Source organism: Dama dama, chromosome 11 (genome assembly GCF_033118175.1).
Source record: "Dama dama isolate Ldn47 chromosome 11, ASM3311817v1, whole genome shotgun sequence".
NCBI classification, from domain to species: Eukaryota; Metazoa; Chordata; class Mammalia; order Artiodactyla; family Cervidae; genus Dama; species Dama dama.
This window is the reverse complement of record NC_083691.1, coordinates 25054788-25198966: the sequence shown is the minus strand read 5'-3', so window position 1 is coordinate 25198966 and position 144179 is coordinate 25054788. Positions and strand designations below refer to the sequence as shown.

At 39.4% G+C, this 144179-nt stretch overlaps 3 protein-coding genes across 11 annotated transcripts; 1 reads left to right on the top strand and 2 right to left on the bottom strand.

Annotated features, from left to right (window-relative positions):
• Positions 1 to 10073: 10073 nt before the first annotated feature.
• Positions 10074 to 10655, bottom strand: MSGN1 (mesogenin 1). Its single transcript, XM_061156209.1, has one exon. It carries the CDS (start codon positions 10653 to 10655, stop codon positions 10074 to 10076), a length of 582 nt encoding a protein of 193 aa, XP_061012192.1.
• A 34660-nt stretch (positions 10656 to 45315) lies between these two features.
• GEN1 (GEN1 Holliday junction 5' flap endonuclease) lies at positions 45316 to 71846 on the bottom strand. 9 transcript variants are annotated; one of them, XM_061154838.1, is made up of 15 exons: positions 71634 to 71846; positions 65192 to 66600; positions 64651 to 64826; positions 63571 to 63757; positions 60042 to 60218; positions 58406 to 58516; positions 56143 to 56216; positions 54482 to 54573; positions 52852 to 53002; positions 52502 to 52538; positions 52331 to 52411; positions 51267 to 51397; positions 49355 to 49416; positions 47719 to 47859; positions 45316 to 47167 (listed from the first exon to the last, which is right to left on the bottom strand). In XM_061154838.1, the coding sequence occupies exons 3-15, from the start codon at positions 64809 to 64811 to the stop codon at positions 45834 to 45836; spliced, it is 2739 nt and encodes a 912-aa protein (XP_061010821.1). In that variant the 5' UTR covers positions 64812 to 64826; positions 65192 to 66600; positions 71634 to 71846; the 3' UTR covers positions 45316 to 45833. The 9 variants fall into 9 exon arrangements, with proteins under 9 accessions (XP_061010821.1, XP_061010824.1, XP_061010822.1 ...); XM_061154841.1 differs by having other exon boundaries at positions 64651 to 64823; XM_061154839.1 differs by having other exon boundaries at positions 65192 to 65298.
• A 383-nt stretch (positions 71847 to 72229) lies between these two features.
• Positions 72230 to 141022, top strand: SMC6 (structural maintenance of chromosomes 6). Its single transcript, XM_061154837.1, has 27 exons — positions 72230 to 72413; positions 83556 to 83701; positions 86322 to 86439; positions 88503 to 88608; positions 95559 to 95695; positions 96321 to 96382; positions 99677 to 99757; positions 100468 to 100569; positions 104289 to 104408; positions 104510 to 104608; positions 107704 to 107850; positions 108271 to 108359; positions 109042 to 109206; positions 109606 to 109784; positions 111136 to 111340; positions 114221 to 114335; positions 115450 to 115610; positions 118660 to 118795; positions 119702 to 119782; positions 120871 to 121041; positions 127155 to 127292; positions 128301 to 128446; positions 128707 to 128832; positions 133028 to 133133; positions 134621 to 134773; positions 138351 to 138448; positions 139310 to 141022. The coding sequence occupies exons 2-27, from the start codon at positions 83561 to 83563 to the stop codon at positions 139422 to 139424; spliced, it is 3297 nt and encodes a 1098-aa protein (XP_061010820.1). The 5' UTR covers positions 72230 to 72413; positions 83556 to 83560; the 3' UTR covers positions 139425 to 141022.
• Positions 141023 to 144179: the final 3157 nt, after the last annotated feature.

Genomic DNA, 144179 nt, shown 5'->3' with positions numbered 1-144179 from the left:
TCTCTGAGCCTTGTTTTCTCATCTGTGAAATGGGGATAGCGGCCTCGACCTCTCGGCCTTGCTGGGAGTATTAGGATGTGGAGACCAGGGCTCAGCAGTGTTACTGACACTTACATGCTGAAGTGAACATTCAGGAGCAGCAGAATGCTCACGGACTGATCAGAGTTTGGAAATGTCTTTTCCACTGGCTTTTCCAGAGCTTTCCAAAGCTGGAGCCGTCTTTCCCTTCTCACCAGTTCTCCTGGCTCCTCATTCACCCTCCTCTCTAGTTCCACTGGGATGCTCTGCCTTCCACGTCCTTCCCACCCCTCCAGCCTCAGCTCTCTCATTTTGTAACCCCTCAGCCCCCTTCCTTCTGTGTTTCCAGTCCCCGGAGAGGGCCCCTCCAGCCCACAGTTCACAGCAGACTCGCTGTCTGAACCACATCCTCTTTAAACCATCATGGAATCTTATTCCTCCACCACTGGAGTGTAAATGTCCAGACGTCCCTCTTCCAGAAACCAGACACAGGCTAGGAAACATGCCACCAGCTCATCGATTCTTGTTCAGTGAATGAATTCATCATCTTCACAAATTCTTACAGAATGAGTCAAATAAAAAATATAAGTGTTTGCTAAGTCCTGCCCCGTAGCTTAGCATCTGAGCCTTTTATACTCTGTATCCAGACCCCCTGTTTCGCACTCTGACTCAGCCACGTGCCCTCATGCTGGGCCTCTCACTGATTTCTGCCTTTGGACCTTTGTCTTTCTCTGTTCTTTGTCTCTTGAATGACCCCTGTACTCGACCAAGGTCCCACTTACCGTCTAGGTTCAAATTCAGTGCCAGCTTACCTACAGAGTCAGCTGCCCCTTCAAATGGAATCCCTCTTTCCTTTCCTTATTCTCACTGATTTTAGACACACTTAAAAAATTTCTGACCATTTTTTTTTTGCCTGTATGTGCTTATTTATGTATGTCCCCCAACTCCATTTAAACTTCTTGAGGACAGAGACCATGTTTTGCCCTCACAAGGTTATAAAGAAGGTTAATGAGATAGCATAGGTTAGGAAACAGCGCAGTTACTTGTGTTAAATTTGTGGCATCTTGGGACTTCCCTGGTGGTCCAGTGGCTAAGACTCTATGCTCCCAGTGCAGGGGGCCCAGGTTCGATCCCTAGTCAGGGAACTAAAAGATCCTGCATGCCACAACTTAAGACCTGGTGGGGCCAAATAAATAAAATATACTTTTAAAAATTGTGGTATCTTGGTCACCCTCCACCCATTTGTTGCTCCAAGACCTAGTACTCAGCTAGATACACATATGCTTGATAATCTGTACTGCATAAATGATTAAAAAATAAATAAAAGGAGCCCTCTTGGAGGTCTGTGCTTGCAAGTAGGATACGAGGATCATTACCTGTATTTAGTGATGAAAGAAGGTTCTGGTTTCATCTGCTTCATTTTTCCCTTCCTCGCCCTATGAGAGCACCAGTGCTGGACTGGTGTGGTTAGAACAGAAGGAAGAGCAAGTACCAAAGTGTGGGACGGTGGGATAATTGGGGCAGGGGAAGAACAAGACTCATGTGGCTATAAGTGGGGAAGAAATTTTTTTCAAAAAATAAAATATGAATGAGATACAGAAAAAGCAGAAATGAAAAGACGATTTTTAGAAATATTGGTAAGGACTGGATTTCTTTGTGGATATATAAAGAAAAACGGACTTCCCAAGTGGCGCTTGTGGTAAAGAACCCACCTGCCAATGCAGCAGGAGACATAAGAGACTCAGGTTCAGTCCCTGGGTTGGGAAGATCCCCTGGAGGAGGGCACAGCAACCAACTCCAGTATTCTTGCCTGGAGAGTCCCATAGACAGAGGAGCCTGGCGGGCTACAACCCATAGGATTGCAGAGAGTCAGACATGACTGAAGCGACTTAGCATGCATGCACAGGCACATATAAAGAAAAACAACATAAGAAGGAAAACAAAAACTTGAGTATTTAGTAACTGAGCCAGTGGAGCACAATGGCAATCACTCACTGCAAGCGTGTGATGTTCTCTGCCAGATTGCTTTGATCAGGCCCCGGAGAAGTAATGACCTGAGGTAGCCTGTGAGCAGGAGAGGCTTCTCTCAGGTTGGGAGTCAGCTTCCCCACGGCTGGGAGGATGTTCAAGCACTCAGCCCTCCCAAGCCTGCTTTCCTGTGCATCTCACTTCCCTGCCCTTCAAACTCACTCTGTGCATTTCAACCAAAGTAGCCCATTTCTAATCCCCAACCAGCGCTTTCTCGGACCTCCATTCTTTAGCACATGCTGTTTGCTCTGATCAGGATGCCCTTAGCTCCCTAGAGGATGACTTCAAGAGCCTCCTCCTGTGTATCGCCTTCCCTGAGTCCCTCCAGGAGCATCGGGTCCTTTCATCTCTTTACTGGTCCTGCTTCACTCGCTAGGCTGCGTGAATCTCTCCTATGCATCTTCACTGAGGAGGGGCTGCTCCTGAAATCTGACGCCAGTCTCCTTCCCTGACCCTCATTTCTGGTCTCACAGTTCCCAGTATCCTTGCACGTCTCCCCTCTGTTTCATTGCCGGGGTCCTCAGCCCACCACCTAACTCTCAGCTGCCCCAGAATATCTCAGGCCTTTTGATGTGTGTTAGAATCCTGGAACTTAAATTACTTAAATGTCACCTGCTTTCTCTGCTAGGAAGTAATTGGATGTGCAGTAAAAACAGCAATGGGAGTCTCTTGGGAATGCAACTTCTTGAGGGATGAAGGGAAATAAAATTCTGTTCAAGGGTTTTGGCTTTCATTACTCTTCCCTATGCGCAGATGTGAACTATTTTGTGTGCACACTGATGAGATTCAAAGTCAGAATGCATCCATGCAAAAGCCGCCTTGAAGAAATGATGTATCGAAGAAATGTACACATTGTGTTGTTCTAGCTTTAGGAGGATGCCCTTGGGGGCAGAGGCTTTTGGGCACAACTCAGTTTTCCTTTGGAGACAGAGGAGTTTAGCCAGAAAGTGCCAGACCAGGAGTTTAAAACTTTGGACTCTCTGGCTTGCCCGGTGATCCACTTGCTAAGACTCCGAGCTCCCAATGCAGGGGGCCCGGGTTTGATGCCTGGTCGGAGAACTAGATCCCATATGCCACAACTAAAGATCCCACATGCCCCAATGACGACTGAAGATCCTGCATGTCACAACTAAGACTCGGAGCAGTCAATAAATAAGTAAATATTAAAGAAACTTGGATCCTGGTGCCAGCTCTGTCATTCATTCATAGTTATGATATTTTGTCATTATGAGCTTTAATATCCTCATCTCTAAACTGGACATAACAGTCCCTATTCAGTTTCATGTATAATCAAGTACAGGTAAGAGTGAAATAAGATAATGTATATGAAATGTAATCACCAGACCAATATAAGGACACAGCTGGTGTAAGTAGTAACGGCTTGGTGTGGAGCACAACTGCCAGGCTTTGATTCCTAGGGCTGCTGCTGCCAAGTTGCATGAACTTGGATAAGTGTTCCCCTCTCTGTGCCTCCGTTTTCTCATCTATAAAATGGGTAAATGTTTGTCCTTATGTCAAAAGTAGTAGCTTCTTCTTACTTCATAGGGATTAAAATACTTATTTCATGAAAAGTACTTAGAACAGTGCCTTACCCAGAGTAAGGACACAATAAATATTAGTTGTTGTGCCATTGTTAACATTATGATTGCCAATTTTCACCTGGTCATTTTGCACCCAAAAGAAATTGAAGGAAAACAATAAACTGTAGCCCCTGAAAACAGGTATTTCTAGAATCCAAACTGTGATACCCTTGGAGGCATACAAATGCCCCAAGGTGGTTACAAAACTCCCACACTTTTCTCAAATTCCAGTCTAGGAGAGAAAGAATGGTCATGCTCCATACCACGTGAGAGGAGAGTGGAAAATGGTGTTTTTCAGTCGCTCAGTCGTGTCCACCTCTTTCCGACCCCACGGACTACAGCATGCCGGGCTTCTCTGTCCTTCACTATCTCCCAGAGTTTGCTTAAGCTCATGTCTGTTGAGTCGGTGATGCCATCCAAAAGGCATCACAATTTAAAATATACCCTGATCTCTGTACATTCTAATAAGTTGCTTGCACAGTGCAAATGCAAATGTAAACCTTCTTCAAAGGAGAGTGTAGACTAGTGGGAGCCGCTCGAATGCAAAGACTTTGTTGTGACTTGTTTTGTTCTCGGCTGCGTTTCCAGCACTTGAAGCATAGTATTGTCAAAAGTATAAGTGGAGAAGCCCTGAGTGGAATCTTGGCGTGTTCAGTCGTGTCCGACTTTTTGCGACCCCATGGACTGTAGCCACCAGGCTCCTCTGTCCATGGGATTTTCCAGGCATGAATGCTGGATGAGTTGCCATTTCCTCCTCCAGGGGATTTTCCCAGCCCAGAGATCGAACCTGTGTCTCTTATGTATCCTACATTGGCAGGCAGGTTATCACTGGCGCCACCTGGGAATCCCATGGAATCCTGGGCCCTGTGCCAATTATGTGACCTTGGCTTCCCAGAGCCTGTTTCTTTGTTTGCAAAATGGGCTAATATTAGTGATCTTCTATAGCTGTTAAGAGTAAAAGAGAAAAGATATAGAGAGCCTTTGGCCCTGAGACTTGACACCTCACATGAAGAATCAACAGCTTGCCTTGGCTGGGCTGGGAACAGCCCATGCAGTGCCTGCGAACCTCTCCTGTCTCCTGCACAGACCTGAACTCCAGCCTTGCAGGGCTCCCCACTTAATGAAGAGAAACAGAAGTCAATAGCATTCCTATGAGAAAGAACTTAGTAGGAGACTCTGCTAAGGAAAGGAGAGTGAATAGTCCCAAACCCGAGAGACAAACAAATCATACGGTTTTCCCCAGCCTCCTCAGAAGTTTTTTGCTTTCTCCCTGTTCAGGGCTAGGGACTTTCTGGAACCAAAATATTAAGAGCAAGTCCTTCCAGATGCTCTAAGATGCACTGCTTAGTCTTCAGTATTTCATCATGAGGTAGAAGATATCTCAGGTTTCCAGCTGGTGGACCGGAGGCTTTGCCCAGCTCTGGTTGCTGTCAAGCCAGCATGGGCTGAGCCCACAGAGGTCAGGGCACAGGTCCAGGCTCCTTCCGGCAACTTGGAGTATACGGGGATCGGATGACGCCTCAGAGGAGTCACATAACATCCTAGGCTACTGTAATTGGAGCTCAAGGCAGTAGTGTGTGTATGCTAAGCCCTTTCAGTCACTTCTGACTCTGCACCCCGTGGACTGAAGCCCGCCAGGCTTCTCTGTCCATGGGGTTCTCCAGGCAGGAATACTAGAGTGGGTAGCCATTTCCTTCTCCAGGGGAGCATCCTGACCCAGTGATCGAACCCACATCTCTTGTGTCTCCTGCATTGGCAGATGGGTTCTTTACCACGGGTTCTTTACCACCCAGGAAGCCCCAAGGCAGAAGTACCAAAACTTATTTGCATATGCATCTTCTTTTGTTCTGTGTTTTTTTTTTTTCCCATTTATTCTTATTAGTTGGAGGCTAATTACTTTACAATATTGTAGTGGTTTTTGCCATACATTGACATGAATCAGCCATGGATTTACATGTGTTCCCCATCCCGATCCCCTCTCCCACCTCCCTCCCCATCCCATTCCTCTGGGTCTTCCCAGTGCACCAGCCCTGAGCACTTGTCTCATGCATCCAACCTGGGCTGGTGATCTGTGTCTCCCTTGATAGTATACTTGTTTCAATGCTATTCTCTCAGAACATCCCACCCTCGCCTTCTCCCACAGAGTCCAAAAGTCTGTTCTGTACATCTGTGTCTCTTTTTCTGTTTTGCATATAGGGTTATCGTTACCATCTTTGTAAATTCCATACATATGGGTTAGTATACTGTATTGGTCTTTAGCTTTCTGGCTTACTTCACTCTGTATAATGGGCTCCAGTTTTTTTTTTAAGACATCTGAAAGTAAAAGTAATATGTTGACCTGTCAGTCTGCAGAGGCTCTCCCCCACCCCAGCTCTGACCTCTCTCCCAATTAGCTAATGTGGCAGAAACTACAAGAACAAAGAAACCTCAGCCCGGTGTGAATTGTGGAACGTTTTATTGAACACAGATGAACAGCAGAAGTCAGGTTTCTCTGTGGATTAAGGACTCCAGGCGCCAGCAAGGAGGTGAAAGAATTTCAGAGGAAATGTTTGGGGCGGAGGGAGAAGTTCAAAGGGGAATAATTTAGAGGACAAGATGAATAGCCCCTTCAGAAATGTTTCAGACGGTAAAGCAAATGAGGGTCCTAGAGATGGGGAGGCAGAAACAAGGCTAAGAAGCCTAGGAGTGAGCATTCGCCGAGAAAGCTCTCTGCCTGTCCCGCCCAGGGCTCACAGAGCCAGCGGGGAAGGGTCTAAGCCTTGGAGTTAGAGCTGAATGAACTCGCTCACTAGCCAACCGTGTGCCACCAGCTGATCCGGTGGCTTTGCATCATGTAGCTGTCCTAAAGCTTAGTTTCCTCATCCTCAAAATGGGACTAACGATGCCCAACCCCAGAGCTGTTAGGCAGATTACATGAAATTCTGAGTGTGAAAACTTGGACCACAATATCCTAGATGCACACCTTATCCAAGGGCCAGAAATAACTTATTCCTAATCTTGAGCTATGCTCAAGCCAACTGCTTTTAAATGCTCTCTAGAGGAATCAGGGACACAGTCCAGCTATCCTCCGCACAAAGGAGGCGACTTCACTGGGGATTTTTGCTGGAATCAAATGCTGATGGTCAGCTGCCTGTCCTGATTAGGACCCACCTGGAGCTGCAGGTGATGTTAGGAAGACAAAACCCCTGGGTCTGAGACCCACTCCCAGGAAGTTATCATCTTCTCCAGGCTTTCCAGGGAAGACCTTAGGAGTCCTGAGAACAAGCCTACCTGGTAGTTGAATGGCTTTCTAGAATTTTTTGAAAGTCAGGACAGGACCTCCTAGCCCATCCATAGTGTTTGGTCCCTAGGGCAACCAAAATTACCCAAGCTATTTATAAAACATACTTAATGCTTGAGTTTGAAAAACCAAAAGCCAAGAGCATTTGGATTCTACTCTCTTTAAAATGGCAAGGAAAATACCAACTGATTCAAAGGCTGAACACTCCCTTTCCTAAAATATTATTTCTCTAATCCTCTTCCCCTGACACAGGAACCACCACACACATACATACGAACAAATACATGCACACACATACGTTCTCACATGAACACCTGTACATGGTAAAGTCCCTTGAAGAAAATCTTAATATTGTTCAGCATTTTCTAGTTTCTTCTTTAAAACATCATCAGGGAATATATGAGAAGTGGATGAAGGTTTGTTTACATAGGATGACCTTTTAGCATCTGTGTACTACCACCATCCACCACCTCCAAAGACAAGTTATACTTATTCTGCAGTTATAAAAAGCTGATCAGAAATTAAGTTAGATTCCTTCTTTGCACTATGGGCAAAAATAAATCACAGATATATTAAAGATCCATATATAAATATTAAAATATTTGAAAATCAAGGCTATTTGGATAGCCTTGGAACTGGGAGAAATTGAGCAGAGGGAAGAAACACATAAGCCAATTAAAAGAGAGAGAGAGAGATTTGATCATATAAAAATCAAAGCTTCAAAGAACATAAGATATTAGGATCAAAAGCACAAACAAAGATGATAACAAAGTGATAGATTGGAAAGAAACTTTTCAACACATAGAACACATGACGAGCTCTCCCAAATGATTAACAGGAAGATAAATAACCCAATGGAAAAATGGCAAAGACTATAAACTGGCAAGTTATAGAAGAGGGACCAAAATGAACAATAGTCACATAAAATTTTAAAAAACAAACCATTTCAAAGAGTACATAGGAAAATTAAAATTAACACAAGAACAACATGACTATTTTTTAATGCATTGAAAACTTCAGAAGACTGATAATATCCAGTGGCAACATGGACCAGCTGCTTCTGTCACCTCAAGCTGGTGGAGTGTAAATAACTACAAACCTTTGTACAAGTCACCTAATGGTATTTATTTAAAATTAAAATGTGCTTGCACACAACTCTGATTCAGGCCATTTCTGGAAATTTTTCACAAAAGCAGTGAATATTTGTCTGTGATGTTTGTTATAGCATTTTTGGTAATAAAAACTGAAAACAACCTAAACTTCGTATGAAAGGTGGTTCATTAGACAAATTATATTTAGCATCGCATACCTGGCTATGGAACACTGTTAGAACCTATTCTTTCCACTATATTTTTCACATTTGTGACTCAGTCTGCTTCAATTTCCTCATCTATAAAGTCAAGGTAAAAAGGGTACTTACAACATGGATTTATTTGTGTTAAACTGGAATGACTTTTACCATATGTTGCTAAGAAAAAAAAAGCAATTTGCAAAATTCAAGGTATTCATTAAAAATGTATATACACCTATATTTATTGGTATATGTTTGTATTAGCAAAGGAAAAAAAGTGGAGAAGTTATACATTCAATTGTGAACACATCTACTATCTTTGTAATTTGTTATTGAAAGCAAAAAAAAAAAAATCACCAATAGAAAAGAATGACAGGAGACATGAGCAGACAATTCAATTGCAGCTGGTTAATACTGATTGGAAGAGAAAAATTCAGCCCTAAAAAAGGCCACTAGTTTTCAAGAAACTCCTTAATTCAAAGCCCCCATTTCCATGCCATGTGCCAACAAATTAGCCAAGCTGAGAGTGCTACAGCCACCCACCCTAGGATGAGGCACTATGAAGAGAGGTGTGTGTTTGTGGTAGAAGGTGCACGTGAGGTGACTTGGGGATTGGTAGGAGGAGGAGATGTGGACAAAGAAATAAATCTCTTTGGAGGAGCTAGAATTGCACTCTAATCCTCACCCTTGCACTTATCTCTAAAGTCAAACAAATCCCCTTTTAGAGCTAATCTCTTCATTTGAGGGGCTTCCCAGGTGGCGCTCATGGCAAAGAATCTACCTTCTAATGCAAGAGACTCAAGAGATGCGGGTTCTATCCCTGGGTTGGGAAGATCCCCTAGAGTAGGAAGTGGCAACCCACTGCGGTATTTTTGCCCAGAAAATTCCATGGACAGAGGAGCTTAGTGGGCTACAGTCCATGGGGCCAAGAAGAGTCAGACATGACTGAGCGCTAGACTTTGTTTGACAAATGAGTAAGTGATGGGATTCATTGAGGTCATACTCACAGCAGGCCTGGCACCGAGAGAACCCACCCCTCATTCCATGCCCTCCCCAGCTCTGTTAAGACACCTGGCTATGAGGCTGAGTTTTCCTTCTCTTCCTCCCCGCCCAAGTCCTTCATTCTCTGGCCCCCAGCCTCCTTTTCCTTCCTTTGAGAGAAAAGGGAAGACTTTAAGCTTCACTTAAGAGAGGAGCAGCCTTTAAACCCTCCACTCTGTCTTAATATAACCTGTCTGCTTGTGAATTTCTATTTACCATGACACTTATTTCTTCTGCATTTAAGTGACTTTGGTCCCTGCAAAAGCAAAGACCTGATTTTAGTCACACACACACACACACACACAAGCACACAAACAAAATGAGACAGGAGCACTACAGCCCTTTACTTGATGCTCATCTTTCTAAATAAGAATCCAGGTGTCCCCCGGGATCCAGTACAAAATGCAGGTTTAGTTAGCAACAGGAAGCAAGCTCCCCACACCAAAATGCCAGGAGAGGGAGAGGATTAACGGTAACAATTTTACATGCTTGGAAAAAAAAAAAGCAATGCATTTGAAATCACTGACCCTTTAAAATACCTGGAACAGACAGAAAAGGGAAAAGCCATCTGTGTCTTTGCAAAGGGCAAGTCTCTTCAGAAATGGTGGCAAAACTGGAAGCCAAAAGTACCTGCTTGTCTGGCAGTTAAGTGTTCTGGATGTTTCTGACTAGTCCAATGGGAATTCCTTTAGACTTTTCCAGACAATAAGGTCACGCTTATTCTATGAAAATAATCAGATACTGTTGTTCCAAGAGCTAGTCCAGGTCTTTAAAGCTCCTCTGCCCCCCGCCTGGGGGAGCTGGGTGGTGAGTCTCCTGAGTTCCCGGGCTGAGCTCAAGCGCTTTGGGGCCGGGGCTCCCGGCCGCTGTTGAGAAGGTCTGTGAGCTCTCCGATATACTTGATGGTGTACTTCAGCGTCTGAATCTTGGTGAGCGGCTGGCCCCTCTGACTGTAGACCGGGGGCAGATAATTCCGGAGGGTGTGCAGGGCATCAGCCAAGGTCCTCATCCGAAGCTTCTCCCTCTCGCTGGCCTTCCGTCTCCGCTGGACGGACATCCTGACCTTGGTGCCCTTCTGGGCCTTGGTGCCGCTAGAGCCCTGCAGGTAGGCAGGTGGGAAAGCCAACATGTCGTAGTCCACCTCCACCAGGCCGCTGGTCCCAAGGCCGCTGCAGTCATCGCCGCCCCGACTGTTGGCACCTCCATGCCCACAGGCGAGCCCGGCCACAGCCGGACAGGGAGAGGAAGAATAGGACTCCAGGGACGGAGCCGGGGAGAGGCTCTGGGCGGGAGAGGCCTGGGTCAGCTCAAAGGACCCCGCCCTGTCTTTCCAGTCCCAGGAGGACAGCAGGCCAGGGCTGTCGGAGGAGCCCAAGCCGTCTTCCAGGCTGAGGAAGGTCTCTCGCAGGTTGTCCATGCCTGCGACACAGCTGCAGAGAGGATGAGGCCCTGGCAAGTGAGAAGGCAAGTTGTGCCGCCTGGCCAGGGCAGGGCTCTCTTTTATGATGGCCGGGGAGAAGTGATGAAGTGGGAAAGAGGGTCGGGTGGAAGGAGTTCAAAGGAGAAACCGAGGACCAAGATGGAGAATGAACTCTTCAGGTGTCACTTTCTCCTCATTGATAATTAGCATCTTCCAGCTAAAATGTCTTTAAACAGAAAGGCCTCTGAGAGAAGAAAAAAGGAATTATCTAGTTGTAACTAAACCAATTAAGGCTGCATAACTAGACTTAGCATTGTCCTGTGGAACTCATTAATGAGGGAGCCAAGAAAAACAAACCTGGGGCAATCTGCAGCAAGGAGGTGGTGGCCAGGGGCCTGCTGGAGAGGAACAGAGCCCCGCCCCCAGAGGGGCCGCGACCACCTAGCTATTTCAGAGCAGACGGGGTGCTCTGTGGGAGAATCAGGGTGGTTTGGGGACAAGGTAATCTGAGCTTGGACCCTATTGATTGTCAAATGCGGACAGTAGTTCTTACTTTGTGTGGCTGTTGTGGGAAAGGCACACAGGCACGCAGTGATTACCAGTTTTCTTCTCTCCATCCTTTTGCATGGTTCCTTGGGTTTTGCAGAGTACCGACAAGCCCCCAGAATGCTTACACTCAGGGTGACAAAAGCCAGCAGCTCCAGTAAGTCCAGAGCCTCAATGAGCAGGAAATATCCTTCAAGAAGCTTAAAGCCCTTGCTGTAACTGATCAGTTTGGGATTCTCCACAGCAAACAGATACCAGGAAATAGACTGCTCCTTTAAGACAGGACGTCTGCAGAATACCTGGCATGTAGCCTTCTGAGACTCTTTTTAAAATCCAGCTGCAGAGTCACACCTCGTTTTTTGAAATGTATAGAGGAAGTGTGAAATTAACTAGGGAGCCCGTTTTCCCCACCACAGCTCCAAATGCCGCCAAATGTGTTAAGTTGGATGGTCCTGCTAGGTTGCTTCACTTCCTAATGTTCTGAGAGATAGACCTGGTGTTTTGGAAAAGGAGTCTCAGATTCCCCATTTGTCCCAGGAACAAAATTTATTCTCCATGCAACTAATTCTACAAATTAGTATGAACGTCAGCATCACAGTGAGTTACATTTCATATGAATGTGTCCTTTAATATGGTTATTTAAGCCCCTTTGCAATTATTGAAAAGAAATGTCAATGGTATAATTAGTACATTGATGGTATTTTTTAATTAGCTTGGCTCAGGGGGAGAAAAAAAGCTCTAGCAGGTAATCTGTGGAAGAATGCTTTTAATTATGCCATTTGCTAAAGGACCCTAAGCCATATCTTGAAGAAGAAGAATATTAATGAAATTAATAAATGCAATAAATGGCTCTCTTTTCCCTTCTCCTCTTTCTCTTCCCTCAACTCTTATTGGAAAGTCTAGAATCTATTGATTCTACCCAAGAAACCTTACCTATTGGTATGAAAGAAACAAGTGAAAGTGTTAATCACTCACTTGTGTCAGACTCTTTGTGAACCCATGGACTGTAGCCTGCCAGGCTCCTCTGTCCATGGAATTCTCCAGGCAAGAATACTGGAATGGGTAGCCATTCCCTTCTCCAGGGGAACCTTCCTGGTTCAGGGACCAAACCTGGGTCTCCCACATTGCAGTTAGATTCTTTATTACTGGAGCCACCAGAAAAGTCCAAAAGTGAAAGTGTTAGTCCTAAAACCTGCCAGGCTCCTCTGTCCACAAATTCATTTGATTTCACCAGAGGGAGGTGACCTGAATGCCATTCAGAGAGAAGGGGATTCTCCATAGACCTGAGGTGGCTGTGCTGGTCCCTGCCACAGTTGGCTTTCAGGCCTCATGTTTTGGACTTTACAATTTTCCATGTAAAACTGTTTCTGCTTCCAGACTCCATAAATGTTTTTCCCTCTCTAAAGCTTCTGTCTGGGGTTTCCCTTGTGGCTCAGATGGTAAAGAATCTGCCTGCAATGTGGGAGATCCAGGTTTGATCCCTGAGTTGGGAAGATCCCCTGCAGAAGGGCATGGCAACCCATTCCAGTATTCTTGCCTGGAGAATTCCATGGCCAGAGGAGCCTGGTGGGCTATACAGTGCATGGGATCACAAAGATTCAGACACGACTGAGTGACCAACACACAAAGCTTCTTTCTAAAATTGATGATTTCTTAAACTTCTATTTTCAGAAATTTCATTTCCTAAATGAGACAATATCCGTCAAATCCTTGGTGTCCTATAGACCCTTAATAAATGTAGGATTTGTTCTTGCTGTTACTGTCTACTCATGGTCCAACTCATCAGTATCAGAACAGCCTACTGGATTCTGACTCCTCTCCCCTGACCCCGGTCACTCAGCATTGCTGGTCCTGGAAAACTTGCTCTTAGAACAAAGAAAATTACCTGGTTTCCATACTTGTTGATGTAGACTCTTTCACTCCTGTGAGAAACAAACCAGAACTAGACTTGTACCTATGCTTCTGGTCTCCAGGAAGCATTCTGGGCTCAGTCAGAGGAAACTGGAGATGCAGGACCACCTAACAGCCTTAGCATTTGAAGGCCTGGAGTTGGGTCCACACTAGTTGGTGTTTCATTTTTTTCAAATCTGCTTTGAAGACCAGGCCACAGAAACTGGACAAGACTAAACAGGACCCAATAAAGCCTAGCTGACAGGGTGACATAGCAAGAAGAAGAGCCAGAGTTTATCTCCTTTAGAGCAAATGACTCATCACCTCAGGACCGTAGTATTTTAATTTGTAAAAGAAGGATAATATCTGTTCTGCCTTCTTTGTGAAGAGCATCTGTAAAATGAAGCGTGTAGACCAGATCATTAAACCTCCTTCCAGCTCTAAAATGCAATGAAACACGTTACTGTGTGAACATGCCACTTGATCAAAAGACCAGCTGTCACACCCATGAAGGGACTTAGAGACTATTGAGCCCGCCCTTTTATCTGCATTCTGGAGACGACAATGACTTGCTCAGTGTCACACTAAAAGTCTGTGGCAGAGGTGGGAACCGAAAAGCCGAAGTTGCCTGACGCCCAGATCTGTCATTTTTCTTCCCTTGAAACTAACACAGATTAAGTGATAAGTAAGCTTTCATATCAGTCAGGATATATAGTTCCCACAATACTGTTATTGGGATAAATATTTTAATATGAATTGAAATGTCATTCACTCAAAATATTTATAAGATATTGTGACTATGAGTGTAACAAATTAAAAAAAGTCTCCACACAGAAGTAGAGAACAAATGTATGGATACCAAGGGGCACAGGGTGTATGGAGGGATATTGAGATTGGCATAGATACCTTACTATATATTAAATAAATACCTAATGAGGACTGACTGTATGGCGCAGGGAACTCTACCCAGTGCTCTGTGGTGACCTAGATGGGAAGGAAATTCAAACAAAGAGGGGATAGATGTAAATGTATGGCTGATTCACTTTGCTGTATAGCGGAAACAAACACAACATTATAAAGCAAATATAATCTGATATTTTTTTAAAAAAGTCTGCAACCCCAAGGCATACTACTAAGGTGACTTTTAAAATTTCCCGGTCCTGTTTTCCAAAGAATAGCATAAGGATACAGATTGTCTCAGCTTTCAAGTCCCAGGTCATTACAATAATCTTTTCACTGTAGAAAAGAACCCAGGATTTTGCTACACAGATTAATGAGTGGTCTGGTGTCTAGTTTTCAGAAAGACAAACAGTTGAGGGGATGACAGTCATGACCCCAATAACAGTCAGGACAGACGCATGGGCAACTGGGCACTTCGCACTAGCCAGAGGTGATTATAAACTCTGCACCTAAGGGCCAGGTAGAGCCACTTCCAGGAAATTGACAAACAGTGCCCAGAGAATCCACTGGAAATAAGAGGAGACAGGCTGCTTCAATGCTTGAGTGTGAATCCACCAGTGGTCCCACGTCACTGCTAGCCCATAAGGCACCTCTATGCAAGTTAGAAAACTGCCGAGCTTGGACCTATGTCAGCTGCACTCCTGACCTCTTCCAGTCACCTCTCTGCTGGGTATAGCCCCTGCAAATGGTGGTTCTTGTGACGTGTCTCTTTTGCTATATTAGCCTTTTCAGTACTAAATTGTTTGCTGTTCAGACACTGGTGGACACATGGAAAGTGGTAGTAGTATAATAATGCAGCCATTTAGAATTGGACAAATCTTACACTGGACCCTGAGTCATTATGACCTTGGACATGTTAATGCATCTGTCTTAGCTTCAGCTTTTGTCTGTACAATTGAAATACTAATACTGACCTCATAGAGGGAGGTCTACTTTTTCATCAGGTCTACACATGGTATGGTGTAAGTTTACTACAGACAAACCATGCTCAATCACTTCTTGATTGCCTGAGTCAAAAGAAGTTAGAGCCACAACACATGTAGTCCCAAATGCATCTCTTCCATTTTCTTTGACCTTAAGTCACCTCTGCTTAGAAATCAAAATTCCTTCCTTTCAAATGCAACCAGATAAATATTTTCAGTGAAACCAACTTAGACAGAGTTCTTTATCAAAGAGGGCTTCCCAGTGTGGCTCAGTGGGTAAAGAATCCTCCTGCAATGCAGGAGACACAGGTCCCATCCCTGGGTTGGGAAGATCACCTGGAGAAGGAAATAGCAACCCACTCCAGTACTCTTGCTGGGAGAATCCCATGGACAGAGGAGCCTGGCGAGCTACAGCCCGTGGGGTTGCAGAGACACAGCTTGACAACTGAGCATGCGCACGCTTTACCAAAGAACAGTGATTACCCAGGGTGAGTAGTTGGGAGTTATCTGCCTCCAGTGCAGACAATACAGGTATGCAGTACCTACAGATAATTAGAAACAGAGGTGAGATAATTTAGAAACAGTTGATCTGTGTTTTACTATTGCTATATAGTGTCGGTTGCAAACAATGACAATAATAAAATGACTACTCCTTGCTGGTGTGGCCCACGTCCACCACCACCCCATCCTTGGTGCCACCACTGCCAAAGAGAACTTTAAACAGCACAGCAGTTTGGAACCGTGACCCAGGACACCTGAGCCCTGGTTCCTCGTTCTGACTGTCCTTACTGTGGAACGTTGAGTGACTCATTCATTTATGGACCTTGCCTTTCCCATGTGAAAATTTAGACCATCCTATATTGTGGATCACAATAAACTGTGGAAAATTCTTCAAGAGATGGGAATACCAGACCACCTGACCTGCCTCTTGAGAAACCTATATGCAGGTCAGGAAACAACAGTTAGAACTGGACATGGAACAACAGACTGGTTCCAAATAGGAAAAGGAATACGTCAAGGCTGTATATTGTCACCCTGCTTATTTAACTTATATGCAGAGTACATCATGAGAAACGCTGGGCTGGAGGAAGCACAAGCTGGAATCAAGATTGCTGAGAGAAATATCAATACCTCAGATATGCAGATGACACCACCCTTATGGCAGAGAGTGAAGAGGAACTAAAAAGCCTCTTGATGCAAGTGAAAGAGGAGAGTGAAAAAGTTGGCTTAAAGCTCAACATTAAGAAAAGTAAGATCATGGTATCCAGTCCCATCACTTCATGGCAAATAGATGGATAAACAGTGGAACCAGTGGCAGACTTTATTTTCTTGGGCTCCAAAATCCCTGCAGATGGTGACTGCAGCCATGAAATTAAAAGACGCTTGCTCCTTGGAAGAAAAGTTATGACCAACCTAGATAGCATATTTAAAAGCAGAGACATTACTTTGCCAACAAAGGTCCACCTGGTCAAGGCTATGGTTTTTCCAGTAGTCATATATGAATGTGAGAGTTGGACTATAAAGAAAGCTGAGCACCGAAAAATTAATGCTTTTGAACTGTGGTGTTGGAGAAGACTCTTGAGAGTCCCTGGACCGCAAAGAGATCCAACCAGTCCATCCTAAAGGAGATCAATCGTGGGTGTTCATTGGAAGGACTGATGCTGAAGCTGAAACTCCAGTACTTTGGCCACCTCATTCGAAGAGTTGACTCATTGGAAAGACCCTGATGCTGGGAGGGATTGGGAGCAGGAGGAGAAGGGGACGACAGAGGATGAGATGGCTGGATGGCATCACCGACTCGAAGGACATGGGTTTGAGTAAACTCCAGGAGTTGGTGATGGACAGGGAAGCCTGGTGTGCTGCGATTCATGGGGTCACAAAGAGTCGGACATGACTGAGCGACTGAACTGAACTGATATACCTTTTTGAGGGCTTGCCAGGTGGCATTAGTTCCGCCAGCCAAAGCAGGAAAACATAAGATACGTGGGTTGGGAAGATCCTGGGTTGAGAAGATCCCCTGGAGGAGGGCACAACAACCCACTCCAGTATTATGGGCTGGAGAATCCTATAGACAGAGGAGACTGGCAGGTTATGGTCCATAGGGTAGCAAAGAGTCAGACACGGCTGAAGCAACTTAGCACAACACAGCACATATACCATGTTGCTAGAAAGTTAAGAAGACTGAAAACTGAAGCTTGCCTTTGGAAAGTATAAAAAGGCTATAGAGATATGATATTTCCAAAATTAACAAAAATAACCTCTTTAACAATAAAATCAATGTTGCCATGTTCCATTGTTGTTTAGTCTCTAAGTCATGTCTGACTCTTTTGGGACCCATGGACTGTAGCTCACCAGGCTCCTCTATCCACGGGATTTTCCAGACAAGAATACTGGAGTAGGGTGCCACTTCCTTCGCAGGGGATCTTTCTGACCCAGGAATCGATCTTACCTCTCATGCATGACAGGTGGATTCTTCACCGATGAACCACCAGAGAAGCTCATGTTCCCTAAGAGCATATAAGTGAGCATGGATGATGGTGATTTAAAGCCTGTCTCCTGAGAAACTGTGCTGTCACCAGACCTTTGAGGGGCATCTTGGATCTCTATACACATGGGGCAGTCTGTGTGGGCCATTTGCTCAAGGCAGGTTGGATGGATTGCAGTCCCTTCAGTATCAGTGTCTGTTCAGTTGCTCAGTCGTATCTGACTCTTTTCGACCCCATGGACTGTAGCATGCCAGGCTTCCCCCTCCTTCACCAACTCCTAGAGCCTGCTCAAACTCATGTCATCCAACCATCTCACCCTCTGTCATTCTTTTTTTCTCCTGCCTTCAATCTTTCCCAGCATCAGGGTCTTTTCCAATGAGTCAGTTCTTTGCATCAGGTGGCCAAAGTATTGGAGTTTCAGCTTCAGCATCAGTCCTTCCAGTGAATATTCAGGACTGATTACCTTTAAGATGGACTGGTTGGATCTCCTTGCAGTCCAATGGACTCTCAAAGTCTTCTCCAACACCACAGTTCAAGAGCATCAATTCTTCAGCACTCAGCTTTCTTTATGGTTCAACTCTCACATCCATATACGACTACTGGAAAAACCATAGCTTTGACTAGACAGACTTTTATTGGCAAAATAATGTCTCTGCTTTTTAATATGCTGTCTATGTTGGTCATAGCTTTTCTTCCAAGCTATGCAACCCCTTAGAATGCTGCAGAAAAGCCTTGACAGATAAGAATCTTATCAGTAACCAAAAAGTCTAAGCTGGAGTCTAATTAACATCAGAGTTACTCTTGAATTCCTGCTGTGTACAGAGAATCAGGCTCATCTATTTTATTTTTGTTTTAAGATTCACTGGTTCATCTTAATTTTCAGAGCAATTCTATAGGGTAGAGGTTATAAACCACACTCTAAAGATGAGGAAACCTGTGATCAGAAAGCGTGCTAAGTCTCTTTGCAACCCTATGGACTGTAGCCTGCCAGGATCCTCTGTCCATGGGATTTTCCAGGCAAAAATACTGAAGTAGGTAGCCATTTCCTCCTCCGGGGGATTTTCCTGACCCAGGGTTGGAACCTGCGTTTCTTATGTCTCGAGCAATGGCACTAGCGCCACCTGGGAAGCTAATGTTCAGAAACGGATTCAGCAAACATGAAAGATAGAAAAGGTAGGATGCAACCTGAGTACATGAATGTCAAGTCCCAGACTCCTTCCTCTACATACACTGCCTCCCAGAAGGAGTCGTCTGTGCAATGCAATCCCTGGGAACATCTACAAGATGCAAGCCTTGACTTGAGTCCCATTCCTGCCCAGAAGCTTCTCCCGTCTGTCTCAGTTCTTAGAATGTGTCCCTTCTCTGATGGACAGACAGTACAAAGCTTTGGCCCCAATTATTTGCTGCTAATACTTAACTGCCTGTTCTGGTTATCTAGTCACATGTCTGACTTACTACCCCAGTTATGTTTCGATTCCTTAGTAGGTCTTAGCATGGAATAGGAGCTAAGACGGGATCGCAGGGTTTTTGTTTGATACATACTACAGGCCAAGTACTGTGCTGGGTGCTGAGGATGTAAAGTGAAGTTTAAAAGCTTTTGTCTTTGTGTTGCTGAGAGTATTGAGGGTGGAGACAGAGAAGTAAAAATACTCATAAAGCCATGTGTAACACTGAGGAAACCAGAATTGAAAGAGACACGTGTACCCCAATGTTCATCACAGCACTGTTTACAATAGCCAGGACATGGAAGCAACCTAGATATCCGTTGGCAGACAAATAGATAAGAAAGCTGTGGTACATAAACACAATGCAATATCACTCAGCTATTAAAAAGAATGCATTTGAATCGGTTCTAATGAGGTGGATGAAACTGGAGCCTATTAAGCAAAGTGAAGTAAATCAGAAAGAAAAACACCAATACAGTATATTAATGCATATATATGGAATTTAGAAAGATGGTAATGATGACCGTATATGCAAGACAGCAAAAGAGACATAAAGAACAGACTTTTGGACTCTGTGGGAGAAGGTGAGGGTGGGATGATTTGAGAGAATAGCATTGAAACGTATATTCCCATATGTGAAATAAATGACCAGTCCGAGTTTGATGCATGAAACAGGGCATTCAAAGCTGATGCACTGGAACAACCCAGAGGGATGGAACAGGGAGGGAGGTGGGAGGGATTTCAGGACAGGGGGACACAAGTACACCTGTGGCCAATTCATGTCAATGTATGGCAAAAACCACCACAATATTGTAAAGTAATTAGCCTCCAATTATAGTAACTAAATTAATTTTTTAAAAAACACCATATGTAATCTCTATGATAAATTGAGCCATAGGGTACCACCTGCACAACTGTATGAAGCAGCCCTGGGACACTCTGTAATGTGTCCCCATTGCAGTATTAGCACATGTAGGATTTTAGATGGATGGTTAGAATGTGACATTACTGTCAATAGGAGAGCCATCAGAGCAGACGAAACCTGGGTCAAGTCTTAGAAACAGCTGCACACAGATGAGGGCTAAAATAAAGAATCTGGAGGGTTTTCTGTATGACATGATATTTTAAAGTAACATTACTGTGGGTTCTTAAAATGATGCTCCTTTAAAAGCAGAGCTTTTTTTCTTTATTTTTAACAAGGTGAAAGTTTGGAGGAGAGCGTTCTAGTCATTGCTTGGAGGTTAGATATAGCACAAATTGTGCAAGAAACTACCAGTCATTCCATGTTCCCAGGGCGTCAACCGGAGGTCGAAGCTGGAGAGGAGGACCTTGTCTGTAGTGATAAGGCACTTGGAGTTTATCTTGTAGATGATGGAAGCTTCTAGTCATCATGATGAGATTTAAGCAGAGGCTGGATTTGGCCAGCAGAACCCCAGAGCTATTATTCCAGCTGTTTGCAGAGGATGTGTTTGAGTGGAACATGCCTGGAGGCCAAGGTTGCACCAGGTTTTATTCTAGATTCTTAACAGAGGTTAACTCACTTTAATCCTTGAAACAGCCCTGTGAAGTATGTGCTATGATCATCACCAATCCTGTTTTACTAATATTAGAAAGGGAGACACAATTCGCAGCAACATGGATGGACCTAGAGATTATCATACTAAGCAAAGTAAGTCAGAAAGAAAAAAACAAATATCATATGGTATCACTTACCTGTGGAATCTAAAATATGGCACAAATGAACATACCTATGAAACAGAAATAGATTCACTGATGTAAAGAACAGATTCATGGTTGTCAAGGAGAAGACGGGCGGGGGAAGGAAGGATTGGGAGTTTGGGATCAGGACAAGCAAACTATTTATGTAGAATGGGTAATCAACAAGATCCTACTCTATACCAAGAAACTATATTCAATATCCTGTGATAAACCATGATGAAAAAGAATATGAAAAAGAGTATACATATATATATATATATGTTTAGGTATAACTGAATCACTTTGCTGTACAGAAGAAATTAAGGCATTGTAAATTTACATAAACATTGTAAATCAACTATATTTCAATTAAATATTTTTTAAAAAGAAACAGAAGTACAGAGGGGTTAAGCAATTTGCCCAAGACTCCACACCTAATGACTGGTAGCCCTAAGATTCGTACCTAGGCAGGCTACCTCAGGTCCAGACTTTTAATCACTGGCCAAATCAGGTGAGAAGGATTTAGGGGCATCAGTGTGATGGTCTTTATAGTGCTCTTGAAGCCAGAACTCAGTCTTGAACTTCAACTCAGTAAATACGAGAAAGCAGTTGACTGGTACCATTCAATCATATAAGCAGTACATACAAGGCTCCAGAGATTGGCCCAGGGTACTAGATGCTTTGGGCTTCCCTGGTGGCTCAGTGGTAAAGAATCCACCTGCCATTGCAGGACATCTTTCTATGTCCTTGAGCTGGTAAAGAGAAATAAAAGTAGCAATTTCCTAGTTGGTCACTGACACAGCCTCCTATGAAGCCCATGAGGGTTCCACTGAAGCCAGGAGTTGTTCTTCCCAGCATGGCTTCCACGTCACTCCCATCCCTCTCTCTACAAACTAGGGAAATAAGTAGTAAAAGGTTTTGTTTCTCCTGATTGAAGTTTGAGGCTTATTGAAAAGCTAAAGGGTAAAACTTTAAACTTTGGTTTTCATCTTCTTAAAAGTAAATGGCAAAGTACTGTGTCATCTACACATAAATGCTTTTCACCAGCTGAATATTTAAACTAGGACAAAATAGCAGGGAAAAAAAAAAAGAAGAAGAATGAAACCATTTGGTTTACTTCATAAAAGAGATGAGAGACAGAAGATAAATATGCTCAACTGTAGAAATGCTTTAGGACAGAAAGACAAAACCTTTGCAGACTTCTCAAGAAGTTCCTGAAGAGGATTTCCTGACCTGAATTTATGTTTACCTCCATCCCCTTGGCTAAGTGACATCATGGGAAAGAGTAGTATCCTCACTCCCAAATATCTCTAAGACTTCTCTTTCCTCAAGGACTTGGGCGACCTGAGTTCAAGGTCTTCATTCATTAACCCATTCCACAGCCAAGTGTTGGGTGAATTTTCTTTGCCGAATGAATGTAGATGGAGGCCAAGGCAGTGTGGCTTTCTCTAATTCTTGAGGCAAGAATACTGTAGTGGGTTGCCGTACACTCCTCCAGGGGATCTTTCCCACTCAGGGATCGAACCAGCATCTCTAATGTCTCCTGCATTGGTAGACAGGTTCTGTACCACTAGCACCACCTGGGAAGCCCTCTCTAAAAAGAATCCATTCCCAAACAGCCATGTCCCTGTGGGGTCCCTACAGTTTCTGACTATAAGCCACTTTCTCTTTTGAATATATGACTAAACGTGTTCATTTGGAGAAAAAAAAAATCCAACCACCACATCTGCACAAAATGAGCAGTTCGGTGGAAGACAGGAAGGTGGCAGAGAGGGGAATGTGATGTGTGGGGCGGAGGAACATCAGAGCAGGGGAAGAGGGTCATAAATAGAGGAAGTGAAGCTAATTCTCCCTTGAGAGCAACAGTGCAGAATGTGTCGATTTTTCTTACTGCAAGGGAATATGAGCAGTTCCTCTTGGTTCAAAATCTCATGTCACCCACAACTAACCTGAGGTTTTCCCCAGAAGGTAGGGGAAGCATCTTTGAGCACCCCTCCACTGATTCTTCAGCAACTGTCTAGCAAGATTCAAAAAAAAAAAAGAAAGAAAGAAAAAAAAAAAAAAATCTCATGTGTTACATTTACACCTACTCTCCCTTTTAAGTTGGATTCTTTATTACCACTGGTATTTGGGGTGGTATTTTAATACCCATGTCAAAAAAGTTGAAAGCAATTTGCACTGAGGCTATTCTCTAAGGCTGTCCTTCTGTTTTTATCAGCCTGAACAGCAGAAAAGTGCAAACTTTCTTCTTTAGTCATTGCCGGTACCCATAACTAAGATGCTGAAACTCCTAGGGTGAAATTAATACTCAGTGTGTTTTAGCAGGACATCTATCGAATGAGCTGCTCATTTCCAGAAACCCTGGCCCCGCCTTTGGACCATTTTTAATTCAGACTTCTATATTCGTGAGTTAATTGGTACCTAAAAGGCAGATATGAGGCAAAGAACAAATTTTGGAAAGTATTTCCCATAAATATGGGTCAAAGGGTATTGCTATGCAGATCACAAATAGATAAGAAAAACACAAGCTTGCCACTGGGGAGATGAACAAGGACATGAATAAACAGCTCTCAAAAGGAGAAGTACCAGCAGCTAACAAAAGTAGAAGAAAATGTTCACCTCGATAGTAATCAAAGGCATGCAAATGTAGTGACAAGCGAGGCCATTTTTCACCTCCCAAATGGGCAAAGTTGGCAAGAGGGTGAGGAAATGGTCTCTCCTACACATTGCTTGTGGGAGGGTAAGCTGGCGAGACTTTTAAAATATTTTAAAGTCTCTAGAATGCATTAAAGATTTAAAAGTCTCTTTGGCACATGAATCTTATTCTATAGAACTAAGCAAACCTGCAGTCAAATGCAGTCAAATGTTTATCAGCAAGAACATTCATCATAGTATTTTTTAAGATTTTTTTTTTAATGTGGACCATTTAAAAAAAAGTCTTTATTGAATTTGTTACAATATTATTTCTGTTTTACACTTTAATTTTTTGGTCATGACGCATGTGGGGACCTAGCTCCCCAACCAGGGATTGAACTCCTACCCCCTGCATTGAAAGGCAAAGTCTTAATCACTGGATTTCCAGGGAAGTCCTTCTTCGTAGTATTATGAGAATAAAAAATTAGAAACAACCTCAATGTCTAACAACAAAGCAGTGATTACATAAATTATGTCCTCTCCTTATGATGGCATACTGTATAGTGGATTAACACCATTTTTATGGAAAACAAATAATATAGGAAATATAATTTAGTATTAAATTATTATTTTAAGGCAAGATATATGAAATTAATACTTCAATACAATTAAATTTTTTTCATAGAAAAATGACTAAGTGTTTGAGTGGCTATTATAGGAATTGAAGGTAAATTTTCTTCATTCATCTTCCTTTTTTCTTGAGGGGTGGTCTAGTGTCACAGTTGGAAGTGTAGACTCTGTAGCCCGGCTTCCTAGGTCAAAACTTTGACTTGTCTGCTTTGGTAACTCTGTGATCCTAAGCAGGTAACAATCTCTCTGTGTCTCTGTTTCTCTATTTGTCATATGAAAATAATAACAGCAAATAACTTCAAAGGATCACTGTGAAGATTAATACATGTAGAGAAATTTCATTATGCCTGGCCTCAAATGCAGTCAGCATTCAATTATTAGTAGCTGCTATTATAAAGTAACTATCTTTTATAGTGGTCAGTATTTCCTAAATTTTAAAAAGCTATTAATTTAGTGCTTACTTCAGTCACACATATCTAAAAAGTTGTCAATTTAAAAATCGGGATTTTTCCCTTGCATTCCTATATACTAACAATGAAAAAACAGACAGAGAAATTAAGGAAACAATACCATTCACCATTGCAACAAAAAGAATAAAATACTTAGGAGTATATCTACCTAAAGAAACAAAGGACCTATACATAGAAAACTATAAAACACTGATGAAAGAAATCAAAGAGGACACAAACAGATGGAGAAACATACCGTGTTCATGGATTGGAAGAATTAATATTGTCAAAATGGCTATTCTACCCAAAGCAGTCTATAGATTCAATGCAATCCCTATCAAGCTACCAACGGTATTTTTCACAGAACTAGACCAAAGAATTTCACAATTTGTATGGAAATACAAAAAACCTCGAATAGCCAAAGTAATCTTGAGAAAGAAGAATGGAGCTGGAGGAATCAACCTGCCTGACTTCAGACTCTACTACAAAGCCACAGTCATCAAGACAGTATGGTACTGGCACAAAGACAGAAATATAGATCAATGGAACAGAATAGAAAGCCCAGAGATAAATCCACGAACCTATGGACACCTTATCTTTGACAAAGGAGGCAAGGATATACAATGGAAAAAAGACAACCTCTTTAACAAGTGGTGCTGGGAAAACTGGTCAACCACTTGTAAAAGAATGAAACTAGAACACTTTCTAACACCATACACAAAAATAAACTCAAAATGGATTAAAGATCTAAATGTAAGACCAGAAACTATAAAACTCCTAGAGGAGAACATAGGCAAAACACTCTCCGACATAAATCAAAGCAAGATCCTCTATGACCCACCTCCCAGAATATTGGAAATAAAAGCAAAACTAAACAAATGGGACCTAATGAAACTTAAAAGCTTTTGCACTACAAAGGAAACTATAAGTAAGGTGAAAAGACAGCCCTCAGATTGGGAGAAAATAATAGCAAATGAAGAAACAGACAAAGGATTAATCTCAAAAATATACAAGCAACTCCTGCAGCTCAATTCCAGAAAAATAAATGACCCAATCAAAAAATGGGCCAAAGAACTAAACAGACATTTCTCCAAAGAAGACATACAGATGGCTAACAAACACATGAAAAGATGCTCAACATCACTCATTATTAGAGAAATGCAAATCAAAACCACAATGAGGTACCATTACACGCCAGTCAGGATGGCTGCTATCCAAAAGTCTACAAGCAATAAATGCTGGAGAGGGTGTGGAGAAAAGGGAACCCTCTTACACTGTTGGTGGGAATGCAAACTAGTACAGCCGCTATGGAAAACAGTGTGGAGATTTCTTAAAAAACTGGAAATAGAACTGCCATATGACCCAGCAATCCCACTTCTGGGCATACACACTGAGGAAACCAGATCTGAAAGAGACACGTGCACCCCAATGTTCATCGCAGCACTGTTTATAATAGCCAGGACATGGAAGCAACCTAGATGCCCATCAGCAGATGAATGGATAAGGAGCTGTGGTACATATACACCATGGAATATTACTCAGCCAATAAAAAGAATTCATTTGAACCAGTCCTAATGAGATGGATGAAGCTGGAGCCCCTTATACAGAGTGAAGTAAGCCAGAAAGATAAAGAACATTACAGCATACTGACACATGTATATGGAATTTAGAAAGGTGATAACGATAACCCTATATGCAGAACAGAAAAAGAGACACAGAAATACAGAACAGACTTTTGAACTTTGTGGGAGAATGTGAGGGTGGGATATTTCAAAAGAACGGCATGTATACTATCTATGGTGAAACAGATCACCAGCCCAGGTGGGATGCATGAGACAAGTGCTCCGGCCTGGTGCACTGGGAAGACCCAGAGGAATCGGGTGGAGAGGGAGGTGGGAGGGGGGATCGGGATTGGGAATACCTGTAAATCCATGGCTGATTCATATCAATGTATGACAAAACCCACTGGAAAAAAAAATAATAATAATAATAAATAAATAAAAAATAAAAATCGGGATTTTCACAGCATTGGCTAGGCAAGCCTGGGCTGAGTAGGTCTTTATATAGAGGACGAAGACTTGGGGATCATAGTTGTCCTCAAGTTGAATCAAAGCATCTAGGTAGTTCACTTGTTTAAAAATAAAGGAGAAAAAATAAAAGATCAGAAAGTAGGAAGGAAAGAAGGAAGGGAGGGAGAGAGGAAGGGAGGGCAGGTTGCTGAGTCCTTGCTGGGCTTTGTGTTTAGCACTCAGGGCACATGATTCCCATCCACACCCCCCACAGTTCTATGATGACAAGAGTAACCTGGGGAGAGAAGAAGAATTATTTTTAAAAGGAAGATTCCCAGGCTCCTCTCCTGAAGCTTCTGATTTGATAAGTCTAGGTTGGAGCCAAGTGATCTCTTTTCATTTAATAAGCAGGGAAGCTGGGAATCACTGACGTTTCAAGAGAGAAGACCTCCAGGGCTCCAGGAGCTATTGAGCCTGGCGCCAAGGAAACCAAGAGCTTGTCCAGCTCAGGCCTTTTGTCTAGATTGTTAAACAGAGAGAAACCCTTGGAGGCAAGAAGGAGGCCTGGGTGACGTCCAGGACTTGATGTTTTCATGCTATGGAAATCTTTCCTGATAACTTTGCTGCCTGTCATTTAAGGCCATTCATGTTTCGGCCCATCTTGACCCTTCCAACTTTCCATCCCCCTGGTTCTCAGGCACATTCTCTGCCCCACTCCAGGAGGGCCCAACACAGTCCCTAGACCACGTTTTCTTTTCTCGGGCTCTGCCTGGGCTGTGTTCCTCACGTGACTCTCTTTCTCCTTTGACCTCTCAGATTCTCCCAGTTCCTCTAAGCTGGGGCCAAGTGTCTTCTCCAGAAAACTTCTGTGCTCCCTTTACTCCTCAGGGACACTTTATAGGGACAGCCCAATTCAGAAATGTTTTGTACTGACCTGTATTGTTTAATAATTTTTCCACTTGCTAAAATCAGAAACAAGGATTTTGGTAATGCCTAAATTTTGCCTTGTAACATGGAAAAGACGTCCATATCTATTATATCTTTGGAGTTTCACAAACAACCTCACGAGGTGAGTAATGTTATCACCAACAGAGAGCCAAGGAAGCTAAAGTTCAGAGAAGCTTTTTGTGCTTGCCTTTGGCAAGATGGCCAATACGTGGCAGAATTAAGAAACTGTAGCGCTAGTAAAAGGGAGAAGGGAGCGCCACCGCGCCTCCCCCTCTCCCCCTGCCATATGAAAACTTGAAATGTGGAGGGTTAACGAATGGCTCTCTTTGTTGTCTGGACCTGGGGGAGGGCTGAGACATCAGGCTTTAAAAAACAGCTGCACTCCTGGAGCTGAGCCTGTGTCATCTACAGGCTCAAACGCTGGGCTCATTACTGCAGCTGTTGCTGGCTTTAGGGAGCCAGACAGCTGTTACCAGGAGATGGAGTCAAAGAAAACAGAGGAAATGGAATCCTGCGAAATAATTGTGCCTGTATGTCTGCACTGTGTTCCCCCTTCTCGCAGCTCAAGGCATCCTAGCGATGTAATCTAATTACTCCCTGTAGGAAGACCGGGTTTGGCGAGTACTACTGAGAAAGCCAGGCAGAGAGAAGGTAAGTGTCTCAAAGTAGGCTTTCCCGGACATTCCTGAGATGGGAAAGCAGTCTTTGAAGTCACATGAACTTTTCGGTCATCAGCCTTTGTGACTGGCTCAGGTAGAGTTTGCCTGCAAAGCAGGAGACCCAAGTTCGATCCCTGGGTCGGGAAGATCTCCTGGAGAAGGAAATGGTAACTCACTCTAGTTTTCTGGCCTGGAAAATGTCATGGACAGAGGAGCCTGAAGGGCTATACTCCATGTATAGCCAATGGGTCACAAGCCACCACCTGCAGAAGAGTGTTGCTGGCAGACCTGGGGAGCCCTGGGCAGGCCTGGGCGGAGGGACAGACTGTGGGGTTGGAGATGAATTTCTCACCCTCCACCTCCCCTCCCCTCCCATCCCTTCCCCTCAGTGCAAGCTGTTGCCATCTTACGAATCCGAGCAACTTTCTCTGTTGCTTTGGGGACTGTGCCTGCTGAGGAGCTCTTGGTCTGTTTTCTCTTTTGATATTCTTACTACCCAGCTTACTTGTCACCAAGGCTTCCTATTGCCTCCTCACCACTTTCCTTCCTTCAGTCTGGATTTTCCTTCTTACTCTCCTTAGAAGACAGACCGCTCACCCCATTGACTGATGTACAATTTCCTGCCTGGGATGAGTGGTGTCATCTCTTTGCCTTTCTAGATCCTAATTGTTTTTTGTTTGTTTTTTCTTCCAGTCTACTCTGACTGGCCCTCAACCCCACGGTGCTGGTCACTTGTATTGTGTTTATAAGTGGGTGCTATACAGGCTAACACAAGGCTTTCCCCCTATGGTACAGTCCACTCAACTGGAATGTAAGTTGAGGACTAAGAGGACAGTCTTCCTGTCTTCTAATTTCCCTCAACTGCCCATCACTCATTGTGTGATGATATGTATTCAGTGCCCACTTGCTTGAAATATATATATTTCTCTTCTCTTTAAAGCTCATTTTTCTACTTTAAACTATCCTGTCTAATGTTGGCTTGAAACTTTTATGGAGCACTTTCCATGCATTTTGACTAGTACTTTATCTCCCGGTTTAATCAATACACTAAGTGGGTAAGGAGTGTTAGTACTCATAACACAGTGAAAAACCTGTGGTTGAAAGAGGTAAAATAACCTGCAGGAGGTCACATGCTAGTGACCCAAGGTCTTAACCATGTGTTACAGTGCTTTGCGTAAGACACCAAAAAGTCCATTCAAAGAAAGAATAGAAAGCGAAGTCACTCAGTCATGTCCAATTTGCAACCCCATGGACTGTAGCCTACCAGGTTCCTCCATCCATGGGATTCTCCAGGCAAGAATACTGGAGTGGGTTGCCATTTCCTTCTCCAGGGGATCTTCCCGACTCAGGGGTGAACTCCGGTCTCCCGCATTGTAGGCAGACGCTTTACAGTCTGAGCCACCAGGGGAGCAAAAGGGAAGTGTACAAACGAAGAGTTCTAATATAATAGATGTTCAGAATAAATGGGCAGGCTGGCATTTGGAAAATGGGGTGTTCCTCTACTAAGCCTGGGCTCTTGCTACTATAACCTGAGCCTCATCTAGGAACAATATGATTCAGCCAAGGGTCTGGTCCTCCTCAGATGCCTTCTTGTAACTTTACTACTCTGCTAATGAGAACCAACTGGCAGGGAGGTGTCCAGACTCCAGTCTCTGTACCTCTCTGTACATCAATTTTTTTACCTCAGAGGACCAAGGGAAAGAGACTTGAACTCTGACTTCCTCAGGAGATCTCTGTTGCCTGGAAAGCTGTGATCATATATCCATGGGCACTGCCTTGGAGGCAGTTCTTTTTTGACAAAAGTGGTAGCCCGTTCTCTTCACCGAACCAACTTTGGGTAAATTAAGAGGTAAGCCAGTGAACTTTCTTGGGAAGCCTGTGGCCAAGGTACAAACAAGTTCAACAAGTTTTCAGAAGTGATCTTTACTGAGAACACATTCTCGCTGCACCTCTTTGTTAAAGACAACTGATAACATTACACCTCGATCAAATCCTCTGGCATGCAGTATTCTTCAGGCTGTTTGAGATAACTTGCAGAAGAAGACCAACTACACAGTTCAGAGCCACCATCACCTGATGTCTGCTAGGTTGGATCCCACAGTGCAAGACAGAGAAGTTTCCCTGGTATCTACCTCCTGGACTCTGCTGCCTTTTCGGCTCCCTTTAATGAATGCTCCATGCCCCCGTATTTCTTCCAGTACTCACTCCTCTTTTATTGCATCTATCTATTTGGTTGCATTGGATCTTAATTGCTGCACACAAGATCTTCGTTTTGTCATGTTGCTCTCTTGTTGTTGGCTCTCTTGTGGTGCGTGGGCTCCAGAGCACAAGAGGTCAGTAGTTGGAGGTGTGCAAGCTAAGTTGCTCAGCGTGTGGGATCTTAGTTCCTCAACTAGCACCCCCCGCGCGTTGCAAGGTGGATTCTGAACCACTGGGCCACCGGGAAAGTTCCCCTCACTACCTAAATGAAACCTACTGTGGCTTGCTTTCCCCTTTCCTGAAACGGATGTACCCGTTATCCACTGTCAGCCACAGAGATGCTGTATCGTAAAACAAATACCAGGCCAAAGGATACTCTCCAGGAGGAATTTGCATTTATATTAACTCAAAACACCCTCCATGATCCTCTACTGGATTCAGGAAATGGCTCTACTTCTGAAGACCCAGAGGCAAGAGTCACAGCCTTGCCCTCAGAGACCCAGGACTGTGCTCCCCAGTAGGGCCTCCACGTGCCACATGTGGCCACACATAGCTCTTGAAATGTAACCAAAGCTGAGATGATCTCTAAGTATAAACCGCACAGCAAATTTCAAATGCTCAATGTGATTAAAATATTGTTGATGATTTTTATATTATCAATGTTGAAATAACATTGTGGACATACTGAGTTAAATCAAACTTGTAATTGAAATTATTTTATCTATTTATTTCCATTAAACAAAATATGACTACTAGAAAATTAAAGATCATACAAGTGACTGGTATTATTATTGCACAGTGCTGGAGGACAAATGTCATGTGAGGAAAGAAGTCACGCTATGAAGTGTTATAAAGACACCAGAGATGTGCCATCGAGGAGAGAGAAGAGGGAAATAAATATTAGCTGGACGACCCAGAGGGGCTTCCTGAAAAAAGTGACATCAGAACTGGGTCTTGAAATAAGATTACAGAGAAAAGGCCTGAAGGCATCCACACTTGGTTCTAGGATGGGAATAGTTGACCTTGGCTGGTCGGAGGACTGAAACAGATTTTGTGGTGCTAGAGTCCTCCTAGGGTTTCCAAATCCATTTGCCCATTTGATCACTCTGGACAGCATGTCATGTACTTTCAGAAGCTCTTATAGCTGCAGTAGATTAAAAGAAGGAGGTCAAATGAGATAAGGGCTTCCCAGCTGGCTCTAGTGCTAAAGAACCTGCCTGCCAATGCAGGAGACATAAGAGATGCAGGTTTGATCCCTGGGTCGGGAAGATCTCCTGGAGGAGGGCATGGCAATCCACTCTGGTATTCTTGCCCGGAAAATCCCATAGGGTTGCAAAGAGTTGGAGATGACTGAAGCGACTTAGCAGCAGCAGTAAGAGAGAGAGAGAGAGCTACAGAGAGATTCATTATTCTGACAGTGATATGGTGGCTGGATCTCTGCCCCCAAACAATATTATTGTCCTTCTTTTTCCTTCTTCATTTCTTATATCCCTCACTGATCTGTAGCTGTTTCTCTATGATTCAAAGGCCACCTAACTTGGAATCTATGGCAGTGGGGTCCAACAATATGTTTGCCTAACAGACTCTTCAGACAAGTCCTAAGAAAGCTGAATTTGAGAACAATTGGTCTAGAATTTTACACTCTCCAGAGCACTCACTGGTACCTCTGACAGTCCATACCGTCCCAAGGTGTTTTCCTGGTCAATGCTGCCAGCCTTGCTTGTCCTGCCCTCTCTCATCTCCACCTGAGTGCAACCCTTCAAGCTGTGCATAGCGTCACTCAAGGTCACTCCTCCCAGGCCAAAAGAGCAATGGCCTCCATCAAGGGGTATTACCGAGCCAGCATTGCTCTCACATACTCACTTCTAGATCAGTTAATTCATTCAACTTGCAACACACATTTGTATCCTTTATGTACCAGAAACTACACTATTCTCTGGAGACACACAAGGAACTGGACGAGGTCTCTGGACCAGGGTGCTCACTCTCTAGAACAGAGGTTAGCAGTGTGACAGAGGTCAGAAATGAGCTTCAAAAGGTGTCAAATACAACACACCATGATAATTGCTCTGTTCCCATGTAAACTTTTTTTGTTGCTTTAGTTGTTGTGCTGTGCTGTGCTTAGTCGCTCAGTCATGTCCAACTCTTTGGGACTCCATGGACTGTAGCCTGCCAGGCTCCTCTGTCCACGGGATTCCCCAGGCAAGAATACTGGGGTGGGTTGCCATTTTCTCCTCCAGGGGATCTTCCCAACCCAAGGACTGAACTCGCATCTCCTACATTGGCAGACTTTACCACTGAGCCAAAAGTTCACTAGTAGGTAAAATTTTCAAAAAGTTTTCAAGATTTTGCATAACTGAAAAAGGGCTAAGAGTTACTGGATGGACTGATAACAATGTTCATTGTTCTTTCTAAAACGAAAAAGTGTCATCATTGGCAAGCTAGCAAATGTCATCATTGCAAGCTAGCAAAAATGAAGCCAAGTCAGGATTATCAGTAACAATGCCATGAGGGGGTCAAGTCTTTGCTCCAGAATGGGTGACATCAAGATGCAGAAGAGTTTCCTTGTGTACTGAGGTCAAAGGTGTCCCTGGAAGCACCACTAAATGCCACTGATGACAGGCTATCCTCCTGATCATTATGTGTAGATATATTTCATTTCCGAAGAGAATGAAGGTTAGTCTGGATATGTGGCCAAGAAAAATGTTTGGGAGAAAGGGGTTGTGAGCTGTGCCTGAAGAGCAGTTGGGGTTGGGCCAGGGCTTGCTGGGTGAGATTTGAACCTGTTGGATCAGTGTCCTACCCAGGTTGTTCTGAACACTGGGGACCCATAACTGTACAGTTGGCAGGCGTCATTCAGGAAACAGCCTGCTTAGAAACAACCCAATCCATGGCATGTCTACCCTGGTGCTCAGGAGTGGGGATCTTTGCTTCTGTAGCCAAGTCTTCCTGGAGACGGACCTTCCCAAGAGCCTCTGCTGCAGAGCTGGTATCCGAGGATGCCGCACTCTGGCCCCTAACTCAGCACAACCCAGCGGCGCTTACAGGACTGCAGTGGGGGGAAGGGAAGGAGCCGCCTCTTTGGATCAGAGGTGGTTTGGGGAGGGAGGTGGAGAAGCTGCGGCTTGAGCTTTGAACCTGATCTCTCAACCTCAACGGGAAGACTCAGCACCAGCAACGACTTGCTTATGGCTCCCAATTTGGCACTTCTAAGGCTTCCTCTCTGAGAGTGGGGGGGATGGATTTTTCCAAGGAGGAAGGGAACTTGCAGAACCTTTTGCTCTGTAACAATCTCGGAAAGTCTGGGGAGAGGCTGCGGGTGGGTGAGTGGTCCTTGTTTCTGGGGGAGGCTTAACTTGTCAAAAGACCACCCAGGTGGTTGGTTGGTGAATGGCAGGTGATCTTCAATCAGACTTGACCTCTTAACGAAATCTATGAAATGACTGCATTCATCTCTTTGTCCTGTTGGCTCTTTGCTCTGAATTAAGCACAGCAGCACGTTTCACAGGCCGGTCACGGCAGCCAGAACACTGTACTCCTCAGCAAACCACACCTCCTGCCGTGGAAAGGAAAGCTCTGTGTCATTCTAAAATCGCATGGGTTCAGATCCCGAGTCCTCTAGTTACTTGCAGGGGAACCTTCAGTTAGTTGTTTCTCTGAACCAGGGCTCATCTAAAACACAAGGATAATCATTATTTGTACCTCACTGGATTGTAGTGGAGATTAAATATGACAAAGCACCCAGCATGTGGAGGTGTCCGTGTGATTTGTCTCTTTCATCTCTCACTTTTAACCTAGCAAACACTCAGCAGGCATTCTCATAAATCTGTTGCCAGATTTGCATGAGTCATTCTTGGAACCTCTGTTTCCTCGATGGCTTCTAGGATCCCTTCCAGCTGTGAAAGCATAAGGCTTCCTGAGATTCTGAGCTCGTTTCCAACAGGGTTTCTTTGGGGGCAGAGAGTGACTGTTCAGCAAACCCAATGGGGGCCACAGAGGGCAATTCCAGACCAAGTTGTGCAGCTGTCGGGCCTCCAGAGGCCTGTGTGAAAGAGGAGTAGAAGAAAAGGAAAAGCTCAGAGCCCGAGAAGATTTGCAAAGGAAGACAGCTGCAAGTTGGTCCCGAGTAAATCAAATTGTGACGTTTATTGGGCTATTTCCAGAATAACACCAGCAAGAAAACTGGAATGCGGGATCATCTTTTTCTAAGAAGGACCTCAGCTAAGTAGCCTGCAACAACCAGGCTTGGTGACTAGAGTCGGACTGACTTCGTAAAAAGGTCACAGGTTTGAAGATACACAGACCTAAGTTTTCACTGTGCCCCCATTATGTTTTATTTGTGATTTGGGGCAAGGTTACTTAACCTCCTGGAGCCTCATTTTCCTCCTCGCTTAACAATGACTAAAAAGTAAATAATGAAAATTGCAGTGAGCTTGTGGGAGTCAGAAATAAAGAAAGGTATTTGCTATAGAGTTGGTATTATAAATAGGAGCCGTATGACTGTGAGCATAGCACCCAAGGCACATATCCTAGAAACTTCTGGACCCAGAGCCATCATTTCTCAAGTCTGTACCTGGTACAACGTAGAAATATGGGAGCTGGGGAAGGAGGAGGCAGGCAAGACTGGGGGTGGGTGCGTAGAGTAGGGAAAGAAGATCAAAAGGCCTATAAATATCTGTCAAACTTTAAAATGCAAATTCCTTGCCTGTGGCCCTGTTGGGACCAAATCTTCCATTATCACCTTTCTGGGAAGAGCCTGAGAGGGAAAAAAAAAATGGTTAAGCTTAGTTTTCCCCTTCATGAAGTGTTTTGCTTTGGTTTGGTGTGATTTTTGTGGCCAAGCCAGGATTTCACTCAACTCTGAGCTTAAAGCATGAGTGGAGTTCAGACACTAACTCCATGTGGTTTTCTCTGTGGATCAACCACGAGTTTCTCAAGGAAACTGTCTAACCCTTACAATAGCTCCTGCAATTGGCATGGTGTAGAGTACCTGTTTGTTGAATGAATGAATGGAATGGATGGATGGCTGGATGAACAGATGTTAATTCCGAGCATTGTAAGCCATCTTCACCAGTTGATGACCTGGTTCTCTGGCATCTCCTTATCAACACTGGGTTGGGAGCCATGGTTGGAGGTGGAGAGAGTCCCCTCTGAGGGGCAGCTGTGTCCCCCTGAGAAACCCTTGGATGGCTGGTGTGTCTGCCAGTGGCCTGAGCTCTGTGCTGCCCCTTCCGGGACAGACATGATGCTACAGAGCAGCTCTGCCCTCTGTGTGCCCCAAAGAGGTGGCCTTCCCGCATGAGTCCCTGTTGGTGATTTATCTGTGGAGGAAGCATGGAATTCCAGGGGAATCTTATAGAGGAGACCTTCAGGGGTAAGAGAAGAAATCATATGTGACACCATATGCCAGGTCCAGGTTCCCCTTGCCCCTGCCCCCACCCCAACCACCACCCTAAGTCAGAAACAGGGTACCCCACTCCCTTTCCTCCTCTCTTCTTCCCTTGCTGGCCTTGTTTTTCTCGTGAGACTGTACTTATACATAATGGGTGACTGGGTTGTTTTTTTTACCCCAAAGACAAAGAATCTGATACATGTGTCCAATGTGGAAAGCCCTAAAACGCATGTCATTTATGAGACTCTTCGTGGACAAGCTCACCTGACTTCATCATATCCAAGAACCTGAGAACCTTCCTTCCCCATCCTTAAACTGCATCTGCCATTCGAGCCTTCTATCGAGTCCCTAAGCACTAGGGAGCCTCTGAGGGTCACCTGGGTCCTCACTGACCACTCTCTTTAGCCTTTTGATGCCCTCTGGTGCCATTCCCTTCACCTAGCATTTATTTATAGTATCTGTTATTTCAAGAGCAGATAAGTCTGGTATTATAGCTAAGTTATAAATATCTGGTATTACAGCTAAATTATAAAAGTGAAGAGAAGAAACAGGTATTATCCTGTGTGCTCTGCACCAGGCCTCACCTAGACTGAATCCATCTCAAGATGAATTCAACTTTTCAATGAAAAATTGCAGCATGTTGATCGTCAAAGCTTGAGCTTTGGCTTCAGGAAAATTTGGGTTCAAAGGTTACCTTCATCCACTCATTCATTCAGCCAGGATGTATTAAATGCACATTAGATGCTGCTGCAAGCTCTGGGAATATAACAAAAAACCAGACAAAGTTTTTTATCTTGTGTTGTTACTATAATGACACGAGACAAAATCCAATTATTTGTGAAGAAAATAGTGGGAGTTAGAGCCAGGAGACGAGGAGGCCACTCAGCTGGCGTGGTCACAGAAGTTCTAGATGAATGGTGTGAAGGAGCTTGCTATCTGGAGATCTGCCAGAAGTCCAGGCAGAGGGAACAGCAAGTTTAAGAGCTGGAATGTGGAATGAGTTCTGTGTGTTTAAGGAGGTGAAAGAAAGTCAGCCCCTCCGGAGCAAGGTGAGCAAGGGGGAAGAGGCAGGAGATACAGTTAGGCAGACAAGCAGGGCTCGGCCACAGAGAACCTCACTGGCTTTGTCCAGGACTTTGCAATTTAGACTGAGAGGGATGGGAAGTTTTTGCAGGGGGTGCTGTTAGAAAGTGATTTGCATTTGAATTATCTGGCTGATGTGTGCACAACGAAGGTCACAAGTGCTTTGAAACAAAGAGATCAGTTAGAAGTGCTTTGAAACAAAGAGATCAGTTAAAAGGTGCTCTTAGGAGTTCCTGCAAAAGATGCTTGTCCCTGCCCTTTGGAGGTAGCAATACAACTGGAAGATGTTTGTACTGATGGCGTGACCATGGGAGTGCTGCCTTGCTTCTTTGGGTTGCTTTCAAGATTAATGAACAATGTGCTTGACGAATTCAATTATTATGGGGCCTCTGGCTCATTGTGGGCACTCTGCAAAGATGATTCAAGTCAGATACGAAAGCTAAAAAGGAGACACAATACTCTACTGAGAAGTTGAGGACAAACTCGTTTTGAGGTCATCTGGCCCTTGTGGTTAGAACTTTGAAGAAAGGGGATGAACCTTTGGGATATTTTGTGTCCTGTCTGTCCATCACATCCTTTTCCTTACTCACAAACCAAAATCCCCAACCTCCCCAAGTGTTAACTGAATAATTTTTTAATTCTGAAAATTAAAGTAGCTTTGGTGATCATTTCTTGAATATTCACAATACAGCTTTTCTGGGACTCTACTCTGACTTAGTGGCCAGTTTCCTGTAAATAAAATTAGTTGAGGTCATTGTATCTCCCTGATGGGTAGTTTCTTTAAAAGTGCCACAAACCCAAGTAAATCTGGAGCATACAGAAGTCTTATATCTTGCCAAAGAAGCTCTGGAGTTATACTAGCTCTGAATTCAAATCCTGGTGTTGCTGTTTAATAGCTGTTGACCTTGGATAAATTCCTTAGCTCCTCTTAGCCTCATATATAAATGAAGGTAAAAATGCCTGCCTTTAAGTTTCCATGGAGTATATAGGAGGAATTGGAAGAATCAGTAAAGTGGGCAGACATAACAGTAAATGAACAGTATATGTCATTTCTCTTCTCCCAAGATTCACTAATACTTTGCATCACAGTGTGAACCTACTCTTTAATGCCCAATAAGCTTTGTCTCTCTTTCTTCGCATGAACACTAGAGCCAACTGCCTTCTCAAAAAAAAAAAAAAAGTTATGGTACAGATGAACCTATTTGCAGGGCAGGAATAGAGACACAGACATGGAGAACAAACAGGTGGACATGAGAACAGGCGGACAGGTGGGATGAACTGGGAGATTGGGATTGACGTATGTGTACTGCCAAGTATAAAACAGACTGAGGGAATGCTGAGGGAAGCTTCGGTGTAGTGTAGGGAGCTCAGCTCCGTGCTCTGTGGTGACCAAGAAGGGTGGGATGGAGAGTGGGGTGGGAGGGAGGGCCAAGAGGGAAGAGAGATATGTATACGTGTGGCTGATTCACTTCATTGTACAGCAGAAACTAACACAAAATTGTAAAGCAGCTAAACCCCAATTAAGAAAAAGGATGCCATGTGAAAATAAACTTTTAAAATGTATACAGGTTATGGGGGAACACATTTTAATGACATCCTTTGTGATTCATCAATATAGATTTAGCATTTCACAATTAGTAATGCTAAATCTATACATTAATATGTGTCTCTCAAAAGCCGTTTGTCCTGGGTGTGTCAGCGAGGGCCGAGCGAGGCCGCATCATTCCCACTTAGAAGAAGGAGAAGCGAGCTGAAGGTTGGAAAGGTTTGCCCCAGGCAGTCAGTCTCCTTCAGAGCCAGGACGACTACTCCAACCATGACGCAGGTTAAAGAAAGTGTCCTTCGGTCTGTGTCACAAGATGTCCACCTGGTTGTGCCAAGTCCTTTGACACCTCCCATTTAGAAGTATCCCAGCTGTGAAGTCGTGGCGCCTTCATGGGGCCCAGACGAGAGAGGTCTGTGTTTGGACACAACCCTAGAAAATAAGCCTTCTGACATCTGGCATCCACAGAGGCAGCATTCTCAGTTTAACAAAAATATAAATGATTTTAATCACAAGAATTCCTTTGGAGCAGTTACTGCAATCAGTATTGGTTTAAGACAAAACAAGACAAAAAGGCAAAGGATTTGTAGTCTACGTTCACATGGAATAAATCACTCATTCTCAAAGGACAGCCCTTTTCAGGCTCTACTCACAGCTGAAAGGCAGGTATCCGCTGAGTGGGAAATGAAGTTTTACGTTATGGTGATGCAAACATCAGGGAACTCATTCATTATGTCTTTGATCAGACAGTTCTAAATGTACCGGCATCTTTTGCCATTTGGGAGGTCAATGTCCCCCTTTTCAGGTCTTGGCAGAGAATAATGCTGAGGAAGTCCAGACACTTCATCCCTAGTAAAGAAATTCTGCTTTGATGCTTACGAAAAAAATTCTTCCAATATTAGCAAAATATTCAAAGTCATTCTGCCCACAGAAGGGTCAGCCTACTTTGCTGATGACCTTCCTCACCACTGCCAAACAGGCAATTTATTGAATTTATCTAGAACGGGGTTGGATAAGCTATTTATTCTGACAATCATCAGAAAAGTTTCCACATTTTTGGATTACTTCTGGGGCTGACTCTGCAGCATCTCAGTTGTGGCAATGTGGCAAGTCCTTGCAAGAGACTAATACGAGCTGTTAGCTGAGCCCGATAAAAGCTTCTCCTGGCTGAGAAGGTGATAAACGTTGCCACGTTGATCTGCAGATGAAAGGCGGTTGACTTCAGTAATATTATTTAAGCTGTTTTACCCTAAGTGCTACCAGCACAACAGGCACAGTCAGCAGGTGATTGAGCCCCTTCACCTTCAGAAAGCAAGACATCTCACCATGGCACCTTAAAATAACTAAAGCGGACTAGTGATCAAGGAACCATCCAAAGGGATTTGATCTTTCTCCAGAGAGTGGAAGAACTGAGATCCTGAATTCATTACCAGCAATCAGCACCCATTCACAGAATGCTTTCTGTGCCAGCCCCTCTGCTAGGTGCTACAGATTCAGAAATACAAGACGCTCACAGCTTGGTGCCTGAGACAAAAATGCAAGTCAATCGACACAAAACTACTTATAGCTAATATCGTAGATGTCTGTACGGACTAGCAGAGATCCATAAGAAGCTATATAGTTCCTTCTTAGAGAAACTATGTTTACACTGAGTCTTGATTGGTAAATAAGAATTAGTGAATCAAAGAATCAAACTCTGCAACATTCTGGGTTCACACAATATTGCAATACGGTCCTTACTGAGATGTTGAGAGGATAAAAACTCTTGTCAAGAATCTTCATTTGCATATGCATAGTAGGTACTCAAGAAATGTTAGTTTTCTCCCTAGCCCAGTGGTTTAAAATTCCTTCTCCTTGTTATGTGTGAATTGATGCACTCACACATAAACTTTCATATGTGGTTTGTATGTTCAGAATCCTTTAGCATCCAGGTCAGTTTCTTTGCTACATCTCTTTTTTCCCTTTGCCCTAAGATATCCTAGTTTGCTTTCTGCTCCAAATTCTTCACTACTTCTCTACAACTCCTGGTGATTCCTTTGCCTGCATACTGATTTATTCTATGGAGCCTGGAGTTTCAAAAAAGACTCCAGTGACTGTAGCCTGCCAGGCACCTCTGTTCATGGGAAGAATACTGGAATGTGTTGTCATTTCCTTCTCCAGGGATCAAACCTGTATCTCTTGCTTGGTGGGTGGATTCCGCCTCCCCCACCCCGCCCCATACCACCTGGGAAGTCCGTGTCAAGGTTTCCTTAAGTTATTCACTCATCCACTGAAATGTCCTCTGCTGGTAATACTGCTCCAGTTCTGTCAATCAAATTGCTGCCTACCCTTTATACAAGACACAAGGGTTAGTTGCTCAGTCGTTATCTGACTCTTTGCGACCCCATGGACTGTAGCCCACAAGGCTCCTCCATCCACAGGATTTTCCAGGCAAGAATACTAGAGTGGGTTGCCATTTCCTCCTCCAGGTGATCTTCCCAACTCATGGATTGAATCCAGGTCTTCTGTACTGCAGGCAGACTCTACCTTCTGAGCCACTAGGGAAACTACTCTTCAAAGCCCAGTCCAATCTTTCCGTTTGCTGAAGGAATCTTCCTTCCTCTGAGACTCCTATGATATTGATTGTCTATCTCATTCATTGAACAATTTTGTGCTTGCCAGTACAATTTATTCTTGGGTGTAATATGCCACATTGCGCTCCCTTGCTCTAGATTGTCAATTCCTTGAAAGTAAACAGTGGGTTTCACTCTACTTTGTCTCTCCTGGCAGTCCTTGGCATTTGATGTACTTATTTAATTGACCCTGAGTTAATGTCTCTGGATTGAATGATTATTCACTACCCAAATGACTTCACTTGGAACCAGGAATCAGTTACAGCAAGACTTGGAACTATATCCAGGGTTAGATATGTCAGGCACCTCGGAGCCTCAATCCGTACTCATCTCCAATGATGTCAGAAATTGGTTAAGTAAGCAGATCTATAGGTTAGGAGAGAAGCTTTGGCTAATGATCCATGTCTGAGTCATAAGCACATAAGCAGCTGAAGTCATGAGGGTAGAAAATATCTAGAGTGAATAAGAAAGAAAACTGAAGGAACACAAGTATTAATATTGAATAAGTATGAATATTTACGCCTATGAGGAGTTTAAAATGATAGCCAAGGAGGAGGAAGATAAACCAAGAAGCAGTGTTGACATGGAAAACAAAATAGAAGGTTTCAAGGAAAGTTCAGCTGTCCTTGATTCTGCAGAAAGGTAAATTTAAGACTATAAGTTGTTTATTAGCTTTAGTAATATGGTGGTCAATTGGTAACCTTGATAAGAAAATATAATGAACAAGGATAAATTGATTTCAAGATTTACTATAAATCTACAGTAATCAAGATGGCAGTGTTGGAGTGATGATAGGCAAACAGATCAATGGGAAGAATAGTTCAGCAAGACTCACACTTTTCATTGGCCATTGATTTTTCAACAAAGGAGTCAAGGTAATTCAATGAGGGAAAAGATCTTTCAACAAATTGTGATCGTGCAAGTGGATATCTGTATGCGAAAAAAATGTCCCTCAGTTCTTATCTCACATGATACACAAAAATTAACTTGAAATAAATCAGACTCAAATGTAAGAGGTAAACACCATTTAACTTGTAGGAGAAAACAGAAAAAACAGCTGGGACATTAGGTTAGACAAATATATCTTAAATAGGCCAGTGGAAACAAAAGTAATAGACATGAAAATTTTAATTATTTTGCTTTTTTAAAGACAGTTAAAATGAAAGACTCAGGGATATAATATTTGCAAAACACGTATCTGACAAAGAGCTTTTATCTAGAAAAAAATAACACTTACAATTGAATAATAAGACGACAAACTACCCGATTTAAAAATTGGCAAAAAGAATTGAAATTTCACAAGAGAAGACACACAAATCCCCAGTATGCACATGATACTTCTTCAATTATCAGGAAAAGACAAAGTCACAATGAGATCCACCATGCACCAGTTAGAATGACTAGAATGAAAATGACTGACATTAACTTTTTGTGACAATGTAGCATAATTAAAACCCCAATGTAGCTATTGGGAACATAATGGTTTTTTGGAAGACTGTGGTAGTATCTTAAAAAATTAAACATATGCTGATCATATGAACCAGCAATCTCATTCTTATTTATCTGAAGTGAAAATGTATGTCCACCTAAAGATCTCTTTCTGAATATTCATGGCCACACTATCCATAATAGCCAAAATGTGAAAAGAACTATTTTCCATCAACTGATGAAATAATAAAAAATTATTGTGTATTAATATTATGTCATTCAAAAAATGATATGGCATCTGGTCCCATCATTTCATGGCAAATAGATGGGGAAACAATGGAAACAGTGAGACACTATTTTCTTGGGCTTCGAAATCACTGCAGATGGTGACTGCAACCACAAAATTAAGACACTTGCTCCTTGGAAGAAAAGCTATGATAAGCCTAAACAGTGCATTAAAAAGACTGAGTGCTGAAGAATTGATGCTTCTGAACTGTGGTGCTGGAGAAGACTCTTCAGTCACTTGAACAGCAAGGAGATCCAACCAGTCAATCCTAAAGGAAATCAAGCCTGACTATTCATTGGAAGGACTGATGCTGAAGCTAGAACTCCAATACTTTGGCCATCTGATGTGAAGAGCCGACTTGATGTGAAGAGCCGACTCATCTGAAAAGACCCTGATGCTGGGAAAGACTGAAGGCAGGAGGAGAAGGGGACAACAGAGGACAAGATGGTTGGATGGTATCACTGACTTGACAGACATGAGTTTGGGCAAACTCTGAGTTGTTGATGGAAAGGGAAACCTGATGTGCTGCAGTCGATGGGGTCGCAAAGAGCTGGACACAACTAAACGACTGAACTGAATATTATATCACACTACTCTACAATTAAATTATGTCATACAATTATGTCATACTACTCTACACCACAAGATATTAATATATACGACATACATAAGTCTTAAAAAAGTACTAAGTAGAAAGTCAAAGACTATATATTGTATGGTCCTGTTTATAGAAATTCTAGAAAAAGCAAACCATAGTGAGAAAAGCATATCAGTTGTTGCCTGGGATCAAGGCTTGGGAGAGAGGATTAACTGCAAAGAAGCATAAAGAAACTTTAGGGTGATGGAAATCTTCCACATTTTGATTGCGGTGTAAGTTACACAAATGGACACAATTACCAAAATTCATCAAACTTACACTTAAAATGAGTGGATTTTATTGTACGTAAATTATACCACAATAAAAAAAAGTCGGTGAAAAAGGAGTCTTTAGGTATACGTCTGAGAACATAAATCTACTGGGCGTGGGGTCAGGTAAGCAGTTCAATACCAAATTAATTACTCCGAAGTAGAACTTCATCCTCATCCCCTTCAATGCACAGTACTGGGGTTTTGTGCAACTCTAACTTCAGAATGCAGTAATTAATGTTCAATTTATGCCAAAAGCATAAGTCCTTGAAAAATTTAAAAGTTATATTACACGTGCATTTAAAAAAACTGAGATTACTAAAAAATATGTGATACTAGTTCAAAACTGGCTAAACTCTAAAATGTGGTAAGTTTACCAAGGAAATAACACTCTTGGTAGTCACCATACTGTCAATTTTTCTAATGTCAGGTCTTCAAAGTAAACATTGTTTCCATATGGGATTCTCCAGGCAAGAATACTGGAGTGGGTTGTCATTTTTTCCTACAGAGATCTTCCTGACCCAGGGATGAAACCCATTTTCTCCTACGTCTCCTTGCTCGCAGATTCTTTACCATTGAGCCACCTGAGAAGCCCAAGGACATATTTTTGGACCCTCCCTTCTATCCCACTGATCTATACGTCTACCTTTATGGCACTCAACACGTTCATTACTGTAGTTTTGTAGTAAGTTTTGAAATAAGAATCAGAAGGGCAAGTATTACCTTGTCACTTTTCTGTAAAGATTATTTTGCCTATTCTGTGTCTTTTAAATTTCCATGTATATTTCAGAATTAGCTTATCAGTTTCTACAAAGAAATTAGCTGGAACTGGTGGGGATTGCACTGAATCTGCAAATTTGTTTGGGAAGTATTCTCATCTCAATATCAGGTCTCCTGATCCATGAACATGGATGTCTTTTCATTTATTTAGATTATCTTGAATTTCTTTCAGTGATATTTTATAGTTTTCAGAGTATATATTGTTTCTTTTGTTAAATTTAGTCCAAAGTATTTTTTTGTTGTTGTAATTTCATTTAGTATTATTTATTGCAGTTGTATAGATATACAACATGTTTGTATCTTGACCTTGTATCCTGCAACCTGTTGAACTCATTGATCAGTTCTAATAGTTTTCAGTGAATTCCTCAGAATTTCATAAACATGAGGTCTTACCATTGCAAGTAGCAATAGTTTTACTTTTTCCTGTCTAATCTGGTTCCCTTTAGAATTTTTGAGTGGTAGGTAAAGTAATGAATAACTTAATATTTGGAGGTATTGACGTATTATATATTGTTGTTTAGTTGCTAAGCCATGCCTGACTCTTGCCACCCCATGCTCCCAGAGTAGCCCGCCAGGCTCCTCTGTCCATGGGAATTTTCCAGGCGAGAATATTGGAGTGGGTTACCATTTCCTTGGGCTTCCCTGATAGCTCAGTTGGTAAAGAATCCTCCTGCAATGCAGGAGACCCTGGTTTGATTCCTGGGTTGGGAAGATCCACTGGAGAAGGGATAGGCTACCTAATCCGGTATTCTTGGGCTTCCCTTGTGGCTCAGCTGGTAAAGAATCCGCCTGCAACACGGGGGACCTGGGTTTGATCCCATTTCCTTCTCCAGGAGGATCTTCCTGACCCAGGAATCGAATCTGTGTTTCCTGCATTACAGGAGCATTCTTTACCCCTGAGCCATCCAGGAAGCCACAGATTCACTTTTTTTACAAAAAGGGAAAGAAAAAAGTGCTATAAAAAAGAAATCTGGTTCCCATACCACTATTAATTAGTTGCATGATCCTGAGCAAGTTTCTAATCCTCTTCTGGTTATACACTCTATTTTTCAAATCTTTGTCTACTTGGCATACCTGTGAACCTCTGGGGATATGTAAGAAGTAGCTTTCCAAATTTATTCAACTACTACAACCATGAGTTTCACTATATATAAAATTTTGTGAATTTTATTTCACAAAAAAGAATGAGATTACTGAAACTGGAAGAGCAGTTGAAAGTATCTTCACATTGAGAGTAAATATAACTCCCAGAAAGGCACAATAGAAGACATGAGAATGCAGGCAATGATAAAGAGTTATCCTCTGGGAAACAAGTTGTAATATCCAAAAATGCTTCAGAGGCTTGTGGAAGAAATGAGTAAAAATGAACAAATGGGTGCAGCACTTACTCTGTCTAGTGCTATGCTAACACTTTAAGGATATAACTAAAGCATAATCAATAAAGATATTTTTTTAAATGGAAAAAGTATGTTATAAAAATACACATTATCTGGAATTTTCACTACAGAGGATAGTGCTTTAAAACAGAAGTTTAAGGGAACATTTTAATTACAGTTTTGATTAAAATGGCAAGGGTCTCATAATATATAGAACCACATTAAATTTTTCTACTACACATTTAATCAGATACCTTCCTTCTGCTTCTGCTAATGCCAACAGTACCAGAATACTAAGTCATAGCTGAATATTTTAAATTTAAAGTGTTTTGGAACCTTAGTTTTAATCTCTGACTTAAAGGAAGAGGACTATCCAAACAGGTACCAGAGTCATCTTTATCCTTATGGTATCGTAGAAAACTCAGAGACTCATCTGGGAAACAGGCTTCTTCATTCCCAGCTGTTTCATAAGCCTGGACACACTGCTGAGTTTCTTTAATATATGCCTTAGGGTTACTCAACTTGGCATCATTTTTCTTGAACTGGGTTGGGCTATGCTTCTGAGAACTCTGCTTCATTTTTTGAGTTGTGGATTTAGCTTTCCCAAACTCTGGGACACTTTCTTCATCAGAGGAAGGTCTGTCAAGGCAAACGCTCTTTTTCATTACAGTTTTCTGAGCGATTTGAACGCCAGCTTTTCTACTATGATATAAAGCAGCATTTGGTGGCCCAGTTCTAACTTTGGAGGTCTTCGTTCCTGGGTTATTGACAGACAAAGGTACAGATGTATTTGATTTATTATTTTCTTGAAACAGCTGGCCTCCTTTTGGAATTTTACAGTTTCTAGATTCATTTTGCCAATGAATTCCTAGAAGATCCTTGGAAAGATGTGATGGACAATGAGAAGTATTATTAGCAACACACTGTTCTTTTACAGTAAGTAGGGACAAAGTTTTTAGGTCAACATCTGGTTCTACAGTATTCTGAGGATATGATTTTATAAGTATTCGTTCCTTTAAGGGTAAATCCTGAAGACGTAAATCACTAATGCCAGAAAGGAGGTCCTCCTCAGGATTAGTCTTCTGAAGATCCCAACAGGGGAGTTTATTAACACTGGTGGTATGCCGTTCTGATTCACAACACAACTGCTCTGGATTATTTTTAAAACTGTCAGGAATAGCTGTTTCAAGTTCCGATTTTAAACCATGAGTGAATGTGTTCCTGGGGATGGCCGGAGAATTACTAAAAGAAGTACCTTCCCAGTCAATGGTGCTCAAGTGCAGATCAGCAACTGCGGATATATTATGGGATGAGGTACTAGGTTGACTAGATTCTGCAGTTAGAGACTTAGTGATATCTTTAATTTGCTGCATAGCCAAAGGTCTTGGAGAAGATATTAACTGTTCTTGTGTAGTCAAACAGGCAGCATCTTCAGGTAAAAGCAAGACATTCAATGATGTGGAAATAAATTCCTCGGGTGATGTAGAATCAGGGGAAATTTCCAAGCTTAACTTGGATTTCTGCTTAGGAAAGATTTCCCATGTGGGTTTTAAAGTCATGAGTGATTGAACATTCATCATCTCATCTGATTCTGGCAAAATGTTTCCTTTAGACTTAATTTTCATGCCTGAAAAGAAACAAATATATAATACAATTAAAATCTATTTTAAATCTATTTTATTTTCTTTAACATGGGTAAATAAAAAGAGTTCAGATCAGAAATCTATATGATCAATTTTTGCCTCTTTTGGCTCAGTGCATTCCTGAAAACTGTTTTATACCTAATTATAACAAAATAATTATTAATAAAATATTATAAAATATTTTCTTTCAGAAATACTGTTATTACTGTCATGTTATAAAATAGTGTTAAAATTTCTTCATTGAGTTCTGGGAAATAAAGAAAATGTATTTATAATCCTAAATATGTTACACATGCTAGTTGCTCAATAAATGGTTAGTGTAATTACTATTATTAATACTCAGTTAAGTTAACAGACTCAGAGCAGAATGATTTTTTCCTGGTTTTTACATTTTAAGTATGTCAAGACAAAGGAGCAAGAGTATAATCCTTACTCTTGATTTTACAGAACTTTCAGCAAAATTTGGACAAGGTAGGTTCAAATAGGACAATTTATGTATGTTTCAGCATAAACAGTTATCAAATGTGATACATACTTTTTTGTTTCTTCTCTTTATTTTCTGACTTTTGTTTTTGGTAAATAGCAACAATCTCAGGATAAGCTGCTTCAAACAATGACTCCTCTTCTATTGTTTGTAGAGCCAATTCTCCATGTTTATTTTCTATGGCATAATGTTCTAAAGGATTAAAAATACAATAAAACAACCTTACTAACAGATCTGAAATACTCCATTTTCCCAGGTAACTCAGTTTACCAGGTCAACTAGGTCATTCACAAATGGGTAACTCATGCAAATCTTACTTTACAACATCTCTATTCTAATAATCTGTTGATATAGAAGTGAGCTTTTTCCACTTGGCAAGAGCTGGAAAGAAGTTCCACTTAAATTAGAACTTTAAATTTCTCTTATTTCAGAGATGGTAGGAACAGCTTGGAGAAAACTTTATTTATATAAGGTTAGTCAGTTTTGATTCAGTATAATAAGTGTAAAATTCCAGATAAAGAACGGAAACAGACAATTTCCTAAAACTTTAACATTGGCTTTCTTTAGTAGTAGCTTCTGAAAAGGACAGAATTGATAGGTCATCAAAAATATTACCATTTTCCAGATCGCGTTTCAAAGATTACCAGTCTCTTGAGGAAATACCCAGGCTTATTGGACTCACAAGAACTCAATAAACAAAAATGAGAATGCTAATGTGTACATTTACAATGAGATACATAAATAGTACACTGGATTCTTATGTTTATCCTATATGAGGGCAAAACTACATAAGAAGCCAAACTATCATGAAATGTAAGTTAATGTGTCTGAAGTAGAAACAATGGAAACAAGTGAACTTAAGAGTATTTCTTCAAGCAACCTGGGGCTCATTTTCTCCTTAAGGGATAACTCCAACAAGGATAAGTGAAAGTGGGCACCTAACCCTGAGTTCTAGACAGAAGAGATGCATGGCCAAACTGGGTTAATGCCATTGTCTTTCCTGAAAATACACTCTAGTAGGTGAAATTGTTTCTACATGGTTTTCAAAATTCATTAGCTACTTTCCTATTATTCCCTTGAACAGCTTATGTAATTCTTTATCCTTTATCAACTAGAACTTTTATTGACAAATCTACTCTCTCACTCAGTCACATGTAATTATACAATCTAATTTTACAGCCAAACAGAAATGAATTTGGGATTATTTTCCATTTTAAGTGCTCAGTACTTCCCCTGCCTTCAGTTTTGGAGCTAATTCAGAGTTCACTGTATTTCTGTCTACAGAAAATAAGAGTAATTTGACACTATAAATTCCCATGAAAACTAAATATAGTAAAGAAAGAAAAGGAAGGAAAGGAAAGGAAGAAAGGAACGGAAGCACCACAGGGGCTATCAGCAACCTTCATTTCTTGAGAACTGACTATACAGTGAAATCCAACGACCAGACTATTTGTAGTAGTATTTTCTTGAGAAATATATGTCAAAACCATTTCCATATTGCTTTTGTAAATATTATCTACAAAAGGAATATCAATTTAAGACATTTAAAATTTACTCTGAGTTACATATAGCACAGGTACACTGGTGTATGTGATCTATTTCTTTTTATATACACATGTTTTACACATGATATCTGCTAAACATACGTGACTAAATGTTATAAATTTTCCTTAAAGTATGTACATACCAGGCTTTTCCCATTCTATTTCAAAACAATGAACTCCATTTCTGATTCGGTTTTTAACGATTCTGAAAAAAAAAACACAAAAAAACACCACATCTAATGGGGTCTAATTGCATGAGTTATTTGGAAATCTTCAATTTGTTGACTGAATAACTCAATGCCCACTAGTTTTTATTGTTTTAATAATATTCTAAAGATTCTGTAAGGAACTTCTGTGTAGTTATTTCTGATTTGCTTATTTAAAAGATAGTGTTTACATGTAAATCCATGACTGATTCATGTCAATGTATGGCAAAAACCACTACAATATTGTAAAGTAATTAGCCTCCGACTAATAAAAACAAATGAAAAAAAAAAAAATAAAAGATAGTGTTTATAATTGTTAGATCTTATCAGATTTTCCTCTCATTATTATTCAGTGTTCCTCTTTTACATAATAACAACTTTTGTTTTAAAGTTTATTTTGCTTTTATTAACTTTGCTACATCACTTTGGTAAATTTTTGCCTTGGTAAATCTTTTAAGCTCTTTTATTTTCAAACTTAATATAGTTGTATTCTGCTTAATCCAGTTAAGTTTAATCTACTTACATTCATTAAGATTACTGACACAGTTGGATTCATTCATACATCTTATTTGTGGTTCTGGTTACCTCATCTCAAAGATCACCTTTGTTATTTTACCTTTCCACCTTCCTATATCTTTTGGTTGGAGTTTTACATTCCTATTTTATGTACTGGTTTTAAAGACAGAAGTTGTATTTCTCATGTTTTAATGGTTATCCTTAACTGTTTACATGCATACTTTGGGATGTCAGTTTATTATCATAAACACATATTAACTATCAAGCATTATAAAGATACGTATATACACATTTTTTCCATTCAGTTTATTAAATTAGCTAAATATATTTTATCAATTTCTATGGTTGACCGCTGTTTGTTATTATCCTCATCTTCCCCCAAGTTCATTTTCCTTCTTGCTGAAGTCAACTTTTAACAGTGCTTTTAATGAGGGTCTGTGAGTGGCAAACTTTTAATCTTCATACGTCTGCAAGTGTCTTGCCAACCAGTGAATAATTTTATTTTACTTTTTCCAACCAGTGAATAATTTTAATGATGTCTAGGTTGCCAATTATTTTTAGTCAAAGCTTTGAAATATTACTCCATCATTCTGACGACTACTATTGTCATCAAAGATGTATGCTAATGGATTGTGACTCCTTTGGAACTTATCTTTTTTCTTTAACACTTTCCCAAAACTTTTTATTTTGAAAATTTTCAAACTTTAAGAAAAGTTTCAAGAATAGTAAAATGAATAATCATATACCCTTCACTGAGAGTCACCAATTCTCAGTTTCAGCCCCTCCACTTACTTTACCACTTACTGTTCCCTTTCTGGTCCACTGAGGTAATTATCTAGTTAAGCCTAGCTACAACTTTTATAGGGGCCTCCCAGGTGGCACTAGTGGTAAAGGACCCGCCTGCCAATGCAAGTTAGACATAAGAGACGCATGTTCAATCCCTGGGTCGGGAAGATCCACAGCAGCCTACTTCAGTCTTCTTGCCTGGAGAATCCCTCGGACAGAAGAGCCTGGCGGGCTAAAGTCCTCAGTGCCGCACAGAGTCAGACGCAACTGGAGCAACTTAGCCCAGCACACTTTTTCTGTTTCTTTCTTGTAACAGCCTATCATTACTACATGTTTGAGGCTGAGAAGTGTCAGAGCATTAACTATGTTATCCTGACACTAACCCCTGAACTAACTGTTAATATTCCATCGGACCTTTCCTCCATTCTTCTAAAATAAAGAGATATATTGATATATCCTGCTATTAAAGATATTAAGAAGAATATTTTAGATCATAAGATGTTCCAAAGAAAACACAGGGATTTGTCCGTACAATTCTTTATATTACCGAATTGGCTGCAGCTGATCAGAGTTCCTTCGACCGAGCTTCCTTTCTGTCATGTCATAGTGGGTCAACAGTGTCAACAATTTCTCACATGCATAGTGATTGGGCCACTCCATTTTTTCAAGAGTAAATCTCTGTAAATGTAATAAAAAATATAATAAGACTTCATTATCTCTTGGTGAACAAATAGCACTCTCAGGTGATCTTATCTTTTCCGTAAGAGATAACTAATATTAAAGTTGTGTCAACAAGAAGATTCCCATAATGGGCAGTGAGCCTCCTAAGGAGGCAATATTGCATGATTTCAGCGTGAGGGTTCTGGGTCTGAATGCCAGCATATTTCCTAGATGTTGGGTAAATTACTTAACCTCTTTTAGCCTCAGGTTTTCTCACTGTAAAATACAATTCAGCACACTGATTATGAAGTTAGGGAAGATTACATGCAATGTGTTAAATATAATATCAAATTTTAAACATTCAATAAATGTTGGTTGCCATTATTATTACTGTGGTTGTAGAGCTAAGCAATAAGCAGTTACAATTTATTGAGTGACTGTTTCTCTACTTACTATACTAGGGGTTAACACAAATAGTCTCACTTAACCCTCAAAGTGACTTCACAAGATAGGTAATCTTATTTCTTTTTCTGAGGAAAACACATATCCAGGGTTACACGGTAAGTGACAGACTGTCCAAATTTAAATTTAGGTCATTGCACTTGTAAACTGTACTGTCTTCCATAACAATATACTTGATCTTCACATTCTCCAGTTATTAGCATCTCTCCCTCAACACAGTCCTCAACACAGCCCTGAAAACAACACATCTGCACATGGTCCTTAAGGAGTCTTGTAAAGAACAGCATAACTGTGATTTGTCTTACAGTCTGCAATATATAGCTATTATGTGATAAAGGAATGAAAAGTAGATATAAATATTTGTAAAACACACATGTACTCAATAGCTATCTACTTCAAACCTCCTTTCAGAGCAATCAAAGTGATTACCCCTTCTTGTCTTTTAGTATCCAACTTTACACTGTAAAGTAAGAGTTTATTTTCAGATACCTGAAACAATAATAAATCAGGTCTTTGGTACCTGACTGCCTTCACCAATTTATCCTTGTTCAGAAGGAATTCTTGAGTAACCTAGCAAGAGACAAGAAAGTAAGAATGGAGACTTCAAACTTTTATAAAAAGCTTCTGAGATAAATACATAGTTGAATTGTTACTCATTACCTCATGGAATGGGAATCCCTCACAACTGCAAGCTTTTCTGAAAATAAGTTATATACAGGTTATTAATATAATCAGGCAATTTTAGGTAGATTCTAAAATCATCACCTCTAATCTCATCTCCTTTATTGAAAAGTGTTCTTGCATAGTATACCAGTTATCAACCTTCTCACTGAAATATTATTAAATTACTATCTTCTAAGATGGCCAAATTTTTTAACAGAATCAAGAAAGGGATTTTGTGAAACATTATTAATCTACACATGAGGGGAAGTTATGTGGAAATAATTCAACCAAAGGTATATAAACAGGTCCCATGGCAGAAAACACTGAGTACAAAAATAAAACCTTACTTCTTAATATTGTATTCTACTACATTCAGTTGCCTCTCATGTTCTGTACGGTGCCATTCACAAGGACAACAGTATTCATAATCATGTGGTTCACAGTATCGATCAGTTTGACATAATTTGCATCCATTATGTTCATGATCCTTAGATGAACCTTTACGGAAACACAAAAAGTATAATTTTCACTGCCTTTTAGAATTATTTTCTATATACATTTTTTTCTTTGCCTTACCCAAATTTTTAAAAACAAATACTGCCTAGCATAACACCTAGCATATAGAAGGGTTTCAATACATTTAGGTTGAATAGAGTAATAAACACAACAGTAATTCTTAGGATAAACTAATTCCTTAGCTGTTAGCATCACTGGCATTATTTTAACTTTTTGTAAATTACTCTTCTATCTGAAAGTGTTAATTTGTAACATGACTGTACATTTAGAGTAATCAATGGAAGACTGTGGAGTAAGTGGTAGTTACACACAAGAAGGATATTGTTGGTAAAAAATTATAATAATCCTTAAAATTTTAAAAAATAAGAATATGAAAGGAATACAGCAGTTATTACCTCTGCTAGTGGCTAGCTCTCAGTTACCTATAGAGCTATTTTTAAACTAAGCTTGGAACATAAACAAATTCTGGTTGTGGCCTGGATGTTGGGCCCTAGTGACCATTAAAAGGAAAGCATGACTACCTTCAACACTGTCTTGAGAAGACATGAGAGCTTACATAAGTGATATGACCTAAAACCATAATTCATGAGGCATCAAAAAAAACCCCTGCAGAATGGCATCTTATCTATAAAAACATTTATTTCTTCCACGCTATCATCTATAATTCTTAAATGCCAATGAAAATATATTAAGAAAAATAGAGCAGAATTTCTTTTAAAAGATGAGCTAACATGATCTCCTAATCTCTCCTGAGAGCAAAAGGATTTTTTGACCCAGTACAAGTCAGAAACATCTTTTTTTTAAAAAAAGAAAAAATAAAAAGAATTCTTATATTACAAAGAGAGAGATGGGTTCTTTATCTATTTATTAGTTTCCTGATCAGGGATTGAACCCGTGCCTTTGGCACTGAAAGCATGGAGTACTAGCAACTGGACTGCCAGGGACTTTCCATGGACGTCATTTTTTAATCAAGACTATTTAATCAAGACTAATGAAGAGAATCCAAGCTATTTTCAGTAACAGTGAACATGTATTAGAAATTAATGTTAAGTCACTATCTTCACACACAATAAAAATATACCATATAAATATAAACAAATCACTGATATAAAAACAAGGGGCTTCACTTCCATTTTCCCCTAAGATTTATCAGCAGAATTTTTTCTTAAAATGGATTTCTACATTGAAAACATAATTTTAACACTGAAATAATTTGATAATGCAGTTTGAAACTACAGTTATCCTGTATCTATCATTGATACGACATTACTTCACTCAGTAAGTATTCACTGAGTGTCTACTGTGCGCATGCGACCCAACTCCTGACTGCGGTTCCCAATCTGCTAAAGAAGGGAGGTAAGTAAAAAGGACCACAGGAATAGATATGAAGCATAGGCACATACTAAACATAGGCAGCTAGACAGCAGTGTTACAGAGATACCACTCCTGATGTCTGCTCACCTGGATGGGAGCACACAGAGCAATGAGCCAGTTTGTTAACGAGTGCTGGTTGTGAATTAGAGTAACAAGACTTTTCACTCCACTGATTAAACCTTTAAAAGAAAATGGTTTAAAAAAAAAAAAAAACAATAAACAAATACTAAGGTCACCAAACTGCCATGTTCTCAAAGGTCAGGCTATTCTGCTCCTTTCCACTTGCCTACTTATTTTCCCTTTGGCAGTAAAGTTGCTATCCCAGCCTGGGAACATAAAAACATAAGATTTAAAACTCAGGGGAAGGTTAGTCTAAATTAATAAAAGTTAGAATGACAGATTATTATAAGAAAATATAACCTCATTATTTTCAACTGTGAAGACAAACATAAAATACTGCCAAAAGTTCACCTTTGCTGAAACTGTCTCAATAAGAAAGATTTATTGTTAGCCAAGAGCCATATTTGCTTGCTTTTCCTTTTTTATTTTACTCTTCACAATTCCCAAATCATTCCTTAACTCATCCCCATGCCAAAGTACACCATTGCTTTCCTGCTTTGGAAAACGGTAATTGCTGATATTAACAATGAGTTTATTAAAGTCTTAGATCTATCATTAGTCTTACAGTGGAAAGACAGGCATCTTAGGAAAGAGCACGAATATCTGAAATCTTTCTCATGGTCATCCCAATCTTCATTTCTACCACTTGATGCTTCTTTTCATTTATTCACTATCTCATACCTACTGGAGGCCAAGATTATTTTAACTGTCCCAGTGTCCTGGTTCCTTTCCTTCTATTCATTCTATACTTTATTATCACCAATATTCATTTTTTATAAAAATTGCCCTCATCAAGCAAATGATTGATAGATTCATTTTGAAAGCTCAAAACAAAACAGCACAGTTTGCAAACTTTAATATACTCTAATCTTAATTTTCCTGAATCCTCAAATGAAGTGAAAGTGTTAGTCGCTCAGTCACGTGTGACTCTTTGCAACCCCATTGACGGTAGCCTGCCAGGCTCCTCTGTCCATAGGATTCTCCAGGCAAGAATACTGCAGTGGGTTGCCATTTCCTTCTCCAGGAGAATCTTCCAGACCCAGGGATTGGATCTTGCTCTACCGCATCACAGGTAGATTCTTTACCTTCTGAGCTATCAGAGAAGTCTGAATCCTCAAATCATATAGTCTAAATTCATTGGAATTTGTGAATATAGAACAAAGGATAGTGAAGTAAAACTTTTGTTCAAGTGTTACTAATTAAATATTTGCAATATGTCAGGCATTTCATTTATAGAAAAATACAGTACTGAAGTATTTATATAAAAATAATTTGAAATATAAAATTAATTATGTTGGTTTATCTCTACTTGTTGATAAAATAGTCTAAGATAGCTTATAAATGTCCATGGTTATAAATGTCCATGGTTATAAATAAACCCATTTGACATCTTACTACTTGTGTTTGTATTGAGCTAATAATATTGATGATGCAAACCATGGCTTAGGACATGTTCTTTTCAACTTTCTTTGGAAAACATCAGAATAAATAAGTGATTGTCAATGAAAACATAGATCAGCTTAAGAAGACAAAACCCTTTTTTGGCAAGTCCAATACTTATTGTATACACTATTAAATTCAACAAGACTAGAAGACTAATGTCATAAGCAAAAATAATTTTTAGTTACCTCTGAAGTAAACTTTGCCCTTTCAAAATCTTTATCAGTTTTAATGCTTGCTCTTTTCCAACTCCAGGGACTCCCTTTCAGAAAGCAGGAAAAGAAATTCAAATGTTAATCATTAAGAACAGATAAAATGAAGGATGATGCATTCATTCAATGTAGGACTGTGCAGCTCAGAGAAGGAGGTAATTCTACGTGTGCAAGATGCATTGTTAGGTGTAAATGAAAACTGCAGAAGAGAATAAGGTGTGGCTTAGATTTGTAGGTTAAATAGCAATTACAGTGTTAACTTATGTAACCAAAAAAGCCAGAGTTACATACAAAAGCTCTTACAGTTTATTTTAGGAGAGGGAGGAACAGCATTTTAGATGAACAGCATTTCATTTTCTATGTTCATTATTTTGATAATATTTTAATTTAACCTAACTATGCAATATTTATAATCCAGAAAAGGCATGTTCTTTGACTATATGAAACATTTAATATTGAAAGATCCAGACATCCAATAGAGCAAAGGAGAATTCCAAGTAAATTCCTGAAATCAGTAACTTAAAATTAAAACAAGCATTTAATTTCCAACACATCTAGATATATCTAAATATATATAAATCTATATCTAGATATATATACATATATATCTAGATATATATAAATAAATCTAGATATATATAAATAAATAAATGTATATTCACATGACAATTTCTGGTTTAGAGTCTTCTACTTCCTGTAAAAGTTTATTAATATGCCTTTGTAAGCAATGCTGCTCTTTAGCCAATATGCATCAGGATAGACACACCAGTGTTAAAATACTTCCAAACTGGTTAGTAAACAGTCACTGCCCACATATCTTGAGCGCCTGCTGGCAAAGGGGTCTCCTCCCTAATCTGAGTTCCCTTCCCAACCCACCTACACTCAGGATTAGGGTAACACATGGCACAACAGAGGGTGCCAGAAACTTGTTCCATTTCTACAGCCTATGTCTTTAGTAAACCAGTTACTAGATATTTTGCATATGACCCTTCTTGTATCAGCATTTAGTTACATATTAAATTTTTTTCCAAAAATTTTTCCAGCAAATTATGTTATTATAGTAGTGTCTTAAAGATCATTAAGTACAGTGATATAAATAGCAGTTTTGGTTGCAAAGATACAAAAAAATCAAAACAGGCAAGGCTAGTCTATAACATAATAAATACCACTATAGCTGAAACTGGTTCTTGTGAGTTCAAGTTTGCAAATTTCTTCTTATGTTCAACACTGGGCTGTTTCCAGACTTTAATTATGATACAATTACATTTAGGAAATAGGAATCTTCTATTTCAGAATGAGAACTACAATAATTATTTTTTGTGTTATTTAACAGCTTTTTTTCCTCCTGTTTTCTTTTCTTGTTAAAAAAATTGTTGATTTCTCTATTTGGTCACTGGTGACATAGATTAGAAATCAGAATTAATAATTTCCTATCCTATTACTTATTCCCTCTCCTATACTCTAGTGAAAAAAAAATACATGTCATCCCTCTTTAGACTTCGCTTACAGATACAGTCTACAGTATAATGAAGGATTTAATAAGGATACAAAGATGATCAGCAGGGACATAATAACGGGACTATATAAAAACAGTAGGAGCTACAATATAAATCATTTTGTATTTTTAAATATCATATTTATGAATGGGGTTATCACTGTAATTCTTAATTCATCCCTCACCTATTATACCCATCTGTCACTGAGTATGTATTGTTATCTTAAGATATAAAATAAAAAGCCTTTCATGAGCAAAACTCAATGAAATGCTAACAGGCATAGAGGGATGAATGACTTAGCCCAATAATCATGTTACCTAGCAACAGTAACAATAACATGGAGCATGTGTACAGTTAGAAAGTTACTATAGAGATTCAAAACCAGAACACAGACAAACAGTGATAGAAACTAACACTGGCATGAGACGAGAAAAGAGTAGCTCCTATATTTCTCTAAAAGGAGAGTCAAATGTGAATGTGGATCTCTTAGAGTAATGGTATACTGAGATTCAAGCTGTAGTACCAGTTAGATTCTATTCTCATTTATAACATTCAGTGTCATAGTGCGCAAGCATTTTAATGCCACCTGAATGTTGATTATTTTAGTTACTGAATAGTTTATTACACCCATATCTAAATTAGGTCCTTAACTATATAATACCATATTATATTCATATTTATGTAGCATGTAAAGTATCAGAAAAAGCCACTATGAATAGTAAATAAATACAATTTCAGCATACCTTTGGAAGATAATCACAGCCAAGCAGTACTGCCAGCCCAACCAGAGCATCTCTATTCAAACCTAGTTTACTCGTGATGGATGACATTGCATAACAGTCAACATGTGGGTCCTAGAAGAAAGTACAGATTTAGTTTCATCTTCAGAAAACTAAACAAAATAAACATTGTAAAACATAATTTGCAAAGCTGCCTCTAAATATTTATTCTGAAAAGTTTAAAATTATCTTGATCACCAGAATCTTCATATAAGCTAACATTTTAACATCTGGAAATAAAATCAAGTTTCAAAAATAGCTTTAAAAAAATAACTATAGTAGTCATTTTTTTCTTCTTGTTTTTTGGTGTCTACAAAAGTAGATTTTCATCTTACATAATTAAACATAAAATGTATATTATAGAAAGTAAACATTCCCTGTAAATGAATCATCTGAAGTAACTATTATTGACAGCCATGCATAGTCCTCTAAGAAACTCTTTCTTTAACACATATATACAAATGCTTATTTAAAGTAAAAGTAGGATTATATAAAAATACTATTTTGCAATATTTCTTGCCCACTAATACATTTGGATATCTTAGTCGCTTCAGTCGTGTCTGACTCTTTGCAATCCTATGGACTGTAGCCCTCCAGGCTCCTCCCTCCATGGGATTCTCTTCAGGCAAGAATACTGGAGTGGGTTGCCGTGCCCTCCTCCAGGGTATCTTACTGACCCAGGGATTGAACCCTCATCTCTCATGTCTCCTGCACTGGCAGGTGAGTTCTTTACTACTAGAGCCACCTAGGCCTTAATGACTGCTTACTATTATATTAGATGGACTCCAAGATAGTTTTTCTTGATGGGGACACTGGAAGCATTTTCAGAAAGATAACAGAATTTTCTGGCAAATGGTTTAGTTTTTCTGGCTTCAATACATCAAATGTCCATAATCTCCCTTGCTCAACCTTGAACAGTTACAATGAATATGTCCCATGTAGTACCTGCCTCCATGAGAACCATGGCTGTATTTAGCCATTCCCTATCAGTGGGGATTTGGGTTGTTTGCCAAGTTTTTGCAAGTATTGACAATGCTGCAACTACTAATAACATCCTTGTATCTCTCTCTTTGCATACTTGGGGGTGTTTTCAGGCTTACTAACAGTGGAAATTCTGGTTCAAGGTAGTACATATCATATGACATTTTGTAATACATAATTGAAACTGATTTAGAGTTAAACCATGTGAAACAAATCCACATTTAAAAGAGAATGAACCATGCAGTAGTGATATTTTTAATATGAGTAAACATTTAATTTAGCAATTGCTATGTACCAAGAATTATGGTAAAGAATCCCCCTGCAATGCAGGGGATGCTGGTTCTATCCCTGGGCTGGGAAGATCCCCTGGAGAAGAAAATGGCAACCCACTCCAGTGTTCTTGCAAGGAGAATCCCATGGACAGAGGAGCCTAGCGGGCTATAGTCTGTAGGGTTGCAAAGAGTCAGATAAGACTTCACAACCACGTGCACACACACAAAAAACCACAAGCATTACGGTAAGCATTTTACAAGTTTTAGTTTATCTAATCCTCTAGTAATCCTCTTTAAAAAAAAAAAATAGTTTTTAAAACAAATGCTGAAAAAGAAAGAAAAAATACCTTGGTGTTCATAGTGAAATTCCTATAAACAGTCTGGGCCCCATAAAGGAAAGCGTCTCCATCATTGGTGAGGCAGCCATCCACATAACCACTGGCATTGAGGTAGGCACACATGGCTTCAGCTTCACCAGCAGCTTGGACCCAGGGAATTCCTAAGCATTCCAGCATATCAAGACACTGAGAAGAAAAAGCAGGTGCGACAAATCTAAGAACATTTGCATTACTGTTTTTTACGGTGTTTAACTTACGGCTATATTACAAATACTAATAGTACCTATTTAGGTGTGTTTTAAATTATGATATTTAAGAAATAATTGGAAATTTGAACACTGAATACTTTAGAGCATTAAGGAATGATTGCTGAACTTTTATGAACATTAATAAATACTGTATTGAGTCATATTTTTGTTTTTTAAGAGCTGTATCATTTAGAGAAAGGTACTGACCCATTAAGAGAAACAATACTATGTCTGGGATTTGCTTCTCTTGCTTGGAAAATCCCATGGATGAAGGAGCCTGGTAGGCTGCAGTCCATGGGGTCCCGAAGAGTCGGACACAACTGAGCGACTTCACTTTCACTTTTCACTTTCATGCATTGGAGAAGGAAATGGCAACCCACTCCAGTGTTCTTGCCTGGAGAATCCCAGGGACGGCGGAGCCTGGTGGGCTGCCGTCTATGGGGTCACACAGAGTCGGACACGACTGAAGCGACTTAGCAGCAGCAGCAGCAGCAGCAATGCAGAAGTAGGGAAGTGGGTGGGAATACAGGTGTAACAAAATTGCTCAAGTTGATAATTTTTAAAGATTGGTGATGGGTTACTTTTGTATTTATTTAAAATTTTCTGTAATGAAAAGCTAAAAATTTTGATGTCAATTAAAAAATAATCTGTATCCAGTTAAAAATCAATTTCAAATTTATATTTTTAAAGTAATGAATATTCAATTTTCACTGTTCAGTGTTATCTCAAGAGTTTGGCAATATCTTTAAATTATAATAATTAATCACACTAACATTTACATCCATAAAACTATAACAATCTTTTTCACATGATCACCATCCCAATATGAGCTCTTTCAAAGAAGTTCCAAGTACACAATTTTGGCTTGAGACCTTAAAGTTCAGTTTTTGTCACCTCCCCTGTATAATGAAACTCTCTTATTGTGGGAAACCACACAGGGGCTGGTTGTTGGAGTGCTCCAGGGAAGTCACAAGTCTGTGCAGGATGTTTATTATCAATCTGCTGATGTATAATCATCTGCTATAGCTTTCTTTGGGTTATGAATTTAACTCTGTTGGGTAGCTTATAGTTCAGCTTTACAGCTTAGTGCATTATTTTTTGTTATGTATCACACTCTCATTCTATCATTGGGGAATACTGGGTATGGTGAGGAAAAGTGGCTATTCACTTGTCTTTTCTCGAGGGACAGAATAAATCTCTCTTTTTTTTTTAACTGATTGTTTACATGCTATATTATGTAATAAAAAACCTCTGCCAGATGTTGCCCAAGGTGGACAAGGTTCAGAAAGACAAAGTACCATGTCAAAAAAAGGTACTCTTCAGGACTCCAGCTGGGCAACCTTATTAGAGAGATAGACTTGTTACAGGTGCTGCTCAACTGAAACATAGTTGTTTCTTCCTGCTAGTTAAAGTATCCTTTCAAAAAAAACAACAAGAGTTTAAATTATTCCAGATTCTTGTGTATGTCCTCCTAACTCTTTCCAAAAGCTGGCACAGAATTTGTGATGAGGTTGGCTGGAATTTTCCCTGCCCTAAGTCTCTATGATGTGGGGCAGAGGTTGTTTTGGAGGACTAATTTGTGCTTCTCACGCTTGCAACTAAAAATGGCAGTAGATTAGGAGAATGTAAGGCCTAGTAAAAGACTGGACGGAAATATGATAACGATTAATGGGCAGGCAACACTGAAACAACATAAAATGTCTAAGAACATCACAATTGGTGAAATAAAGAAATAAGAATAGAAGCATTTTCTCAAAAAGACAAACACCTGTTTGCTTTATACTGGGTGTTTAATGCCTTCAGTATGTGAACCATAGATATTTCTGGGAACTGATTATATAATAATTAGAATCCAGTAATTTTCTTCAATTATTGATAGTCATTAAGATGGAATAGTCACTAATTGAAAATTACTTTTTTTTAATCACATGAAAATAAAAAATAGAAAAAATAGACAAAACTTCTGGAGAAAAAAGCTTATTAATTTGTGCAATGTCTTTTAAAAGAAATTAAAATTTTAACCAACATTTAAGAAGAAAAACAGGGATATGAACTCAAAGCAAATATCATAAAAAGGTTTATATCCTTAGCCTATAAAGAAACTGAACAAAATAAAAAGTAAAACCTCAAAAAGGTTAAGTGGAAAAAGGATATGATGGTCATTACTTACAGAAGGACTAAAACTAACTTAATGTTTAACCTCATCATTAAAAGAATATGACATTTAAGTATGTATTATATGTATTCATATGTATTATATAAACCAAAAAATGTCTTTGACTTTGCATACTAAATAGTACAAAGATAAAACTCCTAATATCCAAAGATCTTGTGGATGCACTGAAATTGCTATCTCATACCTGTATTGGTAGGAAGTAGTTGGCAAGAGTTATAAAATCCTTCTTAAACTTAGGTCTATCAAGCCCACTTTGGGTAATTTTATTTTCAAATCACAAGAAAAAGCTATGTTCACAAAAAAATGTTTCTCACGATTTCATGTATAATAGAGAAGAACTGAAAGCAAACAATATACAATATACAATCATGGGGAATGATTTCAAGTACAACCATTACAAGTAATAATTCTGAATAGAATATGGTAACAAGAAAATACGAGTATGCTACATTAAGTGAAAAGTCCAAGATAAAAATTACCTGTGCATGATTATGGCAACTTTAAAAATTAAACACATTTAAAAAGATACAAAATAGTTATAGCTTCCTATTGTTTTACTTACATACTTTGTCTTGTTATAGACTTATCTTTGTTTTAAGATATATAATATTTTGTAACAGATAAATATACTAAAATAATAACTTTTTATAATTACAAAGCCCTGAGAGAAGCCAAATCAAATTATATCAACTACCATTAATCCTGAATGAGTAAAGTATGAATTAATGAGACTGCTATTCTGGGAATTTGTTAAGTGCTGAAGGTTTCATAAAACATTACATATTAAGTCCCAATTATGTACCAGTTGCTTTAGATATATGTATATTTTCTCTAATTTTCACTATAACCCTGTAAAGTATTACTACCCTCATTTTACAGAGTAGGAAATGAGGCAAAGATAGGTTAAAAATATTGCCCCTAGAGTTTCTAGATGCCAGAATAGGAACTTGAACACAGGTGAGTTTCACTCCAAAGCATAAACTCTGTTCTCTATTCACATTGGCCTTTTAGTGAAGACAGTTAAGTATTAAAGATACGGACCCACAAAGTTTATTACAGTAAAATCCACTCTCTAATTCAAATCAGAATTATTGAATCAGGCCCAAATGCTTACCTCCTTTAAGACTGTCTTAAAATGTGATCTCCCTGTTTTCTGAGACTGTGTTTTTCCAGAAGGTCCATACCGGATCTGATTCCTCTTACTAATGACATCAGCTTTCAGGTGCGGGGGTTCCCCTTCCATAACGAACACCAGCTTTACATCCATTAGCATTAAATATGAGATACGAAAAAACAGGTTTCTGAAATAGAAAAAGTTAACGATACTTTAATCATCATACATGAATAGCAGAAGTCAACATTGCAGAATGACATGGCAAAGACACTAGTATCAAAAATGTTACATGCAGTAATGTCTTACTTATTATGATTTTAAGTGGACTGAACTGAGAAACCACTGCTTGCTTTTTTAGCAAAGGAGATTTACGATTATTCTAATTGCTATGTGGAAAATGGTTTGGAGGAGGAGGAGGCCAAGAGAAGAAGGAGGGAAGCTAGTGAAAAACTTCATCTCAACAGGGCAGATAAGAGACGTTGCCATACACTGAGGTAGTGCTTCTGGAGAGAAGTTTGTGAATGTGACATATATTCTAGAAGGGGAACTGGCAAGACTTCAGATGGATTGGATATGGGGAGAGGTAAAGCAGGAGGAAAATGGCTCCCAAATTCCTGCCTTTTAGTCACTGAAACATCCTAGGGGATATGTTAAATAGGCAGGCAGGTATATGAGTCTGAAGCTTCAAGGGCATGAGATACAAATTTGTGAGTCACCTGTATGAGGTGACTCAGTGGTAAAGAATCTGTCTTTCAATGAAAGAGACAAGTGTTCAATCCCTAGGTCAGGAAGGTCTCCTGAAGGAGGAAATGGCAACCTACTGCAGTATTCTTGCCAGGAAAATCCCCTGGACAGAGAAGCCTGGTGGGCTACGGTCCACAGGGTTGCAAAGAATTGGACACAACTGACTGACTGAGCATGCATGCACACAACATGGAGACGGCAGATGTGGGCATGTTAATACATTTTAAAATCTCAAAATGCAAAACAGCAACAACAAAACAAATGAAGTGGAAACAAAACCAAGACAACCACGGCTTATGCGATCACATATCTATATTCTGAGAATGTTTACTCTACCTGAGGTGGGGCTTCATGACTGTCCCAATCATTTTTTTGACTGTCTGTGCTTCACACACCCAGAGACTCAGATCAACCGCAATGGTTTTCCCACTGAGACTGTGCAAGTGGACGTGTTGTTTAACAGGCTCCAGAATTTGCCACAAGCCATTTACTCCCATCCTGGTGGTTACCTGCTGTTATTTGAAACAAACTTTTCAAAAGATTGTTAAAAGACATAGAAGCTCAGAACAAAAATGTAGACAGTGTATCTTGAGCTAGTTAGGGGTGATTCATAAATAGTATTCTCATTTCTTTTACTGGTCAGCTCTTCAGGATGAATCAAGAATACCTGAAACATTAAAAATGGTGGTAATACACTCAGTGGCTACAAATTTAGCAGCTGATGTAGCAGCTGAAAAGTTATTAGCAGATTATAGCATGCTGAATTTGTCCTTAAAATCCACTCATGTCATCCAGTATGTTTCTCTGTATTACTGAAAAATAAAGTAACTTTAAAATTAAAAAAAAAAAAAAACAAAACTTTAAAATTTAAAGTCACCAAATGTCAATGGTTGTCCCTCTTCATTCTTTCTTCTTTTCCACGCTGCCTGTAGCAGTGGCTGAGAATAAAATTTTTCACATGGTCACATTAATACTGCATGAAATCTGGAAAATAAAGGAAAAGTTACCCTCATCCCAAAGGGTGGTAATTGTCTTTGCTCCAGTGAATAATAAGAGCTAACAAATGCAGAGAAAATCCAAGTATCTGGTAATGTGTATGTGTCTTCTTGAGAATTCACTCCTTGATTTACATACCTAAAGAGAGAATAGGACTAGTCCTCTATCATAATCAGGAAAAAACAAAAAGACAAAAACAAGGAAGAATGCAAACACATGAACAAAAGACAAAAACACAGGGTTAATGAAGGAAAACTGATGGAGAAGTGGCGGGGAGATAGAAAATGAAGAATTGAAGGAATACACAATTATTTTTTTAAAAAAGAGCATTGGCTTTTAAATTACAACATCACACATGTTCATTGTGGGAAAATAAAACATCTTTTAAAGAAAAATATTTTAAAATGACCTATTGTCCCATTTGGGCTTTCCTAGTGCCTTAGCAGTAAAGAATCCACCTGCAATGTAAGAGATGCAGGTTTGATTCCTGGGTCAGGACAATCCCCTGGAGGAGGGCATAACAACCACTCCAGTATTTTTGCCTGGGAAATCCCATGGACAGAAGAGCCTGTAGGGCGGGCTGCAGTCCACGGGGTTGCAAAGAATTGGACATGACTAAAGCGACTGAGTACAGTAGCACAGTTTCACTATTCAAAAAAAACTAATGTTAATCTGTTCTCTATGTACATGATATTTTAAAAACAAAATTGGCTTAAGCACTGCTATCGTAACCTGCTTTGGTATTTTCTATATGCAAGTTTTCCTTTATTAAACATCTATAGCTGTTTTTATTTTCCTTTATCATTATTTGATAAAAACTATTATGTAGCATTTGAAGATTCAGTCTGACTGTATAACAGATCAGTTCAGTCGCTCAGTCCTGTCCGACTCTTTGAGACCCCATGGACTGCAGCACACCAAAAGCTTCCCTGTCCATCACCAACTCCCAGAGCTCACTCAAATTCATGTCCACTGAGTTGGTGATGCCACCCAACCATCTCATCCTCTGTCATCCCCTTCTCCTCCTGCCTTCAATCTTTCCAAGCATCATCAGGGTCTTTTCCAACGAGTCAGTTCTTCACATCAGGTGGCCAAAATATGGGAGCTTCAACTTCAGCCTCAGTCCTTCCAATGAATATTCAGGACTGATTTCCTTTAGGATTGACTGGTTGGATCTCTTTGCAATCTAAGGGACTCTCAGGAGTCTTCTCCAACACCACAGTTCAAAAGCATCAATTCTTCGGCACTCAGCTTTCCTTATGGTCCAACTCTCACACCCATACATGACTACTGGAAAAACCATAGCTTGGATTAGACAGATATAGAACAGATATCCTCTGAGTAATGACCTTAATTCATTCTAAAAACACAAGAAAGGATACAAAAACGTATTAAGACAAAAACTCATCATAATGTAAAACCATTCTAAATAAAATGTAACTGTATTGTCTGCTCCTTTAACAGAGTCCATAGTAAAAGTAAATGTTCTCAAATTGTACATGACTGCAAAGAAAATAAATGCTGGAAGCATGGCTGTCCTTTTCTGAATCTTAATTTTAAATGTGGCCAGTGTTACAAGCAGTATTTTGTACACTCATTTTTATGAAGAGCTGCACAAACATTTGCTCATATGTCACTTTAGAAGGATTATAGATTTAAATAGAGAAGAAAGCATTAGCTAATGGTGGTTCCAGTGCTCATACTGTCTATTTCACAAGAAGGCCCACAGATTGAATGTGGGTGACATTGCAGCATATGCAGAATCAAGGTTGTCTTGCCTAAATATTAAGTAATGAAATATGGATGTAGTCATATTTCAATTAAATATGTGGTGAATAAAAAGCAATGTTCTATAACTTTATGAATGCATGAGTATCAAACATGACTTCAGTATGGCTTTTTTAGGGATGAGAGTCACACCTTCTGGTTTCTTGCAGAACACCTAAGAACAAGTCACGTGGTCTCAGGCAAGGCGCATCTTTTCCCCAGCCCTTCCAGATCTAAAGCTCACTCCTTGAAGTAAGCCAGAAAGAAAAACACCAATACAGTATACTAACGCATATATATGGAATTTAGAAAGATGGTAACGATAACCCCGTATGCGAGACAGCAAGAGAGACACAGATGTACTGAGCAGTCTTTTGGACTCTGGCAGAGGGTGAGGGCCGGATGATTTGGGAGAATGGCATTGAAACATGTAAATTATCATATGTGAAATGAATCACCAGTCCAGGTTTGATGCATGATACAGGATGCTCAGGGCTGGTGCACTAGGATGACCCAGAGGGATGGGATGGGGAGGGAGGTGGGAGGGGGGGTTCAAGATGGGGAACACACGTACACCCGTGGCAGATTCAAGTCAATGTATGGCAAAACCAATCCAATATTGTAAAGTAAAATAAATAAATTAATTAATTAAAAAAATAAAGCTAACTCCTTCCAACCACGGCTCTAACGTTTCACGACCTAGGTTGACTGCACATACATAAATGGATAGTAACGAATGAAGGATGTTGGGTGTCACACAGTGCAGTCTTGTCTGTCATGGTACATACACACACACATTTATGTGTAGGACTGATATGTAAACTGTACTCCTTCTCTGGTTAGGCTGCACAGGGATCTTAGTTCCCCAACACAAGCCCCTTGCAATGGAAGCCCACAGTCCTAACCACTGGACTGTCCAGGAATTCCTTTCTCCAAGTTATTGATAAAGGAAATCTAATCCCCTACTTTATCTTTACATGGATGCACACTATGGAGATGACTTTGAGCAGGCTCTGGGAGTTGGGGATGGACAGGGAAGCCTAACGTGCTGTAGTCCATGGGGTCACAGAATCGGAAACGACTAAGCAACTGAACTAAACTGACAATCAGCATCTAATTCTTGATTCCACCATCTCTCCTCAAAACTGTCTACCCTTGGTCATTCCCAAATACTCAGTTGCTTAGGCCAAAAACCTAGCTGTCATTCTTGATTGTTCTCTTTACTAAAAGCAACTTGATCAGCAAGTCCGTTGTTTCCAAAAACATACCCTAAATCCCCATTTCTAAAGAAAACTCCCTTAGTTCTTTCTGCAGTCTCCAATCTGGCCTCCCTGCTTCCACTTTTTTTACTTCCTACTCCTACACAATCATTAAAAGCTACACACAGAAGCCATTTCATTCTTTGTCCCTTTCTGGGCACCAGCTCTGCTTCTGAAGTGATATTAAGTAGCAATGGTAAGGCTGTAAAGCATTTAAAGTTCCAAAAAGGGACAGAATGTAACAATTTTTAAGATATCCAAGTACAACTACACTTAAAGATAGAACTGATGGTTCTTGCATGAGGTCATGATCAACCTGAAAAGGTTACTTGAAAATAGCTCAGCATTAGGTAAAATCTCAAAACACTGCACAGAGCACTCACCCTAAACTGTGTATAATTTTATGTTCCATTTTTACTTAAATAGCGTGAAATTAGAAATTTTTTGTGGTATAGGATTTGATGAGTCTCTACTCATATTTTATAATGTAATGACTTCATTGACATCAATCTGCTCATGCAATCAATGTATATTATTTATATAAAAAGAATCTCCTAAAATACTCATAATTCTTAAGAATTAATATGATGCAAGAACACTTATGTGAATAAGAGAAACTCATAGCAAATAATTTTATAGCCTTACTAGTGGCTTCAATTTATTTGCTTTAGTGAAAGAGCATTGGACTTGGGATAGAAAACCTAGAATTTTGATCTTGGATATACATTAACTATATGTGTAACCTTGGGAAAACATTTAACCCATCTACAAAATGAGAGGTGTTAAACCAGATGAATTACAAGATTCTGACATTATTTGAATCTCATAATCAATTTTGATAGCCTGGTATTTAAACTCTTATTTCAGATTATCACTTGGTAGAAAGAACACGGATTTCTAGTTTAAAGAAAGAGCTTAAGAATCCCCTTCAGATTAAAACAAAACCAAATCCTTTGATGTAACCATATGGTGCCCATAAATCAGTTTATGCTCCTAAAACTTCCTTAAAAGCTAATAAGCTTTTATTGGTTAATTATAAAACTGAATGAGGTGAGAAAAGCACAGAACCTTGCTAATTCCACTAATGAATCAAATTTAAAGAGCACAAAAAGAGGTCAATGGTTTTATTTATGCAAAAATATACATTTTATTAAACTAATTTTTCCAGTTTTATTTCAGGCATAAACATTAGAAATCTTTTTAATGATAAAGCAGGAAATACTTTTCCCAATTCTCATGTAGATAACTGTATTTTCATATAAAGTTTGGTAAACTGTGTAAAATTTATTTCAGTACAGGATTATACTGTATAGAATATACCACATAATTTCACTAATTAATGCTATGTTTATTATTTCTTGTTTTATTTTATCTGAATTTAGCCTAAACTTTGAAGCATAATATAACCCAGGTTTAACTTGCTAATAGTAAACACTTATTAAATGCTTATAATTTACCAGAACTCTTCTTGGTGCTGCAGATACAACAGTGAAAGATCAAGTCCTGTATTTAAGGACTGTGGTTAGGTGAGCTTAGAGATAAACAGGGAATTTCAACAATGAGACAAGTACAGGCACAGAGGTAAGGCTACAGAACTAAAGGAAAAGTAGTATATAGATCTGAAGAAGGCAGCTTATCTAGTGTAGGGCATCAAGGAAGGCTTCCTAAAGGAAGAGACAGCTAAGCAGAGTCCTTCCAACCATGTTTCCCATCTCTTACCAACAAGGACCACTTTGGCCGGAGGCTGTAGAGTTTTCATCTATTTTGACTATGTCACTATGCGTGTCACGGCAAGGGCTACAACAAGAGCATGTATTTGATTACCTTTAGAAATAAAGGGGAAGTGAAAAAGTTGGCTTAAAGCTCAACATTCAGAAAACTAAGATCATGGCATCTGGTCCCATCACTTCATGGCAAATAGATGGGGAAACTGGAAACAGTGGCAGACTTTATTATTTTGGGCTTCAAAATCACTGCAGATGGTGATTGCAGCCATGAAATCAAAAGACACTTTCTCCTTGGAAGGAAAGTTATGACCAACCTAGATAGCATATTAAAAAGCAGAGACATTACTTTGCCAACAAAGGTCCATCTAGTCAAGGTTATGGTTTTTCCAGTGGTCATGTATGGGTGTGAGAGTTGGGCTGTGAAGAAAGCTGAGCGCCGAAGAATTGATGCTTTTGAACTGTGGGGTTGGAGAAGACTCTTGAGAGTCCCTTGGACTGCAAGGAGATCCAACCAGTCCATCCTAAAGGAGATCAGTCCTGGGTGTTCATTGGAAGGACTGATGCTGAAGCTGAAACTCCAATACTTTGGTCACCTCATGCGAAGAGTTGACTCATTGGAAAAGACCCTGATGCTGGGAGGGATTGGGGGCAGGAGGAGACGGGGACGACAGAGGATAAGATGGCTGGATGGCATCACCAACTCGATGGACATGAGTATGAGTAAACTCCGGGAGTTTGTGATGGACAGGGAGGCCTGGCGTGCTGCTATTCATGGGGTCGTAAAGAGTCGGACACGACTGAGCAACTGAACTGAACTTAAGTATAGTTTGACATTAGTTTCTTTAGGGGTGTTCTGGGTTAGCGGTAAATATTTTTTCCATCTAGAAAGGAAGTGTTGGAGTATAGAAAGTGGATTACATAGCTAGATTAGCATGTCACGCGAAGAGTTGTGTAAAGACAGAAGTGGGAAGTAAAGCACCGAAACCTAAGCCAAGGATTTACACTTTCTTTAGTTCGGATGTTTATTGAGAGGGTAAACCAGGCACGAGCTGGTGGGGGTGGGGGCGGGAAAGAAAGTTTGTATATATAAACAACCACAAAGCCTTAAGGTAATTGCTACAAAGGAAGTTATTTTCAAACACAGAGTTAACACCGAAAAGGAGGAACACCTAAGTGTGCCCACAGGGTGATCGAGAAAGGCTCGCCCAAGATGGCCTTGCACCACCAGGCGTGGGACTTTGCCCCACCGGGCGCGGGCGAGACCATTCGGGACCCAGGGCCTCGGCTCTGCGCTTAGCGGCGGCGGACATCTCCCCCGCGGGGGCGAGCGCGCGCGGGGGGCGGGGAGACCCCGAGCTCGGAGAGCCGGGGCCCGGCCGGGAGTTCCGGGCCGCGGTCCTACTGGACCCAGAGAGAACCATGGGCGGTGTCCTGGGAGGAGGGGCGGGCGAAATAGGGACAAGAACATGGAGCTCGCCCCCAACCAGCTTGCAATCGCCCCCAGATTGCAAAGGGGCGGGTAGAGGGGTCTGGGCGGGGCCGTCTCTCTACAGATCCGCGCGGGACTTACCGGGACGAGCCTGCTTGCTTGGTTTTTGAAAGACGCCTTTCTGTCATTTATCAGTTTGGTATGAATTCTAACTACTGCTGCCTCCAAGTTTCTAAATGTTCCTCTACTCAAAAAAAAAGAAAACGAAAACTTGATTTTTCCCTCCCCAAACAAAGCCTAGACTTCTGAGGCTTAGCACTCAAGCCCAGAAGGCCCCCGGAAACCACTTGAATCCGGCGCCTCAGCCACCCGGCTCCGCCTCTTCCGGGAAGCGACTTCCGCCTTTCCGCGACCGCGGCCGCACACTCCGCGGCAGCGCCCAGCCAGTCGCTGTACGCATGCGCGGAACTGTAGCCGCCGTGGGGGTTCCAGGGTGTTTTTTTTTTTTTTTTTTTTTTATTCTCCCGGCTTTCAGTTAGGCAACTCACCCGCCCCGCCCCGCTCCACGCGTCCCACAGTCGCAGAGCCCCGGCGCCCCTCCCAGCATCCCCACTGTCCGCCCAAGGGGCACTTCCGGCCCCGCCTCCTAGAGTCCCGTGGCGCGAAAACTGCGCAGCGCGCACGCGCGGGCGGAGTCCCGGCGGGCGGAGGGGGGGGCGGGGCGCAGGCGCGGAGCGTCCCGAGGTGGGCGCCGGGGGCGGCGGGGCTCCTGCCTTCTCCCGCGGTGGGCGCGCGGTGTCTCGCGGACCAACGGCTGTCGGGTCGACTGCTAGAGTCCACCAACGTGGCTTTAGCGCCTTGTGCCGCGGCGGCAGCCCCGCCGATCGGGGGTTCCTTGGGGGAGACTTCGACTTGTTCGAGGTAGGCTGAGGGCGCGCTCCGTCGCTCTCTTGCTTCCCGTGGCCGGCGCCCTCCCTCAGTCCACCCGCTGGCGGCTCGGGTCGGTGGAGTCGCGGCGGTGCCCAGGGCGCGCGGGTCAACGGCCGCTGGTGATCTCCGCGCCCTCTCCTCGGGCGGCGCGGGTCCCTTCAGCCACAGGAAACTTGCTGGTGTCCGCGGGGCCCCTCCCTCGGACGGCTCTGGCGGCGGTGCTTGAAAAATCAGTCTCTCGCTAGCCCTAAGGGAACCCGGCGCCCGGCCCCGAACGGCCCCTTATTTAGGCTTTGATGAGTGGTTTGAGGGGGAGAAAGGTCAGGGGGATGAGTTTGGGCTCGGGAATTGGGTTATCACCCTCTCTGATGACCCCTTACAAGTAACAACTTAACTACGTTTAAGAGATATGTGTAAATATATCTGAAGGTGGCTTTGTTGCTAAATGCCAGTTTCAGGAGAACGCAAAACTGTTACCTAGAAAAATTTAAATTGTGAAGATCGGAGGCTTTATGATGACATGTCTTTCCCCCTCATTTTCTTGTGAAGATGAATTGGAGAAGAATCAGTACTGGGAATTCCAGAACACAGAGCTTAAGGGTGGAGGGGCATAAGAGGGTGCTGTGCTAATTCCTAGGGAAGCAGCTATTTGGTGTTTAAACCCTGAACACGGAACTTGTGTGAGTGCTTGCTACTCTGTATATGTCGTGAGATTGAAAGGGAGTGTTCTAAATACAAGCTATTCTGGAGTATACTCAAAAGAAGAAAAAGTCCAAATTTCCGGATTTTAGATGGCTGCTGGGTAGTCTTTTAAAATGCTCACTAGCTTATGCACTGGCTTGTAGATAGTTCCATGGGTGTATATGGGTGGTAAGGGAGCATGTTAGAAATACTTAGATTCACTTTATCTCCTTTTATTGTGAAAAATATGCAGAGTAATTATTTCCTGTAGAATTGTGTGTTTACAGTTTTCTGCTTTTTTCCCCCTTGAATGCCAGTAAGTACAAAGAAGTTTGGAGATTACCACAATATTGCTTTTTACATGTTTTTGTATAAGAACCAGTGTTGTGTGACCCTGAACAGGTTGGTACCACCTCTGTCAATTTCAGTTTCTATTTTGTAATTGGTCTTCCCCAGTGCGTCAGATAGTAAAGCATCAGCCTGCAATGCAGGCAACCTGGGTTCGGTCCCCCTGGGTCGGAAAGATCCCCTAGAGAAGGAAATGGCAACCCACTCCAGTATTCTTGCCTGGAGAATCCTGTGGACGGGGAGCCTGGTTTTTTTATTTTACTGAGTGTCTGGATGTAGAATTTTGTATAAAACCTGCCTAAATCTTGATGACCATTTTTAGACCTAAGTTAGGAAAATTAGTCAAAGCCATACTTGGTTTACTTTCAGGAATTGGTGGCTCAGCTGGTAAAGAACCCACCTGCCAATGCAGGAGACCTGAGACTTAGGTTCATTTCCTGCATCCTGAAGATCCCCTGGAGAAGGAAGTGGCAACCCACTCCAGTATTCTTGCCTGAAAAATTCCATAGACAAAGGAGCCTGGCGGGTCACAGGCCATGGGGTCGCAAAGAGTCACACAACTGAGTGCGCACACACGCAGATACTATGTTTAAGGCATAATTAAATGTTACAGTTATATATATATATATATATACATACGTCCAGATGACTGAGGGTCAAGTGTAGACACTTAATGTTAGTATTTTTTATTCACTAGTTAATGAGATACATCTTACTCACTAGTTTCCCTGGTGAACAAATTCAAAATAGTTTCTGTGACTTTCTTAGTGCCACTGCCAAATCTCTGTCTTTGTTATTGTCTCGACACTGAGTCTTGTCCTACTCCTTCGTGACTTCATGGACTAGCCCGCCAGGCATCTCTGTCCATGGGATTTTTCAGGCAAGAATACTGGAGTGGGTTGCCACTTCCTTCTCCGGGGGATCTTCCCAACCCAGGGATCAAACCTGAGTTGACTGCATTGGCAGGCGGATTCTTTACCACTGAGTCACCTGGGAAGTCTCTACTAGAATCTACCTGTATTATTTTGCTGCCTACTGGCCTATCCATCTCAATTTCCTAGAAACACTTCAAACTCAATGTTTTCAAGAAAAATGAATGAATCATTTATATTCCTTCCTTTCCAAACCTCAGTCTACTGATGATAGCATTTACTATTAAGAGTAAAGATTGTTTCTGAAAATTAAACACAAGATAAAATTTATACAGCAAGCCCAACATTAGAAGGACATATCACATTAGAATCCTTTTTGTAGTTTTATACATTACCAAAGGATGAACACGATGAACAGACAATTTCACTTCCTATAAACAGTCAAACTTGGTTAAACTCAGTTCATGCCAGAAGGAACCTGGACATTAAAGAAGTTTGATTTTGGGTTTTGAAAACCTGGGTTTGGATTTAGGCTCCGCTAAGATACAGCTACTTAAGTTTGGGTATCTTTTAAATGAGCCTCCCCTTTTGTAAAGTAAGGGATCACTTATAAGAATGTTGAGAATTAAAAGGTTTGTACCTCTTAATCCCCTTCACTTATTTCACTCCCCTGCTTCCCCCCCCTCCCCCTTTCTGGCAATTATCCATTTGTTCTCTGTATTGAAATCTGTTTTCATTTTGTTTGTTTCTTTTGATTTTTAGATTTGACATATAAGTGAGGTCATATGAGTACTTGTCTTCCTCTGTCTGAGTTATGTCATATAGCATAATACCCTTTGGGGCTTCCCAGGTGGCTCACTGGTAAAGAATCCAGCTGCCAATGCAGGAGGTTGGAGTTTGAACCCTGGGGTGGGGAGATCCTGTGGAGATGGAAATGGCTACCCACTCCGGTATTCTTGGCTGGGAAATCCTATGGTCAGAGGAGCCTGGTGGACTACAGTCCATGGGGTCAAAAAAGATTCAAACATGATTTAGTGACTAAACAACAACAGCAATACCTATGTTGTTGCAAATGGCAAGATTTCTTTTTAATAGTTGTATAATACTCCATTGTGTGTATGTGTTTTGTTGTTGTTCAGTCACTAAGTCCTGTCTGACTCTTTGCAGTCCTATGGTCTGCAGCACTCCAAGGGTGCAGGCTTCCCTGTCCTTCACCATCTCCTGGAGTCTGTTCAAACTCATGTCTGTTGAGTCAGTGATGCCATCCAACAATCTCATCCTCTGTTGCCCCCTTCTCCTGCTGCCCTCAGTCTTTGCCAGCATCAGGATCTTTTCCAGTGAGTCAGCTCTTTGCATCAGGTGACCAAAATATTGGAACTTCAGCTTTAGCATCACACCTTCCAGTGAATATTCAGGACTGATTTCCTTTAGGATTGACTGGTTTGATCTCCTTGCAGTCCAAGGGACTCTCAAGAGTCTTCTCTAGCACCACAGTTCCAAAGCATCAATTCTTCAGTGCTCAGCCTTCTTTACAGGACAGCTCTCACATCTGTACATGACTACTGGAAAAACCATAGCTCTGACTATATGGACCTTTGTCAGCAAATGCAGATGTCTCTGCATTTAACACGCTGTCTAGGTTTGTCATAGCTTTCCTTCCAACAAGCAATCATCTTTTAATTTCATGGCTGCAGTCACTATCCACAGTGATTTTGTAGCCCAGGATAATAAAATCTGCCACTGTTCTACTTTTTTCCCATGTATTTGCCATGAAGTGATGGGAGCAGATGCCATTTTTGAACTTTGAGTTTTAAGCCACCTTTTTCACTCTCCTCTTTCTTCCTTATTGAGAGGCTGTTTAATTCCTCTTTGCTTTCTGCTGTTAGAGTGGTATCATTTGCATATCTGAGGTTGTTGATATTTCTCCCAGCAGTCTTGATTCCAGCTTGTAATTCATCAAGTCTGGCATTTCATGTGGTGTACTCTGCCTATAAGTTAAATAAGCAGGGTGACAACATACAGCCTTGATATTCCTGTCTGTTGTTCCATGTTTGGTTCTAACTGTTGCTTCTTGACCTGCATACAGGTTTCTCAGGAGGCGGGTAAGGTGGTCCGGTATTCAATCTCTTTTAAGAATTTTCCACAGTTTGTTGTGGTCCACACAGTCAAAGGCTTTAGCGTAGTCAGTGAAGTAGAAGTGGATGTTTTTCTGGAATTCTCTTGCTTTTTGTATGATCGGTGGATGTTGGATGTATATATGTATGGTGTCTATCCATTTATCTGTTGATGGACATTTAGATTGCTCCCATATGTTGGCTGTTGCAATAATGCTGCAGTGAACATCGGCGTGCATGCCCCTGCATTGTTCAGCGCTGCTTGTTCTTTAGAGGCGGGTCTGTTTGCCTTTATGCTCACTCTCTTTCATTTGTGCTCTATATTGAGGCCACAGGGATTTTTTTAAAAACACAAAACTGAGTGTTCAGATTTTATTACCTGAGTTTTGCTCACCTATAATTGTTTGATGGGTAGACTAATGAATTTTTTCACTTACTTACATTATTTATTATCTGTTGCATCTCATATTTTTTCATGATATATTCCAAGCAGTGTGCTTATATTTCAGTACATTAAAAATGAGGTGGTTTAATGCAGAATGAATTTGTCTGTGGTGTGGTAGGAGCGGAATTGAGAATGAGGTCCATGGCAGATTCAGAAGCAGTAGCAATTTACCTTCTTTAAAAACCTCTGTTTTCTATTGATATTTCCAATTCTGTTATGACTGTTCTCACTACTGTTAGCCCCTACTTTGATATTAATGGGAAGTATGAATTACTAGGTACTCACATCAAAATAGAAAATTTAGAAATTTATAATCCTGTGTTAAAATGCTTTTGGTCTTTCAAATTTCCTGTGTATATGCTTGCTATAATTAACCCTTGGTGATTGATTTTTTTTTTCTCTTGAACTTATTTTTTCTTGATAATCATATTTGTTACTATTCCTGCTCTGATGGAGCTTGCTTTCTGCAAGGGAGAAGTAATATGCTCCTTAATTTTGATTTTTTTTTTTATTGTAAATAAATATTAAATACCATGAAGAGCTTTGTGAATGTATTGAAAATCCCAGAGGAGCTTCCTCCCCCCCATGTTTATGTTTTACAGGATATTAAAGGTATTTTTCTTTACACCTGTTTATATTATCTCTTTAGCATATTAGAAACAGTTCTACTGTTGTAACCTATATTTAAGTCTCAGGACATTCATGTGTGTTTTTAAAAGTCCATTATCATTAAATTATAGAATGATTCCTGTTTTTAAAGGTTGAATCCTTCAGTGTCTGTTAGATGCATGTTGCTGTGGCAACCTAACAGCAAACTGCAAATTCCAGGCTAAGTACAGCAAATAAAAAAACATTGTCGTCATGTAGCACACTGTATTCTGTCTTGTATAGGATCTCACATTGATTACGAGAAGCTAATCACACGTACCTTCGTTCCCTTTCCTCCCCCTGATTTTACTTGAAAAACGACCGTTTTCTAGTGGTAAAATACTAAGATCAATCAGCTGATGTCTGAGTGTCGGCTAACTGAAGATCATGTATTAAGCATTAATAAAAACTGTCTAAAAGGACATTTAATATTGGGAAAATGAAGAAGTAATGCTTCTTCTTTGCTCTTCTGCAATAAATAAATGACTGTAACTGAGTAAGAAACAGGTATGAGTGGGAGGAAAGGCAGTGTTGGGAAAATAATAGCCTGGTAGTGTTCTAGGGAATTTAAGTTAGCTGAAATTAATGTACATTAATTCTTGCTATTAAATAATTTGAAAATTATGTTTGATTTTCAAGTTCTGACTTGCATAAGAGATTCAAAATAAACACTAAGTTACTTGTCAGAAAGATGGTGAATATTATGTAATTGTGACTGTAATGCTAATACTCTCTCAAAAGGCGTTTGTTTAGGTTAGATGTCCTTTGGATGTTAACTAATATTCCCTTTAAATGGTATTTGATTTATCATGATACATTAGGTTCCTTGTTGCCTTCAGGACAGGATAAAGTCCTAAATATTTAATGTTGTTTACAACAATTCTTCTCAGACTTAATGTGCTTGTGAGTCACCCGAGACCTTGTTAAAATGAAGATTCAGATTCACTTGTTTTAAATTGAAGTCTGAGATTCTGGATATCTAGCATGTTCCTAGGAGATGTAGATGCTGCTTGCTGCTCCTTGAACCACACTTTGAATATCAAGTCTACCAGTCATTCTATGGCCGGCTTCTCTGCTGCCCTAACTTTATTACTGGTAGCTGTGTCTTGTCATTTATGGCACTGTGTCATGGGCACGCTTATAGTATTCCCTGCAGTAGCAGTTTGCCGAATGTAGTCCCAGGATCCATGAGACTGTTTCAGAGGGCCTAAAAGATCAAAATTGTTCTCATAACAATCATAAGATGTTATTTCCCTTTTTTACTTTCATTCACTTGTAACTACACTGAGGCGTTTTCTAGAGGTTATAGACATGTGATGATGTCATTGCTCTGATGACTGGTACAATGTGTACTTGTGGGTTGTTTTAAAATTTTTTCAGTTTTAATTTATAATATGGTAAATATTGATAGAAACAAAAGCCCTCTGAGGTCCTTGGTACTTTTAAGACACTACAACCTTTGAGAACTGCTGCCCTCTGGTTTTCTTAGGCCATGGACACAGAGACTCACATCTAGAACTTGACCAGCTCTTTCCATGGCTTGAGATGGCTGTTGGGCTGGGGTGGGCTCCTCGCTTCTCTAGGCAGTGGTAAAAGGCCTTCTCTGAAGCATTCAGTGGGGAGTGGGAGTAAGTATTATAGCATCCTGTTATACCCTCTTAGGGGTAGACCTCTAGGTTCTTCATCAGATGCCCCTATCATGCCTCCCTACTTGGTCTGCACAGCCTTGTCCGACACTGGCCCAAATGGGATGTTGAGATGCCTCCTTTTAGCATTACCAGAAGGAGGTCCACACTACCCACTTGACCTGTGCTGATGCAGGGGGTGGTGAGGAAGGGACAACAGTTCTTTTAATGGTATTTGACTAGAGTGATTATTGTCCGAAAGTCTTCTTGTTAAACTCCCTTTTCCTGGCCTTTTGTCTGGAGAGAACAGGCTTTCACTAAGCCTTTTGTTTCCCCCTCTTCCTCTTGGTGTTTCCCCTGTTGCTGGCTTCTCCAAGTCCACAGTAGTTGGGGGAAAACAAAAACTCAGTGAATCACTTTGATGTCTTCCCTTGGATTCTGAGGCTCCTACCCATCTACCTCGTTTTTCAGAGCTGTATCATGCTTGTTTTATAGTATATAATTTTCATGGATGTTTTACAAAGCAAGAGGAATAGGGAAAATACATCTGTTCCACCTTCCTAGAAGTGGAAGTCTCTGCTTTTTTCAACTTGCACTTTGGGTTAAAGAATTCTGAACTCCAGCCCCACTGCATATCTCTTATATTTGGTTATCTAAAAATATATGAGTAAGTATTAAAATATTTCTGTTAAAGAAAAACTAGATTTGGTAAACATAAATAGCTACTTTGGGGCAAAAAAAGATTAATTAAATAGAATTGACATGAAAGGAATCACGACCACAGTTGTGGATTGTACAAAACAAGGTAATTTTGTGTAATAAATTTGAAGCTTTAAATTATCAATGTTCTGATAATTATACTGAAAATAAAATTACAGGAGACTTGACCTAGGAATCTATAGTCAACCTGTAATAAATAACCAGTATACAAAAAAGAAATTGAAATGATTTCATAAAATTAAAATAGTCTCCACTATCTAATAGCTTTAAGCTTAGTTCTTTTTCACTTTCAAAAAACCTTTCAGTGCCATGCCATAGTGGTGATTGCAGAGCATTAAAAGATAAACTACCCAGTTCACTTAATGAAGCATGGATTGTCATAATAAAACTTGTCAGAGATAGTCCTCCAAAACAGTTCCAACAAAATATGTATAGATATTTGATATTTCTGCAAAATTGCTTCTGTCAGTATAAATTTGGAGGGCAGTGGATAAAAATTAAGCACTGTATGTATCTCTCCCCTGCCCTCCTCCTCTCTCTCATTTGTGCTTTAGAGTCCTTATTCTCCCATTTTCATTTAATTTCATGCTGTCTTTGAAACATACTCCACTGGCCCCCCAGCCTCCCAGCACACACCTACATGTCTGACTGGCTATCTTGCAATTCATACATCATCAAGTTGAAGCATCCTTTTTTCTACTGAGGACTGAGTTGAATCTTTCAGTCCGAGTTCATGAGAGAGAAAATCTCATTTAATCCCCTGCTGCCCAGATAGCTGGTACAAACCTGCTGTGATATAGTTCTGGGGGCACCTAAACGGAATAAAAGTAGAGCTATTTTTCATATTCTTGTATCTTAGAAATTTTTTGTTACCTATGCTGTGGATGTTTCTCGTTACTCAGCAAACAGTTATTAGGTACCTATCACTTTAGGGCTCTAAGAATTTTTAAGAGAAAAATGAAAGCAACAGTTCAAGTAATGATACCATTTCATTTCAATGAAAGACCATCAATTTGGACTTAAGATGCGGCATTTATGTTTAGAAAAGCTTGATGATGTTAATTTTCTAGGGACAAATTTTAAGGAATATTGGTAAAAACAAAAAAACTAGACAGTTAGCCTGGGTTATTGCTTAGAGAACAGTGACACTGTCCTCAGTGACACTACTCAGTGCAGTCGCTCAGTCGTGTCCGACTCTTTGCGACCCCATGGACTGCAGCACGGCACGCCTCCCTGTCCATCACCAACTCCTGGAGTTTACTCAAACTCCTGTCCATTGAGTCAGTGATGCCATCCAACCATCTCATCCTCTGTCATCCCCTTCTCCTCCTGCCTTCAGTCTTTCCCAGCATCAGGGTCTTTTCCAATGAGTCAGTTCTTCACATCAGGCACCCAAAGTATTGGAGTTTGAGCTTCAGCATCAGTCCTTCCAATGAATATTCAGAACAGATTTCCTTTAGGATGGACTTGATCTTTTTGCAGTCTGTGGGACTTTCAAGAGTCTTCTCCAACACCAGAGTTCAAAAGCATCAATTCTTCGGTGCTCAGCTTTCTTTACAGTCCAACTCTCACATCCATACATGACCATTGGAAAAACCAGAGCCTTGACTAGACGGATCTTTGTTGGCAAAGTAATATCTCTGCTTTTTAATATGCTGTCTAGGTTGGTCATAACTTTCCTTCCAAGGAGTAAGCGTCTTTTAATTTCATGGCAGCAGTCACCATCTGCAGTGATTTTGGAGCCCCCGAAAATAAAGTCTGTCACTGTTTCCATTGCTTCCCCATCTATTTGCCATGAAGTGATGGGACCAGATGCCATGATCTTAGTTTTCTGAATGTTGAGTTTTAAGCCAACTTTTTCACTCTCCTCTCTCACTTTCATCAAGAGGCTCTTTAGTTCTTCGCTTTCTGCCATAAGGTTGGTGTCATCTGCTTATCTGAGGTTACTGCTGTTTCTCCTGGCAATCTTGATTCCCGCTTGTGCTTCATCCAGCCCAGCGTTTCTCATGATGTACTCTGCATATAAGTTAAATAAGCATGGTGACAATATATAGCCTTGACATATTCCTTTCCTGATTTGGAACCAGTCTGTTCCATGTCCAGTTCTAACTGTTGCTTCTTGACTTGAATACAGATTCTCAGGAGGCAGGTCAGATGGTCTGGTATTCCCATCGCTTTAAAAATTTTCCACAGTTTGTTGAGATCCACACAGTCAAAGACTTTGGCATAGTCAAAAAGCAGAAGTAGATGTTTTTCTGGAACTCTTACTTTTTTGATGATCCAGCAGATGTTAGCAATTTGATCTCTGGTTCCTCTGCCTTTTCTAAAACCGGCTTGAACATCTGAAAGTTCACAGTTCACATATTGCCAAATCCTGGCTTGAAGAATTTTGAGCATTACTTTACTAGTGTGTGAGATGAGGACAATTGTGTGGTAGTTTGAGCATTCTTTGGCATTGCCTTTCTTTGAAATTGGAATGAAGACTGACCTTTTCCAGTCCTGTGGCCACTGCTGAGATTTCCAAATTTGCTGGCATATTGAGTGCAGCACTTTCACAGCATCATCTTTCAGGATTTGAAATAGCTCAGCTGGAATTCCGTCACCTCCACTAGCTTTGTTCGTAGTGATGCTTCCTAAGGCCCACTTGACTCCTATTCCAGGATGTCTGGCTCTAGGTGAGTGATCACACCATCGTGATTATCTGGGTCATGAAGATCTTTTTCATACAGTTCTTCTGTGTATTCTTGCCACCTCTTTTTAATATCTTCTGCTTCTGTTAGGTCCATACCATTTCTGTCCTTTATTGAGCCTATCTTTGCATGAAATGTTCTCTTAGTATCTCTAATTTTCTTGAAGAGATCTCTTGTCTTTCCCATTCTATTGTTTTCCTCTATTTTTTATATTGATCGCTGAGGAAGGCTTTCTTATCTCTCCTTGCTATTCTTTGGAACTCTGTATTCACAATGGGAATAGCTTTCCTTTTCTCCTTTGCCTTTCACTTTTCTTCTAGTGCTAGGCAAAAGTGAAAGTGAAAGTCACTGTTTCATGTCAGACTCTTTGAGACTCCATGGACTATACAGTCCACTACAAATATGCTTCTTTGGGGAAATAATGTTAGTTTTATACGATACTGTATTACTTTATAACTTATAAAAATTGGATGATTGCTCTGGAGTAAGTTGAGAAGGCATTATACCATCTCATCAATAGATCCACAGTTTCACAAATAAAACCGTTTACCTTTTGTGAGCTTAGGAGTTAAAATACTTAGATAGGTCCGTATCAATAAAAACCTCCATCATGAATCCCTCTGAAGTAAAATCAACTAGTGTAGCATATGCAGATTTTTTAAAACAGGAATTTATTATCTACTTCTGTAGTGAGAAGTCTGACATGTCTGCCTGGGCTAAAATCAAGAGAACAGGAGGGATATGTTCCTTTCCAGAGGTTCTTGAGTGTCTGTGTCCTTACCTTTCCACCTTCTTGTGACCACTCGCATTCTTTGGCTCATGGCCCCCTCCCTCCCCACAGATGGTAATTTTACTTAAAGTGAAAATGGATGGATATAGTACTAAAACTTAAGCTTTGTCTAATTTTGTTAAGTTTTATAATATATATATGGAACAGTTGTATGGATGCTTTACATGATTTTCTTCATTGTCACTGTAATATTTGTTTAGACCTGATGGCCAAAAGAAAGGAAGAAAATTTTTTCTCTCCTGAAAATGCCAAAAGACCAAGACAAGAAGAATTGGACGATTTTGATAAAGATGAATGTGACGAAGATGAATGTGCAGTTTCTTTCACTAATGGTACCTCTACTTTGGTGAGTGCAAAATTATAAAATTAATATCTTTTGATTGGCCTGTTTCTCCTGTCTGTTTTATATATCATATTCTTTATTCAGTATCCGAAGCTGGGTCTCTAGCTGCAGAGGAAAAGTCACATGAATTTTTAAAAGTGAGGTAAAAATCACCTAATTTTGAAGTTCATGTTAATTTTTAGAAAAAATTAGTAGAGAAAACAATAAAACAAAGAGGTATTTCTTTGGAAAGGTCAGTAAAACTTACAAACCTCTACTAAGATTGAGGAAAGGGAAAAATGAGAGAAAACACAAACTACCAATATCAGGAATGAAACAGTGGATTTGACCATAGACTCTGCAAACAACAAAAGGATAATATGGCGACTTCCCTCGTGGTCCAGTAGTTAAGAATCTGCCTTCCAGTGCTGAAGACGTGAGTTGGATCCCTGGTCTGGGAAGATCCCACATGTGGCGAGGCAGCTAAGCTTGTGTGCCACAGTTACTGAAACTTGCGCTCTCTGTAGAGCCCGTGCTCCACGACACGAGAAGCCATCTCAGTGAAAAGCCCTCACACCAGAGCTAGAGAGTAGCCCCCGGCTCACTGCAACTAAATAAAAGCCTGGTACAGCAGTGAAGACCCAGTGTGCCCAAAAGTGTATTTTAAAAGAAAGGACGATAAGGGAAGATCCCCTGGAGAAGGGATGGCTTACCCACTCCAGTATTCTTGGGCTTCCCCGGTGATTCAGACGCTAAAGAATCTGCCTGCAGTGTGAGAGACCTGGGTTTGATCCCTGGGTTGTGAAGATCCTCTGGAGGAGGGCATGGCAACCCACTCCGATATTCTTGCCTGGAGAATCCCCATGGACAGAAGAGCCTGGTGGGCTGCAGTGCATGGCGTCGCAAAGAGTCAGACGTGACAGAGTGACTAAGCATAGCACAGCACCACAGAGAAAAGATTTATTTTCTCCCAAAAATCTGTACATGAGTGTTCACAGCAGCTTTATTTATAATACTCAAAAACTGACAATCCAGATGTCATACAGTGAGTGAGTAGTTAAACCTGCTATAGTATGTCTCTACCCGGAGATACTATTTAGCAGTAGAAAACAGTGAACTGTGCACATAGACAACAAAAGACAGTTAAGCTGAGTGAAGGAAAAAAACGCTTCTTGAAAGGTTACATTCTGTCTGATTCCATGCATATAACATTCTTGAAATAACAGTGTCTCAGAAATGGAGAACAGACCAGTGGGCCAGGGTAAAGGAGGAGTGGGTAGGGAGGAATGAGGATGGGGCTCTAGAGGGACAATGTGATAGGTACTTGTGACGGGAATATTTTCTGCATCACTATCAAAATGAGCACCCTGGTGTGGTATTGTACCATAGTTTTCAAGATTTTACCTTTGGCAGAACCTGGGTAAAGGAGTCACAGGATTTCTCTGTATTATTTTTTATAACTACATCTAAGTCTTCAATTAAGACCAAAATAAACTGAAGACGTTTAAAAAGTCTTCAACCATGATTTCTACAGAATTCTGCTTGTTTTTGTTGCTACATCAAGTCTGACTCTTTGTGACCCCATGGCCTGTAGCTTGCTATGCTCCTCTGTCCATGGGATTTCCCAGGCAAGAACACTGGAGCGGGTTCCCATTTCCTTCTCCAGCAGATCTTCCCGACTCAGGGATCGAACTCATGTCTCCTGCATTGGGAGACAGGTTCTTTACCATTGAGCCACCTGGGAAGCCACTCATATAAGGATGTAAATTTTTCCTGCTTTTTAATAAGCTGCTGTTTAGTAATAGAGAGCCAGAGATTTTTATAATAAATAACTTAAAAGTTGGAGACATTAAATGTTCTTCAAAAACATTTGGAAGGTTTGGTAAAATATGGTTGATTTATTTTCATATTTTAACTACAAAGTGTGACCACTGTGTGTCAAACTCTTGGTTAAAACCTATGAACCGTCTCTAATTTAATTATGACATATTCACAGTATGGAAATTATAATTCTGTGCTCTCTCTGCAGTGGACACATTTAGCAATGTCTGAATATAATTTTTGGTTGTCACACCTGGGGTTGGAGGAGAGAGTGCTGGTGGGTAGTGGCTAGAGATGCTGTTAAATATCCCACAATGCTGAAGATAGCCTCTCTCCAACAGAAAGTGATCTGACTCAAGATGTTGGTTTTGTCCATATTAAAAAAGAACCCTGTGAAATACTTGTTAGAACCTATAAGGACTTAGAATGAACAGTTAATCATATGAATTAATGTCATTTGCTCATTGATTGAAGGCCTCCCTAGTGGCTCAGTGGTAAAGAACCTATCTGCCAATGCAGGAGATGCAGGTTCAATCCCTTGGTCAGGAAGATTCGGTGGAGAAGGAAATGGCAACCTACTCCAGTATTATTGCATGGACAGAAGAGCCTGGTGGGCTACAGTTCATGGGGTCTTAAAGAGTTGGACAGAACTTAGTGACTGAGCATGCACTTACTCATTGATTGAAATTAACATTTAAAATTATACTTTCTGTAACTTTTTTCATTCGTAGCACTGCTGATCTTTCTCCTGCTAACAAACAGTTGGATGATTGTAGTGATTGAATTAGATTGATTGTTTTCTCTCATTTTTTAAAATTCATAGACAGCAGCAGAAGTTGGAATAATTGAGAGTATTCAGCTCAAAAACTTCATGTGTCATTCGATGCTTGGACCCTTTAAGTTTGGTTCTAATGTCAACTTTGTTGTTGGCAATAATGGAAGTAAGTGTTTTTGCCTTCCTTCTTATTTGACTTTGAGCAGTACATTGAAGTCAGAATGCTTTAACTTTTTAAAATAGGTGCCTGTTAGTGCTGATACAGCTAAGTTTTAGATCACTGGTTTGTGGTCATGAATTTTTCAGTATTTGCTGCCAGTCTACACTTTAAGAAAATAATGAGTTAACTCTGGGTTCATTATGCAAGAGGTATAAACCTTTCCTTCATGTTGTTTTGCCACTTTATTTTTTTTTAATTGAAAGATAATTGCTGTGAAGAATTTTGTAGTTTTCAATCAAACATCAACAAGAATCAGCCATAGGTACACCCATGTCCCCTCCCCGCCCTCCCAAACCTCCCTTCCAACTCCCTCCCAATCCCACCCTTCTAGAATGCGTAGTGATTTGAATCTGTGTACCTTGGAATTCATACCATAGAAGAGTAGGCAAGCTATCCTCATTGCTGTTGAGGCAGTCCTGTGTCTTGTATCTATTAACTGTTGTTAACAGCATGAATGAAGTGCCATGGGAATCCAAACAAGAAAGAAATTAATTCTCACTCATGTGGCCAATGAAAGCTTTAAGAAGAGATCGGGTGGAGAGGGAGGTGGGAGGGGGGATCGGGATGGGGGAATACATGTAAATCCATGGCTGATTCATGTCAATGTATGACAAAAACCACTACAATATTGTAAAGTAATTAGCCTCCAAATAATAAAAATAAATGAAAAAAAAAAAGATGATATTTGTGGTGGTATTTGAATAAAAATGAAAGATCTTTTAGATGTTCGTGGGAAAGAAGTAGCTGAGACACAGAGGAAGACACTGGATTTGGAAAGACGAGTTAGGCAGCCTTTGTGGTGAACCTGCTGGGTATGACATGTTGGCTGCTTGACTGAGCCAGTGGAGAGGGAGAGGAACTTGCCAGGGTCCAGGGATGGTGGTTGTGCTAGAACATGAAACTAGTACAGATAGCTCTGTGGTCTGTTTAGTTGTTCTTTGTTTTCCCTCCTCTGTTAGTTCAAGAGAAAAGTGTTTTTAGAAGGAGAGAATAGACAAAGGACCAGAGCTATGGGAAGGTCAAACAGGACAAGTAGTAAAGACAGACTGGTAGGTTCTGCAGTTAGAGCTTAACATTCGAAATAGTGAAAGTATTAATCTAATGAAGGTGGTGGAAGCTGTGAATTTGGAAATGAAGAAAAAGGAGAAAGTTAGGATAGGAACTCGAAAGGCATCCCAGGAACTAAATTGGGTTAACTGTTGTATACTTGGTTTAATTTAGAGTATGTTGTGAAAGATGATGAGTTGATAAGAGTTGATCTCTTTGGTTGATTGTGGAGTTGAGAAACTGGTTATCATATTCTGGGTAACTGTTACAGATTTTGCTATGTTAGCTTGTGATATTTTTTGTCTGTTAAGAGTAAAAAAGTTTAAAGAGTGAGCAAATGAATAATACTCAAATTAGGAATAATAATTGTCAAAATATCACAAAATATAAAAACATCTGTCCATACGACTGGTAGTTTTTCATATTTAAACTCATTTATTCAGCAAATATGTGAGTGCCTATCATGGGCTGATATTGGAGATAGCCACTGAGTTAAGGTCCTGTCCCTGTGGAGCTTGCAATCAGGGTCAAAAATAGTTTCGGGCTTCTGAGAATTTATGGGAAAAGAAAAATCCTAATTTTAATTAAATTAGGATGTAAGAGACATTAGATGAGTTAAATATATTTGGGTTAATTAGAAAGATAAGTTCATTTAATAGCTGACAGGTCAAGATGATACTGTGAATTTTAGGTTGGAAAGTCATCAACCGCTTTTTTCCATTTATGGCAAAAATTTGATTCCTGAAATGTACTGATTTTTTTTTCTAATAGCAGCAGCTAAATATTTCATGATATATACAACTTTTTGTTTTTGGCACTGGAAGAAAACTATAATTGAAGTGTAACACTTCCTTTCAGGGTTAGACTATTTCACATCTCTGAGAAATATTTTTACATAAAATTGTAGGAATCAGACTTCTCCCTCTCTAATGCATGTGATTTCCTCAACACCTGTTCTTTAGGTGGCAAGAGTGCGGTGCTCACAGCTCTCATAGTTGGTCTTGGTGGAAAAGCTGTCACTACTAATCGAGGATCTTCTTTAAAAGGTTTTGTGAAGGATGGACAGAAGTAAGTGTTGGCTTTCTACATGTATCTTTCAGTTCTTTAATAAGAAGCAGCTTTAGATTCTCAATTCATGTAGACATTGTTGGAAATGAATTGGCTTCCCGGAAGTGGAGCCGAGGTGTCAGGTGTCATATCTTTTCATTGCTTTCTCTTCCCCATTGCTTTCTCTTGCTGGCATAGCCCACTGTTGCCTCTTTCTCTCTCCTGACAGAATGCTTGTGTCACTAAATGCCATGCACCTCCCCCCGACACTTGTTTCTTTTACCTTTCTGGAAGAATGAGCAATGATAAATTTGTATACTTCCATTTAAAGGTATATTTATGAACATGGGACTTTAAATTATTTTGGCCGCGTAGCATGCAGAACCTTACCGTGACCAGGGATCGAGCTGCTGCCCCCTGCAGGAAGTGCAGAGCCTTATCCGCTGGACCACCAGGACTTCTCTAGCTCTTGTCCCGAATCCAGCTTCAGCAAGTCCACGTTGATACCACATGAGCTAGAGCAGAGTTAGTAACCAGTCAAGGTGTCCCTAAACAGAATTCTGCCTCTCAGATCTTAAGAATTACAAAAAAGTATTCCATTCTGTCTCTCATTTTGTATGCTTTACTCAGGTGGTTCACCAGTGAATTTGGTGTGAGGACCACAATCACAAGCCCCTTTGTGGTTCATCCTGACCCTTGTGAATGGTTATATAACAACCATGTGTGACTTTATGTTTGTGTTTCTTTTTGTTACATTCACTGTCACCTAACTGTATATTAATTGCCTGGTTTGTGTCATCACAGACTTGTGGCCTTTTGTCCATTAGGAGCTCTTGTCAGGCTGATCTCCTTATTCTTTTTAGTTCAGTCTCAGAAAACCCTGAAGGGATCCTCATTTCTCCTATGATCTGGACGTCACAGACTCTGTCATCGCAGCTCCCACAGTGAGGCGGTTCCACTGCGTGTTTCTCCCTCACATACTCGGTGTCCAGGGACTTCTGGAACTTTGATACTTGACACTGATTGTCTTTTTTTCCCCCTTGTAACTGACTTTCCTTCTGCTCAGTGTTATATCCATTTAACTTCCCCCATTTTCCATTTGATTTCTAAAAAACAGAATGAGGACGTGATGTGGATCAGGATTGCAGGTTTCTTATGTATTTCTCAGAAACCTTAGGAATCTTACCCCTAAGCCAAGGTTCCAAGTGGACTTAGGAGGAGGGAGGAAAAGATGCACAGAGAATTGTTTCCCATGCTATATGGCCTTGGAAAGGAACTACTTGGTAACAATTCTCCAGATGTTTTCTGTCTTTCCTGACCTTATTTGGGCTCCAGTCTGGCAAGGTCTTCTCTCTCACAGTCTCCAAAGAAAGTTATGTCTGAAGTCAAAAGTTAGCTATTTGAACACTTCAAAGTTAATGGTCTCAACTCTGTTTCAGTTCAAGTTATCCAAGTATTTACCTAGTCTACCTAGCTGGATAACCCATTGATCTGTCAAATAGAAATCTTCAGGAAGAAATTTTTTATTCTATAACATTAAATGTTTTATGTCTCAAAGATTTAAAAATTTTTTTCCATGTGGGAAATACCTGGACCAAAGCAGAAGCTTCTTTCTGAGATTTGTCCTTGGAATGCCATTAAAAAAAGAAAGATGGATAAAGGCTAGCTTGCACAAATCACCACCATTGAAGGACACAGCTGCCTGTAGATAGGAACATTAAAATATTTTAAACAGAGGTAATAACAGCTAAAAGCTTTAACCTGAGCTCAGTCTGCTTTGTACTGACCTTGTCTGAAAAAGTAGCTACAAACAGCTTTTCCAAACCCATTCCTACTCCTCTTGTCTTCTTCCTCATTTAAAACACTTGGTGGCTATAAAATTTCTCTAATTTTATAATCTCTGATTCTGTCATCACTTTTTTTTTTTTTAAATAGAATTAGCTCACTGAGTATTTTCTTTTTGTTTTGTGTCTAAAATCTGTGTGGCTGTTTGATCTTTCCTGAGGGCGCCTGTCAGCCAGGCACAGGTTTAAGGTGGTCCTCAGGACTCCCCCTCCCCCCATCTGAAATGGCCCACTTGTGACACTTGAGCTCCAGGCTGCCTTTGTAGAGGGTTCCAACCCTCCTTAGAGACGCTTGCCCAAGATGGTTAGGAGAAGCCAGAGGACTGACTGTGCCTAGAGGCTCTTTACCTGGGGCTCCACCCTCTGATCATCCAGCAAGGCTTTGCTGTAGTATGGATGTGTCTCCTCCTCTCTGAGAGACCAAAGCCTCAGGCCCATAGCCCTTCACATTCTTCAGCAGGTTCAGGTCACTGTTCCCTCCCTCAGCCTCCCTAATCCTAGTCCTGGAATCTAGGCACCAGGCCAGTTTTTGACATCAGCTGTAGCATTGGGGGAGTGGGTTATGGAAGGATACTACACATGCCTGATTGATTTATTCAAGTTTACAGAACGTACTGCAGATTAGCTACCCACCCAAAGAAGGAACAGGTGCGTCCTTATTCTACATGGCTTTTTCCTTGTTCCTTGTGCCTCGTTTCCGTCAACAGGCAGTGCTGCAGTCACCTCTGTACAGATAAGGGTCTCCTGAAGCCGAGAAAGAAGCCACAGCCCCCTGGAGAAGGAAGTGGCAACCCACTCCTGTACTCTCCCCTGGGAAATCCCATGGACAGAGGAACCTGGCAGGCTATAGTCCATGGGGTCGCAAAAGACTTGGACACCACTTAGTGACTAAACAACCACCACCCTACATTCTCTGCACTTGAGTTGCGTTTTCCTTCGGGGACCTCCAATAGCACTTCCCTTTCCCACTGTAAGGGGCATTAGAGGGCCTGTGCTCTCTCTACGTCATCTCCCTTCACGGCCCACCTCCCTGGACATGGTAAGCCACACTTCCCAAGTCTGTAACCCTTATACATGCAGGTGTATAAGACAAGACATATATGTGGAGAAGCACACAAAAGTAAAAAAGAAAAAAAACTTCAGGTTTCCCTTCTTACCAGGACCAGAGATGTGTGCCATCTGTTGTTCTGGGTTTGAAAATGGTAGCCTCTTACATTTTTCCTCTTTCACAGTTATTCCTTTCTTTTTCTGTTTTAAGCCACTTGCACCTTTTCTTATCATTGGGGATTTTCTGTGACTTTTATTTATTAATTACTTTCACAGTCCCTCATTGCTACAGCATCAAGAGATAAATGTCTAATAAAGCTGTATTTCCCTTGTTCTCATATTTTACGGCCACATTGTGTCCCATTCTCTTCTACCCACTTTGATGTGGGCCTTCTCTCCTTCATCCCATGTATAGGACTTGCTCAGCTATTTTTTTAATTATTTTTATCCCGAGAAAGTTGCTCGATGCATAGCTATAGATTCAGTGTGTTGTAGAAGGTCAGTTTGGGATCCTGTCGCCATCTTGAACCGAAACCCCTAGAAATTCTAATTTTGACAGGAACGTCAATGACTTCTTTGTGGGAGTGACATCTTATATGAGAAAAAAGTTTTTGTCAAAAACAGCTTTATTGTAGCATTGTCATAAATTTCACTTGTCAAAAGTGTATAGTTTGAGTTTTAAATATGTAAAAATCTTCATGACGATAAATAAAGAGTATGTTTTGGATCCAAAAAAAAAGAAACCATAGCCTTAGGGCGGCACTGCGTATGCATGTGTGTGTGCATGTGCTGTCATTCTGGAGGAGCTCGGTGATCATTCCTCTTCTCACTGAAGGGTCTCTCTAGTGACAGACACTGGGCTCTATGTCTCTTGACCCAAATTCCACACCAGCCACGTTAGTAGGTGGGGAGACAGCAGTCAGTCCCAGAGCAGGTATCCTGTCTCCTTATATAGGTTTTCTCAGCAGTTGTTATGAGGGGTATTTTTTGTAAGCCTTAAATATTTTTAAATAATATGCCTTTCTTGTGAATTCATATGGTAGTAGGATATCAGTGTCTCCGAAGCTCTCACAATAGTAAAAATAGCTTTCAAATGCAAGGAGTGGCTCAGAAGGAAAATAAAGTTGGTGTCTGCAAATCAAAGGAGGTGTCACTTTATTTTTAAAAATGTTTTCATGAGGTACAAATATTTTTGGCTCCATGTTGTAAACCAGATCCCCTTCCCCTATCATAGACTTTAGCTGATAGTTTTCAACCTTGACTGTTCATTAGAATCACCGCAGAGAGCTTTAAAAGCTCATTAATTAGAACTTTTCAGGAGCATGTCCGTCTTAGTTAGATATTGCTATTTCTGATTAAAAACGTACACACCCCAAGCCACTCAGGGTATCTCGAGAAGAGATAGATCATAAAGATGCAGGGTATATATCTTGGAAGCTGCAGGGAGGAAGCATAATTGGATCAGGAGTGACTGGAACTGAGAGACTCAGAACCAAAGATCATCGCTCTCTGGGTCTTTCTGTTCTGTGTCTCTGGCTCTTTGTGTCTTTGTTTCTGGATCTGTGTCTTCCTTCCTTCGTCAGGCTTATGCTTACAGCTCTTCATTTCCACTACCTCCCTCCCTCTCCTCAGTGGCTGCACTTGTTTTTAAACGGTTTATTTTGTATTGATGTATAGCTGATTGACAATGCTATGGCAGTTTCAGGTGCACAGCAGAGTGACTCAGCCACACATATACATGTGTCCATTCTCCCCAGACTCCTCTGCCGTCCAGGTGGCCACGTCACATTGAGCAGAATTCCCCATGCTGTACCGCAGGTCCTTGCTGGTTATCCATTTAAATATAGCAGTGTGTACGTGTCCCTAACTATGCCTTTCCCCCACCCTCCCCCCGGCAACTATAAATTCGTTCTCTAAACCTTGGTATCTTTTCTTAACTGCTATGTGGAAAAAGTTCTAACTTATCCTTTCTGTGAGAGTGTAATCCTTTGTGGGGAGAGGAAGGGTCCAGACTTCAGACAGGTGTTGCATTTTAAATCCAAGCCTCTGCAAGCCAGACATTCACCTGTCACCGTACTTATGCATGTATCCATTCTCCCCAAACTCCCCTCCCATCCAGGCTGAGTGGCCTTCTCTTCTGTGCTGTGCTCTCCTGCCTTCCCTCTTCTGACAGGTGTGCAGTTGTGTGACTTTCTTTGCCGTTCTGTATCCTTGTTGAGGCATGTGTGTGGGGCTGCCCATGAAAGGACGTGCTCTTGAGTTCTCTATGTCTCTGATTCATGGCCAGTATCTATGATTCAGTGTCTCTCTCTGTCCGGGTGGTTTCCCAAGAGCTTAACTGTTGTATGTTCTGCTTTCCTCTGTAGTCTCTGCAGACTTTGTACTTGTCAGAACATAATGCCCCAAATTGATCTCTCTAGTCCCAGAGCCCTCAGAACTTTGTAGCTCCAAGGAATTACCGCCTTAACACTTGATTGAGTCTGAATTTGAGTTTGTTTTTAAAACTTGTGATTTTGAAATGATTTTAGATTTACACAAGTGTTGCAAAGCTAGTACAGTTTCCTTATAGCCTTTACCCAATTTTCTTTAATGTTGACATCTTAAATACCTGAGGTACTTTTATCAAAGTACTGTTTGGTTAACATTGGTATATTATTATTAACTAAACTACAGACTGTACTTGAGCTTTACTAATTTTTCTTAATTTGAATTTTAAACAAGAGTATCTGGCTCACTTATCATCCACTTTCTATATACTTCGCAAGTGGCGCAGTGGTAAAGAATCTTCCTGTCAATGCAAGAGACGTGAGTTCAATTCCTGGGTTGGGAATATCCCCTGAAAGAGGAAATGGCAACCCACTCCAGTATTCTTGCCTGGGAAATCCTATGAACAGAGGAGCCTGGCAGGCTACAGGCCATGGGGTCACAAAGAGTCAGACACGACTGAGCGACTGAATACACACACACATTAGCGGTGTCTTCTGTATTTAGCTCAGTCCCTGTGGGGAGGGTTGGGGGCTGCTGAGCCCTCTGTCTGTGAGAGCCCTTCCCTGCACACATGTACGGGGGAACAAGAACTGAGCTGCTTCAGGATGTCTACTAATTACCAGTTCACAGTGAAATTCATCTTGAGTATTTCTTACCTGTATTTCCTGCAAATGGAAGCAGTTTTGGAGTTTGACTATAAATTCATGAAAACAAGTTTGTTCTGTTTAATATAGCCTTTAATTACCAAAAGGAGATTTACATTAAAGGACTTGAGCATTTTGGGCAGATACTCATTTTAACCAGAGAAAATATTATCTGCTTTTATGTTTGAGGAAATTATATTTATTTATTAATGCCTTTCATTAACTTTTTAAAAAGTTTTCTCCCAAGCCTTATTTTAACAGAATTTAGAGTAGAAAAACAGAGATTGATTCTCTCCTCCCCCATAACATGTTAAAATATACATGGCTATAAATGCTTCATACTTCTTTTAAACTTTGAAAATAATTCTTTTGTAATACTAATAAAACCTTAGGAAATTTTGAGATTTAGTTTACATTTCTTGATATCAAATACTTTAGCCTTTTTTGTTGTTGTGTAAGTAATAGAAGAATCAAAATTGTTTCCTTTAATTCTCATCTTCTTAGAAAATATATTATTTCACCTTAATTCTTACTTCATCATTCTTAGACGCCTGCTGTCAGGATGATGCTTTATTATGTGATTTAGCATGATATTGATATGCAATATTATTATCCAGGCTGTATAATATTGATTATACATTGCAGATAGGAAAATGTGTAACTTATCTACATGACATGAAACAACCAAAACTTAAGTGGATTTTGTGAAAATGTATTTCTGTTATGGATAGCATAGTCAGTTACTTTGTTATAAAGTTTCTCTTCTCATCTTTGTTGTATGGTATCTTTAGTATTATATTCTGTAGTAGCCTCTCAGCCATCAACTACTGGTGTAAAGCTACTTTTCCAATGAATTAGCCAAATCACTGGAGGTTTTGAAAATTACTGTAAGTTGCTGTTACAGTTGCCCTGTACCTTCCTGTGACTTAGTTTAACCTTATTGCTTTAGCTCAGCAGATATCTCAATAACATTAAGAAACAGAGGGGATGATGCCTACAGAGGAAATGTGTACGGCGACTCTATAGTTGTGCAGCAGCACATCAGCATGGATGGAAGTCGATCTTACAAACTGAAGAGTGCAACAGGTTTGTTATGAATTTCTCTTTTATTTTGGAGAACTAGCAGTAAACATCCAATTAAAAAGAGGTCATTGATTGTGCTGGTATCACTGGAAGGCTACGTCTCATCTCTTGAAACTTCCTTCTTGTAAGAGGATTGGTTGGTTGCATATATGTGTATGTGCACATGGATGGATACATACGTATATACACGTATTACACATTGTTATATTACCACAAGGGATTCTACAGCAAAAGTGTGACTAGCAGAATTTGGGTCAGTTTGAAATAGTCTGTGATATGCCATTTTGACCTTCTTTCACCCCTATAGTTACTATCACATGTGGAAAGAGAAGATTAGTGAAAGGTGGAAAAGGGCATAAAGAAAGAGGAGGGGGGTATAAAGAGATAGATGAGAAGAAAAAAGCAAAGGTTCTGCTCTGAAAAGTAGAGAAACACTGTCACTACAACTTTGCTTCTGCCTCCTCTGTACTTGTGTCATGACATGTGTTGCCTCAGTTTGTTCAGATGTGTGTGTATTCAACGTACCTTTCTTAATGACATCAGGAAAAGTTTATAAATAATTGCTCATTTTTAAAAATGTATTGCTGCCCTGAAAACAGTCTGATCATTTTGTGTTTCTTATAACCAGGTGCCGTGGTTTCTACTAAGAAAGAAGAACTGATTGGAATTCTTGATCATTTTAACATTCAGGTAATTGCTAAATCTGTGTTTCAGATTAATAAATACAGCTAGCTACTTTTTTGTGTGATTTCATTTGTGGTATAGAAAGAATTTAAATGGCCTCATATGAGTAAATTGACCACAGGAAGAATATATTTAACTATTGTTAGTAAGCTTCCTTAAAACTTCCTAATTCATCAGAACCTTCAAGACATACATCTTTAATTTGACAGAACACATAAGAATATCTTGTCTATAGAAATATATGCTAAAATTTATGCTAATAAAATGTATATAAGAAAGTTTCTTGGCTTTCTGTTGTCCAAGTCAGAATAGCTTCATAGTTTCCTAAACTTGGTTGCTAAGTTTCTTTTGTAGAAATGAAATTTATTCTAGAAGATAAAGAAAACATTTCTTTATATATTTTGGAGATATTTCATCATAACCACAGGTGGTTAAGATTTGAGTCCACTCTGCTAAGATACTTTGAGCACTTGGAAACGGGGCTCAGATAGTCCAGTAACATTAGCCCTGGAATTGTCTTGGGGGGAGTATCTAATCCAGACCCTTTATTCTGTAGATGAGAAACTGGGAGCCAGCAAGGATAAATGTGCACTTACAGTTGTCTAGGCGTGGTTACTGGCAGAGCCTGTGATGAGCCCCAGATACTCTGTTCAGTTCTGATGCTCTACCCACTGTATCACCTCTCCTTACTCCAGGGTTAAGAACACCAAGATTAGACACCAAGGGGAAAAAGCAATTATGAGTCTGGGTCTCTTTCCCAGTTTGGTTTAGAACAAGTTGTCCAGAAAAACTTCCTGTAATGATAGAATGATAGATATTAGGTATTATTGATGTCTAGTGGGGTGGACACTAGCTGCGCGAGCGTCTGAAATGTGTGACTGAGAAATCAAGTTTTATTGTGTTTTACTTAAGCTGAGTGTAGCTAGCAGCTTGCATATTGGGCAGCACAGGTTCAGAAAAATAATTAATGAAATCTGAGGGGAAGCAGATACAGCGTAGAACACAGGCCAGTTTGTTAACCAAAGTCAGCAAAACCGAAAGTTAGAGTTTATGGAATCACAGGTGTTGGGAGAAGCTTGAAGGGCATCTAGTGTCATAACACACTGCATGCTCACATTGTGTGCAGTCTCCACCAGGTGTTCCTTCAGCAGGTGCCTGAGTGGGCAGTGATGGGAAAATGAGCTCTGCCTGAGGCTGCTGACCCCTGTAGTTGACTGTATTTATTAAAAAGTTGTTAATGGGAAAAGCTGAATCAAGTCTCTTTCTCTTAAGTGCCCACTTCCTTGGGGAATATAAAAACATGTTTCTTTTCTTCTGAAATATTTGAAAATATCATAACTGCTTTAGTCCTATTCTTACACAATTCAGTTAACTAAAGATTCAAGTTCATTGATCAAAAATGCGAAAGGTCTAGAGCTACACTGAATATCCAGTAACCACTAATCATGTGTGGATGGATATTGCGCACTCAGAATGTAGGTAGTCCAGATGGAGGGGTGCTGTAGTGTGAAATGATGCACGCTGGATGTTGAAGACTTAATGCAAAGGAGTAACTCAGTTTTCATACTGACTACATGTTGTGCTCAGTCTCGCTTAGTCGTGTCCGACTCTTCGTGGCCCCATAGACTGTAGCCTGCCAGGCTCCTCTGCCCATGGCATTTTCCAGGCAAGATTGAATGTTAAAATGACAGTATTTTAGATGCATTAGATTTAAAATATATTACAAACATTAGTTTCACCTCTTTCTATATTTTTAACTTAGCTACTAGAAAGCTTAATTGTATGTGTCGTTTACATTGTATTTCCATTAGACGCTGTGGCCTAGTATTGTCAGGAGGAAGGAGGCTGTTTAATGTCTTTAAGTATCCAGTTGCATTTGTCCATCATACCTCTTACTTTTTCTCTGAAGTTTACCTGTTTGTGCTTACCTTTTGCCTACTCCATGGTCTTGACATACAAGGCTGCCAGATTTTTAAATAATCTCTAGTATAAAAACTAGGAACCCCATTTCAGAGGATGTGGAAAAAAGAACATGAACTTTGGTGAAGCTGTTAATCCAAAGTTGGTGATAAAATGGCTGTCATTGAAGCTTAGTTTTAAGAAATTAGCTGCTGTGTGAAATTAAGATACCACATAGGCTATTGTCTTAGTTTTAAGAAATTAGATGCTGTGTGAAATTGAGATAACAACACAGGCCTTGTTTTTAAAAAAAAAAAAAAAAGGATGACAATCAGAGCCTGAGCTACCTATATAATGAGAAACATGTAATATGTAGGGATTTCTTTATAACCACATAAATCTTTTTTATCATCTTGAAAGGAAAGACCCAAAATCTTACTTGAAAGAAAGTATACTAAATAAAGTACAATCAGTATTTTACAGATGGTAAAATAAAGGAGTTACACATTTTTTCATTTCTGCTGGTCCTTCATATTCTGTGTATACAGACAAGATTATTTTCTTACATATACAAGATTTTGTTGGCAACCCACTCCAGTATTCTTGCCAGGGAAATCCCATGGACAAAGGAGCCAGGTGGCTACAGTCCATGGGGTTCACAAAAAAGTCAGACACGACTTAGTTACACAAATTAACACCAAAGATATAAATGGGAAATGACTGTGAATCTTTTTGAAACAAGTAGAAAAAAAAATTCTTAATTCCTCATGAAGAAATAACAGGAAATAAGAAATCTGAAGAACTGCTGTACAAAAAATAAACAATACTTGTCATTTTAGTTCTGATGAGAAGTAACGGAGTCGAACTTTTTGTATTTAGTTGGAGGGAACTAATTAACTTGCCTGAGATTACATAGAATGTTCAGACAGAGCCAAATAAGAGCCCACGTTAGCTACTTACCCGCTAGAGAACTTCCAACTTTGTAATCTGATGGTTAACCAGTAGCATAGGAGTGGTATCTATAAAACAGGTGGAAGGAATGAAACCTTTCTAATAAAAACACTTTTTTAGAAAGTTCTTATGCCTTTATATAATGGGAGAATATTTAATTTTGACTGTAGTATTTAATTGGAGGGTAATTGTTTTACAGTGTTGGTTTCTGCCATACATCAACATGAATCAGCCATAGGTGTAATATTTGTTTCACTACCATGAAATTTTGAAATATTTTCTTTTCATTAAAAGTTTCTAAGATTTTCTTTTTATGTATTTAATGCTCTAACCTCTGGCTAGTACCTAGCCTTCCTGATGGCAGTGTCTTGTAATGGATATCTTAGTTCAGTTCTCTTTAAGACATTAAAATGAAATATTTAAAGATAATCTTTTGTTTGTTTGTTTCAGGTAGATAATCCGGTTTCTGTTTTAACACAAGAGATGAGCAAGCAGTTCTTGCAATCTAAAAATGAGGGAGACAAGTACAAAGTAAGAAGCACCGAAATAAACATAAACCTACCCAAAAAAGAATACATTTATAAATTAAGCATATATACTGAACATTAATCTTGGTCATATAGTAAATATCAAGTTTTTTTTAAGCTACTATTTAAAGTAATATTGTATGACTAATGTAGAAAATTAAGTAAGGTGGAAGTATAATTTTACTGATAAATCCTTGCTGTAACGTTTTTGGCTTAATTCTGAAAGAGTGAATTCTAAAACTTATATTTGTAGAAATAGAAGGGAATGAGTGACCATACATACATAATAACTTTTGAACATTAGATTATTTTGCACTCTTTAAAAAGCCAACAAAATATATGACTACTACTATAGCTTGTAGTGTGACTTTTAAATGGTTTTGGTGTTTTCTATGCTAAAAAATTATGATGCATTGAGATCAAGGATACAGATGTTTTCTCTGTTTTCACATTTGCTTAAAGAATGGAAGAACAGTGAAAATGAGAAGTCAGAATGGTATTACCTTCACACCAGATGAGTTTTCTTTCACAAGGCTTTAAGAAATTTTGCAAGTAAACATGTATGTTTGAATATAGCACTTTAAGTAAATTTGGAGTTTAAAATAAAATGTATTCTTTTGTGTTTGTGTTTAGTTTTCAGAGACCAAATTCTTTTTTTTTCATAGTTACATGGAAGTTTACAAACTCCTAATTATGTTTTTCTTGTTTATTTAGTTCTTTATGAAAGCAACCCAACTTGAACAAATGAAGGAAGACTATTCATACATTATGGAAACAAAGGAAAGAACCAAAGAGCAGATAAATCAAGGAGAAGAGGTTTGTAACCACTTAATGCAGTTGTTTTTTGAAATCAGTCAAATTCTTATACCAGGTAAATGGTATTGTAAAATTATACACTCATGTATCTATATATGTGTACCTATATAAAAATAGTAACATTTTTGTGTGTTTTTTACCTTCAGGGTATTTATTAGCCTTTGCTTTTTTTGTTTTATAATAATGGGTATGTCCATGTCTTAATCATAGACTGGAGGGCAGTGCAGTATCTAACCTACTTATCCCTTGCTTTGTGTCTAGTTGCTTCCATAATAACGTGTCACTAATTCCCACTGGGCAGTAGTTTAAAAACTGTATTTCTTTTGATGGGAAAATAAGCAGGAGCCTCAAGCTGGTATTTAACATAATATGCATTTATAATTATAGATGACTCTTCATTACATTGGTTAAATGTGAGCATTCTTTAAGCGCCTTATGTTTCAGCTGTTTATCCAGTACTTTAAGTCCCAGCAGTTTTTCTGTGATTCTGTATCTTGTTCTTTTGTCATTTAATCAGTTTTATGCAGTCAGTTGCTTTCAGCAACTTCATAGTAAGTTCTTTTGAGACAGAATTTTATTAATGATTGACCCAAGTTAAATTTATTAGATGTTACGCTGACCTTTTTACTTCAAATTTTTGAGGAATACATATTTAAAATTGGGTTTATAGTTATATGGTTCACCAAGTGAAAACTGAAAAAAGTCAAGTGGAGTATATTTATTTTTATTCCTACATTACTGCTTCGAACCTGAGGTATGTGATACTGTGTGCAAGGAGGTGCTGTAAGCCTTAGAATTGATTTAGCACATGTTCTTTGAATATCAGTGTTATTACTGGGGAAAGGAAATGGATAGTCAGACAAATATGCATAGTATATATTAACATCTATTATTTTAAAAGCAATAGATCAGGACTTTGAAGAAATTTGTTTGCTTTAAATAGCTTGATGTTTAAATACCCACTTTTCTTCACGGTATACTTTGTCGTCAGCAATTGAAAATAATTTGTTTATGAAGTTTAAAAATTATGTCCCTGTATCATGTAGCTGAGTTTCTTATGTATAATATGCACTTTGTAAGAAGTTTTTTTCTGACTAATTAAATGTACTAGATTCTCGAAATAAACCCTGGATCAGCCTTTAAGTAGAATGTGACCTAATGCAACATTGTAAATCAACTATACTTCAATGAAAATTAAAATAAAAAAAAGCAATCAGGAAAGGATTCAGTGGGAGATACAAATAAAAATAAGTCAGAGAAAAGAAATAGAACATGAAGATTAGAAACTGAAAGTCATTCAGCCATCAAATACTGAGTTCCTACCGCATGCCTTCTAGCATTGTGCTTTGGCCGTGGCCATATAATGGTAAATACATAACAAGATTCTTGAGGTCATGTACCTAACTATGCAGCAGAAAGCACATGGTAAATAACTGAGTATGGTGAGTGCTCCTAGAGGAGTTAAAGATTAGTTTTAATAGGTTACTAGCAACAGGGGGCAAATCAGGGGCAGTGGGAGAGGTGTAGTTATTAAGTAAGTAATGCCTCAGGTAAAAAGTGAACGGTGAGTAATAACAGACAAAGGATGGTGAGAGTGAGGAATTGTGTTCCAGGAGATAAGCACAGATGGAGTTTTGGGCAAGAGAGCATGTGGTGTTTTTAAAAAGCTGAAGGAATTCTACGTTGTCTAGAGTGAAGAACACAAGAATGAGAGTTAAAAGGCCAGGTTGTGGAGCAGCTTTGAAACTTAAAAGGCAGTACAACACATGAAAGTGGATGGCTTGATTGAATATATATTTTCAGTAGATCACTCTGCTACAGAAGAGAGTGAACTGCTCTAAGGAGAGAATATACATAGATCAATAAAGAAGGTATTATTGTCCAAACAGATGATGACGATAAGGTAAGTTAGAGTAGTGGCCATGGTAATCTGGAAAAGAGCTTTGAAATGGTCACGGAGCATGGAGGGTAGTGATGAAAACAAAAGCCAGATTTGTGGGGCTGAAAAGCAGGTAGAATGGAGGAGCTGAAGATAATTTTCATGAAACTTAGATGTAAAGGGGAAACCACTTTTAGAGAAAAAGGTGGTGCCTTGGGGTGAATATTGCTGGGTTTGTTTGTAAATGGAAAAGATAAAGATTTAAATGTGATCCTGGAAAGGAGTCAATGAAAAGGAATAAGTGGAAAAAAGGTGAAAAGATGGGATAAAGACTCAACTAATTTAGACCTCCTGAGAAGGCAGATGAGGAAAACAATGGAAACAGTGAGAGACTTTATTTTTTGGACTCCAGAATCACTGCAGATGGTGACGGCAACCATGAAGTTAAAAGACGCTTGCTCCTTGGAAGAAAAGCTATGACCAACCTAGACAGCATATTAAAAAGCAGAGACATTACTTTACCAACAAAGTTCTGTCTAGTCAGAGCTATGGTTTTTCCAGTAGTCATGTATGGATGTGAAAGTTGGACTATAAAGAAAGCTGAGTGCTCAAGAATTGATGCTTTTGAACTGTGGTGCTGGAGAAGACTCTTGACAGTCCCTTGGACTTCAAGGAGATCCAACCAGTCCATCCTAAAGGAGATCAGTCCTAGGTGTTCATTGGAAGGACTGATGTTGAAGCTGAAACGCCAATCCTTTGGCCACCTGATGTGAAGAACCAACTCATTTGAAAAGACCCTGATGCTGGGAAAGATTGAAGGCAGGAGGAGAAGGGGACAACAGAGGATGAGATGGTTGAATGGCATCACCAACACGATGAACATGAGTTTGAGTAGGCTCCGGGAGTTGGTGATGGACAGGGAGGCCTGACGTAGTGCTGTCCATGGGGTCACAAAGAGTCAGACATGACTGAGCGACTGAACTGAACTGAGAAGGCAGAAGAGGGGGTGGTCAGGATCCAAATAAGAGGTGGGGACTGGGCTTACGTGTAATGAAGCTACCTTTTCTTTTTAGCTGGAGGAAAAGACTGCTTTTCAGTTTATATATCAGGTTGTTGAAAGCTGTAAGAACTTGCTTTCTACAGCTTCTGGATTCTATGAAAATAGGCATCAAGGAGGAGTGAGGGATTAGGGTGGTAGGTTTATGAGGTTTGAGGAGAGTGATAATGGATTGAAATAATCCTGAAGAATGGGAAAGTGACTTGGATAGAGAAACACCCTAAGATCCACAGCGAAGTCCCTATTTGAACACAGAAACTGTGAATGGAAAGGAGAGACTCTCTAGTCAGGTGTGCAGCTTTAGAAGCTGTTCATATACCACTGTAGTTAGTTTTTGCTTGATAATTTTATTGATTAATTATTGAGAGAAAACTTTGATGAGAAAAAATATAACATTTGGTTTTTAGAAATAAATTCCTTTTGACCCTTCCAGTAGCATTAAAATGGATCTAGTGGTATACTTCACCCAGTCTGTCTCTCAGATAGGGAATTGAGAGAAAATGAGAAAACTGAGTTTTTGTGTGACCTTGAAACATTTATTCCTTCATTCTTCCTCATTTGAAGACTACCCATTTTTAGAGTGCAGAAATTAACGAAACTATTGCATGCAGTAAAAGTATACCAAAGAAATGAAAATATTTTTATTTCTGCTCTAATTAAAGAAGTAATTGCCTAGCAGATCTTTTTCAGTACTTGTTTAGGCAATGCGTTCAAAAGAAATATATTGGCAGAAAGTCCGTCGTTTCAGTGTTAGTAAGAAATACATTCTTTTTTTTTTTAAAGCGACTTAGTGAACTAAAGCGCCAGTGTTTGGAGAAAGAAGAACGTTTTCAAAATATTGCTGGCTTAAGTACAATGAAGACCAACCTGGAATACCTGAAACATGAAATGGCTTGGGCAGTGGTAATTTCACCTAATTACTTATTCACACATATTTGTAATATGCAGAATATACTTGGTTATATTTAGTCTTATATGTGATTTGCTGTATAAATTCTTTTTAGGTCAATGAAATTGAAAAGCAATTGAATGCTATCAGAGATAACATCAAAATTGGAGAAGATCGTGCTGCTAGACTTGAGAGGAAAACGGAAGAGCAGCAGGTGATTCCACTTTTTTTATGCAGAGGTAGAAGTTGGTTGTGTGGTAAATAAAGGAGTGATTTTCTGTTGAGGGTCCACATGGACCTTTGGACCATGAACAGACCCACTTTTATATTTACCTTTCCATTCTCCCTCTCTTTTTAAAAGTTATGTTTACACAATTCTGGAGTTATTATTTATTTATTTATTTGGCTGCACTGGGTCTTAGTTGTGGCGCCAGGATCTTCGTTGAGCCGTGTGGGATCTTTTCCGCGCAGCACACGGACTCTCTCCTTGTGGCACCCAGGCTCAGTAGTGTGGCGCGCAGGCTTAGCTGTTCGTGACGTGTGGGATCTTAGTTCCCTGACCAGGGATCGAACTTGTGTCCCATGAATTGCAAGGCGGATTCTTTCCCACTGGCCACCGGGAAAGTCCCTTTCCATTCTCTTTTAACAGCTTTACTGAGATATAGTTCATATACTGTACAGTCTACCCATTTAAAATTTACAGTTCAGTGGGTTTTGTTTTGTTTTTTTGTATGTTCACAAGGTTTTATAGCCACCACTGTGGAATTCTCTGCTGTCTTGCCAGAGATAGATCTAACCTTTCTTTATAGGAGCTCCCATGTACTCAGGGTGACTGACTTACATATTACTATTTTACTCTACTTAGCTTATAAGCTTCTGGCTGCCAGGCTTGGTTGTACTACAGGGTGTAATCTTTCCCAGCTTGCTTTTTCCTGTCTACCCCTAAGATAAGCAGATAAGTGTTTTTCCTTTTAAGAGCTATAGCATTAATCCATGACAGGTAATAGAGGAATGTGTAAAAGTAGCAGAAATGGTGAAGGCAGGACATTTACTTAGTGATCTCTGGGCTGAATTTCTTATTCCCTCTTCAGTTAGTAAATGGGAAGTCAACCTCACCGACCTCTCTCACTTTACTTTTTTTCATTTCTGAGAGAATATTCTGAAGTTTTCACTCAATTTTTCTCAGCTTCGTTTCATAGCTTGTCATTGGGGAAGACCTTGTTGGTTTACTCTTTAGATATTTTCCCAGTCTAAAAGTGAAATCAGTTTTAGTAATAAATGCTCAGTGTTTTTTCAAATGAAGAAAGGTGAATCTTGAGGCTGGGTGATACTTAGTTCTGTAGGTATTTGCTCTACTTGAGTATTTAAGTATTATACTCTGTAGTAAGTGGTAAATTTCAGAAGAGTATGGATTGTCTTAATTTATATTTATATTCTTCCCACCATGTCTTACATAAAAACCTTTCGTATAGTATATACTTGTTTATAGATTATAGCATAATTATTGAAGAGAAGGCTTCTGAAAAAATAGTATCTAAAGCAGACTTTAAATTTGTACTCACCTAATTTAAAACTGAAAATAGATGGATTTTGTTTAGTTTGTATAACACCTGAACCGACTCAATTATTATTAAAAACATACAGATTGTACTGCTGATATCTTCATAATAAAAATACACTGTTATTCTATATAATGTTTCCTAAATGTCTTACATAGTGACAGTCCCTAATCTATATCTCCTATTCAGACTTTTATCCTGAGCACTTAATTCAAATATGTGTCTTCCCATCTTTACCTGCATGTTCCAGACACTTCAAACTTAGCATGTTTAGTTGAATAGCTATGACAGATACTTTACAGCCCACAAAGCCTAAAGGATATACTGTCTGGCTCTTTCTAGAAAAAATTTGCTACTTTCTGATCTGAAACATTTTGATTACTCTTTTAAGTTTCAGCTTAAATGCTGCTTTGAAAGCATTCCTGACTTTTTCTGACAGACCTGTAAGTTCTTCCTGTGTGCTTTCACCATTATACATACCCTACTGAAGCATTATTGCATCCAAACTGTATAATCCTCTTTCATGGTTGTTTCTCTGCTAAATTGTATGTCTCCCTTTACACTTACTAAATGTGAATTTAAAATTAAAATATATTTTAGAATAATAGAGAAATGCAAATCAAAACTATGACGTATTACCTCATGCTGGTCAGATTGGCCATCGTCAGAAAATCTACAAATAATAAGTGGTGGAAGAAGGTGTGGAGGAAAGGGAACCCCCCTGTTAACACTGCTGACAGGAATATAGATTCTTTCACTTGGAAGACAGTGAAGTTCCTTAAAAAACTAAAGATAGAGTTGCCATATGATCTAGGAATCCCACTCCTAGGCATATATCCAGAAAAGACAGATGCACCCCAGTATTCATAGCACTATTTATAATAGCCAAAATATGCAAGCAACCTAAGTGTTTATCAACAGGTGAATGGATAAAGAAGTGGTATGTATATACAGTGGAATATTACTCAGGCATAAAAAAGAATGAGATACTGCCATTTGCAGCAACATGGATGGACCTAGAGAATATCATACTGTAAGTGAACTAAGATAGACAAATGTTATATGATATCACTTATATGTGGAATCTTAAAAAAAGAAGCAATACAAATGAACTTAATTTACAAAACAGAAACACCTTGTAGATATAGAAGACATGGAAAACAAATTTATGATTATCAGAGGGGCAAGGGAGGGGCAAAAGTAAATTATGAGTGTGAGATTAACATATACATACCATATAAAATAGATAAGCAAGAAGGACTTACTATGTAGCATGTATGTGTGTGCTCACTCAGTTATGTCCGACGCAAGAATACTGGAGCATTTCCATTGCCATCTCCTACCTCAGGGGCTCTTCCCAACACAGGGATCAAACCTGTGTCTGTTATACCTCCTGCCTTGGCGGGAAGATTCTTTATTGCTGGGCCACCTGGGAAGCCCACTGTATAGCATAAGGAACCTATATTTAATATCTCATAATAACCTATAATGGAAAAAACTTGAGAATGAATATGTATATGTATAATTGAATCACTTTACACCTAAAACTAATGCAATATTGTAAATCAACTATACTTCAATAAAAATATATATGTTTTTTGGCATTTCATATAGGTTATCTAATTACTGTCTCGAGTTTAAAGCAAAATTAAGTTTATTTGAAATGTGAACCATATATAATTATTTTTTTAATTTTTCTGTTTATTGAAGAAAAATAAAATGTATTCCAACAATGTTAATTTTCTTAAAGGTCAGACTTAATGAAGCAGAAAAAAAATACAAAGACATTCAAGATAAACTCGAAAAGATTAGTCAAGAGACAAGTGCACGAGCGCCAGAATGTATGGCACTGAAAGCAGATCTTACTTCTAAGAAAAGGGCCTATAATGAAGCTGAGGTGAGAGAAAAGCTTTCACATCAAATGTAAATACTGCTCCTCTGTCCATGGAATTCTCCAAGTAAGGATACTGGAGTGGGTAGCCATTCCCTTCTCCAGGGGGTCTTCCCGACCCAGAGATTGAACCTGAGTCTCCTGCATTCCAGGTGGACTCTTTACTGAGCCACCAGGGAAGCCCATTAAAAACTTCATCATATCAAATATCAATACTGTTTGTTTATTTTTAAAAGTAGAGGTTTTGTAGTTATGTTGATTTTAGGCTTTAAAAAATGTTACGATTTCATGTGGCCGTATATGTACTTCATTTTAAGTATATATTTCTGTGTATATTCAACCTTTGGTTTGACCATTTGGCAAAAGTGGACTTGAATAGGGTATTTGTTTTTTCATTTTACTAAAGTGTGTCTGATTTTTTGTTAGGTTTTGTATAATCGTTCCCTAAATGAGTATAAAGCATTAAAGAAAGATGATGAGCAACTTTGCAAAAGAATTGAAGAACTGAGAAAAAGGTAAGATAGTTACTTTGCAATTTTCATTTTTACCTCATTTTGTAATGAAGTAATCCAAGTGAAATGGAGTATTTTATTTTCTGGTTTTTTTAAATTTTTTATTTCGTATTGGGATATAGTCAATTTGGGCTTTCCTGGTGGCTCAGACAGTAAAGAATCTGCCTGCAGTGCAGGAGACCTGGGTTTTATCCCCTGTTCAGGAAGATCCCCTGGAGAGGGGTTCGGCTACCTACTCCAGTATTCTTGCCTGGAGAACTCTATGGACACGGGAGCCTGACGGGCTGCAGTCCATGGAGTCACAAAGAGTCGGACACAACTGAGCAACTTCACACGCACACTTAGATACACACATGGTGCATTAACAGTTGTGATAGTTTCGTGTGAACAGTAAAGGGACTCAGCCATACATATACGTGCATGGCTTTCTTCCCTAAACTCCCCTCTCATCCAGGCTACCACATGACATTGAGCAGAGTTCCCGTGTACTGTACGGTAGGTCCTTGTTGGTTATCATTTTAAATATAACAGTGTGTACATGTCCTTCCAAAACTCCCTGTTTCTTCCCCCCAGCAGCCGTAAGTTTTCTGTACTACTGCTGGAGGAATTTTATTACGTTGCTTTATGTTTTTTAAAATGTTAGGTTTTTAACTTAACATTTCCACTGTGGACTATTTACTCTTAGTGCCGATCAGTCTTTGGAACCTGAACGGTTGGAAAGGCAAAAAAAAATATCTTGGTTAAAAGAGAGAGTAAAGGCCTTACAAGATCAAGAAAGTTCAGTCAATCAAGAGATTGAACAATTTCAGCAAGCCATAGAAAAAGACAAAGAAGAACATACCAGGATTAAGTAAGTGTCCACATCCTTGTATTTTTTCACTTATTTGAAAATCATGTAATTTTCCTCTTTATGAAAATAAAATACTTGATTTTTATTTTGTTCTTCCTCATAATAAAATATCTTTCAAAATCACTTTCCTAATAAAACTTCCTAATTAAACTTGTAGAATTGGACAATTTCTGGGTTTTCTTGTTTTTGTCATTGTTGCATTATTGTTATTTTCACACTAAGTTTTGAGGTCTTCTGACTTTTTTCTTGGTAACACAATTGTTTTCAAATAAAGAATCTGCCTTTAGTTCTTAGGGTAGCTGTGTCATTTATTGGTATGCAGGTATTAGGGGAAAAGTCCGGATATTTCTGTATAACCTGTTAATGTACCTGTTCTGTTTTTCCACGTGTATTTCTTAGGAGAGAAGAGTTAGATGTGAAGACTACACTGAACTTTAACCAGAGGCAACTGAAAGAATTGAAAGATAGTAAAACCGATCGACTCAAAAGATTTGGCCCTCACGTTCCAGCTCTTCTTGAAGCCATAGATGATGCCTACAGACGGGGGCTCTTTACCTATAAACCTGTAGGCCCATTAGGTATTTGTCACCAGTTAGTCAGGATATCATAAAAATTAGAAGTGTATTTTTATTTTCAGAAAGGAGTCTGTTGAATATAATTTACCATGTAGTTATGTGTAGACTTTGTATGCATTCTAAGAAATAATGATAAAATCACTTTAAGCTTTGTAACTTTCCTCTTATATCTTTTAAGCACAAAAGAATCAAAAGAGAACTTAGGAAAAGGAAAAGTAGCTATAGAGTTAATCTGGTTCTGATTTTTTTCCTGAATGAATGAATCAATGAACTAATTTGCATGTAATTGATTAGTAGGAAGTTTCTATTTAGGTTGGACAACATTATTTTTGAGTTCTCTTTCAAGTATAAATCTGGAGTTATTTAACTATCCTTATATGTACATGAGAAAAAAAAATCAATTGAGGGACTTGCCTGTTGGTCCAGTGGTTAAGACTTTACCTTCCAGTACAGGGCTGTGGGTTCAATCCCTGGGTGGGGAACTAAGATCACATATAAATCATGGCCAAAAAACCAAAACATAAAATAGAAGTAATGTTGTAATAAACTCAATAAAAATTTTAAAAATAGTCCACATCAAAAAAATCTTTATTAAAAAATACATTGAGTTTTGAGGAGTTATCTTTAATTCTGTACATCATTGGGTGAAAATGATGGTATAGATACATTTTTAGCACAGTATTATATACTGCATTAAGTATTGTAGTAATGTCTCTTCATTTAAATGATATGTGTGTACGTCTATACCAGGATCCATTTCAATAAGTGAGGTATTTTTTTCCCTCTCTAAATCTAAAATTTCAATATTAATCAGTTTTGCATTAAATAGTAGTGTCTATAACCCTTTTGGCTTGATTTTCAAAACCATTCGGAGGCTGAATTAGTATACACAAAGGAAAAACACTGTTGATTTACATTAGAGCAAGACAGCTTTTCATAGGATTCTGTGCTTCTTCCCCAGTGTATCCAGTGGCATGAGGGTATTTCCCATTGATTAAAATAATATCTGTAATATCATTTAAATTGCTTAGTATGAAAATATTTTAAAGTCATCTATGAACTATTATACAAAGATAATAGTTTCCCTGGTGGCTCTGTTGGTAAAGAGTCTGCCTGCCATGTGGGAGACCCGGGTTCAGTCCCTGGGTTGGGAAGATCCCCTGGAGAAGGAAATGGCAACCCACTTCAGTATTCTTACCTGGAGAATTGCATGGACAGAGAAGCTTGGCAGTCTACAATCCATGGGGTCACAAAGAGTTGGACATGACTGAGTGACTATCACTTCATACAAAGATAGTTACATTAATATGTCAAGTGTTTAATGGGCATTTTAATAACTTTCTCTCATTTTTAGGAGCTTGCATTCATCTTCGGGACCCTGAGCTTGCTTTGGCTATTGAATCTTGCTTAAAAGGACTTCTGCAAGCCTACTGTTGCCATAACCATGCCGATGAAAGAGTGCTTCAGGCACTGATGAAAAAGTTTTATTCACCAGGGACCTCACGGCCACAGATAATAGTTTCTGAGTTTCGGAATGAGATGTATGATGTAAGACACAGGTAAGGCATCAGTAATTATTTAAAAGCTGTTCTGGTTTTGCTTAGTCATGTACTAGCTCAGAAAGAATTAGAACATTTTTAATGTTAACCATGTCTACACTACTGATCTGTAAAAATTCCATCAGCCACATCTTTAATTTGAATCTAGGCATTGGAGATACATAGATCGATAAATGATAGACACTCCCTGCCTTTGAGGTCCTTACACGAGGTCTGTTGTGGGAGACATACCAGGATATAGACCTTGTGTGGCTTAGAAATTGTACTGAAGAGGGAAGTGGTGCATACCTGTCCACGTTAAAAAGGAGTGTGTACGGCAGAGCTGTGGCACATATTGCTCATAGTTCAACTCGAGGTGGTTTACAGAGTCCATAAAGAGCTGTGGTTGTTTTCTTTGATCTTTGACTGTTTTCTTTGACCCTAACAAACCTCAAGGGCACCATACCCAAACTGGCCTCTTTGTTAGTTGCTAGCTAGCTAACAATTTACTCTTTTACACACACACACACACACACACACACACATATATGATATATATGTAAGGTGTATCTTCCTACATATATATATATATATTCCTCTGTATATATATTTTCCTATTACTAGATTACATTTTTAAATTTTTTGTCCTTTCTCACTCCATTTTTTTCTTATGAATCTGATTTTTTCTTCTTTCGATTAAGTCTTCTTATATTTGGAGACATGAAAAATGCCCTTGTTTTTAAGCATGTTTTTTCCATATTTAATTTGATTGTGGTATTTTTCCTTTTATTAGGCTTTAGCAATCATGTTTTATTAAGATTTCTTCTAAGCTTAATTAGGATTATCAAAGCATTTTGTCCTGTAATTGCTCCTACCACTGAGGCTCATTGTGCTTGCCTGGAATTTGATGTGTGGTTTTTCCTTTGTCCCCATCCTCTTTAGGCTTCTCCATTTTGTTGTTGCGTGAGCCTGTTTCGTACTTGTCCTTTCCTTGTCTCATGAGTGACCTTTTATTGCTACTATTCCTTCCTACTTCTGGTTCTCCTATGCTGATTTTACCACATGTCAGCAGGCAACTGATTGTGATATAAACTAAATACAAAGTACATCTCAGGGCAGTAGAGCTCAAGTAAGGGGTGGCTGTGACTGAGAGCTTTAGAGCTGGTAGGAGCAGGCCCATCCAGCAATGGCACATGCCTCCTTGAAAATACTTGCTCCTCCCCAGCAGAGAACCTGTGCTCTCAGTGGACTGGCCAAAGTCTATGTTTTACTGCAGTCCCCTTCCACATCCCCTCCCTCTTAGACTCCTGCTCCCCACCCTCTCTGCCCTCCTTCCCTGCGTTGTTTCACTGACAATGTATGACATTTCTACAGCGCCCACCCTGTTCTATCTTTGTTTTTACTTCCGCTTGAGCTCTGTCTTAAGGTTACTCTCCTGTTTCTCTGCCTCATTTTACAGGAAAGACTCCTCAGAAGAGTTGTCTCTGTCACTCATTTCTGTCTTCCTCTTCCTTCTTGAACCTTACCAGTCAAGCTTATAGAACTTCATCACATCCCAGAACAGCTCTTGTCTAGGCACCAGCGAGCCTTGCTTGGCTTGGTCCTGGAGTCTTTCCTTCCTATTCACTGGCTTGACCTATCAGCAGTATTTGCTGAAGTGTGTTCTCATCCTCTTCAGGCCTCACTGCGACCTCTCGGGCTTACATGATCTGTCCTCTTGCCTTCTGTCCTGTCCTAGTGTCTAGACACACTTGCCACACTGCTTGTCCACTGCATACCAACCTCCTGGCTTCTCCAACAACCAAAGGAGCAAATGCTGCTCCTTTGGCATGAAATGCTCTTCAGGGTGCTAATGTGACTCCCATCCCCTTAGGTGTCTCCTCATTGTTATCCTAATAAGGCTTTTCCTGACCTTTTCTGTGTGAAAAAGGACTTTTTCTCGCTTTTCTCTCTCCCTTCAATAGACTGTAAGATTTATGGGGAGAAGGATATAGTCTGTTTTGTTCCTATCTCCTCATCCTCTGTACAGCATTTGGCACATAGTAGGTGCTCAGAAAGTACATCTTGAATTAATAACTAAGTGGAAAACATACATACGTACACACACACACACACACACACACACACACACACACACACACACACACACAAAGATATTTCGTTTTGGAATTCTATAGCTAAGCATTATGAATGCCATTGCCATTTCCCCATGTCTTTTAATTAATTGACTTTTATGTTTGTGTGGTAGCAGTGTAGGACTTAAGGAAATTGTAATAATTAGTTACAGTGGGCAATAGAATATAATGATTAAGAATCTGGGTTCTAGAGTTGAGCTGCCTGGTTTAAATCCTAGCCTGACTTCTAAGTTAGCTTTAGGACATCAGGGAACTTGCTAAACTCTTTGAAGCTTCCTCACTTGAAAAAAATGTAGAATAATATTACCTATCTCATTTGGTTGTTCTGAGAATTAAATAAGCCAGCACGGTCAGTCGTCCTTTGGTATCCACGGGGCATTGATTCCAGGGCACTCTGTTGGTACCAGAATCTGCAGATGCTCGTGTCCCATAGTCGGCCCTCTGTAGCCACAGTTCCTGATTCAGACAAACAGGGATACTGCAGGACCTACTGTATTCATTGAAAAAGAATCCACGTATAAGTGGGCACGTGTGGTTCAAACCTATGTTGTTCAAGGATCAGCTGTACTTAGAATATACTTAGAACATTGCCTAGTATTATATGAATGTTTGCTAATAAGATAAAATTAAGCCTATTACAGATGTTTGCAAATGTCTTCCATGTCTTGTTATTATCCATCATCTCCTCAACCTATTTAAAATATATATCTAATATATATAATATTAAAGTTGGGTAAGTTATTCCTTATATATTTTTGTCTCCTAGAGCTGCATATCATCCAGAGTTCCCAACAGTTCTGACAGCATTAGAAATAGATAATGCAGTTGTTGCAAATAGCCTGATTGACATGAGAAGCATCGAGACAGTGCTGCTAATCAAAGTAAGTCCAGATGCTTCCTGTGTTTTATATTATTTTTAAATTTCCTAAACTTAAATTGGTTATATCAGTTCAATTCAGTTCAGTCACTCAGTCATATCTGACTCTCTGTGACCCCATGAACGTCAGCACACCAGGCCTCCCTGTCCATCACCAACTCCCAGAGTCCACCCAAACCCATGTCCATTGAGTCGGTGATGCCATCCAACCATCTCATCCTCTGTCGTCCCCTGCTCCTCCTGCCCTCAATCTTGCCCAGGGTCAGGGTCTTTTCCAGTGAGTCAACTCTTTGCATCAGCTGGCCAAAGTATTGGAGTTTCAGTTTCAACATCAGTCCTTCCAATGAACACCCAGGACTGATCTCCTTTAGGATGGACTGGTTGGATCTCCTTGCAGTCCAAGGGACTCTCAAGAATCTTCTCCAACACCACAGTTCAAAAGCATCAATTCTTTAGTGCTCAGCTTTCTTCATAGTCCAACTCTCACATCCATACATGACCACTGGAAAAACCATAGCCTTGACCAGACGGACCTTGATGACAAAGTAATGTCTCTGCTTTTTAATATGCTGTCTAGGTTGGTCATAACTTTCCTTCCAAGGAATAAGCGTCTTTTAATTTCATGGCTGCAATAAACCTAATCCACCTTACTTCCTCTAGGAAGTAAAATATTAAAGATTTCCAGGTTTTCCCTACATAATTCAGTGTACTAATCTTTTCTTGGAATTTGCTCTTTGCTCATCTTTTCTAGGGTGTAAAAGACATTTACAAAAAAGTAAGATTTCATTTTTCTATGAAAAATAAGATTTCTAAGGTAAATTTATGTGAAAGGGTACTTAAGATTTTTTATTTTAATGGATAGCAGTATTAGAATTTAAAAATAAAATATGTCAGTTTGTCATAGAACATCGTTTCCTATGTTTTTAAGACTTAGTTTAATTCTTTGAATCTTGAAAGCTATTTTTTAAATTCTGTTTATCTTCATGGAATTATTTCATTTGAATGTTTAAACAAAAATACTTGAATCTTAAACTAGTGATAGGTAACATTTTGAAATTATATACAGTGGAAATGCTGTGGCATATTTTAAAAATGTATTTTCCCTCTTTTATTTTTAGAATAATTCTGTAGCTCGTGCAGTGATGCAATCCCAAAAACCACCCAAGAATTGTAGAGAAGCTTTTACTGCTGATGGTGATCAAGTTTTTGCAGGGCGTTATTATTCATCTGAATATACAAGACCTAAGTTTCTAAGCAGAGATGTGGATTCTGAAATAAGGTTGGTATGCAATGTAGCTTTATTGTATTATTCCCACCCTTTCTTTTTGATTTATTCATTTTTGGCTGTGCTGGGTCTTCTTTGCTACACATAAGCTTTCTGTAGTTGTGGCAAGAGAGAGCTACTTTCTAGCGGAGGGTGTGTGGGCTTCTCATTGCAGTGGCTTCTCTTGTTGCAGAGCACGGCTCTAGGGCGTATGGGCTTCAGTAGTTGTGGTCCACGGGCTTAGTTGCTCCACAGAAGGCAGGATCTTCCCAGATCAGGGATCAAACCCGTGTCTCCAGCGTTGGCAGGTGGACTCAACCATTGAGCCATCAGGGAAGCCTCTGAACTTTGTTGTTTTTTTATTTCTTTAAACTGTTTCTCACATTAATGAACTTTATTGATTGAAAATACAATGTTATGTGCTCGCTTCGGCAGCACATATACTAAAATTGAAAATACAATGTTATTATGATACTTTGACCTGAACAAGTATAGTAGTTGTCTGATATTTCGAAGTTTAAAAAAAATTCACTGGTGTTTTTTAAATACAGAAAAATATAAAGTAAAACAGAAGTATAATATAAAACATTATATAAAATATAAAGAAAAATAAATATAAATTAATAATAAATATATATATATAAATATAAAAATATAAAGAAAAACAAAAGTAACTCATAATCTGATTTCCCGACAGTCCCTATTGACATTTTAAAAATAATTAAACGTAACATATGCACATGGTGAGAAAATTCAAACAATCCAGAAATGTATGCATTGAAAAGTGAAGCTCTTTGCCCCCATCTCTCTTTCAAAAGTAAGGTAACAGTTTAACAGTTTCTTACATATGTTTCCAGAACGGTTTATATGCTTGTACTTTCTTATATTTATTTCCAGAGCGGTTTGAAATTGAGATATAATTCAAGGGTACAATTGAGCGATTGTTGTGCAGCCGTAACTTTTTTCTCATTCCCAAGCATTTTTGTCACACCATAAGGAAGACTCCTGCCGTGAGCAGTTGCTCCCACGTTCCTCCCCACCCTCAGCCTCTGGCAACCACTACTCTTTTTGGATTTGTCTTTATGGATTAGTTTACTCTGGATACTTCATATAAATGCAGTCATATAAAATGCATCCATTTGTGTCCAGCTTCTTCCACTTAGCATAATGTTTCAAAGTTCATCCATTTGTGCTGTGTATAAGTACGCATGTGGTTTCTATGTCTTGCTTTTTGTCTCTCAATATTATATCTTGGGCAGGGCTTCCCTGGTGGCTCAGTGGTCAAGAATCCCTGGTAGTGCAGGAGACAGGGGTTCAATCCCTAGGTTGGGAAGATCCCCTGGAGTCAGAAATGGCAACCCACTCCGGTATTCTTTCCTGGGAAATCCCATTGACGGAGGAGCCTGGCGCGCTATAGTCCATGGGGTCGCAAAAGAGTCAGACGTGAGTTAGTGACTAAACAACAACAATTATATCTTGGAGATTGTTCCATATCAGCACGTGTAAAGCTGCCCTGTGATATATGCTTGACCAGTTCCTGCTGATGGACAGAGACACTGTCTGCAGTTTTCTCTTACTATAGCAGCGCTGCAGTGAGGACGCACATGTGTGTCTTGGCATACTTTTGAAAGTATGTGCATAGCTTAAATTCTAAATAGTGAAATGCTGAGTCAAAGGATATGTGGATTTTAAAATAATTTAATAGTCATTGTCATTGTTTTATTAACATACAATTTATGGCCCAGTTTTAAATATTTAATAGCATTAAATACTATTATTTTTAGTACTTAATAATGTTAAATGAGCCTTAACATTTGTTAAAAGAAATAATTTAATATTTAAAATTTCTTTGATTTGCATAAATTGATCACTTAATAGCAGTTGCCAAATGACTACAGAATGATTGATTTCCCTAATGCCCTCTCATACTGTGAATATATGAAGAGTGCTTCTCTGTGCCCGCATCAACTCAGCACTGGCAGATTCCCATTGATGAAAGGTTGCCCTGAAAGAGATTTTGTGTCTGGCCCTGTTTTTACCAGAAATATACAAGTACTCTCCTCTTTCTCTCATTTTCTCATTTGTTTATCATTCATTCAACATTTACTGATTGTTTTTTTAATTTTGAAAGTTCTACAAGGTTGCATGGCTATAATAATAGTACATCAGATTTTAAATGCCCTGTTATTTTATATACGAGTATAAAAGAAAAATATTGCTAGTTGAACCATGGAATGGAAGATGGTTTTAGAATTCAGAGATGTTAAACTGCGGGAAAATATGCTCTTAGTGAAATCTGGCATACACTCTTTATCAGAGAAAAGCCCTTCTTAACTGCACAGGTGGTTCTCTTCCACCAGGCACACGGTTTTGGACAACAGGTACTTGGGTCAGTGAGGCAGGAAAAAAGATCACTTCTGAAGGCAGGTGCCTCTGCTGGTGTGGAGACCCTTCTGGCTTTGGTATCTGCTGACCTTATCCTCTACCTCTTTTCGTTGTGCTCGTCTCTTCCCCTTTCTCTCCCCACACATTCATTGTGTTTATTCACCACCACAAATGTGGGAATCTGTTTCTCACTTCGTGTATTTCTTTCCATCTTCTCCTCCAGTTGCTGCAGCTAGTGAAAACTTCAGAGAACACGCATCAGTTGTCTCTTGTCCCAGACTTGCTCTTACGTTCTCACAGTGCTGTGGGCATGCGGTGCAGTGTCCCGTTCACATTTCAGTGTTATCGTTTATCTCCTGACGTTTGGGCTTGTTGTTTGACCTCTTCATGCCTTAATTCTTTTTATACCTCTGCTATCACTGTGCACAGTGTCTGTCACAGGTGGATCATAAATACTTCTTAATGAAATAAGTAAAATTTAATTCCAGTTTAAAAGATGTTTTTTGAAATCTCCATGTTTCCATGTTGTGAATTACTTGTTAGGAATAGAAAACTCGTTTAACTGCATGAGGTTTAGCAAAACTCTGTTACAAGTAAGGCTTTCTTTGTAAAGATCTAAATATTTGTAATATTCAGAAGTAGATTTAAAGTATTTTTTTACTCACTCTTTTATATTAAGTGACTTGGAGAATGAAGTTGAAAATAAGAAAGCCCAGATATTAAGTCTTCTGCAACATCTCTCTACCCTTGAAAAGGATATTAAAGGCAATGAAGAACTTCTCAGAAGGTACCAACTGCATTATAAAGAGTTAAAGGTAAGAAAAGATCATTTTGTTTTCTCAGCTTAATGATTTGCAAGTTATTTTTAAGGTCTTAACCATGGATTTAGTTAGGTGAGTAGTTCTCAGATTTTTTGCCCTCAAGCCCCTTTATAGTCTTAAAAGAGCCCTCATCTGTGTAGGTATTATCAGTATTCCTATTATTAAAAATTAAAGCAAAATTTAAGAATATTTATTAACTAATTTAAAAATAATAAGTATATTATGTATTAACGTAAATAACATTTTTATGACAAATAGCTAGTTTCCAAAGCCAGAAAGATTTAGTAAAAAGATTGACATTTTTTATATTTTTCTAGATCTCTGATATTTGGCATAATAAAATTCACCTAAACTATCATATCAACTTCTATAATCAGTCTGTTGCAGTATTGTACATTATAGTTATAAACCTCCTGGACACTTAAAAGAAATCGGTAGTGAAAGTGATCTAAAAAATATAATGACTTAATGTTTTTATGAAAATAGTTTTTACCTAATGGCCCCTCTGAATGAGTCTCTTAGACTCCCAGGAGATACTGGGATTGGATTTTAAGAACAATTGGGATAATCTTTCTAGCACTTTAGACTGGATGTTTCAAGAAAACAGTGTCTCTGTGGACTCAACACTGTCATACTGTCTTCATTTTAAATGCTAAAATGGAATACTTCTATCTGCTTTGTATGAGAGTTGATTAGCAATAATGGTGATCGATACAGACTTTATATATAATTTTCTTTGGTTCTTTTAAAACTAATGTGTCTTTAACTGTGGATTCCTTCTGTAATATAAACCAGAGTAGAATTTTGTTGATTAATACATCCTTTCCAGGGTTTTTGTTTCTATTTTTCTTTTATTTTTATGTTACTAAAATCTAAATACCTTTTTTTTTTCTTCAAAAGATGAAAATAAGGAAAAGTATTTCTGAAATTCGGGAACTTGAGAATATAGAAGAACACCAGTCTGTAGATATTGCAACCTTGGTAAGATTCTTTTCCTCAACTTAAATATAATGTAAAAGACAAAACTATTACTTAGGTTAAGAGAATCTAGTCTCAGATTTTTAAAAATAACCTTTTTGAGGCTACTTTTTATAATTGCTAACTCCATTTACAAATAAGTTAGAAACTTCCTGGTGTTTGGCCTTTTAAGTTCCTTAATATTTTGTGCATATAACTTCCATGTATTGTAATTGGTTTTGTCTTCTACATGTAATAAAACTTTGTCAGAGCTTGTTTATCTGAACAGTAACTGTTCGAACTACCTAGCATAGTATTTTTCATAATTAGTATCAGTATCAGTGATATCATTTAGTCAGTTGCAGTTGGTCTCTTTGAACTGTTTTCCTTTTTCCAAGTTTAATGGTTTTTATTTACCACACATTAGTTCTCTTAGGCATCTTTTTATGACATTCAGCTTAATTCCCCAAGTTATGATAAGCAGTGAATTAAATATATAGCAGAGTCTTATTAAAATGAATCAGTATTTACCTGATTCATTCAGAGTAAATCAGTATTTACTCTGTACCAGGCATCTTGTTAAATGCTGAGGGACACAACAGTAAACAAAATAGATCAAGTCACTGCACTGATGGAGCTTTACTACAATAAGAATTTGTCTCCAGTTTGTATTAGTAATTTGGTTTTCCCCTTAATGTTTTTCTGCTTTCATTCCTATTGTTGATAGACTCAATTTCTTAAAGGTATATGTATTATTTATTTTTGTTCAGTCAGCATCTGATACATTGCCTGGCACAAGGTATATATTTATATATACTATATTTTGAAAGAAAAAGTAAGTAATAGAATAAAAGTTATCCCCTTTGATTATGACCTCAAGCACAATAAAATAGTTTGTCTTCTAAATGTAATCCTTTTCTAATTTTTAACCTATATTCTCCTACTTTCTAATTTACCAGTAAGAGTATGAAAATATCATAATGCTCTTTGTATTTGTCTTTAATCTGGTTTTCTTGTAGCTTATAGTTTCTCCTTTTCCAGAATTGTATTGTTTTCCTCTTGGATAACTTAAGTGTTTGAATTAATTCTATATGCTCTGTAAATGTTGCCAGGAAGATGAAGCTCAAGAAAATAAAATCAAGATGAAAATGGTTGAGAAAAATATGGAACAACAAAAAGAAAATATGGAACATCTTAAAAGCCTGAAAATAGAAGCAGAAAACAAATATGATACAATTAAACAGAAAATTAATCAGCTCTCAGAGCTAGCAGATCCACTTAAGGTATATATTGTTATTCTAATGTATATATATATATATATATATATATATATATAACTGCAGTATACCTGCTAGAAGGTCTTTCCTGGTAACTCGCTGGTAAAGAATCTACCAGCAATGCAGGAAACCCCAGTTCGATTCCTGGGTTGAGAAGATCCACTGGAGAAGGGAGAGGCTACCCACTCCAGTATTCTTGGGCTTCCCTGGTGGCTCAGCTGGTAAAGAATCTGCTGGCAATGTGGGAGACCTGGGTTCAATCCCTAGATTGGGAAAATCCCCTGGAGAAGGGAAAGGCTACCCACTCTAGTAATCTGGCCTGGAGAATTCCATTGATTATATAGTCTGTGGAGTTGCAGGGGGTGGGAAAGAGTCAGACACGAATGAGCGACTTTCACTTTCACACTTGCTAGGTAATATTCTAACAGAATTTATGACTAAATGTAAATAAAGCTGTATAAAACTGGGATGTACAGCAACTTTTCATCATTAGATCAATCAGAAGGAAATGGCAACCCACTCCAGTATTCTTGCCTGGAGAATCCCATGGACAGAGGAGCCTGGTAGGCTACAGTCCACCAGGTCGCAAAGAGTCAGACATGACCGAGCGACTTCACTTTGATTTTCACACCTTTACAGAAAATAAATTTCCAAATTATTCTCCCTCCCCAAGAAGGTTATATTTTGTGGGATATTTTCATCTTTTAGAATCAGAGACAGGGATATTTATCTGTCTATTCTGTCTCTGTGCTTATCTGTTCTCTTGTCCTACCTCTCGTCAGTAACTCTAGGGTTCAGTCCAGTTCAGTTGCTCAGTTGTGTCCGACTCTTTGTGACCCCACAGACTGCCGCATACCAGGCTTCCCTGTCCATCACCAACTCCCAGAGCTTACTCGAACTCATGTCCATTGAGTCAGTGATGCCATCCAACCATCTCATCCTCTGTTGTCCCCTTCTCCTCCTGCCCTCAGTCTTTCTCAGAATCTGGGTCTTTTCCAATGAATGAGTTCTTCGCATCAGGTCGCCAAAGTATTGGAAAGTATCAGCTTCAGCATCAGTCCTTCCAGTGAATATTCAGGACTGATTTCCTTTAGGGTGGACTGGTTGGATCTCCTTGCTGTCCAAGAGACTCAAGTCTTCTCCAACACCACAGTTCAAAAGCATCAGTTCTTCGGCACTCATCTTTTTTTGTAGTCCAACTCTCACATCCATACATGACTACTGGAAAAGCCATAGCTTTGACTAGATGGACCTTTGTTGGTAAAGTAATGTCTCTGCTTTTTAATGTGCTATCTAGGTTGGTCATAACTTTTCTTCCAAGGAGTAAGCGTCTTTTAATTTCATGGCTGCAGTCACCATCTGCAGTGATTTTGGAGCCCCCAAAAATAAAGTCTGTCACTGTTTCCACATCTGTTTTCCATGACTTGATGGGACTGGATGCCATGATCTTAGTTTTCTAAATGTTGGGTTTTAAGCCAACTTTTCCCTTTCCTCTTTCACTTTCATCAAGAGGCTCTTTAGTTTCTTTACTTTCTGCCATAAGATTGGTATCATCTGCATATCTGAGGTTATTGCTGTTTCTCCCGGCAGTCTTGATTCCAGCTTGTGCTTCATCCAGCCCAGCATTTCTCATGATGTACTCTGCATATAAGTTAAATAAGCAGGGTGTCAATATACAGCCTTGACATACTCCTTTCCCGATTTGGAACCAGTCTGTTATTCCATGTCCAGTTCTAACTGTTGTTTCTTGACCTGCATACAGATTTCTTAAGAGGCAGGTCAGATGGTCTGGTATTCCCATCTCTTTAAGAATTTTCCACAGTTTGTTGTGATCCACACAGTCAAAGGCTTTGGCATAGTCAATAAAGCAGAAATAGATGTTTTTGTGGAACTCTCTTGCTTTTTCGATAATCCAGTGGATGTTGGCAATTTGATCATTGCCAAGGAGTTTAATCTTTGAACTCTAGGATTAGTTCATGTAAAAGTCAGCTTGAAAAAAAGTGCTACCCACTTCCTACTTACTAACATATCTGCATTATATTCCAGCCAGAATTCAGTTGGCTTTTTTTGTTTGAAGACACATGCTTTTTGAAACCAAATTAGGGAAATAAAGTTTATTATCAGCAGCTTATTATCATTCTAATTGAACAGCTCAATTATTCTCAAAACTTTAGATTTTATTTATAAGACACAGAAGAATCAGTAGTATGTCTTAAGAGGGAAGAGGTATGTTGATGATATAACCTCTTTTTTGCAGGAAAATTATCTTCTTTGACTCAAAATATGTTTAAATATTTTAAAAGTTTAAAAGAACTTGCACGCATATGTGCTTTACTATAATTGTCTCCACTGACCGTTTTAGAAAGTGTAATTTATTAAAGAGAGTTAGAGGAGAAGCTGAATAGAAACAACTTTTCCCTGTTTGTGGTGACCTCTATATTGTTGCTTTCCATAGAGCTGTGATTTCTGGCTGCCTTGGTAATGCATGTTGGTTTTGTTTTTTTCTATTTGAGCTAAGAATTTTAAAAAATCTTAATGTGTGGAAGGAAAACATGTTAAGGATACTATTGAAAAAGACAAATAGCAAGTAGTTACTACAGGAAATTAGAATTAAAAAGACAAAAAGTCCAAGATAAATAAAGAAGACAAAATTAATTTTTAAAAGAAAATAGAATAAGAGAAAATAAAATAAGAATGGGAGAGACCGATTTCAAAACTCAGGGATTAGAGAAGTGAAGTTAAAACAAAGATGATTTCAAAGAAAATTTTAAATGGTGAAGGACTGAGCAGGACAAATTAAAATCGAAATGATAATTTATGCTAAAATAATATAGAAAAAGAAATAATTAGCACCTGAATTATCCCCATGGACTGTAGCCTGCCAGGCTCCTCTATCCATAGAATTTTCCAGGCAAGATTACTGGAATGGGTTGCCATTTCCTCCTCCAGGGGATCATCCCCACCCAGGGATCAAACCCACGTCTCCTACACTGGCAGGCAGATTCTTTAGCACTGCACCACCTGGGAAGCCCTGAATTATCCCAGATAACTTAAGCTGTGTTCTGTTCTTTTAGGGACCTGTAAGCTAAAGCAACTCCTAGAATTGGAAGTCCACAGATAAGTTCAGTAGCAGAATATACATGCAGAAAGCAGTAAGAATTCTTGATCTTAGCTCTTTGCCTTGGTTGCCAATAAGCCTTCAGTAACCTGCACACAGTAGTCAAGAGTCCAGTAGTCAAGAGGGTTTTTCTTTACAGTGTCACATCCCACTAGCCATCAGTAACAGGACCAAGAAGAGTTGGCTAACAAAGGAATTTAATTCCTCATAAGCTGTCATAATGTATTAGCAGCTTCTAGATAATCTGTTTTCTGTTAGGACATTTGTTCATTTTGTGTCAGAGGAGTGGCGAGAGGGTGGAAGATGCTGTTCAAATATATAGTCATTGAAATCCTGGCATAGGGAATATTTTTCTCACTTTGAACAGTTTATTTTGATTTATACTGCAAGCTTAATGCTTTAGTTACATATTAAATTTTTTGTATAGGGAGCATGATCTACATTAAGAATCATGGTCTGCATTATTAGAGTAGGTGGGCTTCTCGGTTTCTGATAGAGATAATGAGTATTTATTTCTATTGAGACTGACTATGCTTTTGAAAATTCCAAGATCTAATGATTGATAGCTTTCTAAAACCTCATAATTGATGTAATTATAGGAAGCAAGTGGTTATAATACATACTATAGTAATTTATCCAATGTTGTCAGCTAATTAAAATTTGTTATTTAGACATCAAGGAGAATAAAATTTTTCAATGATTCTGTCCCTTCTAGCATCTCAGCCTATTTTTCTTTTTTTTGAAAGGCTGAACTTTCTTAAAGGTTAGAAGCTCTACAGACGTAGGGCTACATCAGCATTTAGTTCTAGATCTAACCCATCCTAGCCCTCACCCCAAAACAAGGTGAGTGTCACTTAAGTGAATTTAATATCTTCAGGTCTCTGTTTCACCATCACCAAAATGAAAGGAAAGGAAATACTCTCTTGGTTCCTTTCTAAAGTTGTTAAATTTGTTGGTACCTAGGATATAATTTTATTAAATATTTGAAGACAAATCAAAAGCCACAATAAGAGAAAGAACCTTAAGTTCTTTTCATTCTGTTTTATAAGTCAAGTTTTTCCCTTTCTAAAGTTGCTCAGAAAAAATTAACCAGCACAGATCCATCCTGATATAACTGACCGCTTTGGCTCCGTAAAGCTGATTTGATCCCCTGAAGCAAACATGGACATATTTTGAAAGTTTCTACCAAAAATGATTAGAAAATTCAGTGTTGGCAACAACTCTGTTTCGTAAGCCATTCCAATTCCCAACTGCAGTATCTTCTACTATGAAAATTATACCCGTTTTCTTTTATTTTCTTCAAAGGAAAGGAGCAGCTTATCTCTAGCCTCCATATAATTTTTTATTTTTAATAGACCAGTGTTATAAAAACTGTATATTATTGTCTACCTTGGGTGGTAGTTATTTTTAGCAGTGTGAATGAATACCTTGCAGAAAATTGCATTCTTAGGTCAGGAAGTAGCCTATATCTACTTTTCTATATGAGGTGTAAATAACTTGGAATTTTTATTTTTTTATTTTTTATTTTATTTTTTTTTTTGCCTCTTCATCTCCTGTGACCTTTATTTTTTTTTTTTTTTTTTTTAATTTTTATTATTATTATTTTTTTTTTCCAGTGGGTTTTGTCATACATTGATATGAATCAGCCATGGATTTACATGTATTCCCAATCCCGATCCCCCCTCCCACCTCCCTCTCCACCCGATTCCTCTGGGTCTTCCCAGTGCACCAGGCCGGAGCACTTGTCTCGTGCATCCCACCTGGGCTGGTGATCTGTTTCACCATAGATAGTATACATGCTGTTCTTTTGAAATATCCCACCCTCACATTCTCCCACAAAGTTCAAAAGTCTGTTCTGTATTTCTGTGTCTCTTTTTCTGTTCTGCATATAGGGTTATCGTTATCACCTTTCTAAATTCCATATACATGTGTCATACACACTGAGGAAACCAGATCTGAAAGAGACACGTGCACCCCAATGTTCAACTTGGAATTTTTAGATACTTCACGTGTTCTTTTTCTTTTCAGGATATCTGTAAATCTTCTGTCTTCCTTGATGCTGTTGTTTTGGTTTGTGTTTGTTTCTTTTTCTGTTTGATTCCTGAAGGTAAACATCATCATCATAGTGTATATGTCCAGTGTTAGTGGTTCAGTTGTGTACGACTCTTTGTGACCCCATGGAGTGTAGCCCACCAGGCTCATCTGTCCATGGAATTCTCTAGGCAAGAATACTAGACTAGGCTCAAAAAATAGACAAACTCTGCAAAATTTAATTTGGTGATTCTTAAATCAAGAGCCGTTTTAAAAACCGAGGTGTAGGGATTCTCAGCCTACTAAAATAAAAACTCCAGAGGTGGAGTTTGAAAATCTGTGTTTTTTTAGAACATCAAAATTGATGATAAAGAAGGCAGTCTGTATATCAGTATTTAAGAAAGCTGCCATAATTTATGGCTTTGCACATATATCATCTCTAAATGCTAATAAAATCTTTTCACCTGCCTCTACCTCCTTTAAAGAAATTTGTATGTTGTATATACTCTAATGGAAGACAGATTCCCAGAACAATGGAAAATTCCAATAACAGAAGAAAATGTGTTTTGGGCATCATTCATGTATAAAATTATCAGGCAAAATAATCAAACTGTGTCCTTGACATTCAGTCTATTAATTTAATTATACATGAACATCACAGAATCACATATACGTTTAACATTTAGAAATACTGCTTTGTTTCCATTTACATTTCATGAATTAATTTTTTTAACCTTTCTCATGTGTCTTCAGCATTGGCATCTTTATTGTGGTTAGAGCTATATTTTGAGTAATAAGAATAGTTGAGTGAAGCATTTTTCCAACACTCACAGAAGGATATGAACTCTTAACACTGGCCTCTTCAAGCAGCATAGTCCTGTCCACTTTATTGCTTGTCAGTTTATACCTAGGCTGATAATTTTTTAAAACAATCTTTTCCTTATAGATTATTTTGGTCTTATTTAAACAGGATGAATTAAACCTTGCGGATTCTGAAGTGGATAACCAAAAACGAGGGAAACGGCATTATGAAGACAAGCAGAAAGAACACTTGGATACTTTAAATAAAAAGAAACGAGAACTAGATATGAAAGAAAAAGAGCTAGAGGTTATCCATGATTTTTTAAAACATTTTGTTTACAACCTTAGTCATGATTATTAAAATGGCACTTTCCTTAATGTCATATTTCCAAACAGAGACAAGTTGTCTAATGGATATCTGTTTTCTTTGGAGTAATAGCTGTTTCAGTGAATCAACAGAGGGAAAGACTTAGGGACTCTCAAAGTGTGGCGACTTCATAGACCAACACGAAGAGTACTTTAGGCAGGACTGCCACAGCCCCTTATCGTGCCTGCAAGTGATTTGGAAAGTGGCACTCCCTGCTCTGAAATAGTTCCTTAAATGCCCAACTTGGCAAGCGCATAGCAGCTTTATTTCAGAAAAAGACTCCCCTGCCTCTGAGTTAACTTGGGAGTGAGTTGGGCTACAGTCCAGCTCCTCCTTACTAATAACCCTGGTTGACGGTGGAGAGCGGAAGCCCTATTTTTAGAGGAAAGTAAGTTGAAGGCAACCATGGTTTAACCTAAAAGAGATGGATTCCAGCTTTGTTTTTACATGTCCTAGGAAAATGGTTTCAACTCTGAAACCCATTGCCTTATTTGTTTAAGACATAATATACGAATGTCATGAATGGAAGTACTATGTGTGCAAGTGCTTTGGGTTTTTAATATTTTACAAACACAAGGGTCTTTATGTTTTCAGTACCATTTGATATTTAGAATCCATCCTAAAATTCACAGAAAGCTATGTCTGACCTCAGCATCTGGGGTGCCAAACCTTCATAACTTCTAATTGAAATTTGTTTTTCTAGGAGGTTATGGAGCTCCTCTAAATCATTAAAGTTGTGTACACTAATGCAATTTTCTTTTGAAAATTTATGATGACTCTGAACTGTATTCTTAGTATAAAGCTTAGAAAAATAACATTGATATTAAGTGTAATTAAAATACATTTCTTAAATGTAAGTTCAGAATTCTACTTGGCATATTTTGGTACAAATAGTACAGTGAATTGTTGTATCAGAGACGTTTTAAAGTTAAACGTCTGTTATTTTAGGAGAAAATGTCACAAGCAAGACAAATCTGTCCAGAGCGGATAGAAGTGAAAAAATCTGCCTCAATTCTAGACAAAGAAATTAATAGATTAAGACAGAAGATACAGGCAGAACATGCTAGTTATGGAGATCGAGAGGAAATAATGAAGTAAGTGCTTGCTTTTCTACTTTATGACATTATCCATATATGTTAGTAAAACAAAAGATAGTTATATAAAATCTTAAGTTTGGGTAAAGTGTTTCTATGGCATATGGTTACAGCTTAACTAGCCTTTCATACATGTAATATTAACAATAAATAAATTTTTTCTTTGGAATTATAATAGAACTTATTAAATATATTTGAGATTTTATTTTATGTTTCATTGAATGGTATTTATTTGCTTAATTTTTTTTTTCATAAAATAGGCAGTATCAAGAGGCAAGAGAAAGCTATCTTGATTTGGATAGCAAAGTAAAAACTTTAAAAAGGTTTATTAAATTACTGGAAGAAATAATGATCCATAGATATAAAACATATCAACAATTTAGAAGGTAAGTGCATTAAAAAATATTACCACATATTATGCATTTTTATTTTTTCTTTGTTTTCAATTCTACCCTATAAACAATAAAATTAGATTAGAAGAACTTTCATGATTCAATTAGAAAAGATGTAGTAGTGCTTGGGACCCTATAATTTAATCAGAGAATTCTAGATTTGAAGGGACTTTTATAAATGAGCTTTTTTAACTTAAACTCCATTAGAGGTACCTTACTGGATAACTCATAGCTGGCTGTTCAGTCCCTGCTTAAATGGGCCATTTGGAAGCTCATTGGCTCTAAAACAGACTATTTCAGTCTTAGTGCATGTTCTAATGAGAGACAATTTTTTATGGGCTTTTTATGGGCCCTGTTGAGGCAGGTTCTCAGTTGATTACCTGGATCTCCTAGAACCATATAGCTCCTTGGATACAGAATCTCTGTTTTGTTCATAAATATATCCCCAGTGCCCACTGTGGTGCCTGAAATGTAGTAGAAAAGTGATGTATATTGTTTGAATGAATGAGTACAGGGTCAGCGACACTGAATCTCATTAGTATACCCAGAAATGTGCAGATTGTCAGGGATCAATTAACCCCAGCTAAAATCACAAACAACAGAAATAAACTAGAGGACAGTTGATAGGTAGACTTGGCTCTTGATATATTTGAATCCTAGGCAGCCCTAGTCTTTCCACCTGACCTATTTTCCCCATGGCATCCCCTCAGTAGCATGTTTCTTAACTCTATTTATACCAAGAACTATTAGAGAAGGAAATAGCAACCCACTCATGTACTCTTGCCTGGAAAATTCCATGGTCTTGGGATCCTGGTGGGCTGCAGTCCACGGGGTTGTGAAGAGTTGGAGGCAACTGACCATGCGTCCCCATACCAAGAGCTATAGTCTTAAGACTATAGAATTTTTTAAATTTTTGTAAATTTTAAGTTCCCCTAGTATCAGTTCAGTTCAGTCGCTCAGTTGTGTCTGATTCTTTGTGACCCCACGAACCGCAGCATGCCAGGCCTCCCTGTCCCATCACCAACTCCCAGAGTTTACCCAAACTCATGTCCATTGAGTCGGTGATGCCATTCAGCCATCTCATCCTCTGTCATCCCCTTCTCCTTCTGCCCTCAACCTTTCCCAGCATCAAGGTCTTTTCAAATGAGTCAGCTCTTCGCATCAGCTGGCCAAAGTATTGGAGTTTCAGCTTCCAACATCAGTCCTTCCAGTGAATACCCAGGACTGATCTCCTTTAGGATGGACTGGTTGGATCTCATTACAGTCTCAAGGACTCTCAAGAGTCTTCTCCAACACCACAGTTCAAAAGCATCAATTCTTTGGCGCTCAGCTTTCTTTATAGTCCAACTCTCACATCCATATATGACTACTGGAAAAACCATAGTCTTGACTAGATGGACCTTTGTTGTCAAAGTACTGTCTCTGCTTTTTAATATGCTGTCTAGGTTGGTCATAACTTTCCTTCCAAGGAGTAAGCGTCTTTTAATTTCATGGCTGCAATCACCATCTGCAGTGAGGGGAAATTCAAATAAAGCCATAATGAGAAATAGGCTTTGCGTGTTTGGCCATATTCCTTAACTAAACAATAGGTTAGTTTTTGAAATGTGTGTTTCAGTTTTATATGCATGTTATTAGGATTTGATTTAAAGAGTTTCCTATTTTATCCTTTTGAGGCAACTTTTAAGTTTTGTTAAGTAGGACCAGAGTAGTCTTCGATCAAGGACAATTTTTTTTTCTTACCTGTGAAGCCATGTTCTTCTGAGTCCTTGTTGATGCACTATGAGTTTACTCCACCCGTGCCTGTGGGAATGTGAACTATTCCTGACTCTGGGTGACCTCAGGGGTTGTTTCTGCTTCTTTTGGGTGTTTCTTTTGCCAACCTCAGGCAGTATCCCCACACCACCACTGATAAGAAGGGTGCTTAGCCTGAGGATCTCCCAGCCCCTCTGTGGTTCTCTAGAACTCTCTCAGTGCAGGTCTCTCTTCCCCACACCCTGCTTATTGAACCGGAGGGCCTGGGCCTCCCCAGACTCCTTAACAGGGCTTCTGGGCACCGCCTGGGTTTTCACTGCCCTTTTACTCTTGTTGTTGTTCAACCGCTATCATGTCAAACTCTTTGCAACCCCATGGACTGCAGCACACCAGGCTTCACTGTCCATCACCATCTCCCAGAGCTTGCTCAAACTCATGTCCATCGAGTTGGTGATGCCATCCAACCATCTCATCCTCTGTCGTCCCCTTCTCCTCCCACCTTCAATCGTTCCCAGCATCAGGGTTGGTCTTTTCTAATGAATTGGCTCTTCGAATCAAGTGCCCAAAGTATTGGGGCTTCAACTTCAGCATCAGTCCTTCCAATGAATATTCAGGACTGATTTCCTTTAGGATGAACTGGTTTGATCTCCTTGCAGTCCAAGGGACTCTCAAGAGTCTTCTCCAACACCACAGTTCAAAAGCATTAATTCTTTGGCACTCAGCCTTCATGGTCCAGCTCTCATATCCATCCATGACTGCTGGAAAACCATAGCTTTGACTATACGGACTTTTGTCGGCAAAGTAACGTCTCTGCTTTTTGATATGCTAAGTTGGTCATGGCCTTTTTTCCAAGGAGCAGGAGTCTTTTAAACATGGCCTTTTACTCTTAATGTGTAATTTGTGGCATCACTACATCTTTTCCAGAAACAGTAGGATTTGTTTTCTTATTGTTATCTAGGAAATTTGTATTTAAAGTGTTTTCTGTTAAAGTATTGGTCTTATAATTTATTATCTTAATATGTTTCTTCACCACTGACAAGCTTTACATTGTTTACCTAATCTTGAGAGGACAATAGAGATGGTTAAATTTTTTAAATTGTTTTATCTCTTTACACTGGAGAACCTTGTCACTTTATGAGGACAATCTTTTAGGCATCCCGTGAGTGGACACAATTGAAAAATGCATATCAGTATTTCAGAAGGAAAGCTAACAGAAAATTCTGAATACCAGCTAGCAATAGTTATTGTGGCAACAAAGGAAAGACTGAAGCTATCAGTATTTTCAAATGTGGGAATTTAATACAGTTTAGGAAGGGAATTGGGAGGGAAAAGAATAAAATACAGTTATTCTAAAGAAAGGAGCCTTAAGTTCTTTAGGAAAAACACTCCCCACCAAAAGGAATCAAGGCTCCTTGGAGAAGTGGTTAATAAAACGGAGCTGAGCAGGGAAGGTATAGATACCAGAAACGTAAGGAAGTGCTCCCCCAAAATGTAGAGTCATGATGAAAGGATATAGGCATCTTGAAAGAGGCTCCCACTGGCAAAATGTGGGACAATTTGAGGACCAAAATAAACAAGAACAGTAATAGATGGTGGGGCTTCCTTGGTGGCTCCATCGTAAAGAAGCCACCTGCCAGTGCAGGAGACTTGAGTTCGATCCCTGGATTAGGAAGATCCCCCAGAGGAGGAAATGGCAACCCACTCCAGTATTCTTGCCTGGGAAGTCCCATGAACAGAGGAGCCTGGCAGGCTACAGTCTACATGGTCACAAAAAGTTGGACACAACTTAGCAACAACAAATGAATTGTAACCCAGTGAATAAGATAGCAATCTGATTGCATCCTTATAAAAAGGGTGTAAATAAATAAGTAAATGAGGAAGAAGGGAAAGGTCTCCCTGACAGCAGGATGCCGTCTGATAAATAAGTGGAGTTTGTGTGGTGTGAGGCAGTGTGTAAGGTACTGCAGATACATGACTGAGAGATTGCCCTCGCCATTTTTGCTACTATAAAGTTAGGAGGAGACAAGCTAATGAATAGGCTGTTTACCACTATCTTAATACTGCTAAAGTTTAATCATCTCAAGGGCAAGATTTATGTCTTCTGTGTTAGGGTGATATCTTGTATAAATTAGTTGACTGATACATTCATATGGACTTGCTGTAATATAATGGATTTTATTCTGTGTGGGACATTTTTATTCATCTTATAGATGTTTGTTTATTATAAAATGAAATGAGTTGATAAAAATTTGGGGACATAAATGAAATATAAAGACAAAGACAGAAATCACCTAAAATTTTACCTATTTAAATAGGCACCAGTGTTAACACCCTGGCATATTTTCATCTGGTCTTACATGCTGGTTTAAAGCTCATGCTGAATCTACAGTTCTCTAACTTTATAATCTTTTTAATGTGCCCAATGTCTTTTTTCAAGGTGTTTGACTTTACGATGTAAATTGTACTTTGACAACTTATTATCTCAGCGGGCCTATTGTGGAAAAATGAATTTTGACCATAAGAATGAAACTCTTACTATATCAGTGAGTATCTTAACTCTTTGCATGTTAGTCATTAGGAGGATTACCTGCTTCATTTTTTTTTCTGGGGGCGGAGGGGGGTGGGGCTTCATTTCTTTTGATGATATGTTGATCTGTTGTCATTGGAAACAAAAGAACTTATTTTTAAGTTAAAGATGGTTTTTGCCAGTGTTGAAAATTAAATTCTACTGACTAAAGCTGCTGTTATAGCTCTTTCCCTTCCTCCCTGCCCTGTGGACAACCAAATTATCTTCTTATGGTGATAATTAGGAATTTTGTTTTCAGCAGTAAATGTTTACCGTCTCTTCTCACTCCACTGGCTCCTTTTTAAAATTCATACAACATTTAAAATTTTGTGGGATTGTCTGTAATTATTTCAAAAGCAGTTTAACCACTAGATGTCACTATAAATCAAGTAACAAAAGAGTATTTTGGCACTTAGAAATATTTGACAAAAAGAAACATGACAATCTGGTTAACAGCATCGAAAACAATAAAATACCTAGGAGTAAATTAACCAAAGAAGTGAAAGATCTGTGCAGTGAAAAGTATAAGACACTGAAGAAAGAAAGAAATTGAAAGAGACACAAATAAATGGGAAGATAACCGTTATACATGAATCAGAAGAGTTGATATTGTTAAAATGTCTATACCATCCAGAGCTGTCTATAGATTCAGTGCAGTCCCTGTCTAAATTCCAAAGGCATTGTTCACAAAAAGAAAAAACAGTCATAAAATTTGAATAGAACCAGATAAAATAGTAGCTAAAGCAATCTGGAGAAGAAAAAACAGTCTGAAAGCATCACATTTCCTGATTTCAGGTTGTGTTGCAAATATATAATAACCAAAACAGTAACCAAAATAGATATATAGACCAGTGGAACTGAATTGTATGTTCTTGAATTGTATATTCTTGGCTCCTTTATCAAATATTAGTTTTCTGTATTTGCATGGGTTTATTTCAGGGCTCTCAGTTCTATTCCATTGGTCAATGCGTCTATTTTTATGCCAGTACATATACTGTATGTATATTTGAAAGTTGCTCAGACAGTAGATCTCAAAAATTCCTACCGCTGAAAGAAAAAAGAAGAAAATGGCAACCGTGTGAGTTGATGGACATGTTCACCTTATTGTGGTGATAATCATTTTGCAATGTATATGTTTGTGTCATGTCCTAATACCTCAAAGTTATGCAATGTTAAATGTCATTTTTATCTCAATGAAACTGGGTGGAGGCTATAACAGTTTTCATTTGCAAATGTTTTCAATTAGATTTCTCATAGTAAAACAGAAGCCGCCGTTATACAGTTTATATTTTTATTTAAAATATTTTAAGTGGAATAGATGTCATTTCCAAGTCACTGACTGATTTTGTTGCTCATCTTCATTTTTACTATAAATTCATCCTTTTTAAAACGGTAGCCAACCACTTCTGTAAAGAAGTTAATCTGACTTTTTTCTGCATTTTGTTTTTTGTTACCTCCTTCAAGGTTCAGCCTGGAGAGGGAAACAAAGCTGCTTTCAATGACATGCGGGCCTTATCTGGCGGTGAACGTTCTTTTTCCACCGTTTGCTTCATTCTTTCTCTGTGGTCCATCGCTGAATCTCCTTTCAGATGCCTGGATGAGTTTGATGTCTACATGGTAGTGATAACTTTTAAATTCTCTAGTTTTTCTCTTTTTTTGGTGGTGGTTTGAAATGTACATTTTGAAAGGAAACTGTTGATTTGTTAGTTCTTCTCAACAGAAAAGATCCTGCTTTGACAGTTCAGTCTGTGATAAGTGGTAGGGAAGAGCTAAAGAATCCCAGTTCTTTCCCTCGCTAACACACCACACTGACAGGGCCTCCATCCTGGACTTGTGCTCTTTTCCCTCGCTTATTATGATAAGCAGTTCACACCCTTGGTGTGACCTTCGCACCACTGTTGTCTCCTTCCTGTTCAGCCACACTTTTCAAAAGAACAACTTCTGTAACATGAGAACAAGAACACTGGACTTTGAAGTTAAAAAACTTAACATCGAGGCCTGCCTCTGTCACCAGTTACCCAGGTGACTGTGGACTCGGTATCTGTCCTTTTCAGGCCTCAGTTTCTTCATCTCTAAGGTAAGATCCTTAGCCTTTCCTCCCTCATAAGGTTAGAGAGAGGCTCCAGTGAGGTCTGCCTCGCTGTGATTCAGGCACACAGTAAGCCTCTCATTTCAGCTGTCCATCCTTCATTCTTCACTAAACCCACTGCAATCTGGGTTTGGACTGCAGTACTACAGCAAAACTTGTTTAGCAAGGATCATAAATGAACGTTAATTCTTTGAAGTATTTGTACCACAGACTGAGCCTCCATCTCTTAAGGTGTGTCTTCTTACAGGTTTCCACACTCCTCTTTGTTCTCAACATGCCAGTCTGTCCCCACCACCCCAGTTCACATGCCCTTAAATGTTTAAGGTCTTCTTTGTTTTTTATAGTGATGTGAGTTTCCCTGGATATCATGTTCTGCCTACTCCCCCACCTGTCACACACACACACAGTCCACAGTCTGGTACCTGCATTTGCTGCTGCTGCTGCTGCTGCTAAGTCGCTTCAGTCGTGTCCGACTCTGTGCAACCCCATAGACGGCAGCCCACCAGGCTCCTCTGTCCCTGGGACTCTGCAGGCAAGAATACTGGAGTGGGTTGCCACTTCCTTCTCCAGTGCACGCATGCATGCTAAGTCACTTCAGTCGTGTCCGACTCTGTGCGACCCTATGGACAGCAGCCCACCAAGCTCCTCTGTCCACAGGATTCTCCTCCATTTGGATTCCTACCAAATCTAAGCGTCTCTTCCGACATCTCTCTTGCCCCCTGTGAGACCTCTAGTGAACAACCTACATCCCAAACTGAGCATGTCTGAGACTGAATTGGTTTTCCACTCAAAGCTTTTCTTTTCTTGAGTTCCTTTCCTTGATGATTCACAAATTGCCATTACCAATCCAACACCTGACTGCAGCACCAGTGATTTATCTGTGGTTCCTCTTTCCTTGTTAGGACCTGTCTCCTCCTCTTCTGTAATTTCTCCCTAGCCTCTGCTCCTTCTGTCACCTCTTCTGTCCTCAACTCTTGCTCATTGTCTTCGTTTCCTGTCCAGACTTCCAGACTTTAATCCTGTTCCTTCTCACTTTCTCCTCACCATCTTGCCAGGTTTCTGTTTCTAAAATAAATCTAATTTTGATCACTCCCTTGTTGAAAAGTCTTTGGTTTGATTCTATAGTGTGACTGAGACCCTTTATGATACTGTATCCACCTGCTTTTTCAGCTGGACTAAGCTGCTTGTGATTTTCCAAACACTGTGCCCTTCTTCCGTGTATGTCACACTCTGACTCATCTTTCAAGACTCGGTTTGGATGTCACCTTTATGTAGCCTCCACACCACCACGCTGCAGGCAGGGTTAGGGACTTCTCAGAGCTTCCTCAGCACCTCCTTATATCAACTCATGCAATTGTATTATTTTTATGTATGATAGTATATAATGTTCACCCATTATATATATAGTATATATATATATATATATATATATATATATATATATATAGTATATAGCACCCATGTGGTGCTAGTGGTAGAGAATCTGCCTGCCAATGTAGGAGACGCTAGCGACAGAGGTTTGATCCCTGGGTTGGGAGGATCCCCTGGAGTAAGAAATGGCACCTCACTACAGTATTCTTGCCTGGAAAATTCCATGGGCAAAAGAGCCTAGTGGACTATAGTCCATGGGATCACCAAAAATAAAACGAGACAGAACTGAGCACTACTACTATATGATATTCAGTGTATTATACACATTTTATTATTATGTATTATATTTATCTAGCTTTCATTTTGTTGCATTCCCCTATTTTCATGTATGAATCACTCACCAAATTATTTTTTAAGTTATCAACTATGTCTTAATCATATTTCTATCTCTAAATGCCTAATCCATAATTAGGATTTTAGAGAATGCTTATTTGCAAATCAGAATTCATATTCGCAAACCACTTCAGTGGGTTTTTTTCTATGCTGTCATTGCTGAAGATTAAGAAATTCCTTTGAGATTTGGATTCAAAGCTGATTCACAAATCATAGATGATGATTGCTCTTTCCATATAATATTTTTGTCCAAAATGCCATTATGCAGTCTTATCATGCATATTATTTTTCATATTTAATATGAATAATTTCTTTCCCATTCAGAAACTTAGAGGTTCTTAATCAGAATGACATTTTGCCTTGTTGAAATTATTCAGAAAAATGTACCCAAGTTCGGAGAACCAGTATAAAGGAAATGAATAAATACTTCTTGGTGCATTGGCAGCTTTGTTATTAAATGATAGACTTCCCTCCCGGCATTGTTATGAAAGGACAGTATTCAGTTTGGGCAAGCCCTGGTTACTTTTGTACCTTAAGTTAGACTACAGATACGCCCAATGGAAGAATTTCTAGAATAAGAGTCACTGAGCAGTGTGGCCAGGATGCTGGGCCCCTATCTGCCCTCCATAGTCCAGGTTCTTCACCACCATACTGTATGGCCGCATGTGGTTTCATTTGCTTGTGTTTTCACATTTCCGGAGTTTTCATGGAAGGGGAGTGATAACTTTTTTATCGTTTTTTTATTATTTAACTCAGAAGATGTAAACACAAAGTTTAATTCATTTAGTTTCACAACCTACTACGTATAAGCAGGCATTTTCCCCCTATGCACTGATGTGCTGTTTAACTTATTTTAAAGATTGAGTTGAGCAGTTAGTCTGTAAATTCGAACTTATTACTATTGTACAAATTGTAGAAGGTGATGAGGACAGAGTTTTTAAAACATCTTAATCATTGAGGGAAAATTTAAGAGATTTAATAAGTTTGAATCTGGTCACTTTTGATACCATTTTCCTAACTATTACTGTAGAAATTAGATTCACTTTGCAACAGCTAATTTTGACTATTTTCTGATTATTTTAATTGTTGACTATATTGGAGGCAAGGAGCTATACTTAAAAATACTTAGACTATAGAAATTCCTGAAAGATATATACATTCAGTTATTTTCCCCGAATAATTTAGATACTGGGTTTCACAGTATGTAAGAGTTGCTTGACATCGTAGATAAGATAATGGATGATCCTTGGATAAAATCCACGGGTGTGTACAACCCAAGGCTGCTTCCCCAAGATCATAGTTGACGCGCCAGCAGCTCTGACTTCCGCCTCTGTTCCCCAGGACATGGTTAACCGGAGGATCGCAATGGACATGATACTCAAGATGGCAGATTCCCAGCGCTTCAGACAGTTTATCCTGCTCACCCCTCAGAGCATGAGGTAATTTAAAAATTTCTTCTATGAATATGTATATGTGTATATATGTCAAGTGTATAAAAGGAAGTAAGAAATCCTTTATATTCTTAATTTTTTAAATGCAAATGCAAAAGTGACCAATAAAAAGAAAAACAAACCCCTAAACTCATTCCAGAGATTGAAGGTAGTTTTTCCTTAGATATTTAAAATACTGTGTGTGTTATCTTCCTTCCGTAATAGAGGAGGTTTTATTTGAATGTGAGTATTTACTTTTTAGTATTTCTGTCTTGAATCTGCTCTTCTCTGGTTATCAGGAACCAAATAATATAATTTTAGTAACTTACTTGGATGAAAGAAATAATTCATAGTCTCCCTAATCTTGAATCTTTTTCTGGTGACTTACAAGTCTTTATAAATAAAGAATGCTACTTTGCTGTCAGTCAGCATTTATTAGGTACTTGCATGGTGTCAGGCTCTGTGTCACTTAAAGTTGATATTCTTTCTCTAAAGTGGTCACTTGATCATTTGGGGCTTTAAGTTTATGACAGGAAATATTCAGGTGACTCCTTCCTGACTAGATAAGAAGAGTAAGAGAGTTAGATGTGGTTTTTTTTTTTTTTAGAGAGTTAGATGTTATATAAATCTCCTTCATTTTCTTTCTCCTCCAAAGTGAAAACTCATGGCATTAAGCAGGAAGTTAATTTTTGAAAATGAAAATTTATTTCCTTCTTGTAAATTATATTTCTAGAATTTCAGATATCAGACTTATATCCCCTCCCCCATTAGCAACCATTTGACTTGTATTTTCATGAGGTAATATTAGAATTTTTTTTAATGTGAAAAAGTTTACTTGGAAATTTGAGTAATTAATTTTGCTTCCTTTAGTTCACTTCCATCAAGTAAACTGATTAGAATTCTTCGAATGTCTGATCCTGAAAGAGGACAAACTACATTGCCTTTCCGACCTGTATCTCAAGAAGAAGAAGAAGACCGGAGTTGATTTGTGACTTAATATGCCATGTCCTTATGTTGAAAGACATGTAAAGGGAAGAAACATCCAGGACTATTTGAAATAAAATGAAACAAGGTAGTCTAAAATAAAAGAAACTCCTTTATGTATCTGACGTTATGTATTACAAAACATGTAAATAAGCCTAGAAGACCAGCCACAACCAGCGATTTAAAATTACAGTTATTTTACTTTGAGAAAACCCAATTTCATAGTACTGGTTTTAAATCTTTTTGTTTTTTATTTTAACCATCTACTTTTATAGATTCTTTTTCAGAAGTTTCAAATTTTGTACATATGTACATGTACATATCTGTTAAGTTTGGGTTCATTTCTATAGTATTTTGTAAGAATTAAAATAAACATTTGAGCATCTAGTTATATTTAGTTTTGCTTTTCCAGGATATTACGTTATTCTCATGGCAGGGAGTAGGGCAGTGCACAGGCGGGCTGTGGACAGGGACCAGCTTCCAAGAGGTTTATTGTCTGTTTTGTTCATATTAACGAGGAAAGACCTACACAGGACCTGAAAAAACTTGGTCACAACCTCCGCATAGGCCATTGTTAATCCTGGAGCTACGACTGCAGATCTGGACTATAGTTTTAATTACTGTGTTTCATCACATTTAAGATGCTGTTAAGGCACTTTCTCGGAGCACTGAAGCACTGCCAGCTCTCACCCAGTGCCTTTCCCTCAGTCCTTGACCGCCAGCCACCCAGCCGAGTGTCCGATCCTTGTCGGAACCAGGCTGCAGCCCACTTGTGCACCCTGCCCTGCAGTGTGCTTGCCTTCTTTAGAGTCCCTCGGTTTGCAGTCCAAAGCCTCTCCAGCTCTGGCTCAGCTGAGAGGATGCAGGTCAGAGGGACTCTGCAGACGCAGCTGAGAAGAAGGGCTGGGGAAACAACCGCAGGCAGCTCACCCTGGAGCAGAGAAGCCACTAAAAGTCAAAGGCCTGGCTGCTGGGGGCGGGGTGGGGTGGAGCGGATGTCAGTTGTGAGACACATCCTGATTTAGAGTTGTTAAGAAGTGTGCTGCTTAGAATGGTAAAATAACAGCCTGTTGTAAGTGATGGTGTTTATGAATGCCTTTTTTTTTTTTTTTTAAAGAAAACATGAGTAGAACTCCTGTTCATATTCTCTTATGTTTGATACTAGGGTTAGTGCTAACCTTTTTAAAAAGACGTGCATATCCAACAAGAATTCCCTCTATTGCTAGCAGTAAATATTTATGAAATTGAAAGGAAGTATTTTAAGAACAAGGCAGTATTTTCAAAGCAGTGGCACTTCTGTAGTTACTGAGAAAAACTGGATTTTGTTTTTGGTGAGGGGAGGGAGTCAAAATTTGGTCCTAAGTGGAGATCAATTGGTAAATGAGAAGTCCAAAACTGTGCTTTTGTAATCTAAGAATTTGCAGAAAGAGGAAACGTGCTGAATGTTTTAAACATCCCCCACTACCAAGACAAAGTCTGATTTTTTTAAAGTTACATTTATAATTCATTTGTATCAAAACTATTTTAACATACATGTGCTTTTTCAAATAAAAAAAAAAGTAGAATATACCAAATGCATAAACTTTTATCAACTACGCAGCTTCAGTGTCTGAGTTTTTGTGGTCATTTTTTAACGTTGTGGTTCTTAATATAGAATGGGAAAACTCCTCAGGTATCCAGGCATCTCTTGTTGAGCTGAAGATTTTTCATTGCTCTGGCCTCACAGGGTTTTGGTTTCAACTATCATAAGTCAAAATATTTTTCAATTAATATTCTAATTAATGGTAATATTGATTAGAATAAAAATAAATTGCCTTTTTAAAATATGTGTAACTTCTAAAAATAAAACTTTATATGTATTCAAAGTCATGTTTCTGTGAATTGGGGAAGATATAATTGACAAAATCAAGCCTCTTTGTGAATAGTGACTTGAACACCTCATAGAGATGACTCTTCCACCCCTGATTTATCATCCCGGCACCTATGACTGAACCGAGTCATAAAGTCTTGGGAAACAAGGAAGAAATGCTTCCTTGGGCTTTTAAATCCTACCTTCTCAGAATTTTGGGGTGAAAGTGAAAGTTGCTCAGTTGTATCCAACTCTGTGACGCCGTGGACTATACAGTCCATGGAATTGAGTTCTCCAAGCCAGAATACGAGAGTAGGTAACCTTTCCCTTCTCCAGGGGATCTTGCCAACCCAGGAATTGTACCCAGGTCACCCACATTGCAGTCGGATTCCTTACCAGCTGAGCCACAAGGGAAGCCCAAGAATACTGGAGTGGGTAACCTATCCCTTCTCCAGCAGATCTTCCCAACCCAGGAATCGAACCGTGGTCTCCTGCATTACAGGTGGATTCTTTACCAACTCAGCTATGATTAAAATCATTCTCAAGTAAACCAAGATGTAAATAATAGTGTTACTCATACTGATGATCAACCCTAGAGATTCAGGGATCACATTCTTCTTAAGTATTTTCCAAATTTTCCCTTCTCCCGTCTTCCCATCACCTGGTGCCTTTTTGCATGTCTTAAAAATCTCTGGGCTGTTTTATAGGAGATCTAAATTTTTATTTGGAGTTCTGCCTAAGAAACTATTGCCTGCAACTCAAAACCTGCATCAGAATTGTTGCTGACTGTGATGAACATCAAGTGATCCAGGGTGCCTGATTAGAAAAATTCCTGAATACGAATTAGATGTGGTACAAATTATGTCCTGAGTCAATAGTTACCTGGTTAGATTTTTTACTTTGTTCATCTACATAGAGGCCTGTACTTTACATCATTCAGATTTTCAGAATAGGTTTGAAACTTGTAGCTCTGAAAGTTACTGTTATTTCATGATTTTGAACTAAGTACCTGTGGGCTTGAAGGGATATCAAAATAATTTTTTGATATATCTTTAAGGAGTTTTGTTCTTTAAAGAGTGAATATGAATTAGTTGTTTCTTTGAGTCAGCAAATGAAATTTTCTTAATTTTATATAATATCAATACCATGTGCTAGGGACTATTTTAAGCTCTGGTAAGATTGCCGGGAAAAATATCAATAACCTCAGATATGCAGATGACACCACCCTTATGGCAGAAAGTGAAGAGGAACTAAAAAGCCTCTTGATGAAAGTGAAAGAGGAGAGTGAAAAAGCTGGCTTAAAGCTCAGCATTCAGAAAACTAAGATCATGGCATCTGGTCCCATCACTTTGTGGAAAATAGATGGGGAAACAGTGGAAACAGTGTCAGACTTTATTTTTTTAGGCTCCAAAATCACTGCAGATGGTGATTACAGCCACGAAAATAAAAGACGCTTACTCCTTGGAAGGAAAGTTATGACCAACCTAGACAGCATATTAAAAAGTAGAGACATTACTTTGACAACAAAAGTCTGTCTAGTCAAGGCTATGGTTTTTCCAATGGTCATGTATGGATGTGAGAGTTGGACTGTGAAGAAAGCTGAGCACCAAAGAATTGATGCTTTTGAACTGTGGTGTTGGAGAAGACTCTTGAGAGTCTCTTGGACTGCAAGGAGATCCAACCAGTCCATCCTAAAGGAGACCAGTCCTGGGTGTTCATTGGAAGGACTGATGTTGAAGCTGAAACTCCAATACTTTGGCCACCTCATGCGAAGAGTTGACTCATTGGGAAAGACCCTGATGCTGGGAGGGATTGGGGGCAGGAGGAGAAGGGCATGACAGAGGATGAGCTGGGTGGATGGCATCACCGACTCAACGGACATGAGTTTGGGTAAACTCTGGGAGTTGGTGATGGACAGGGAGGCCTGGCGTGCTGTGATTCATAGGGTCGCAAAGAATTGGACATGACTGAGCAATTGAACTGAACTGAATTGAATCCTACTGTAATACAAAATCTACCTTCATGGAGCTTAAAGTCTAGTTAGGGAAACAGTACCACATGTTATTTCAGGGTATGGTCATTGCTATGAATAATAATAGGGTAAGGAGTTGAGATGGAGAAGAGAGGTGTTTTGGATGGAGTGTTAGGACAAGACTTGGCAGAAGCTGATATTTAAGCAGAGGTCTGAAACAAGTAAGAGAAGAGCCATGGAAAGTTGGATGTAGGGTTGACACTTTGAGGCGGAGATGAGTGCAAAGCCCTTAGTGCGAGAATGAACTTCACGTTTCAAAATCTCAAGTCCAGAACTTAGTGAGTGTAAGGAATGAAGTTCATAGGCAGACAAAGAAGTGAGATGGTTTGAGGTCCTGGGCAGGTTTTCAGACCTAGTCTGGAGATCATTTTCAAAGAATCTCTCCAGCTATGAAAGGAGTTAGTTAGGAGGAGTTAGGAGTTTGGGCCAACATGTAAAGAGCAAACAATCTGGAGGCTTCTGCCATGATCCAGGTGAGAGGTCACAGGGGTGACTTGGACCAGATAATGAGGATAGAAGCATTCGGATTTGAAGCTCAGAGGCAGCGAGACTTGCTAATGAGAATACTGTTGACCCGTGAGCAACACGGGAGCTAGGGGCAGTCAAAAATCTGAGTTTATCATCAGTCCTCCACATGCGCATTTCTGCCCCTGGCATCATGGTTTGGAAAGCACTTGTTTAGTCACTCGTGTACGACTGCGTCGTCATGGACTGTAGCCCACCAGGCTCCTCTGTCCATGGGGTTTCCCAGGCAAGAACACTGGAGTGGGCTGCCATTTCCTTTTAGTATTTACTGTTGAAAAGATCCACCTCTAAGTGGGCCCACACAGTTCAGATCTGTACTGTTCAAGGGTCAGCTGTACCGTAGAGTTGTG

What these genes read in the sequence shown, in the direction of transcription:
- MSGN1 (XM_061156209.1), bottom strand. Translation starts at nt 10,655, where the DNA reads ATGGACAACCTGCGAGAGACCTTCCTCAGCCTGGAAGACGGCTTGGGC.
- GEN1 (XM_061154838.1), bottom strand. Translation starts at nt 64,811, where the DNA reads ATGGGAGTAAATGGCTTGTGGCAAATTCTGGAGCCTGTTAAACAACAC. An exon ending in GTAGAATACAATATTAAGAA is followed by an intron (nt 52,539 to 52,851) that starts GTAAGGTTTTAT and finishes ACTTATTTTCAG; the next exon opens with AAAAGCTTGCAGTTGTGAGG. An exon ending in CTGATTTATTATTGTTTCAG is followed by an intron (nt 51,398 to 52,330) that starts GTATCTGAAAAT and finishes TTACATTTACAG; the next exon opens with AGATTTACTCTTGAAAAAAT.
- SMC6 (XM_061154837.1), top strand. Translation starts at nt 83,561, where the DNA reads ATGGCCAAAAGAAAGGAAGAAAATTTTTTCTCTCCTGAAAATGCCAAA. An exon ending in CTAATGGTACCTCTACTTTG is followed by an intron (nt 83,702 to 86,321) that starts GTGAGTGCAAAA and finishes TAAAATTCATAG; the next exon opens with ACAGCAGCAGAAGTTGGAAT. An exon ending in ATGAGGGAGACAAGTACAAA is followed by an intron (nt 99,758 to 100,467) that starts GTAAGAAGCACC and finishes TTGTTTATTTAG; the next exon opens with TTCTTTATGAAAGCAACCCA.